This window comes from Metopolophium dirhodum, chromosome 8, assembly GCF_019925205.1.
Source record: "Metopolophium dirhodum isolate CAU chromosome 8, ASM1992520v1, whole genome shotgun sequence".
NCBI classification, from domain to species: Eukaryota; Metazoa; Arthropoda; class Insecta; order Hemiptera; family Aphididae; genus Metopolophium; species Metopolophium dirhodum.
The window spans coordinates 13227119-13371297 of NC_083567.1; the positions used below are offsets into that span (position 1 = coordinate 13227119).

The following is a 144179-nucleotide window of genomic DNA, read 5'->3' on the forward strand; positions in this document are numbered from 1 at the left end:
AATCAGATGTATTTTAGCCTTTAGGCCCTGCTACACGCCGTACAGCAATATTATCCGATTAAAGGTTTAGCTATAAATTATAATAATACATTTTGAGAACTTCAAACATGAAGGTGTAGTTTAATGGTCAATGACGTACTCATGAGGGCGTGGGCCCCGGGCTGCAACATTTTAGGGGTGTTATTTTATTTTAAGCATTGGTGCTATATTTTAAATATATATTATTAAGGTCTATACCTACTACGCAGTGCGCTGTTATATGCAGTGTTGGGAATAAATAACTAAAAAATTATCTACAAGATAGTAGATAAAAGTAAAGATAACATAAATGTAATTTATCTAGATAAAGATAAATACAACAATACATTTATCTATATAAATATCTAGATAAATATAATTTTTTTACACTTATTTTTATTGTTTTTTAGTATTTTTGTAATAGTTTTTATATCAATATAATGACATAATATTTAAAATAACAACGAATTGAGCCTTTGAAATACAGTTCTACGAAGTTAATTTAAATTTATTTTTAAAATGGATGGGGAAATAAATATTTAAGTAATTTTAATATGCTTATTACCTATGGCTAGTAGAGAACGATGTAATTGCAAGCCCGCATGCAGGTTCTCGTATTATCTTAATATTGTCGTTGGCAATAATAACAACAAATATATTCTTCTTATTTTATAAATAATTTATATTATATTAGAATTTTAGTAACATCGGTTTTATAATTTTGTAGGGGCACTATAATATTTATCTAGATAAGCCCATTTTTTATCTAAGCTAAACATTAGATAAATCGTAACATAATTATCTAGATACTTTAGAAGATAATTTATTTCAAAAAATCTTATCTAGATAATTCTCAACACTGGTTATATGGGGAGCGGCAGTGGCGTATTTAGAAATTTGTCATGGGAAGTGTCCAGATAATTTTCAGAAAACAGAGCCGCGGGGGCAAAGCCAACCTACCACCCAATTACTCTTTAAATAAATATACCATATTTATAAGACGATTATAAAATGTTTGAGTTTTTAATTATTAAATAATATGTACAAAAATAATTTTAAAAAGCGGGTAAGTGGATGTTGCTCTGCTGTACAATAGGTTACAAGTGGGTCAATGTATAATGGATTGTATTAAACTTGAATTCAATGATATAATATCATTGTATAAGAAAAACGATTCTGAGCGGAGACTGTTAGATTTGTCAGTCAGGATATTTTATATTGTTATTATTTATTATAGCCTGTAAGTTGAATTAATATTGAAATATTATTTTATTTTTTATTCATTTCTATGGTGATAAACAAAGCGTTAGAAATTAAAATCCCATTTTTAGGTGGTTTTTCCCGTGGCATTAAATAACTATTGAGAAAATCAAAAAATGACCTCCCTAAAGTACCATCTTGATACAATTTTCTAAAAGATAAGGTACTTGTATTGAAATCGAAGCACTCCTTCTGGTAGAAAATTTTGTATACTGGATAAAAAAATGAAAAAAATAAACACCATTGTAAAACCAATAGCTTCATCGCTCCGCTTAGAATGACAGAATCTAATATATATGTTATAACTTATAACTTTTATAAAAATATTTCCTAAAGGTTTGAGGATTTTAAGGTTGTAAAAAATCTATCTGGTAGATACTGGCAATGTTCAAAACTACAAAATATTTTAATTAAAAAATAAACTCGGTATTTTTAAACCATTTCGGTACCACTCATAAAAAAAAAATCACGATATTAATTGAAAATGTTGATAACTGAAGCTTTGAAATTTTTTTACAAAATCCTTTGTATCTTATGATAAAATTTGTTTTTCTTAATCATGTAAAAACACAACATTTAACACGTACGAGACACGAGTTAATTGGGGGGGTCCAGACCCCTTGGACCCCCCCCCCCCGTAAATACGCCACTGGGAGCGGGTCATGTCTTCGAAGGTCATATTTTCGAATGACGAGTGTTAGAAAAGTTATTTGTTCGAATAATGTTCTTTATTTGATGACCGGATATTAACATTTCAAAAAAAAGGTTTTTTAATGCTGTTTAATATTTTCTTTAATTTTTTTTTGCTTCAATAGCAATTGGGTCCGCTGCGTGAGACTCGTGAGAGTGTTGATTTTCTGAAAATGTAGAAAACTCGTCGGTTTCGTGTTCTCCGTTCGATGTTTCAACAGTACAAATTGTTGCTCCAAATTTAGTTGAACAATATGAACATGTCCAGTAAAAAACGTTTTGGTTATCGTGTTTTCTTTTATAATTTTTATTTAATATGTATAACAAATTATTTACACTTTACCCCCACGTATACTTTTATAACTTCTATAGAACACATTTTATTCAAATAAAAAGACAATACGTTATATAATTACATAAAACGTATTAAATTCGCAACAAACTAAGCTTCAGTACAGACTACAATCGCGTTTTGATGTATACTATAGACCGCACCACAATATAGTCATTACTCATTACCACGATTATAAAGAACTTTCTTTATAATAAGTTCTGTATTATAATCGTGCTCATTACTAATAAGCTATAAACAATGTTATCTACTATCTATTATCTTTATTACTTTTATTCAACGATATTAATCACCAATTCGGAACGTTGTAAAAATTTACGTTTAAAAATAAAACAATAATATTTCGTACAAACAACTTTTCGAACATATATTTTTCGAACAAATAATGTTTTGATTACATTACTATTCGAACAAATAACTTTTCTAACTCTCGTCATTCGAAAACATGACATTCGAAGACATGTACCCCACCCACCTATATATATTATGCGAACCGGCAGCAAACACATAATACTAATAATGTATGTCATTATGTAATATGATAGGTAGTATTAATGTCATAGAGTAATTACTCTATGATTAATGTCAATATACTTATAACCAGTGGCGTATACATAACTTTTGTATGGGGGGGGATCAGTTGCAAACAAATTATTATGGAACAAAAATACCTAAACCTAGGTATGTGCACATTTAAATACCTAATAAATGATAAAACATATATATTATATTCAATACATTTTATTTTAAATTCTACAAGTAGTTATAAAACTGTTCAAAGATTGTTGTTTCCTCATTATATTTTATTTTTCGCACAATTAACTCAATTCGGCAATCGGCATTGGTACTATTACATCTGTTATGACTTGTTCGTACAACTGACATAATATTTGTTGTTGATGTTTTTAGATAATAATATTTATTATTTAAGCTATTTTTATATTTCTTTTTCTAATGTATAGGAAAATGTATTATTATACGCACGGACATGCGGGCGTCGTCTCCGCCGCGTTGATATCGGTGACGGTGGCGACTGGCGACGGCCCGTGGCTGGTCTGCCACATATTATTATCTTATAATAATTTATTATACTTATATATATAATATACATATTATCAAATATCACATAATACGATTATATGAATATGAAATAAATATATGATTACAGATTAATATTAAGTAAATTATTTTTAATTAATTGTTGAATGTGTTAAAATAAAAATTTACAAAAAATCCTTCCTATTTTTTTCCTTGTAATTTCCTTACATTAAGTCATTAAGAACACTATTTTATAAAATTTAAAAAAAGGCCTATTGGGGGGGGATCTGACCCCCACGTCCCCCCCTTGTATACGCCCCTGCTTATAACCTATATTAATGAAGATTTTCAAGAAGAGAAATTCGATATGACGTATCGATATGGAATAGTTACGTACCGACAGGAATAGATACGTACCGGCTCGTATCGAAGTCTGAGTCCGATACGGGTCCGGTACGTATCGCTTGTATAGGGTTTTTCAATAGAGGCGCTCGAACTTTAATCGGATATATCGGGAATGTCATTAAAGCCTTATCTGCATAATTGTTGTGGATTGTTCAGTACCGTATGGCAAATCAGCAATCAGCATGATGGGTTATAGTGTAGAACAACGTGTGCGTATAATTAAATTTTATTACCTATATTGCATGTGTAACTTCTTGAACGCTCTTGAACTCAAATTTCTTCCTTGAAAATCTTGAATGATTATCTATAATGAGTATATTTATTAAAAAAAGTAGAATAATAATTAATAATATATTAATATCACTTCCGTGTATATTAAATTAATATTATATAAAACCATGTCACAAAACAATTTACTAAGAAACTTAGATAGAAAAATAAAATATAGATAAATAACAATGTTTAATATGCTGCATTTATAATAATTTATAAACCTTGTAGATTATAAATGTTAATAGGTGATCATGGGTCCAAGAAAAAAGAAGTTTAATAATAGACACTCAAACCAAGATGATCAAAGTTATAAGAACAAAACTAGAGGTTTCAAAAAACCATCACAATTAGAAAATACAGATAATAATTCATATGATATTGAATCATCTAAAATGCAAAATGGACTTGAACAATCAAATAATTCTAATCACCAAGATCAACATAAATATAAACCAAAATCTTCAATAAAAGAATCAAATGATAATCATACTAATCAAAATTATATTAAAACAAAGGATAATTTTAAATTTGGATACAAACGACTTGAAGAATTATGTAACAAGGATGCGTCTGAAATTGTATTTGTGATGTCAAATAAGGTTAACGGATTCATGGACTTATTTAAACAAAATAAAGAACCAGATTGGATTTTTTTGCTTATGAAAGTATCAGCTAAGATTTGTTCTACTGAATTAATACAAAGCAAAACATTCTTACTAACAGAACTTATATGTAATCAATTTTTTGATCATCTAAAAACATATATATTGAGTACACCAACAGAGAAAAACTTAAATCGATGCAACAATATGAATATATTTTATGAAGATTGTTTAGTTGTGTTTCAATCAATAACTACATTATTTCCAAAAACAGCAGAAGAAAAATTAAAGGAAATAATAGTAAGTAGTAATATTGCTTTAAATGGTATTAAAAGTTATTGTAATCATATAAAAATTGATGAAACTACAGTAATTAAAATGAATGAATTGCTAGAAAAACTCAAGGCTACAGTCTTAACGGAGGAATTAAAATTGAAAGAAAAATTAGTTATTGAAAATATTGCCCAACTAATGCCTCCACCTGAAAATTTTAGAGAACTAACTGTATATCCAACTGCAATCGATCTTGAATTTGGAGAACCATTTTTACGACCCAATATATCCAAAGGAGCTTATCAGAATGTAGAACACTATTTAGATGTTCAATTTCGCCTTTTGCGTGAAGATTTTATTGCACCATTACGAGAAGGTGTACAATTTTATAAAGACGCAATAAATAATCAACGTCGAAAAAAAATAAACAATATTCGTATTTATGGTGATGTTGAATTTGAAAAAAAAGGCGAATTCGTTCATGATAAATATGGTTATCTAGTGAATTTTGACAGGAAAAATAAATTAAGAATCAATTGGGAAATGGCAAAACGTTTTATGTGTGGTTCTTTATTGCTATTTTCTGGAAATAATTTTAGGACTTTCTTTATGGGTATTGTTTTGGAAAGAAAAATTGAACTTTTGACAAAAGGAAAATTAATTGTGGAATTATTAGAAGATGCAAAACCTATATTTAATACATCTCTGACCATGGTAGAGAGTGAAGTATATTTTGAACCATATAAATGCTCAATGGAAGCCTTGAAAAATATTAACACACATAAATTCCCTATGGAAAAATATATAATATCAGCTTGTAATAAGATAGACTATCCATATTATCTCGACAAGTTACCTGAACATCATAAATATGAAATTGATTTAAAAGAATTTGAAATTCAGAGTCATGATAATTGGCCAACTAAAGAAGAGCTAGGACTTGATGAAATGCAATATGGAGCATTTAAAGCAGCGTTGACTCAAGAATTTACAATTATCCAAGGGCCACCTGGTACTGGAAAAACGTTTATTGGATTGAAAATTATGAATACAATTATAAGTAATTTATATGAAGAACCATTCCTTACGAAACCAATTTTAGTAGTATGTTACACAAATCATGCCCTTGACCAATTTATGGAAGGCATATTGAGTTTCACAAACAAAGTTGTCAGAATTGGGGGTCAGTCTAAGTCAAAAATTATTGAAGAATACAGTTTAAGGAATATAACACGGAAACACAGAAGATCCATAACTACGAATATAGGTCTTAGGAATATTGAAAATCAAGTAAAAACTACTATGGATAACATAAAATATTTTAAGAAATGTAGTGAAGTTGTGTCATACAATGCTGGAATATTAGAGTTATCATTGTTGAAAAACGGTATGCCTAAACAATATCATAATTTTTTTAAAACAACTTTGGATCTTCTCTCTTGGTTATTTCAAGATTTTGATTATTTTGGTCTAGACCCAATTGGGTTTATAACTGGAATCAGAAACGAGCTAATTAATAAAGTTTTTCATTCAGAAAAATTTTTACAAATTCAAAAAGAGTTTGATGACAACGACGATGAAGCCAAGCGGTATGAATTATATTACTTAGATCTAGAACATGATCATAAAGATATTGTTATTTATAGTATAACTTTAGATGACATAAAAAATGCTTGTAAGCAATTACTTGTTGAGAATATACGACTAAAGGAATTATCTGATTTGAATGTAAATTACTTTAATGAATCTGAAGAAGCCAAATTCAACTTTGGTGTAATGGAAAACATACATGATTATTTTGAAAATATGTTGAGTTTGGCTAATGATGATGTTGAACTACCGCGGTCAACTTTAGATTTATACGTATTAAATATGAGACAAAGATGGTATTTATATTTCCATTGGGTAAAAAAAACAAAAGAGATGTTCGATCCAAAAATAATAAGCTATGAACAAAAATATACACAAGTTTATAAGCAATATGCTGAATTAAGAGAGTTGGAAAACGTAGAACTTTTAAATAAGATGCATGTAATAGCATTAACTACCACTGGTGCTGCTAAACACAGAATAATGCTGGAAGGATTAGAATCCCCAATTGGTAAGAGTTAAGATTTTGATTTTAAAACTTTCCATGTCCCGGGTAGTTATCAGATTTCATAACTATGTGTGTGGGGTAATTTTTTTATATACATTTTATTATTTACCAAGAATTTATTATTGTATAATAAATTATAGAACATTTATTTATTTTTCCTTTATTGAAGTAAATAAATGATTATATAATTCCATAATTTGTTTTATAAATTAAAAATATAATTTAAGTTTCAGTGAATGTATGAGTATGAGTAATGACTAAGATTATTCTACTTCAAATCGTAAAATCATCATATTAAAATTATACAAATAATACTAAATAATTACTCCACATCCGTAAATTACTATTTATATATATAATATATAATAATTAACTTTAATTTTTAGTTGTTGTCGAAGAAGCTGCTGAAGTTTTAGAAGCACACATAGTCTCTTCATTAACAAGTCACTGTCAACATCTAATATTAATAGGTAGGTATTATTTACCAAATAAGAAAACAGATTCAGTATATCTTGATCATAGTTCAATTATTTTTCATTTTAAAGGCGACCATAAACAATTACGTCCTAGTAATGCAGTTTACAAATTAGCAAAAGATTTTAATTTTGATATTTCATTGTTTGAACGTATGGTCAATAATGAAGTACCTTGTTACACATTGGGCGAACAACATAGAATGCGCCCTGAAATAGCATCTCTAATAACTCCTTCAATATACGATGAATTGAAAAATCATATTTCTGTTCACAATAGAGAACATATTGTTGGTGTTACAAAAGATATATTCTTCCTAAATCATAATATATATGAAAAAGAAGTATGTTATATCTGTGATTGTATTTTATTATGTTATAATTAAATTAATACAATTTGTTTGTGTATTTAGGTTGAGGAAATCTCAAGCAAAACTAATGATCATGAAGCTAGATTTTTGGTTATGTTTGCTAGGCATTTAATTTTACAAGGATATAAAACTGATCAAGTGACAATATTAACAACCTACAGTGGTCAATTATTTCTGATTCGTTCGGTAAGCATATCTATTTTTTAATTCTTGTGACAGGCTATTTTTTGTATGATTCGTGAACAATATAAATATAATATAAAACAATATAAATGATTACTAATTTGATTCAAAGCATTATTTATATAATTTTTCTGATATTTATTTGAAATAATTAAATATTAAAGTATTAATAATTCATTGTATAATATATTTTAAGTTAAGAAAAAAATATTCAATATTAGAAGGGATGAAGATCACGGTGGTAGATAATTATCAAGGAGAAGAAAGTGATATAATATTGCTATCACTAGTTAGAAGTAATGAAATGGGAAATGTAGGATTTTTGAAAACTGTGAACAGAATTTGTGTTGCATTGTCAAGAGCTAAGTATGGACTTTACATAATGGGTAACATGGAAAATTTGTACAATTCTGGTAATTTGTGGAAACAAATAAAAGAAACATTAGTAAATCAGGGTTCATATGGTAAATATATATTTTTGTATTAGCATTATTTATAATTTGATGGACTAAATTAAAATTTTTATACATGATTGTTTTTAAGGCGATGAATTGACTTTAGAATGTGCTGTTCACTCTGGTATTAACACTAAAGTTGCAAAAGATGATGACTTCAATACAATCATGGAAGGTGGTTGTTCCATGATGTGTAAATCATTGCTCTTGTGTGGTCATTATTGTTCAAGTATTTGTCATTCTCATGACCGTGACCATTTAGAATTGAAATGCAGGGAGCTGTGTAACAAGTAAAATATTAAAACATTTTTCTTATATAAAAAAAAATATATAAAAGTATTATTTATCATAATCTATGTATAATAGGTCATGTGTTTATAATCATCCATGTAAGAAAATATGTTATATGGACTGTGGAAAATGTACTGTGTCAATGATCAAAGAATTACCATGTGGTCACCAATTGACATTGCCATGTTTTGTAGATGTTCTTACTTTTCCATGTGAAGAAATGGTTGGATTTATTACTATTATTTTTCATAGTATATTATTTTAATTAATTGTTATCCTTATTAATATGAAAATTTAGGTAGAATCTGTCCTAGAAAAATGTGGTCATACAATTTTGAATAGATGCCATGAAAAAAAACCCATCTGTTCATTTAAATGTATAGATCGATTAGATTGTGGTCATGCTTGTGAAAAAAATTGCCATAAGAACGATGATCCAGATCACGAAGAGGTAGTTTTCGTATTTAAAAAGTGTTTTATATTATAAGAATTATATTGAAATAATTTAGTAATTTTATTAATTTATCCACAGTATAAATGCTTAAAACCTTGTGAAAATATAAACAAAAAGTGCTCTTTAAATCACAAATGTCAAAAGATGTGTTATGAAGATTGTTCATTGTGTACTGTTAAAGTAAAGAAAGTTTTGCCTTGTGAACACATTAAGAATGATGTTCCTTGTGGATTAAATGTTGATGAAATTAAATGTATTCTTCCATGTGATCGTCCATTAAAATGCGACCATAAGTGTCAATCTAAATGTTATGAAAAATGTAAACCTTGTGAAAATCAAGTAAGTTAGATATTTAAATGTATCTATCCGTTTTGTTTATTAAAATTTATTTTCAGGTAGTAAAAGTTATACCAGACTGTGGCCATACAATTACAATGAAATGTAAAACTATACCAGAACGTATGCTTTGCACTAAGAATTGTGAACGAATATTAGATTGTGGGCACATGTGTAAGAGAGTATGTGCAAACGAATGTACAGCTATAGATTGTGAGGAAATAGTGTTACAAAAAAATAGTAAACTCGCTTGTGGTCATAACAGTGTTTGGGTTTTATGTTGTGACAAATATAAAGGTATTATTTGTTATCATACTATTATTAAATTTTTTTGTTTTAAATTTGGTATTGCAATACAATTTATGATTTTTTGAAATTCATGAATATTATTTTGTGCTAAAGCTTTTTAAGTACTTACTTCGGTACTTTTCAGAAGTCGCAACTACCAACATAGTATAGACTCCCCACACCCTGAATAGTACAGAATTTAGTACTAAAATTAAAAATAGTATAGACTCGCTTGCTTGGTCAAATTAAATTTTTTAAGCAAATGAGTGACCTTGCCGGGTCCTTATGTGTTTTGTTGGTTTTGTTAATAACTATAGCGCACAATTATATGCACTAAAAACCTACCAAATATGCGCTAAAAAATCTTAAATATGCATAAATAATAATTTATGCACTCAACAATTTGCTAAAAAGTAATTTATTTTCTGAATAATTATTTAAAACAATATATTTAAAATTATGGAATGCTAGTAGCATAAATACTTTTCTTTAAAATATCTGTTTTGTTGGTAGTTTTAATCTATTAGAAAAATTAATTCCCAAATATATTTGGGAAAACCGTTTATACCAACGAGTATACACCTATTCATTTATTTCAATATTGATCGAAACTATTAAAATATAATACTTTTTTTTTCTATATGACAATAGTAATTATTTAAAAAAATGTCTAAGAAAATAAAAAACACCAAAATATGAATTAAAAGTAGTAAATAATATGTAAAACCATGTAAATATTCAATTAAAATCATAAAATAATTATACGATCAACCAGACTAAATATGCAAATGCATACAAATCCGATTTCTAGCACTAACCAAAAAGTACCTTAAATAACTGTTTGACCTTTGCTTATTTATATTAGTTTATTATGATGAATTTATAATAATACTGTTAAGTGTTTATAAGAATATTAAAAAACAAAATTATATTTTGATTTAACTAGGTAATATTGTTTAATTGTTGCAAAACATTTTTTTATTATTTTTATTTTTACTTCTAGTAGGCAGTGTATATAGTATTTTCACTATGAGCCAACACTAGTTAAACATAGCATACCCCAACTTTTTTAGGGAGCCGGGTGGTTATAATTCTATTCTGACACAAACGACAAACAATACAAATAGAATGTGTAATTTGATGTCATAAATATTATGTAAAATTCATTTTTACATTTTTTTTTTTAAATAAAATATTGACAATTTTATCATTAAAGCAAGTCCAGAAAATTTTACATTTCCTTGTTGATTTTAGATTTATCAAAAAAAATTTTAATTAATCTATAATGTTGTAGAACTTGTTGTAAACAGTGTAAATATGCATTTAACTTTAATTGAATTGGAATTTTCTCTTTGAGTTCTGGCCCCATGGGGGCCTGTCCCTTATATACACTGCTGGTATCAAGTATCTAACTAGTAAATAGTAGGCAAGTATAATTATTATACAAAAATAACATATTTTAGAGTTCAAAATGGATAGTCAATATTTACTTGATAAGTGTCGTGAACCATGTTTACAAACATTAAATTGTAATGATGTTTGTTTCGGAACATGTGGAGAATGTAAACAAGGACGTTTACATGTACCTTGCAGTGAGATTTGCAATAAGATAAACCCATGCAATCATACGTATGTGTAAAATTTTTTAAAATCATGGATTAATTTATTCTTAATAATAATTTATTTTTACAGATGTAGATTTCCCTGTAAGGAACGGTGTCCGCCTTGTAATCAGAAATGCATCTATTCTTGTGTGCATTCTAGATGTAGTAAGGTGTGTGGACAACAATGTGTACCATGCCAGGTAATAACTAATAACCAATAAAAATAAATATATTTATTTTATGTATATTTTTTTTAACTTATTTCTACTATCTGTTGACTGCGATGGATTTAATCTTAGTAATGACTAGAGACCAGATTTTCATGCAGTAAAAATCAAAAAAATGTGCAGTTAATAACTTAAAAATTGCAAAAACATGCAATTAAGTGCTTAAATAGTGCAAAAATGTATTTTTGGCCTAAAATCTCTTAATACTTACCAACATTTTGTAAACATTCAAAGTACATTGATTTAAACCCTTAAATTATACTTTATTTATCCAGTTTTTTACTCTATTACAGTATTAGCAATTAATAATTAAAAAATAATTAAAATATTGATAAGAATATACACATTGTGTAAAAAAAACATAACAGAGTTAAGGTATTTAATTTTAATTTTAATTTTTATGCATACATAAAAAAATTTTTATTGAGTTAAAATTTACAATGTTATACATTTCAAAAAAACCATACCAACAGAGTTAAGCTATTTAATTTTAATTCTAACTATTATACATATTTTCAAACATTTTTATTTTTAAACACATCAAAAAATTAATTTTTTTATTGAGTTAAAATTTACAATGTTATACATTTCAAAATTGTTTGCAGAAAAATTGTGCCTTCTATCACTCAATATGTCTTTAATTTGGAAAATGTTCGTTCTACTTCAACAGAAGTGATAGGACTCATTTTGTAGCAAGCGACGATTGCAGGCTGTTGTTCAACATTCATATTTTTCGTACCATTCATGCAGTCGTTGTATTTTTTTATGAGAGCGTAACCTGTGTTTTTTTCCACAACGGAGTTAAATTTGTGAGCTATAATTTGTCCTTTCTCGTTATTTATTTTTTTAAGACTTTCTCCTATAGTTTCAAATATTTCAATTTGTTTATTGAGGGATAAATTTCGGGTTTCTAACTGGGTTAATGCCTGGGGAAAAGTTGACAAATGTTATTTTATGAAAGTCAAATCAGAAATTATTGACGCTGAAGTTATGACTCTCTTCAATTGTTTGATAATCTGTACGTCTTCATCCAATGCATTAATAAACATTTTAAATTTATTAAAATTTTCCGCATAAAATAAAGCTGCTTCCAACCATGTTCCCCACCTTGTGATCACAGGCTCCGGTGGTAGTTCACATTCCATAATATTTTTATATATCTCTACTCGGTGCGGTGATTTAAGCAATATTTTTTTACCATTATTTACTAGCTTGTTTACTTCTGGAAAAATTTCGCGGACTTTTTCTAATACTCTATTTAACCCGTGGGCTACACAGGTTACATGGATCATGTTTAGGTAGAATGTTTTCAAATCTTGTCCAGTTTCTTACCTGTGTTACAATGAGCATCAATTTGAGATTTCCTTTCGCATCCGACTGATTTTTCACAAGAAGCGCAGAAGACAGATTTCCCATCAAATTTCAACTCTGGGTTATTTGATATCCAGGTTTTAATTTTTGATGACACTCTTGACCCAATTTTTGGCATTTTAAAAATTTGTTTATACTTCTTTACGTAAACTATTCGTAATGAAACAATCACGACACCGACGTAAATTACACTAACCGATTCAAGAAACACTCAATCAAACACTAAGTCAGACAGAACTAAAGTGCTAATGGCCGGGGATTCCAAATTATTATCTAACTAGTATTTGCTGTCATTTATTTTTACTACGAAACACTAATAAATTGATGTTATTCTAAGAATATATTATCAGCTTGAGTTCACTTTTTCCTTTTGTATAGTTGAAAACTGAAATATTATCTAGTTTAATTTTAAAAATGCAGAATATGCAATTTCATGCAATGAAAATCAAAATCGTGCAATTTAGAATAAAAAGTGCAAAACGTGCAATTTCGTGCAAAATAAAACTACGTTTAAATTAATCTACTTCTCATGATTCGGATTTATAATTTGTTTTTATATGTTTTAAAGCAAAGGAAAAAAAGTTGCAATTGCACGAGAATCCGGTCTCTAGTAATGACTAACGCTGTGTTTGTGAATAGGTTCACTAAAGTGCATCCAGCTGAACATATTTGAACATTTTAATCATGATTTATCTTTGTTGTTTTTAAAAACAGGAAAAATGTGAGTGGAAGTGTAAACATTTGAAATGCACCAGAAAATGTTATGATTTATGTAATCGAAGACCTTGTTATGAGCCTTGCTCTCTAAAGTTGAAATGTGGGCATGAGTGTATTGGTTATTGTGGTGAACCATGTCCTCCTTTATGTCGCATTTGTCAAGAAGACGAAGTTACTACAATAGTTTTTGGCAATGAAGATGAACCAAATGCAAGGTAAATTGGAAGGAATATCTGTAAGACGGTTGTATTTTATTTCTGTTAAAAATCTTCAGAGTTATTACTTATTAGTTATATTCTTAGTATAGGTATATGAAATTAAAATTGAATTAGTCATTTTATATATTTTTAGAATCAGATATTTTGCTTTGCCATGAACTAAGGATATATTATGTCATAAAATTATATCATATTTTTATTACAATAAATATACATTATGTCATAGGAACTTGTAATATTTTTTTTGCACCAGTTTTGATTTTTCTGTATATTAATATTAATGTTAATGTAATATTTATATTATATTTTAGGTTTATTTATTTAGAAGATTGTGAACATACCATAGAATCCGATGCTTTAACAAAATGGATGAATCAAAACGATGAAGAAATTTGTTTGAAACAGTGTCCGCTATGTAAAACACCAATTTTAAAAACCCAACGTTTCCTGAACCAAGTAAAAGTTATATTAAAAGACGTATCAAAAATAAAAACAAAACAGTATGGAGAATTAGCTGTAATTCGTGGCAAAACGAAGACAGTAATTGAATCACTAAGATCCTTGGATAAAAATTTTATTTCAAATTATATTGGTGATAGGCATCATAGTATTAAACGTTCATGGAATAAATTTTGCAAGCCTTTATTTGGTCTGCATAATAAACGTTCAAAGTTCACTTTACCCGCCAATGATATAGAATCGTTAAATTTTGTCATTGATTTGTTTATAACTACTTCAAAGTTTAAAAATAGAATTAAAGAAATCAAAGATGGCCAAAGAAAACAAACTATCATTAATCACTTTGATTGGATACTGTCTGTTGCTTTCACTTATGCGCAACAGTTGTCAAATCAGCAAAAAAAAGATATAAAAAAGGAGATGGCACGTGGCTCAAGAATCATAAATTTATTTGAGATCATGTCTAATAAAAGATTTCAGACAGCAGTTACAATGCAAACTTCTGATACAAATGAAATAAAAAAAATAGTAGATAATATGGAGGCTTTATTAATGTCATGCAGCATATACACATCAAACAGGGATGAGGATATACATAATTTAATAGAAAAAATCCAACAAAAAATTGATGATCTTCCTTTAATAACGGATGATGAAAGACGTATGATTCATGCCGCTATGTCCACCAATTTTGCAGGAGGCATTAAAGCTCAAGGACATTGGTGTAAATGTCCAAATGGCCACATTTATTGTGTTACGGAATGTGGAGGGCCAATGCAGCAGTCAATTTGTCCTGAATGCAAAGTAGAAATTGGCGGACAGAGTCATCGACATGTTTCAGGGATTACCGTAGCATCAGAGATGGATGGTGCTAGAAACCTTCTGTTTCAATAGTTATTACTCAAATAATTCTCTTTTTATTTTTACATGTATTTGTTCATGTTTATTCTTACAATATAATGTAAAGTTTGTTTTTGATATTATTTTATCAAGCTTATAAAAATATTTACAAGTATCACACTAAATTACTAATTATTAACTAATAAATTAATGATCAATTACTATTTTTAAATGTCATATTGTCTAGCAGTTATCAAAATAAAAAAGATAATTAAATATGAAACCTAAGTAATAAATATTTAAATTTATAATATTAGTTTTAATTACTAAAGTTTATAGTTATGTTATAATAGAAGATTAGTATGAAAACAATAAAATTATAAACATTTGAATCATATTTAGTATTTAGTATTTACTATTTATTTTTGAAAACTGTTAATTTTTATACATAACTAATGAAAATTCTAACTTGTATAATTAAATTATATATTCAATATTATTATATTAATGAAACCTTAAAGTATGATCATATTTCTTATTCTCGACATTTTATGATAATATGATTTTTATTTGTGTGTCATTAACTATTATTTGTTTTTTATAATTATTTGAGTGAATTAATTTTCTACTAATAAATACCTCTAATCTTTTATCTGTTTATATCTATTTATTTATTACCAATTATTTTGTATTTTAAATTATAACTAAATGAAATTTAACCAAAGGTGGGCAAGTTAATGAAAATAATTAATTAATGCTAAGTTATGTCAAGCCCGGATTAAGACCTTCGGGGGCCCAGGGGCCAAGATGTAGTCTTGCCCCCCCCCCCCCACCCACTGAAAACAACTCATTAAAATAGGCAATAAAAATGTATAATAAAACAAATTTAAACCTTTTTAATTAAGTACAATAAAAACAAAAAAAATATTATTTTTTATTATAATACATATTATATCTACAATTAAAATTAGTATTTTCTATAAGTCTTTTTTCTAGATTTTTGTGTAGCAAATGCTTCTAATGTCTTATCAAAGCTTAAATGTTGTAGAATATAATATTCTGTTTATTCTTTTGTCAAGTTTTGAGCAAAATTTATCAATTATTACATGATGTGTTTTAATCTGTAGTTTATTATTACCACTAAGTATAGTTAAACCCTTATTGTTACCATCAGGAAATTTTTTTATGATTTTTCTTTTCTTGAAACAGTTGAAACACCGTAAACATGGTAGGCATGTGACAAGACCCAACGCCTGTTAGTTCAAAAAATAAATCTTGTAGGCACTATATAGTAATAAAATCTGCCTGTATATATAGTGTATACAGATTCAAAAAAATGTTTTAAAAGCATCATTAAAACAATGCATTCATCGCTCCACTCGGAATCTAAGAGATCTGGTGATCCATCCTCGTCACCCCCTCACCACCCCACCGCATAACTACGACACTGGTTGTTGTATAGGTACACTTTTACAATATTTTACCTCCATAAGCGCAATGGCACAATCTGCGTCGCGGTCTAAAAATCACGGTGAAAAATATCTGTTCGGTGGTCGACTCAAACCGTAACCTGGAGGATCACATATGTACATCATATATTTTTCACCATCGATGTTTTCCGTCAGCGGTCCAAAACGACTAAATAGACCTAGAGAAGTAAATGTATTATAATATTACATTATTACAGTGAACAAATTCGATATGGGCAAACGCCTTGCGCTATAATAGTAATATACTGTTTACTGGACAAAGATAATTATGGAGATAAATATGTTATATAATTATAGTCTATAGACTTACCCAGCATTCCGTGAAATATCAACAATTTATGTGGTCCGTTTCCAACTTGAAAGTGGTTTATCTCGAAACCTTTGACATTGATTTTCTTTGAATTCTACGTATAACAGGAATTTGTCGAATAGTTTAACTTTAGTTGTAGTTTGTAAAATAAATATCTCAAAAGATATTTTGGTAAAATAGGACATTAATTAGTATAAGTACAATTGTACAATTATTGCTGCGTAATAATATTACTATTTACTTAGATTACAATAATAATCTAAATACCTTAATCAATTTTTCTCTCTGAAGCACGACGATAAAGTCGCCAACTTATTTTATTTTGAATCCGAAATATTGGCTAATATTTGTACGTAGATTTATCTAATGTTACCTTTTTGGTGCAAAATGTATCAGTGAATTAATAATAAATATAATTTCAGTTTTTCACTATTGTGCTCGACTACTATATATATTGGAAACATATTTTTTTTCTTATAATTTTTAGGAAAATAAGGTTTACGTTCATGTTCTGGTAATTATCATAATCGAACCACTCCCTCGAAAAATATTAAATTTAGTATATCTGTACATAATTTATTAAAGGGGCATATAACACAAAAATAGGTTTTATTTTTTAATTCAATTCTAATCAAAATGGTAAGTATAAGTTTAACATTTCTACTCGCATTATTTATTAATTGTTGAGGGATTTAATGAAAACGAATGATGTCAACAGGCCGGGCACGCCGTTATGTTGCCTATTTCTTATACAATTTTATAAGTTGAAGATTGAAAAAAATTGGTATTTTATATACATTGTATATCGCCGGCCCAATATTCGCAATTATCGTAAATCCAAAACTGCGATTTTGAGATAATTATTTTTTATTTTTATAAAATAATGACGCGTTGTTCAAAACCATATTTTTCACTCTGCACTTTTCATGATAAGACAGTTTCACTTCCATTAATCAGACCTTAAAGTTCCGACGAAATTAGCTCAACTCCAACCACAGACTTCTATACTAACAAGTATATAGATTATAGACTATTAGACTCCAACCAAAGGAAATCGTTGTATCTCACAAGTTTTTCGATAAAATATTATTCATCAAAATAACATTACAATATTATTTATATTTATTGAGTTATTGATATTAAATAAAATAATATAATAATATCGTCTAGATCAAGAACCAACAAAAAAATGTTTTACAAGTTAATCAGACGATTTATTTTCTTCCTAAAAAGTAGTCATTATGGAGTTCTTACGATATCTTTAAATTAGGCTGACGATAATATATGATGAGTTTTTATACACTGAAGACGTTGGTGGAACCAAAATATTATCCTAAGTGTTCAGTTTTTTTAATTAATATTTAAAATCTTATACATTTTCGTTACGCACGCATTGTAATTGCAACAGTCACTATTTTCGCGACACGACGTATAGCGCTGCAGCCGGCCATTATCTCTTTTAGTATTTTTAATATTAAAAAAAAAACTAAACAGTATATTGCAAATATTCTGATGCCTCAATCGTCTTTAACACAAATGTTTACACATTTATGCGTAAATTAAACATAAAAATAACATTTTTAAATAGGTATAAATCGTTGTTAAAAGGGAGTACTTTTACGCGTACGACATACCTAAGATTGGCAATTATATTTAGTTCGGCCCGATGATGATGTCAGTCGTCGATTAAAAAATTAATTTAGGTCAAAATATCCAATTTTAAAAAGTGAGTAAAACGTTTTTATAAATAAAATGATAAAATGTAAAATACGTTTACAATTACGTATATTAGGTAGTAGATAATACAACATTTTTAATAAAAATGAGCTAAAATATTTTCAAATAAAATTAGCTCAAATATAATATTAACTTATAAAATTAAAAGCATGGAAAAAATGTTATAGAAAAAAATAAATATATACACTGCAGATTTTGTTTTTGTTTAGTACATAAAGTGAACTAGAAGCCTTTAGCTCATGACAATAGAAAATAATATTCTATACGAAATAGATAAATTCAGTGGCGTCCACACTAGGGGTGAGTTAACGGGCTGAATTTATCAAGTTTCAACTGTCAACTATAGTAAGCAACAAGACGTAAATTTCATATAAGTTTTACCAGAATGAATTAGCTAAAGATGGCCAATTTTAGTAAAAAGCTATTTTCCTTAGAATTTTATCAAGTCATGGATAGGGCTAAAAATCATTTAAAAATAAATATCATTATACATTTTTTTCAAATCATCTAAATCTTAACTATGTTACATTATAAAAAAAAAAACACTTTTAGTTGTATTCTTATCATTATATTACTCTATAAGTCTATAGTATGAAATATGTAAGCGAGCCTATGTAAACGCGACAATTTATTGCATGCTTGTCACCTAATCTGCCTGCAGAGTAACCAATGGTAAAAATGTATAAGTAAAAAAAATCAATTTCCACCTTGTATCTCAAAATCAATGTTTGAAGAACTGTTTAAGATGTGAATTTTAGTAAATTCTTTCTTAGCGGAACTCTACATCATAAAACGAGACTACTGACCATCTGACCAAATTTTATACTCATAGCTTCGGCGGTTAGGTGATGATCAGTCAGTCAGTAAGTCAGTCAATTGATCATGGCTTATTATTATTGATTTGTAGGGTATAACAATATGTTTAGGTTTTTATAGTGGTTAGATAATGTAATACCACAGGACATTTAGTTATAACATTATATTTTATGATAACTCAACATTTAATAACTTCTTGTATTATTAATTCATTCACAATATAGCTTATAAATGCGTGGCAAGTGATTGTGGTTACCTATGCACTACAGCATAGAAGAAAGGAAGTTATCCACTATCGAAGCAAATTGTTCAGGGTATTTCATATGCACGGTATGCCCACCTTCTGGAAATTTTTTTAAGTCTGCAATACCAAATACAAAATCTATAATCAGAAAATTATTGCCGTGTTAATATATAGGTAGGTACAGACATACAGTATATAATATACCTAATAGGTATTGTCATAGATTCAGGACTGAATTTGCAATAGGAAATATTTTTTGATTAGGTGATTGTACACTCCCGATTTTAATAACCTGAAACTCTTGTCTTTTGTGATGGTTAACTCTCCCGAGATTACTCCAATACTACTTGATGGGTACATCTAAACTCTCCCACGGGGCCGAAGGGTGGTCATGGAGTGATGAGCATGTCACCCACCTCACTTGGTTTAAATTTCTCAAATAAAATATATGATAAATTAATTATAGTCTGAGAATAGCCAAAATTTCATATCCCTCCTTTCCAAAAATCTGAATTATGATCTCCCGGGTTCACGTAAGTAGTAGCTGAAGTGTTCATGTACACTTTCTCGAGTCTTTAATAACTTTGTTTGACGTTTGTACACTGTACATTATAATTGTATTATGATACTTAAATAATTATTATAATATTATTTTAGTCAAGATTGTAATTGTAATATGGATATTGACAAATTTAAGTTATATTTCAGGAGCATAATCCTACATTTCTACGCTTATATTAATATTTTAGTTTATCAATACGTAATATCCTAAATATTTGAATTTTGTTTAAGTAATGGTGACTAGTAAATTATTTTTTAGTAACATTATACTATATCATAGTATAGACATTCTGATTGAATAACATAATAATACATTTTTTTTCTTTTAAAAATACATAAATTATTAGGCAAATAAGTTTTTTAAATTTCCAAGATAGCCATTTGGTTGATAATAGTTAAAAATAGTTAAAAAAAAAAAATATTAAAATGTAATGAAAATCACCCAAGTTAGAGCTAATTATTATTTTTAAGTTTAGCCGAAAAATCAGCGTGATTGTAATAACATGGGAATCATATTTACTATTTTGCTTATGCTGTATGCATAGGTAACATAACTATTATTCTTAGAAATTTAAAACAATAATTAGCTTTAACTTGAGCAATTTTCATTACATTTAAATATTTTTTTTTTTTAATTGTTTTAGGAAATACAATCAACAAAATAGCTATCTTGGAAATTTAGAAAACTTGCCTAAAAAATTTTTTGTTAATTTTTGAAAAAAAAATTGAATATTATACTATTTAATCAGAATTTCCATACTTATGACTGTAAAAAATTGCATTTAAATATATTGATTTTTTACGGAGATACTAAGAGTGATACGGGACTTCTGGGACACACTGTATACTAATTTAATTGTTTTGGTTGACAAAATATTACTTTACAATTGTATAGTGATTGGTTTTTCATACTAACTGAGTTGTATTCATTTCATAGTGAAGTATTATGTTTATATTAATTTATTTTTATTTATTTTCAATATACAATCTGTGCCTAAGAGGCACAATTGGTACAATATGTTTAATGAACTAATAATAAGAAGTAAATACACAATATTTTCGTGAGCAGCTATCAAACGGTTGACTTTTTTCCGGGAATGAACCTATTCTGGTTTAGACTGGTAAAGTGGTGACAACACAATTTTTGTTTGAGACACCGGGGAATGGAAGGAATTGTCATGTTTCATATTAATGGGTTAATGTAAGACAGGCAAGAATCAAAAATTTTTTTAATGGGGGGGTACTAAAAAAAATTGTTATACCTTTTTATTGACCTGGCTGTACAGACATTTAGTGTTGATCATATATAGTGCGTTTGTTATTATTTATAAATATTTTGAGTAGGCGTAATCGAGAATAAGTTTATATTATTAGAATTTATTTAATAGTTATAAATTATATTAATAAAAATAATTGAATAGGCTTGGAACATTAAAAAATAAAAGATCCTGTTTGTGGTTTCTTATTTCTAAAATGTATATGCATGTTCAATGTACAAAAATAAGGCAGGAGTTTGGTAAAAATATTTTTCTTTAATTTAATTCATTTATAATTTAAGATTTAATGTAAAAATGTATAACATTTTTTTTTTTTAAGACATTTTTTTCGATTCCATTCATAACGTAACTTTGTCCATACACCACAACACATTTTGATAAGTCGCTCATCAACAACTAATTGAGATTTGATAAATATGTATTGACTCTGAACAATGAATTTAGCTTGCTTATGAAAACCACGTTGCATGAGACTAATAGCAGCATACAGTTTACACCGGGCTGCGGTCAAAGGATCACCAATTCGCATTGCAATTCTTAATTGTTGCATTGAAATATTCCCTGCTACAATTGCCTAAAAGTAAATGAAATATTTTATATTATTGCTATGTTTTTATTTGCATTATATGTTAGGTACCACTCTTTATTATTTTACTCATGTAACAAGAAAAAATAAAAATTGAACAGAAAAGAAGCATAGTATCAAACATTTTGTGTTAGGTAGAGATGTACTTACACAGTGTTCAGTCTGATCGCCCAATGAAGAAAAAGCTCCACCAAGAGTTGATAACCAAGCCATTATGTTTTCAAGCTCTCTGTATTCAGTATCAGTTTTTTCATACAGTTCGCACCTAAAATTATACGTTTGATGAAAACAACAGTTTACATTTTTTTAAGCAATAATCAAACAAAAACATCAAATTTTTTCTCAAGTGTTTTGCAGACAGCTGTAGTTTACCATGTGTAAGGCAGTCTATATTTATCCGGTGTCACCAGCCGGACGTCGTTGAAGCCAACCACAATGTTGTTGTTGTCTACCGATGTGACGCTGTTCATCCGCCTTACGACCAATCGCTTGAGCGTGTCGCTGTTCGCTAGCGCCTTGATGACGCACTCCAGACAATTGGCGTCCATTACCGTGGGCATGGGTTCCTGGGCACCGTTCAGGCCTAAAGAGCACAGTTCGGCCGACATGCTGAACGGCAGCTGGTCAACAGTCGTGTACAGCACATATTCTCGATTGAATTTCACTATCAACAGGCAGTCCCACAGTTCACCGCCGACGAACACCCGGAGACAACACACTCGCATTTTGTATGTGACGAGAAGCGTTGAAAGCCGAAACAATGTAAGATGGACATTATTTCACTTACAACAGAGGGTAATTTAAAAAATAATAATGTCGAATTTAAATGCCTAATCAACAATAATTTTATGTTTTATACTTTCTTAGTGTAAAATATTATTCACTTATCGCGCATTTTCGTGCGCGCCATGCTTATACTGATAAACTGATAAGATTATCACCGACATTATCAGCGTTTCGGTTATAACCACGGTCTTGGGTTACAATCACGGTTTAAGATATACTGGTTACATAACTTTATGAAATGAAATGGACCTTCTCATAATTGAATGTGACAAGAATGAAGAACTAGTGAGCGCTCCTTGTGGGAAATCTTTGAATCAATAAAGACATCGACATGACAATTTTATTATTATTGATGATTGTATAAAGAAAAATATTATTACAATGTTACTATTAATTATTAAATATTAATACTATCCTTCACACTGTTTCACTGTTATGCTCCAATTGTGGTCTGTACTCTGTACTCTTTACTACTCTACTAACTTATTGTATTATTTTTCTATGCTCTATGATTTATAGTATATCAGTAGTTGCCATTTAATACTTAGCTGCCTAGTATACTATATACCATTGACCTATATACTAAGTTAATAAATCTATGCTATATATTCTATCTTATATATCTTAAACCGTGGTTACAATCTATCAACAACCACTGCTGATATAGATAACCTCATGAAATTTCGGGACAAGTTGTGCCCGATGCCCGCGGCTGTAACTTTATGTTATATAATAAAATTATGTTATTACTTATTAGTTATTATTGGTTAAAAAATGTTAATGTATGTTGATTATTATAATATTACGCACAGTAGAAATCCTTTATAACGACACCGGTCGTGGGGACATACCGGGTTTAATGACCTTAAATGGAAGGTCCTGGCTAAACTACTAAGTACTATATGATAATTTTGATAGGTTATTACGTTATCGTTATGATAAAACGGATGATGTAATGACGTTTATTTTTAGTAAACTTAGATGAATATTCGAGACATATTAACGACGCGATGGCTTTTGACTAGATTCAATGTCATGATAAGGTGAAATATTAAATATTCAGAGTCAAATTATATGGTTATTAATAGTATAAAATCAAAAACAAAGTTTTAAAAAGTAGTAACAAAAATACGAGATTTAAAAAAAAAAAAGGTGGATAAGTGGATGTCGCTCTGCTGTACAGTAGGCTACAAGTGGGCCACTGTATGGATGGTGTTAAATTTGAATTCAATGATATAATATCATTGTATAAGAAAAACGATTCTGAGCGAAAACGGTCAGTCAGCCTATGATATTACCAAGTATATTTGATGATATTATTGTGAATAAAGTAATTTATATATAACCTATTTACGTGGAGCCTAAGAGCCTTGTTTTAAATTTTAAATCCTTAGCTATAAAAGTTGAACATTTTATAAATTTTTAACTACAAAATTATTATTAAATTTTAAATTTGATACATTTTGTCAAAATTTGAACTTTAAATGCCTATAAAAAAAATTGTGCCTATATATTTTTAATATTTTTCAACTGCTATTGTAACAATATACCAGGAGCATTGTATTAAATTTTGACGCTTTTTACCCAACAAATAAAATTTTATTGATATTTATAGAAAAAAAAAACTAAAAAATTGAAAACTGACAATGTCGGTAAACAGCTCAAAAAGAGTCAAAATATTTTCAAAATTGTATGGTGTATAGAAAATGAAAATATAAACATTTAGTAAAATTTTCATGTATCTACAGTTATTCGTTTTTGAATAACAACAAAATAGCAAAATCGTTACATGAGAAATCGAGTGATTATCAAATGTTGTAAAAATATGATTTTCAAACGCTCATAAAAATTTTATTTGACTTTCTTGTAGAAATTTTTTTTTGATAAAGGTAGACAAACTTATGGATAATCTTGTATTACATTTTCAAGTCTTAGATTTAAAAAGAAAAATTTTTATTGAATTCTCAATTCAAAATAATTTGCTAATTTTCGCGATTTTTCCGTATTTTGTCAATATTTGAACTTTAAATGCTTATAAATAAAAACTGTGACTAAGGATTTTTAATTTTTTTCATCTGCCTTAGAAACAATAACCTAGGAGCCGTCTATTAAATTTTCAAGCTTTTTTAACTAACAAATACAATTTTATTGATATTTATAGAAAAAGAAACTAAAAAAAATGGAAACTGAAAATATATGTAAAAAGCTCAAAATATTTATAATTGGTAAAGAAATGGTGTATAGAAAATGCTAATATAAACATTCAGTCAAAATTTCATGCACCTACGGTCATTTGTTTTAGAGTTGCACCAAAAAAGATTTTGCGTAAAAATTCCCGTTTTTCTTTAATTTTTCTTTTGTTTTCCACATCGCTTTCGAAAACTACTGGAACATTTTTACTTTTGACCCCCCAAAGTACCAACTAGATTCACTTTCATATCAGAAAAGTTACTGTTGAAGAAAATCCAAGCACTTTTACTGTTCTAAAAGGTGATGACAGACACAAAAAAAAATAAAAAAAAACACACATCATTGTAAAATCAATACATTCATCGCTTCGCTCCGAATCTAAAAATAAAACAAAGATTCTGCAATCTGAATATTAATTTAATTGTTAAATTTTAAATGTTAGGTAGTACATGGTTTTACATACATTTTCTCATTATTTTAATCTCCACCATATAACCTAAGTTTAGAAATTAGTAGTGAGTCTTACCTAAGGCCTAATTAACTTAGTTTATACCTATGTCTATGATTTTAATGGTATTTCGTGTAGGTATATGTAAACAACTAGATAGCGTGTAACTTATGGCAGATTTCTGATATTGCCTATTCATGCCTTGTGGTTAGTCCTTTAATGTTTACACAATCGGACAATCCTGTGGGTCCCTGGCATGACAAAATATAAATTATCTATTTTATTATTGTCTCCGGGTCCAGACTCCCCCCCCCCCCCCCCCCCCATCACCGGTATAAAATAATAAAATTTATTAAGAGGAATCCCGTCCCACGCATGTTGTATTTCCGTCCTATACAAACGTACAACATATAGTTAATTTATGTTTAGCTGTTCCAATTTGTATTTATGTGTATTGTAGTGAGCTTTAATATTAGAGTGAATTGTCTATTATACATCTAGGTAAGAACATTAATTGTGTTTTGTGGCGAGTTTTTTACGGTATTTCAATTTTTTTTTTGGGAGTTGTGGGAATTTTGTTGCCTTAATTAAAGTATTAGGTATGTAGGTACTTGGAATTATTCCAATTTCAGCATAACATTTTTAGAAGGACTTTTTATCTTTTATATTTTGAACGAATCGATGGCATTCATTGGTTTTGCAATGATGTGTTTTTCTTGTGACAGAAAATACTTTTTACCACCAGCAGAAAAAATGCTTCAATTTTGAATATTAAAAGTGGTTAGCTAATTGGATCTAATTTTAATGTTGATATATAAAAATAAAAATTTCTGCAATTCAAAAATATTGAAAATTCAGTCACAATTATTTTTATGCGCGTTTGGAGTTCAAATTTTGACAAAATTCAACAAAAATTCCGAAAATGTACAAATTATTTTGTAATAAAAAAAGCATACAATATTAGATTTTGATAGCTTAAGCTTGAAAATGTATAATATGAGGTATTTTATAAATTGCAGGGCTTAAAATAAAGCATTCTACAAACATATATTTTTAATAGAAATTTGAGGTTCTGATTTTGATGAAAGAAATAACGATGTTTTTGTTGTATTTACCCCGATTGCCGAGGTCTCGGAGGGGGTGGGCATTAATCTTAGAATTTTTGGATGGCCCGACTTTTTACATTTTAGCTTCCTATTGGCCCTATCAAGAAAAAATTCTGGCGCCGCCACTGGGCCTAGATTTAGAGCTTTGGTGCAGCAAACCCTGATTTTTAATGATTTTTTCAAGGTGGGGTGCCAAGGAAATGCACCTGATATTTTGATTTCAACCTACCTATTACGCCTATTATTGTTAATTGAAAATAAATCACTCGTGTTACCTAATGGCGAATAATAAATAAATTATAAAATATTTTTAGAAATAGAGGTTGTTACATCGTCTTTGCTCAGAATCATTTTTCGTATGCAATGGTTTTCTCTGAATTCAAATTTAACACATTATTACAGCGACCTACTTAATGACGAGGTACACTCAAAACCTACTACTTACACTACAGTACTACACACATAATACCTACAGCGCAACAAAAAATGTCCCTGATTTTTACTTTTTTAATGTTGTACTCGTAACTGGTAAGTCGTCGCATGGCACAATAGGTATATATATATATATATATATTGTATATATTGTATCCATATAAATATAATATTGGTAATTTTAGTTTCGCTTCTGCTCCCGCGTTGAAACGTAGGCACCTATTATATAGCAGTGTAGGGAAATACCAAATACCTAGTAAATATACATTTTGATTTTTAAACGCTCAAACAATGAGTAATCATATGCTATTATCATTATAATTTAGAAATTATAACATGTGTCATGTGTGCCGTGCCTTACAATAGTGGATGTGTCGTTTGTTAATGTTGTAAGTTTTTCTTAAAGCAGTGTTTATATGTTCTTTTTTTGTTAGAAGTATATGCACTGCAGTCTGCAGCGTCACAGTTATAATATTTCTTAGTCAATAAATTTGTTTATCTAATTATTGTTATAATATATTTGGCCCCGTTTGGTTATAGAAATGTTTTTTTCTTCTTTTTAAAAATATTGCGTTAATTACATCATGTTATAGGTATTGTCAGTGTTCGTGTTAAATGTATATGTTATGGGCTAAATAGGAAATCATAATGCCCGATTTTAGTGGTCAATGTTGGAAAAGTCTACATTGTGCACAATGACCAAATAATAGTGGGCCAAGAGTCAAGACAGGTCAAGTAAAATATAGATAAAATATTAAAATTAGTAAAACAAAATATGATTAAATAGAGTACCTACCTACCTAGTATTAGTTAGGTATTTGATTATATCAAAACCAACAAATTGCAAATATTATAAGCATACACAATAGGCAATTACCATAAAACATTAAAACGAAACCAGCGGTAATACAAAATTTGACTAAATACTTACACAAATAATTATTATAACTATACTTACTAGTTATATAATTGTATAGGCTATATAATAGTAGGTATAATTTATAAGTACTATCTAGTACCTAATTGTAGTTATTATTTATTTATTTTTATGAGAAACACTATAGGTATTATTGTGACTTTTAAAATGAGTAATGATCCTAAAATATTAAATTTGATTAAGCAAACATAATTTGTATCAATACAAAATGTTTATTTAATTGGCTATCTACTAATTCTTAAACTCTATTATATAGGTATATGACGGTTGCCCATAGGCTGTTTACATACATTATACACTTATACATATGTGGTATGCCGCGGTATACTTATTCAGTTATACTGCAGGATTTTAGAGTGCTGCAGACTACTATATTATTATATATTTATATACTGTACCTATACCTATAATTTATACGAACCGAAAGGAAGACGCGTGCCGTGTAGCGGAATTATTGGTCGTCAGCAGCTCTTGTCCAACACGCGACAGCAGCATGATATCATACCCTCCTAATAGGTGCCTATTGTGTGTAATATATTATACGGTTATACAGTGGGTTTATTAAATATTTATAAGTATTATACTTATACATAAATACCTGCACGAAATGCGTATTTTACATTTATATTTCAGACATAATAATATTATAATATACGATTGGATGGTATACAATATACATACATAATATACATAATGTAGTTGCGTTGACATTAAGGGTCTATGTTAAGCCTTTATAGGAGCTATTCGTATCCCGTAGGCAGTAGCTAGGTACTGAATTAGGTACAACAGCAATATTGTGAGAAATTATTAGAGGCCCCGCCGACATGATAATTTATCGGTCCATCGTTCCGTCACAATGTCTTTTTTTCTCGATTCATTATAATGTCGAACGTAGTAAGTATATAATACTTCATTATTTCTTAGTATATGGGTGTCTGGTATACTAATATAGATATATAGTAATATCTAATAAAAGTATAAAACCATACACGATACACAAATAAAACACTAATACTACTAGATATTAAAAAAAAAATAATTGATTGTTCTGTGATAAAAGGTGGTTACAGCTATAATAATCGGTATTTGTTAATCACTAATAATCAGCGTTATCGTTATGATGATTACAGGTGATCTAATATAGCGGGCAGCGTTATTTGTGAATTTGATTTACCTATATAAATCAATCATAATAATGTAGGTAAGCAATATAAATTATAATTCACTTCGTCTAATAATCTCGTTGGTGATGCCAATATTATTATATTATGTATCGCATAATATTACCTACCTAATGTAAAAACAAAAAAAATAATTGTTAATTATTGGTCATATCTGCAATCTGCAGCATAGTTATAAGTAGGGCTCGAAATTAAAACAATAAAAAAGAAACTTTTAGCGCTAGAATATTCACTCAATAAGCCAAAATATGCTCTATAAGAAGTACTAAAATCTAGGAAATATGCAAACTTTGTTTTGGTAAATTAAATTTTGTAGGTCTTATCAACGTAATGAGGAGATAATTTAAATTAGGAACAGTGAAAATTGAACAATTAATACAATAATATAGTACTATAATTCAGTCTACTATGTCAATATGTCTATTGTAATATTTTATAGGAACATAGTGCCATTGATTATAAATACTAGATACTAGTATTATACTGTAGTATATAGAATCAATGCTATAGTACTTACCTACTAACTGCTATTGTAATACTTAATTAAAGCACTATTTCAAATCATTTCAATACTTACCAACAGGGATTTATTTCTCCAGATATTCCTATGAAGCTATAAATGTATACACAGTTGAGTGAGTACCTATTGAGTTAACTCTTGGTAACCTTGAGGGTGGGTAACTTTTGATCCAGTTTTTATTGAAGGTCAAAAATCGAAAATACCAATAGTAACTACTTTTCTAAATACCTACCTAATTTATTGACCAAAAACTAACATAAAGACAGTGGCAAAACTGAAATATTTACGCAACACTACTTTTAGACGAATTGATTTTTTTTCTAGTAATTCAGAAAGGACTAGCCGTAGAGACTTAACATTTTCACCAAATACTTATAATATTATTTTGAGATAGATATTATATAGATATTTAATACTTATCGACATAACATAATTTTTGTTTCGCCTTGTTTTGATAATATTAAATATTTTTATCAAAAGGTCAAAAATCATGAAAATTTGATAAAGGTTCCTTATAAGTTGTTTATGCTGGAATTAAAATAAATATAAAAAGTACCTTCTATTGTCAAAACTTTTAAAATCTAATTTTTATCAAATTATGATTTTGGTTGATTTTTTTGTGACTCAAAAAATATTAATCGTTAAGTTTTGAATCTTTCTACTATTATACCTAGGTACTTATAATTGTTCATAGACAATGACATTTTCAAAATATTACTTTAATTTTGTGCTATTTATAAGCACTTGAATTTATTAATCACTCTGGTTCATGTTTAGTTATATATAAAATTAATAATATACGTACCTAATACAGTAATACAATGTTTCTTAAAAGTTATTCTAACAGAAATCAAATAATACCGAAAATACATAGTTAAGTACACTTTTTCTTTTTGATACCTATATGCATTTTAATTTCCTATTGTGTGTCACTCAATTGTTTTTCCGTAATCATTGAATTCAAATTTAACACATGATCCATTATTATAATACTGACCAGTGACCAATGTGGGTGTGCGCGGCGCGTTGGCTGCTACCAGTCGCGCAATGCGACTGAGAGTAAGTAACGCCCGATGCTACTAATTGCCGGGTGGGTGACCACCTGGCTTCGTAGTAGTAAAAACCTTGCCACACATACACGTGTTTGTCAAAAAAAAAAATAAATACCGATTAACTCAATGACTATTATAGGTACAAAGTATGTTCAATCGAGAGCTATTATATACAGCAGAAGCGAGATCCTAGGTTTTAATTATTCACTATAATAGTTAATTTATAGGTATAGGTACCTATCTATCCGTACATAATATAATAAACATAACTTTTTAATTTAATATTGATGCATTCAGTAATAATTAAATTATTTTGTGATGTCATCTTGAAGTGCATGCTTAATACAAAATGTATTATGCAACGTTCATTATTAAATCAAGGTAGATAAATTATTTAGTTTCTGTTTATATTGACGTTAATGGTAATTATACGCGGAAGGCACATAAAAAGTTGGAAGTTATAATATATATGCTATATGCATTATATAAACACTATTTATAGTGGAAAATAATTTTTTTGGAATTTTTCTGCTATGGAAACAATGTTTGGAATATAATTTTAATGAAACTAAATTTCCACGGAATAAATGTTTGATGTATGGACAAAGGGCACGGAATTCATAGCCAATGTGTCGTTTAATTATGATGGAATTATAAATTTATATGAATGTATTTTTTTTATCAAATAGCAAATAGTTAGAATTATAATTTTGAAACTATGATAACTATGTAGCACATGATATACTACGGAATTTAAATATTTAATACTTACAGAAATGTTTCATATTTTAATGGAATAGTGTTTTTTTATTTGATACATTTATACAAATTTGTATGGAAACCATTTTAATCGTATACTCTAAGATCAACCCTTACTTTCTAAAGAAGTTATCACAAGCCAGTTTTTGAAGGGGTTTGATATGGAAAATTTAAAAGATATAAACGGAATAATATGTAAAACTGTTTTTCACACGAATACACACCATGCCCATTCAAGTAATCAGCAGTATCCAAAATTGTAAAATGAATATGGCTTTATCTGTAATATTGAGTTTTTATTCTAGTTCTACTACACATTTTTATAAAATATAAATAAAAATGGTACATCATAGATAAAGTTCTCCTCAACGAACTTTACAAATTAAAACATTCTATTATAATAGTTAGTGTATGGACACTGAATAATAGGGTTTGTTTGTGCAAAACATGTTTTTGCTCTTGAGATATGAACAGTAAAATAAAGTTTGAGGAAACGTGAGATCAAATAACAGATATTAGAGTAATAAAATGTCACAATAAAACGAGTGAAATTGCTTGCCGGGTATGTTATTAATTATTAATTATTGATTATTATACGTATATTATCATGTTTAAGATTTAATAATTAGTAATAAGATTTATTTTTCAATTTTGAATTTATATATTGCCAGAATCGGGTGACGTAAAATCTTGGGTAATATACCTATAGGCTATAATTATTAATACATGGAGCGGGAAGCATCTTTTAAAATTTGTTTTTCTATTTGATAATTATTTTCTATGACATGCAATATTATTACTACTGGTAACTAGAGACAAATTCATTTTTTCCTAGTCGTTAAAATAAAAAATAACACCGAAAAGGACATACTATGATCGCTAACCACTAGAAAGTATAAATAATATTTATCTTTAATTGAGTTGAATAGTTTATTTTAAAGATATTTATTGAGTTAATTAAATAATACCCGGGTAATTTACTATTTTGCTGAAGTTAAATTTTTGTTATCTTCAATAACAACTATTTGGTATACATTTAAAAGAAAATATAAGTTAAGTACATAATTACTTTAGCTATTACCAACTATATTATTGTTCAGTTATAGTAGACGTAAATAAAATATATTATTAACCTAACCTGAGGTATACAAATTGTATTTCATTAATACATTTTAAGTTATCAACGGACAATATAATATATGTCTAAAATGTTTTGAATTATATAGTTATAAATATTAATTTCTTATTATGTATATAAGTATATTTAATAATATAAAATCCATTTTATTAATAGGGATGGTTATACAATGTTGACAAAAAACATTTTTTTAAATATAATAGAAGTATAACAGTATTATTAGTTATAAGTTTATAACCTATTAGTCGCTATTACCTAACCTAACAATTTAAGATATTAAAATTAATCTGCTGTCAAACATTTTTAACTTGATTATGTTCGAAATCAAACTTTGCCAATTCCAATTTTAGCTTAAATTTTTATCGAATTTCAAACTGTTCGAATTTATTAAAGTTCAATGTGCTAGAGGTCTTTTGGAAGAGTTTCTAGAGGGCATCCCTATAGTTATTTCTTTACGAGGGCAACATTCCCATAATCTATAAATTGTACAAAATTAAATCTATTTCGAAGCACTTAAAAGAAAAACCATTTTATTATTTGTTTGTTGTATTAAACACTGTAATAATTAATGAAAATTTGTATTATTTAAGCGTTGTTATTAACTATATATTGTATTATTTTATTAATTCATTATCAATTTAGAATTTTCTATTTCATAATTATCTATTTACCACGGTCCGTCACAAATGATGATTGTAATAGATTAAAAAAAAAACTAGTAAGTATGTACTATTTGTCAACAATAAATCTATTATTTTAGACTATCATATATTTTCAAATGTTATCATCGTGTAAGATCTCATATTGATTCACCCGGTTGATATTCAAAGAAAGTATTATCACGAAATTTTTTAATTTCTAAGCCATGCTTTTATCCATTATGAATTTTTTCCATCCGAATAAATATTCTGTAGAAATATACTATTTCGTTAAAATATTTTTCTGCACATTTTTTTTCTGTTATAGTTTCCATCAAATATTAATAATTAATTTTGTAATTGTTCAAATGCTATTATTAGTTATAGGTATTTAAAATGTTGTATAACGTTTTATTTTTTTATAAATGATCGTTCCGAACAAGACCAAGCAAATATTTTCACAAAACATCTAGAAATTACCTTTCAGCTAAACTATAATATATAATATGGTATCTTCAAATAGGATCAAAGACGTAGACAATTTCTTTGAATCACCATTTGCCAATGTCACTTCCTCCTCGTTACTTCTCTCCCAGTGAAGTAGATTATTAAATATTATAGACACCCTCCTCAGAAAACGGAGGAATCTCCGTACCTTAACTCCTAACCTTACCCAAATATTTAACTCAATGATCAGAATATGCTACTTCCATTTTTTATGGAAATACTCAACCATCATTCACAACCTAAAATATGACAAACCACCAAGCTCCCCTTCCTCATACAGGCCAAAAAGCCTTCTCCGAATTCTATTAAAAATGTTTGAAAAACTACTTCTAAAACGTATTCTACCCATAGTTAATAATGCAAATATTCTACCTAACCACCAATTTGGATTTCGTAATAGTCATTCTACTATACATCAAGTACATAGACTGGTTGACAAAATCTCATTCACCTTGGAAGAGACAAACACTTAACTGTACTGGTGCAGTAATGTTGATGTCTCCCTTGATGTCTCCCAAACGTTCGTCAGGGTGTGGCATGCTGGTTTAATTTGTAAAATAAAATGTTTACTACCCAGCCACTACTATATTTAATTCTAAAATCTTACTTAGAAGACCGCTTCCCCTCCGACAATAATTAATGCTGGTGTACGCAGTGACGGCCTCCCTACTTTTAAACATATTCATCTCTGATCAGCTAAACTAATATCAAACCCTAGTCGGTGACTTTTCCAATGACAAAGACTTCCTCTACGTCCAAAATCATATAAACCTTCTTGAAACCTGGTATAGAAAATGGAGAGTTAAAATTAACGAGAATAAGTCCATCCATTGTACCTTCAATCTCCATCAGGGAATATGTCAGCCACTTTCTCTCAATAATCAACATTTAAATATAGCTCAATGTGTACGTTACCTTGGTATTCATATCGACCGTGGTACCTCACATTAAAAACAAAGTTCAATCTCTAAATAATCGCCTACGCCTCTTCCGTGGCTCCATCCCTTACTAACCTCCAAAAATATAAAACTATCAAATAAATTATTGATTTACAAACTAATGCTAAGACCCATCTGGACATACGGCATCCAGCTCTGGGGCGCAGCAAAAATGTCCAATACCAATCGTATCCAAAGAATTCAGTCAAAAATTCTTCGTACCATTTCAAAAGCTCCATTCTATGTCTCAAATCTCTCAACTCTGATCTAATAATATCTGTAGTCACGGAATTATATAAATGCTACAAAAACCGATTATACTATCGTCATTCCAATCTACTTGTTTCTCAACTCGCATCTATGTGGCGTACGCAGGGGTAAGGTTCTAGGGTTCAACCCCCCCTGAAATTTCTTCCACCCAAAAATTGTTTATTTGTTAAATAATATGTTTATTGTGTATGGACCAGAGTCTTTTGAACAAACAACTAGACTACTCGACATTACCACTGATTACTGAACTACTGAAGTACAGTCGCCATTAACATTTTGCAACGTTTACACCACGGTTCACCGGGTCTTACACCGACACCATAGGGCATAGATGATAACGACCTATTAATAATTTTTTTTTTTTAGTCCGTGGTTATCACCTCTATCACTGCTTATCACCGCGACACTGCGCCATATTTTATGCGACTAATTTTAAACTATTCTCACCACGATTTTGGTCATATTATATTATATGAGATGTTTTTGATAAAATTGGACGTTTGTAGTTTATTTCCGCATTTTATTTTTACAAAAATCTACATAATAAATATGACCAAATATTATTTATACCATACAACAAAACCTCTTAATCGATATTTTTCCTTTTAAAGCATCTAGATTTGAGTAATAAAATAACTATGGGTATTTTTCTAAATGTCAGAAAGGCAATTGGTAGTGTTAACCTCGAATCAGAGGTACTGAAAACGATCTTATTAGATAGAACCATACAAATGGGCTACAGGTAATTGAAATGTATGTCTAATACAGTATTCCCTTAAAATAAATCACTTTGGCTCATTGTATTTATTATATATATAAATGGATTGTTTATAGCATTAATGTTGATGCTAATATAGGTACATAATGTGTTTCATAGATGATACTGTTATTCTTCTACAAAAAAGAATTTGATAAATTATATACAATATACAAAAGCTAATTAAGTAATTAGGGCCATACATTTGTGGTTTAATAATGATTTCCTTGAATTAAATTAAACTAAATCCAAACATATTATGTTTAATGTTAAAAATATTAATCGAAATTATGTATAGATAAAACCGTTTGTCTGAAAATTAATTATGCAAACTGTATCTATAGTGTACCTACGCTAAAATATTGAAAGAGTAAATTCTATTAAATATCTAATACTATTTATTGATTTCCGGTTAAAATGGAAAGATTTATATTGACTATATTATAATATAGTATATTGTGTGACTAAGCCGTAAGTTAATTTTTATATTCAGTAATTTGCAATCAATATTTAATAAACAACAGCTGAGTGTTATTTTGTACATCGTTTGAACTATCAGTTATTTCATATATGGAATCGAGATATGGGTGATAGCCAGTAGCGTCATTTAGGGGTGAGGGGCAACTGGGGAACTTGCCCCAGTCTAGTATTTACAACAACTATTTTAAGTCGGCATATTTACACATTCAAAGAAAAAAAAATCGAAATTTGGTACTCCGGGCTGAATTTGACAATATTAATAGAGCAATTTAGAACTAAAAAGAAACAATGATTTATTGAATTAAAGGCTGGTACCTTAAGTTTATTCTTTTTAAAAGTTCAGGACATGATTTTTTATTTTTTATTATTTTATGTATGAAAGCCACGTCATTGAACAACCACCTGGAAGCCAATGGGTCAAGACCTAAATCCATAGCCTCGGCCTACAAGGAGGCATCAACACGACCAAGCTTATATTTTATCCAGCTTATCTATTAGGTATTTTTGTTTAGGGTTCCATATCACTGATAAAATTCTAAAATTGACTTCACAAGAGAGTAGTAGGTATAGTACTTTAAGACATCTAATGTCGGAGTAAGATCGTAGCAGTTTCGTTTTTAAAAGCCAATAGCATGTAAGACTTTAGTACTTTACTATAAATAGTATCTATATGGACATTAAATGTCAAGTCTCATGACAACATAACGTCCAAATCATCAATGGTAGAAGAAGTATGTAATTCGGAACCATTTAATTTATATGGGCTTGTAGGTTTATTTCTTTGGCAGCTAAATGGCCGTATTTAAGGGGGGGGGGGCAACGGGGACATTTGCTCCAGGTGGCCAACTTTTGATACATTGGAGGGGGGGGGGGCGTATAAATATTGTCAACCCAGGACGCAAAAGTGTAAATACGTCTCTGAAGTAATTGATTAATTTGTTATTACTTATTGGATCATACTACCTATAGCAAATACGAAACACGCATACTTACCGCACGTTAAAAATTATTCAAAATACAATTTATATTTTTTTTTTATTGTTCATTGGTCTTAAGCCCAGCAACCGAGGCTATTAGCTGTAGGGTTTTTTGGTACGGTATGGAACGGTTGGAGGAACACGTTTTTGTGTTTGGCAGAATTTTCTAGTGGACACCCGTAGGTATTTGCCATGTCTGGTTGGGGGATGGCGGCCTCTCTCTCCGGACACCGTGACTATCCGAAGAAATATGCCACCCGTGGCCGGGATCGAACCTGACGCCATAGTCCGCTCGGCCACTCCGCCCCCCTTATATATTTTTTAATGAGTTTAAAAAACGTATATATTATTTGAACTGTACATAAAATCAATATATTTCACACATATTATCGATATTGTATTAAACACATGAAATTATAGTCGTACTTTTAACACTGGTATACAATATAATATATTTATATATACATATATATTATATGGGCACAAACCAGTTAGACTCGCACAACGATGGATGCCGGATACACTGACAGTTGACGAATAACGATGCGATGGTGCAATATAATAATAATCGTCGTAGGAATGACACGTAGACTGTCGTGTGTATTATACCGTTGTTGGTTTTGCCAATAATACACATAATAATAATATATATTGTATATCTGCGCCACACATAGATATCAACAGGGGCAATCGCATCTATCCGGTGAGGTCGACGAACCCTCAGTCATTTCTCACCACCTCCCCATCCAGTGGTCGCCACACACACACTCCACAGCACAGACTTATGCTTGGAAACTGTTAACGAAACGCCAAACGCGTAGCGGAGTCGTCGGAGCAACGTGCTTTTTACAGCTAATATATAATTTTTGGACGTACTTAATATTGTTTTTAATTTTTATTTCAGAAAATTTGATTGCAAAGTTCGACGGGTAGTCACCTTCCCCACCACAGTTGTAACGACAGAACAACGTTGTACAAACATAATAATAATATATCTCAGTCTGAATCTTATTGTTTTCGTCATGCCCCGTCTCCTAGAAAATGTATAAAAGTATACTCAGGAACGTCAAAGGTACCATTACCTAGGTACGACCGCCGTTGAGGTAGGTCTGTCGCGTCGCGAGTTTGCCGGCCGCAAAAGTCCGCCGTTCCGTTATCTCCGTCCGTTCGTTGGTCCGACGGTTCTCGCGCACGCCGCCGCTATCGATTGTGTGTGCCGTATGCCGCGTGTGCGTGTGCGTGTGTGTGGCGGCGGCCGATCAGATACTCACCCCGTCCGCGCCGCCGACTGTGAATCGCGCGCGCGCACACGGTCGCTCGAACGTTACCGTCACACGTACGTACACTCGCGGCGGCGGCAGAGGGACCGTCCGAGTAGTCGTTGTGATTATTATCTTTTCACGTCGCGTGCGCGCGCACACCAACTCACGCACACACACACGCTGACACGCGGGCGCGCGCACACGTACACGCCACGCACGCACACGCATGCACCGACGGAGACGGTGACAGAATCAACGGCAGCAGCAGCAGCAAGAGCGTCCAGCAACAGCAGCTCGCCGCCGGCGTTCACGTCGACTACCACCACCACCACCACTGCCGCCGCCACTCTACCACAGCCGTCGCCATCGTCACCACCGGCACACTACCACCGTTGGCCACCAAGTACACGGTCGTAGACTCATCACCGCAGCAGTCGCATTCGTTTTCCGTGTGCCCACTCTCTACCGCTACACCGGTCACCGACACCCTCGGCACACGCACCGGCACCACGTGCGTAACCGCTCGATACGATATCGTCGCATCAACGCACAATATTTTGTTATTATACTGTGAGTACCATCTACCCTTTTTATTATTATTATTGTTATTATTATCATTATCGTCGTCATTGTTATGTTCTTATAATATTGTCTCAGTATTTGTCTTACGCATTATATTTTATTGTCGGTTTCGCGCACAGTCCGCAATCGGATTTATGAGTTTACGCAATCGAATAATATTATAGTAGGTAAGTAGGTTTTTTTTTATACGTTTTCATACGAATGGAATATGAAATAATAGGAAAAATGATTCACGAGAACGTGTTTGCAGTCGGGCCGACCGGATAGCTATACAGCGGAACCGCCGCGGGTCCATATTATATTATTTTACCCACATCGGTATACGCCGCGGCGACCCACATCGTATTATACAACCCTGCACAGTATTATCTATAACGATATTTTTTTCCTCCATCATAACCCCCGCGCGTCCGGCAGAGATCGTTCACCGCGCGATTTTCGGACAACCGACGGTATCTATGATCCAAATTTTCGCGGAGAAATTTCGATACGTGCACATGTCGTAATACGGTGGTATCTATAGACTATAGTCACGTACCGACTCAGTACGTTTCGCTGGTATATCGCGCAATATGTGCCTAACATTGTGGGTCCGCAGGGAAGCTCGATTTTGTACCGTCGACACACTGCACAAATCTATCGCTCGATATTATCTTGACTATTATATAATCACCATTAATTTCGGGGCACGCCGGACGCACGATAACGATACACGGGAACGATGTGGTAGTATAGGCACTACGGGGTCTTTCGTACTAAAAATGTGGTGGGGGGGGTTATGATGTGCGTCGGCCGTACTCCATGCGATTCCTACCGTTTTTGTGGCCGAACATTTTCGTAAGACCCTTTACACGACGTCATAGGCGTATTGTGTTTGTGTGTGTGTCGTATCGCTACGTTGGAATGGGCGCACGTGAAGAGACGCACGACACGGTCAGTACCCTATATACCTGCCAATGATTGTATTATAATCATTCTGTACAGCCTCAATAGGTCATCGCATTGTCGTTGCGTATATTATATCGTCTATAAACCGCACGTCTATATACCTACTGCACTTATCCATCTGTGTACCGCGTGCACCAACAGGTAAAACGCCTCGGCCGTGTATACCACCTACACATATATTCAATATTATAATATTGTGTTCGAATCCGGCGAGGTAGCCGAAATAGCGCACCCCCGTCGGCGGGTTTAACCCTTCGGTGTGCCGTACTCCATTATGGCTTCTCGGGCAGAAGCTCCGATGTATTTTGAAACGCCTACGAGGTAATTGTTTTTAAATTTCAAGTACCCACCATCACGAGTTGCCTCCCGCGACATACCCTACATTTTATCGTATTAACGGAAAGGGTCTAGTATACTCTATTCCTCCCATTATGGGGCAGGTTGATTAGTAAATGTGCAAGTGGTTCCTTAAAAACGATTCATAATTTTTCAAACATCAAAATAGATTTGTAATTTCAAAGTAGTACATTATAGATTGAGGTTAGTAATTTTAGTCACTTAGTAATTTTAATTTATTATCAATACTTTAAGTATTGGTAGGTTCTCAAAGACTTAAAATGAAACCATGATGGTCGTACTACAATTATTGTTATTGAAGACGAATAGAAAAATATCTGTGTACCTAATAGTCTGATATTTATTATTATCATGTAAAAGTGTAAAACTGTGAATGTCTCGTTACATCTCGATACATTGAATATTATAATTTCGTTATACTATTATTACATTAAATAAAATAGATATTAAACTTTATTGTTTATAGTTATCGCACAATAAATTATGTATTCATAAATTCATCTTTTGATTCCATGGTATATTTTAGTAAATAATAGTTATGAACTATACCCGAACACCGGAGGCAACTGGTAAATACTTTTCTTTATGATAAGGATGGGAAGCAATAGTTAGGTATATTTTGGGAGGCAACTATAGTATGCTCAGAGTTTCTCGAAACCATCGAGTTTTGTTTCGTCTTTTAAATCGCAATCGTTGTTGTTGACCAATGTCGTTTGTTATAACGTCTCCGACAGAAGAATAGTTTTATTGTGCTTGGACGACGGCCGAATGTTATTTAGTAGAAAAAAGTACCTGTATGTACGTTTTTTTATTGCAATTTTCCGCTCAAAATTATTGCAAAAAAAGTTTTTTGTTTTAGTTTCGAATTAAATTAATAACTTAGTAGGTACCTTAGTTATACATATACGTATAGTTTTAGTTTCACCAGCATAATATTATTCCTCCCGTCTGTTCAATAATTATTCATCCCGTAATAATATTACAGACAGAAACAGGGCCGCCAGCAGCGTAATCAAGGGATAGAGGGGGGCATGAGTGCTATGCCCACCCATTGGCCATAATATTATACATAAAAAGGTATTATTTTTTTTTTGGCTGTATTGGTTTTGTATCATTTTTGAAAAATAAAATGAAAGTATTCTGTGGTATTAATGTCAATTTTTAATAAACCCTATAAAAACACAATCATAGCGCATATAGCTGTGTGGTTTAAAAGAAGAATAACCTTACTATAAATAAATAAATAAAGGAGAATATGATCGTTATAAGTTTAAAACCATAAAAAAGAGATATAATTTCACATTGATAACAATGGACTCGTTTATGTTGGTATACATATTTTTAGATTTATGTTATAAAGTATAGGTAGGTAACAGATAAAAAAAATTATTTTTTAATGTCTTTCTCCCCCCCCCTCCCCTTCAGAAATTCTGGCTACGCCACCTTGGGCCGCGGTTAGAGGTTGTAATAGTTCGTCGCCACATGTGCATAATACAGACATACAATATATTATAAGTGCATAGGTACACTGAGTTTGACGTGACATAATTATTTGATGTGGAAACAACGCATATTTTATCGTTTTTCGGTGTTATAAATTTACAAACGTAGGTACCTACTTAATGCTCCTAAAATCCAACAGTCGTAATTTTTTTTATTCTTGGCTTTAGGTATCTACGTGATGCGTTCGTCACGGTGTTTTACCGTTTTCGGCTCACAGAAAATACGAATAACGACCCCATGAACGAAATGTTCTATCGCGGACCGATTAATCGCTGCGGAGTTCGAATTACGTTTCGAAAACTTGGTTTGCTGTTGTTTTCACACTAGGCAGGTTTACTTTAAACTTTTCCCCGTTGACGTGTTTAAGTTTCGATGGACTGCTGCAGTGTTCGTACAATGTTTTTTTCCTTCAAATATAATAATATATAATATAATATAATATAATATATAATATATAATGCTAAAACAATATTATTAAATCGCTGCGGGATATCCCATGAGGCGTTTCGATCATAATTTGTCAAGCGTGCGTAGGTACACTGATATTTCGTCACGCAAGGTTTAATAAGTTGTTCAATATTATATATTTTTCCAATTATATCTGCAGTTCTTAATCAGATATGTTTTTATTTCAATCAAACTTAAATGTAACTACTTATACACCTATAAATATACAAAAATGTTGACAATCATAAATTGTACCTTCAGTTCAACTTTTTGTCGCTAATTATATTTTTATATTTATCGTACACATATCATACGAATTCGAATACTATTGAATACCAGAATATCAGAATTATAGTTTAAAATCGTTTCATCTAAGTTTGCATGTTGTGCTTATACTTATAACTAGATTAATTTTGAATAATTTTGGAGACTATAGTCATTTCGACCGCCTAAGTGCTTTTTACATTTTTAATACCTTAGTAATGTTATTTATTTGTATTTTTCAACATCGACAAAGAAAAATGAGAAGTTGCGGTGTGATATTTTTCGTTATACCTAGTTTAAATATTAAGAGAACACGCATAATCGATACCGTGTACGTGTACCTATAAATACCTCCAACTTGAAATTAGTTTTAACGAGTTTTAATACTACTAAAATACACCAATAATTGCTAGTTGCTAGTTGCATGTAGGTATAATATTCTTATTTAGAGAGAGAATAATTTTCTGATACCGCGCCACAATACCTGACTGTATCTCTGAGCCTATTAAGAGCACACTACACGAATTGTTTTCCTCTACAGTGAAAATCTGTGAATCATAAATATGTTTTCGTTAATAAGTAACCATGACAACGAAAACCTTACGGAAAATCGGTAAGAAACAGAAAACGCGTATCCAACCCAAAATCATATTTATGTTAATATTACTGAAATCTGTATCGCATTTGTTCAGATCACTTCTTGGGTTATCAAAATATTATAAAGTTTCGTTTGACACGTGTATAATAATAATTGTGTAAGGCATGATGTTTTAAGTGTTATTTAATCGCGTGACGCGCACACAACAATCGCGTATAGATAACAAATCGCGGCGTTCTTCCATCATCCGTGGTATATTTTATCGTTCAGTTATGAATTATGTACAGTAATTTCTTTTGAAAGTGCTGGTGGGTAGCTTTTGGTCGGGGGTAAAATTGATAGTGTAACAAATTTCCTGTGTCAAGAAAATGTTCTCGACGTGCTTATAACCAACACGCTTTTATAGTATTATTGTGCACACGCCCACGATAATACTGTGGAATTACGCCCTATACACTTATCGTCAAAAGGACGTAAGTCAAATCCGCCGGTGTAGTGTATAACAATTTTGTTTTGGTTTCTAAAGGATAGAGAGATAAATATTTTAACAAATTCGTAATAAACGGACTCGGCTGCAGTAGAATTACTGTTGCATTATGTATGGCACCGGAACCTGGGTTTATTATTCCGCCGTATCCTAATGTACATTATGTTTTAAAACAGTCGGTTGCTTGTCGCACTTGCTGTGCGTAGCGTACCCTTAAATTAATAAAATCGAATCACACGATTTTATGTTTCCTGAAATATTTATGAAATAAAACATTTTATGTGAATTAGGTAGTCGAAATTTAATTTAAATTCGGTTTGTATACGTACAACATGAGAATAGCTTCTTCGTAGTAGTGTTTTTCAATTCAATGCATAATTTTTTTTTATGCTTATAGACATTTAATTGAGAAAAGAGCGTGTATAATGTGTTAAAGCACTTGATCTAGTTTTAAAGAGATTAAATATTTTTTAAAGTTTAAATTTTGAATAAACAGATTTGTAAGCAAAAAACATTTATTATCTATGTACGTGTTTTAATAGAGATTTTTCACGCTGTCACGTTTCCCACAAAATGCAACCTTTTTTAATCTCACACACCCTTTATACTAGCTATATAATAATGAATACATAAAAAAGGTTGAAAGTTTTTGTTGCTTTTTCATTATTTCCTGAACTCAGACATACAATGAGGATATTACATTTTTGGCTAAATGCTTTTGGACGAGTTAACTGATGTAGACAATTTCACCATTAAATTAACAAAAATACATGATAATTGCATTGAACTATATTTTGTTACTAAATATGTAAGCTGCGAACGAGATAGCGGTAATTTTATGTTACGTAACGGATGATAAACAATCAGTAGCGACGTTAGGTTCGAGATTCCTTATTAAAAAACATTGTGTACGTGTAACCTATACACAAATATTGGAATTTTATCAACAAGCGTGATGTGGAACGATATTCATTTCGAGAACCTCTCGGACACCTGTTATTGAAAATTATTCTTGCTCAATCGAGACGTTGCTGCACGAAATGGTTACACAGTGAGAACGGCAATCGTTTAGTGAAGCGACTAAAAGAAACAAAAACGGAATTTTTTTTTTTCATTTCCAAACATCGTTATTTGCACGCAACGACGATCGTGTAAATGTCTATTTTAGTTTTATCGTTTTCCGTCTCAATATTAATGATATACCAGAGTCCGATTCTCGCGAATGATTTATATCTGTATATAATAATATAATATATATATCTATGTGTGTGTTATATATTATGTATACATCCGTTTGGATATAAATTTCTAATTAACCCGAGAAACTGATCGATGATAATGTATATTTCTCGCGCCATATATTATACGAATCAGCGGATTGTAAATTGAATACGATGTAATGTACAAAATAATTAAAGCACACACACACACACACACACCCGTAATGCGTTATCGTATACAATAATATTTTTCTCATCACCTCCATATAGTTCGATGGTCGGTCCCTCTCCGCCAGTATTGTAGTTCATTCATCACGATAATAATACATGGTATTATATTGTGTTGTAAAAAAATATAACACGAAACAATGTGCGTATCTCTCTCTCTCCAATCTATCGCCGCATATATTATATCATATATATTGTTTCTTCCCGCGGTGGATCAGTTGGGTCCTGCAGGATGCTTCAATTAAAAAAAAAACTCGAACGTGCCAGGACCATACAGCCGGTAACACGGACGGGGTAGGGCGAGGGGGGTTGGTGTAGGCGATATGACGGCATCGGCACCACGCGCTTTTGCCATTCAATATCGTAGGCACTCCCCCCACGACTATATTTGATATAATATTATATAATACAATACCATCGGACTTGCACGTGGAGTTTCGTTTGTCGTCGTCGCAGTCATTATTGATACGCTCCATCGCCAATGTCAAGTACTCGACAGTGCGATCATCGAACATAATATTGTAATTATTACATTTAATCTTACCAAGCAACCACCGTGAAACACGCCGGCCGTCCAGTGCAGCGTATAATCGTTGATTACAGACAACTATATGTAATTAATATATGTAATTAATTGTAACATAGCGTATGCTTCGAAATTTGAATATGCCTATACTGTCGTATATTATAATAATATTTAATATTACGACGTATTATAGTTGGCAGTCGTATCGCGGAGCGATTGTATATAAAAATTATAATAATATAATATTATGGATCTATAATTATGTGTATTAAACATATATATACATATATGTAGTTAGGTTAGTAATTAGTATTTTAATTTTACCTACCAGCTATATAATATAGTATACCTAATACCTACTATATAGGTAGCATATTTAGCTAGATTATATTTCGAATGAGCGTAATTAACTACACGAGGTATAATATGTAGTATATGGATATGGTGAATGATTTCCTATAAAATATAAATAAGAATAAAATATATAGAAGTTGAACAACAATTACCTTTCCTTATCATTCATACTTAGGGCTGGAGAATCGTGTCAGTGTTTTAAAAATTGGTTTTTTATTGCAAGTTCAAAAAAATAACTCATATCTAAGTGTGTATTAACTCGGAATATTAAAAAATAATATTGACATCGTCAAAAATGTATAATTGTAAAAATGTAGCCAAAAATAAAAAAAAAACCACAGTACTTAAAAAATAAATTTAAATTTGTGTGGTTTATTTTGATAATGTTAACACTTAACATAAACGTACATAGTATGTAGACATTTTTTAAAATGTATATAATCATATTAAATCATTTATTAACAAGTTGGAACTTACGCTCATAACTTATTCGAGTGTACCTACATAGGTACTTATATGTATACCTATCTAATATTTATAAACTCGTGAATGAATTTATTATACACATATATCAATTCTCATTTAATTTTCCTGTAAAAGTTTTATCGGTAACTTTTAGTATTACCTATAGAAATTTGACTTACTGTTTTTAGTTCCTCATACGTTGAAGAAATCGGGCCGTGTCGTATAGGTATATAGTCCTAATTCAGCACTAACTATCAAACTAAAATGTATTGTTAATTTATAATATTATAATTATAATATTATATAATATATTACTAAAAGCTTAATAAAAAAAAAAAAAAAACTTCACCGTATATTTGTCCGTGAGACGGTCGAGTCTTCGCTTCGGACCCACAATATAATATTTTAATAATAATAATAATATTTTAATAATAATAGTTTAATAATGATCATTCAGTATCGCAAACAGTTCACGTTGTGATATAATAAAAATAATAATATTATAATTTATTAGGATAGTCCGAATGGATTCGTTTCTTTCTCTTCGTGAGCGAAAAAAACAATGCCTATAATATGTGTAGCTATGCAAACATTTCGTTTTAGGCGGTTTGGCGTGACGCCAGACAATGGACTATCCGATATTTGTGACTGCACTACTTGATGGTACACGTAAAAAATGAAGTAACTTAGTCATTTCATCACGGCAGGGTCAATAAACGCTTATCTGTTCCGGTTGTTCTGAGTATTATACCGTCAGATTTCTATAGGAGATGAAAAAAAATTATCCGTATGATTTTCGACGGCTGACACATTATTACATAGGCATATTATATTATTATTATTATCGCACACTGGCCGTCGTAGGAATTGTTTTTCAAACTCCATTTATATATTATTATTATTATTATTATTATTACCCATCACTGCCGTCCAACCTCACATAATTTTAATAATTTAATGATTTGACGCATGGCGTGATAAATTCTAAAAATGTACGACACTATAATATTATAGTTACCTGTTCAATTATCGCGTTTAAGTATAATATTATTATTAAATTATATTGTTTTTAAAAGTGTGTTATTTTGATTCGGTTATAATTCATTTTTTACGACACTCGTTTGCGTTTCAACATCTATCATTTTGATAATTTAACAGTAATACTATTATTATATTAAATTTAGTAATGACTAATGAGTAATACCTAGCTAACATATATTATATTCTTGACAATAGTTACATCGTAGGTAGATACATCGTGTTATAAACGAACGAAACTTTTGAAGATCATTCAAGTTTGAAAACTCGTTTAATATTATTATAGGTATCATCACATACGTTTCGTTGTAAAGGCCACCGGGTGCAAGCATCATTTAATTAATGAATCGCTATGAAAATACCACGACAATGTGTTAAAAGTATAAAATATATTATAGAAATATAATGAATAGTCTCGCAAACAAGAATGATTCCATTTCGTTCTCGTATTCTGTTAACAATTTGATTTTTATTTAAAAGTTATGACAATTATGGCGTAGGTATTATACTTGTTATACAATATTGCAATTTGTGTCTCACTATAAACAATATTAATTTTTGTTAAAAACGTCTGTCCGATCCAATATCTACCATCAAACTACTTATATTGCTTAACATGTTTGCGTATTTCCGTACATTAATATCGCTGCAAGTAAAACGAGTATGGAACTTGGATAAAATAATTTAACAATATGATATTATGTATAACAAGTCTGGCAGTCAATACATTAACTGTTGTGTATGTATACTATGTACAATAACTGTGAAAAACTACTGTTAATTAATGATTGAACTACATGACCCAAATAAAACGTTTTTATTTACACTCGACCAAGCCAAATTTCGAATTAAAGAAATGTTTAGTTTTTGTTCAAACATTACATATGCGTTGTAAGTTAATACGTATTAACTAATTTGAATATGGTCCAAATGCGTAAAGTTTAACGGTGAAAACAATAACAATCTATAGACCGCAAATTTAATTTTTAATCTGACACTCATATATTATACCTTTTGTATTAGCTTATATCGTATATGTATATTATTATTAATATTTAATTTTACTTTGTGTACTTTGTGTAAGTGCCATTAAAGCACCTATCAAATTTCCTACGGTTTAAAGTTTTAGATAAAAGACGACCATGTGTAATGGGGATAGTGTGTTTAGGATGAGAGTTAAAAATGCTTCGTTTAACATAAATAAGAACGCTGGTAATGGAACATTAATGTATATGAAGTAGCAAAGGAATAAGAACAAAGGAATTGAGCTATATTGTGGAAAATATATTATTGTAAAACACTACCTTCGTGATAACGTCGTCGTCGTTCCAGATGGATCGTAATATTGTATGTACAAGATTTAATTTTTTACTTAATTTGAAGTGTTTGTTTAAATAGCTGAGATAGGTGATGCGACCATATCTAGAGAGCATTGTTAAATGAATTCTGGAAATTAAAATACATAAAATAGAACTATTTAATATGTTTTTATTTGTACCATAAATCTATCAAGAAAAAATATAATGGTATGAATGTGTGAAAGTGCTTGTCTTTTGCATAGGTATTAAAAAAGTATTTGATAGCGAGATTTATTTTTAAGATTTGTATTGTTTACGGGTATGGCAAAAAATGAATTGGATTATTGATCATGAGAATAATAAATAAAATGAAGTGATCCGTCAAGGATGTTTTTTTTTCGATTATTATCGATGGCCAGAAAAATGTACGCTCATGCTTTATCATCAATCCGACCATTTTTCACCACTTTCATTCGTCAATCCGCACTCTCTTGACCAAAACTAAAAATATATTTCCATGTAAGTACAAAACACAAGTTTCTACTTTCTATGATTATACTCTTATCAATCGTTCATTGCTTATTATTATAATGCAGTATATAGCGTCTAAGTATATTTAATATAATATACAGGATGATTCACTAAGCATGCTTATTTCCATTTACTCCTTTAATAATGATTTTTTTCAAATTTTGACTAGGAATTTTTAAGTAAGTTTACTTAATGGCCATATTCTCAAATACTTTGAGTTTGTATACCATTTAGAGAGTTTCATGTGGCGATACCAATACCTTTTTTTTATATGAGAATCACCTTTCCCCCTTTAAATTGATAAGTAGATGACATTTTTTAAAATATTGATGTATCCAAATCAAAATTCCAACGAGTATATAGTTACTTGGATAATAGGTCCATGATCATGGGTATGGAAGAAATGGAGGGTATGATGAATTGAACATTTTGTAGTAATTATTATTAGTCTTTCAACATTTATAATTTGTAAAAATGGTCTAAGTATAATAAATATACTAGATCCAATATAACATCTTACACTTTTGTAAAACAATTTTTAAAGGATTGGTTCCCATTGGAAAAACGACGTTTATATCAGACACACATAAATGTTATAAAAATAAAAATAAATTAATGAAAATGGGATTCTTCAGTACCCCGTGTATTTAAAAATCTAAAATTCAAAATGTTGAACACATTTATTATTATGAAAAGAAAAGACGGAAGTGGTGTCATGCTTAGTGAATCACCCTGTATATTGTGTCCTTGAATAATGGTTTGAAATTGTAAACATCCACATATCTTCCACACGTGCCTTAAAACTTTTGAAATTATTGCAAAAACAGTTTAAAAATGAATATCAATTAGTTTTGTGGAGTCTTAGATGAGTGGATATGGGACCAGGGAAGGTTTGAATATTTTCCATACTCGCAGTATTTAATAAAACGGTTATTTTAATTTTCAAACAACATATTATAAACATTATTGCTGGTTAGATCAATATTGTATACAAGGCAGAAAAGTGAAGAAGGATTTAAATTACTAACATTTTTTTTGATTCAGAATCATCTGTATAAAAGATAAATCATTAGAAAATAATGAGAACACTTCATATTTTCATGTTACATTTCAGAGTAACAATTTAAACGGTTAATTAAAAGCTACCTTTTTTGTCTATTAATAATTAATAATGGAATGACATACGACTTAGGTTGCTATACCTTGTTTTATAAAATACGTATATTATGGTATCTATTAAGGTATTGATTGAAGGTTTTCTGAAATTGAAATTAATTTTAAAAATAATGTTATTTTAAGAAATAACCAAACAGGCAAACAATGAAAATTATAAAAACATATTATTAAAATAAACATGAGTGCCGAGTGCGTGTTTTTCCTATGTAACAATTGCATTTTTTCACATTTAAAATAAATTTTTGTTCCACTAATATTTCATTAAACAAAAAATAAAGACTTAACTTAACTTAATCTAAAAATGATGATCCTTTTTTAAAGTTTTACGATGAATTTTAACTGTTAATTTTCATTCTGTCTATATTTATTCATTTTTGAGTCAACATTTACATATTTTATTAGATCCCAGTACAAATACCATAATTTAAACTGAAATTATAATAATGATCATTATTTATTTACAATTATTCAGATTTCATGTTATTAGTTTCAGCTTTGCGACTTGTTAAATTATTTATTTCTAGCATTTGGTCTTAACTATACAGTATTCAACGTTTATATAACATTTAATTATAAACTACTATTTACACTTACTAATTTATCATGTTTTCTTGTACAATATATTTATCTGGTTTTCGATAAAAGTAATTCAGATTAATTATTCTTTTCCTATTGAGTTACAGTAAGATTAATAATTATATACTATAGTAAGATACTTGGTACAGTCGTGGTACATTCTTAGTATATTTGTAACGAAAAATAAAAGAAAAACGATCATAATAATGATTAATTAAAACTTAAGTATACTAAATACAAACTAAATTAATAATAATAAAAAAAAATATTATAGTAATATTTGATTTTAAATCTTAATTTTGAGTCGAGTAAACTAATTACTGACTGGCAGGATGTAAATGATTGCTAAACTAATTACAACGTGGTGTACCTACTATAATAACTGAAGAGCTGTGTAAAGTCAATTGCAAAATGTAATAACTAATAACTTATGATGAAATATACTGAAGTATATGAAGATTAAAGATAAAAAGATTGGAGTATTTACAAAGATTACGGATGTCTAAGATATAAGAAACTAAATAAATAATGAATAAAATACGAAAATCTAAGAATTTAAACTTAAAACATACCTAGTATTATATAATAGCACTGTAGCCAACTGGAGATGCATAAATCTTTAACTCATAGACGTAGTAGTAGAAAAATTTAATTTAGATCACCGTTGTTTTTATTTCCTCTTCTGGAAAATGAATTAATGCAGCGAGAGCGAGCGTGTTACGACAATACGAAAAAAATAATAAAATATGAGTGATGTATAAAGTTGAATTTTTTTATTTCATTCTAGAGGCTCTTGATATCTAAATACTTGTATTTTTTATACTCTTACAAAAAACATGCATTAATACTAGAACCTTGTAATGTTCGTACAACAATTGGAAGAACGTTATAAAATATACATAATATATATGTTATACACATATATATATACTTAATGTACATATGTGATACATAAATTTATATAATGCACAATGTGTTTTTAATTGTACAATTCAATGCTTTGTCTTTGGAATAAGTTGGAGCATTCGTTATTGTGTTACTCGGGTCTGGGGAATGCAGAAAAATTGAATGAGAACACTGTCCAACCTAATTAGATGCGTGGAAAATCAATAACATATTTATTATAACTACTGTTATACAACAGTTACAAAAACAAAAAATAATAAATAGTTAACTTTTATAAGATATTCGTTTGATAACTATTCAACGTTGTTATAAATATTATGAACTATTAGGTTGACATTTTTATGATTTACCTATAGTCATATTTTATTCTGCAGATTTATCAACAATTGTTTTAATTTATTATCTAAAAATTCCTTGGGGAACTTCACAAATCTGAAATTTGTCAAGTCTGAATAATATAATATAGTGATATGTTTAAATGTATTCTAAATTCTACTGGACTAAGTATACTTTCAAAGCATTTTTACAGTTACAGAAAATTGTCCGAAAAAAAATATATTTTGATATATAATCGGACCTAATTCATCAAAATATTTAAATATTAATAGTTTGAAAATAGTGTTTTAGGGTAATAACTAATAATATTTAATACATTTACTATTTAGTATAGGCTAGGCATGGAGTATAACTATTAACTATAATATACAAATTAAAGTTCGCATTTTAAAATATAAATACTGGAAATGTGCATAATATATTCAGACGTCTCGAGTATAATCGTGAAAATTATAATTCGTATAGTAAATAATATAATATGTATAATAATATATATAATATAAATATATCATGAACCATTATACTTTTTGTAAATAGAATAATGTAGAGACTAGAGGGATATCAGATGTTGAGTATTAAATTTCAGATAAAATATATTAGTTGTATCGAACAAGAAGTAATCACACGCGGTGGATTACAAAATCGATAGTTCCTATCTACTTATTTTGTAGTATATAGTGAGCTTACAGAATTACGCCAAAGTGTCAAAGTCTGTGCAGATCTTTATTGATAGTTCTAAATTATTGTTTTTGAGGTTATCCAATATTCATTATACTTCTTTCTTCTGCGTATTTATCAATATATAATATTATGATAGATATGTATTTTTGATATATTTTTTTTTATTATATTTATAAATAATATATAAAAACATAATAGAAATTGCACTTACAGTATTTTTTTTTCGAGTTTACGGATTAGGTACTCAAAAAGTTTCATGTAGCGCCTTTTTAGATCGTAAATCGAGTTCTGAATTTCTGATGAAACTTTAAAAAGATCTTTCTTTAATTTGTTCTGCAGTCTGCAACAGCGTATAATAATACATACAACATGTATTTTATCAAACATTTTTTAACAAAATTCGAGAAATGTGTTTAATGTTTATTTATCATTACTTTCAAATTTAATACCTACTTCAACACTGTCAACAAACCATTATCTTGTACCAAGGTGAGTGAAGTGATATGAGAACTACACACCGGATCTTATTGTATCCCGACTGCCTCTATCTTTAAACTATTCTTTTAACTACGTACTAACTTTCATACACATTCAATATCAAATGTTGGTGGTCAATATCGAGCCATTATTTTCGTGGTTACTTGGAGGTTATCTGCAATGTATGCATTAATTGTATTTTACCTACAACATACTAGTGATTTACTTTCTTATACGTACGCGTACCATAAGTAGAATACTCTAATAACAAAATAATGCATAGTCACATCGCTCGACACCTTAAAGTGACATCGACGAGGTGATTATTTTGCGTGCGTCCGCGACGTGAATCGATGGCCACTCGTATAATATATTTTCTCGTTTATCTAACTTAGGGGTACAAGTAAATTATTCATAAAACAAACTAGGTAGTCCAAGGATCGATTATACAATATAGTCTCACGTGCAGCTGTTTTTCTTTTGAAAATGATTCATTATATATTTATACGGCACGACTATCACTAACACGTAGGTATACATTTTATATCATCCCCGTGGGAATGAAAAAGAATAAAAGTCAAAAAGGTTATCAGAAGACCTCGAAAATATATATCCATGTAATAATTTATAGTTACCCATACACCGCAGTAAGAACCATAATATTTAAAACTTCCTATTTCAAAACAAAGTTTTCGTCCATATTTAATTAAATAAATTCTGTTAATTTCTTAGAAATCAAAATCTAATAATCCTGGAAACTTGGTATGCTAAAAAATATTTGTATTTATTGTAGTACCTAATAAACTCAATATTTTTTTTTAGATTCCGAGTGGAACGATGAATGTATTGATTTTACAATGGTGTGTGTTTTTTTTATTATTTTTTGTGTCTCATCACCTTTTAGGACAGTAAAAGTACTTAGATTTTCTTCAACAGTATCTTGTCTGATAGGACAGTGAATCTAGTTGATACTTTGCGGGGTCAAAAGTAAAAAACTAAGGAAAAACGGGAATTTTTACGCAAAATCATTTTTTGCTAAATCGATTTTGGTTTTTGGTGTAACTCTAAAACAAATGACCGCAGATACTTGCAATTTTTATTGAATATTAATATTAGCATTTTCTATACACCATTGACACAGTGACCCACTTGTAACCTAATGTACAGCAGAGCGACATCAACTTACCCACCTTTTTTTTTTTTTTTTTAATAATTTTACTGTAATTTATAAATAAGATGATTTACATATTATTAAAATATTTACAATAAAGTATCTACTACCTCCTTTAAGCGCAATGCTTGTGATGGTAGTAGAGAGTTACATTACATAATAGACACAACAATTACATACTAAAAATAAAACAACTTAATTTCAATAAAATAACATAGAATAACAAAACCGAGTAACACAGTAAAATTTCATAAGTTACATTCAAAATCTTTTAACACAATATTCCATACTTTAATTTATAATTTGATTCCTTTTTAAACTATTAGTAAAAATAACCATGAATTATAAATTGTTGTTTTATGCTCGTAATTCTAAGATTCCCAATTTAGGAGAATATGAGTTTTTTTTATATGTAATGCCATTGAATTATAAGTATTGAATATAGTGTAATATATCAGACATAATAGTTTTAAAAAAATGCCTTTGATTTTATGCTTACTATAACAATTGCATTTTTTGTGTTGTTTCTTCAAGTTTTCACAGGCCTGAATGCACGTCGGTATTACGAAGTATTGATTGTAAAAAATAAATAAATGTAATAACAAACTATTTTATCGTTTGATACGAAGCGCGTGCTGAAATATGCAGTGCACTAGACACAGTGCGTGAGTAATCTTAGGTCAATGTATCACGCAGCTAATAATGTATATCTAACGCGTAATTCCATTTCAGACCTAACCTAACCTAACCTTTTTTCCCCATATTAGGCCGGCGACGAGGTAGGACCTGTTTATTTTAAGCATTACTCTATAATAGACTTGTCGCCATCGTTTATTTTATCTAACAATGTAGGTACACAACCCATATAGGTTATCCTCCCTACCAAGTGGATGGAGGAGATTAACAATTATTATTATTATACATCCGAATGGGATTAGGCTTGCCAAGTGGCTCACATTTCACCAGACTGATCGTGAAGATTCCGTACTCGTTATTTGGCCAAGTTTTCAAGACCACCCGTCCTAGAATCTATAGTACTGTACCATGACCAAGTAGATATAGCCGAATATAACTCAGCCTATATTGTAGTTCTCTATTTTTGATTGGTCGATTTTTCCCTAATATGTTATATCATATTATGTTTGTACGTATCACAATGTATATATGTATTTAATGACAGCCAATAAGAAATGGAGAACTATACGATATAAATGAAGTGGAGAAATATTTGAGTGGGATGTGTGTATCAAATAAGTTGTGATCATTCATAACCTAAGTCCTAACCTTTATATTTTGTCATGTATATACTGTATTACTGTCTTCTTCTATGCCCGGCGTTGGACACTCCTCCAGTCTGGATTCTTGTACTGTAAGTAATATATGTATATGGTTCCGAGATCAAATGGTTTTCCCGGGTTGAACCTAATCTAACTTAATCTAATATTTTATTTTTATTTTGATTCAGTACAACTTACAAGCTTACCCATAGAATTACACTATACATTGTTCAGTGAGAAAATACGTTAATTCTGCGCATCTCCACTTGAAACCCTGCCGTCAAAAACGATTTCACTATGAGCAGAAGAACCGATTTTCCCATTTTTGTCATTTTCGATTTACAGTGTTCTCCCGCTGGACAGAGTATAGTAACTATTGTATATAATATATTACATCGAATAGTTTCGAATGTTTCAATACCAAAATAACGATTAACCCACTTAACCTAATCTACTATTATATAGGTAGTATTATGCATGTTTATATTATTATGATTGTATATTGGACCATATTTTATCATGGGAAAAAATTCTGAAATTCAATTTATTTTTGTAATACCTATTAGGACGAGTATTTATTGTATTCATGTTCGTGCACGACTACTGCATGCTTATAAATATACATTCACTCATTAGTCATTAGGCGTTCATTACCATACAAACTTTAACATGTTAAATGCGAACTGTGCTAAATATTTTACACTCAATTTGAGGCCTCTGTAGTAATAACAATAGTACACGGAGTCGTTGTATAGCCTGACTGTTCTCTCTCTTTGTTATATATATATACACCTTCTATGAGAGTCATTTAAAGTTTATACGACAAAAGACTCTTTGCGCGACAAGCTCTCTGGTAAGACTTTTTTTTACTTAATAACTAAGTAAAAAAAAAAAAATGCTTTTAGACGTTTTTACTTTGATAATTTAAAAAAAAAATAAAAACATTTTTATAAAGCTAGTTCACTACTATTTAATTTTCCAATTTAAGTCGTTAAATCCTAAATTTTTTCCTTGCAGACTACATGAACCTGAATAGTTGTTTTTGATTACACTATGTCGAGACTTTTATTTTATTTGAGTTTCATATTCCATTAAAATAAATCGTTGTTTATGGAAAAAAATACTTTTATAATATAGTCATGCAAGCTGCTAATGTAACTTTGCCTCATTTACGGATGTTGGTTTTGTGGTTGTGACGTTGTCATCAGTCAGTAATATTAAACTTAATACTTGTAATACTAACTGTAGGGGATATTTAAATTTTAATACTTTTACTCGTATATGTTCTGTAGAGTAATATAATTCACGTTAATAATAACTAACTATCATATTATTATATTTTTAAATTTTATTTTAATAAGCACATCTCCTATATTTAATTAATACAATAAATATTTAGATAAAATTGAATTTTTAGCATATTTATATTAAATAAAAACTAAAAAGTATTGGATGTTATTTATTAGTGCATAATTGCACAGAAAAAAAATTACATTTAAGTCAGTAAATTGACTAATCAGAGTTTTGAAATATTGAAATACATATTAATATTTTATAAATAAACATTTTACACAAAGTATCCAAGGAGGTTGTTAAGCGGAGAGTGCAGAGGGTGAAAGTCCCAAAATAAAATAAAATTGCTGTATTATATTATATATTCATATATATATTATATATTATATATTATGATTAATATTATCATATAATATAATAATTATCAACATATTATTAATACTATTTTTAATGTATAACAGCTTTCGTTAGCCAAAATATTAGAGCTCAACAACTAACCAAAAATATTAAATAATTGGATGGACTATATGATAATCTGCATAATCACAGTAGCATAATAAATTAAAAGTTAAAATCGTATTGTTAATAAATCAATTATTATTATACTTATAATGTATTATTATGTATATACGACCTATTTTAAAATTTAATTTTTGTATTACATTTTTATTAATGTGCAATTATGATGTATGCACATTTAATGTTTATTTGTACATTTACGGATGGTTTGATAAACCGCAGAAAGCGGAGCATAAACAATAATTTACAATAAGTTAAACATTTTGTTAGTTACCAGCACATTTATGTTTAGACTGCATATAATTTCGACTCGTTAATTTTGTTTGAAACTTTTAGATTATCGTTTTGCCATTAATAGGTAATGTTAACTTTTACCACTAGCACTAACGAATTCATCGGATCCCGCCGTGAAGTTTGTATTATAAAGTGCATAATTTAATTTGGAAAATCGCCGTACACAATTCAACTTGCAAACGATAATATTGGTACCTATATTTATATACGTATTTTCGGTTTATTGTCGTAGGTATTAATCGTTCTATTCAACTGTATTTTGCCGGATCTATGATAAAAATTAATATATAATATAATAATAATGACTAGTTATTTAGTGGATAACCCCCTCAGTATAGTATTTATTCATTTCAGTTATAGGTATATATTATTATTCGACCCCATAACACTTACAATCATTATTATATACCTACCCTATATGGATGTCGGATACTGATATGATGTAATATCATGATACATATAATATGATATAGTAAAGCCGTTACTCGTTACTAATCCCTATAATAAGGAGCCATAACAGGATTTAATTTAACCTCGATATGATTTAAATCCAATTGGTGGTGTTTAGGTCCGGGTACACTAATTTTTAGACGAAACTGCGACTGCAAGCAAATTTGACTGCAAACCGCCTGTGTATCGCATTGCAGTGACAGTTTGTGGTTCGATCATATACCTAGTTGAAAACATAAAAAAAAATATTCTAACATACACGTTAACAATAAATTAACTCTGCAACGACGCACCCGGTGGTAACATACGGGGTGTTCCATTTAATGTAAGACACTCATTATTTTAGAAAGTTCTAACGTTTTTGAAAATATTTCTTTTACCCAATTAGAAATCGTTACAATACAACATTTTTGTAAAAAATTATTTATTTTACTATATCTTGTTGTTATAATTTTTTTAAGTTTTTATACTATCTTTAATGATAACATACATTTTAATTTAATATTTTGAAGCAGAATATTATTCAGAATATTTCGATTCATAAAAATCAAATTTCGGACAAGTAGTTTATAAGTATTTAAAGTTTTGATGAGCGGAGTAGTGGACCAAGATTTTGCTTAGTTTCCCTGTGCCTTTCCACTTTCAACTCTGCAGCTCATTTAAACTTACTACTCGTTCACAATTCGATTTTTATACTTCGATAACTGACAAGTATACTCAAAAAAATATTTTGCTTCGGAATAAGGAATGAAAAATTCACGTTGTCATTAAAAAAGTAAATAAATAAATAAATGATAACGGTATAGAACCGTTTTTTTTTAGAAAAACATTGTATTTAACGGCTTAAATTAATTTGAAAAAAATCTTTTCAAAAACTTCTTGAAATAATGTGTGTTATGCGTTGAACGGATCACCCGGTATATCGGCGTAAACACAGATGTATATTGCATATTATTATAGTATAATATTCATATAAAATTCGTCATGTTTATGAATTATGGCATTTCCACCGGGGTTAATAATATTTCAACGAAAATTATTGTTTCATTGACCGTTTCATTGGGTTTGTTATTCCCGCAGATTGTCAAAAAAAAAAAAAAGTCGTAAATTTAAAAATAAAATCGGGCGCTTTAAATAATAATTGCCATAATAATATATTATAGTCAACGCGTAGGTACATTATAATAATAACAGTTAGTGGGTAGTTAGCAGTCAAACTTGAGCGGTGTAGTATTGCAGAGCACCGAACTGTGCCCTGTTTTGACCGTCGAAACTGGGAATTTGACACTATACACGGTCGTCCGGTTATTATTCTATGTTCAGCGGCCAAATTCATGACGGGCAATATAAATGAACGATACACAGTAGCTATACGCGATACATGTAACAATACAGAATTATTTATTACCTTGTGTGTTGGGATTAGGGAATGTGCCGCTACTTCGCTGTAATATTATATATTTAATCATTTTTTTCCCGCGCGTTTCTCTGTTTATTTTCCCGGCGCATTTGCACCGAATTGACGAATATAATATAATAATAATAATAATTATTATTATTATTATACTACAAGTATTTTTGACCTTTGTCGTTGTTGACCTTTGTGATTATTTCACATCGTTAGCGGACATAAATGGCTAATAAGAAAGGTTTTTTCTTTGTTTTTCAAAATAAATTAACTCTGCAGACTGCCATTTTCAATTGGATAAGATTTTTTTTTTATATTAATATCGATGCACTGTATACCTATAATACGTAGTGTATATATAATTTTATTCCTCAAAACTGAGAGGCTAAGTGTTATAGCATCATATCGAAAAATAACTTGGTAAAACATTGTATTGTGTTTAATGATAATCAGAATAAAACACTTTTTATACCTTTTATTTATGTACACGAAAAAATATTTTGTCGTACAAAGTTATTTAGTTGATTATTTTTTGGTCTGTTTAAGCGTTGAGTTGGACCATTTCCAAAATCCATATTACGGGCTTAAAAGAAATCACATCTTTTAAATTTGAAATAAAACTGAAGAAATGTTAATTAAATTTTTATTTAAGTTAATACATTCAAGTGGTGAGGAACCTACTAAATATTATGCTCTAGTCTATTAACTGTTATGTATGATGTCAGTCGCTGGAACATTTGGATAGGTATTAATATTAAAAATTTTTAAAATGCCTAAAAAATCAATATTTTATCATATTACATAAAAATATTATGTAATTTAAATTCATACATTATTATTATTTTTCAAATTATATCTTAATCGTAGTATACTAAATACTAATCATTAGTATACTACGATAATGATAGTACATAGATGGTATATTATAGATTAGCAACTAATGTATACGAAAACTAATATTAACCATATTTGAAAAAAACTATCGCTCTAAAAGCATTTTATACTGTTAAGAGTAGTTTTAATAACATATTTGGCTCGTATGACTGAGTTCTAATAATCTAAAATCGTTTTTGAACGTGAAAAACAGAACTAACTAACAATATAGATAGATATTTCATTATTAAAGACAATTCAATCTTATAAAAACCCAAAATATAATAATATCGGTATAATCATACGAATTTGATATATCTCATATATTTATACATTATACTTATATAGATTATAGGTTCATAATATTTAGAGGAATGCGCGAACATATACTTTTTAGTTCTATAAAAATAAATTTCCTGAAATTATTAAACTTATCTGTATTATTGTATACCAAATACCTTAAATCTTAATTCATAATATATGTCACCCACTGAAAAAAGCATTAAAATGTTTAAGTCTCGGTTCTGTAGAAATAGCTTCAAATATTTTTTAGTCATCTATTATATTTTTCGTTAAAACTTTTCGAAACTAAATACATATTTTTTTTTATAAGACACTAGACATTTAAAAATTGACAGTTTTGAGCGCATAACCCATTTTGATAGGACTAAAACTTTATATTTGGATTGGATTACGGAGATAATGCACATATTATATATATGTGTGTGTATAGTAAATTTTGCGTGTTCACTACGTGTCTTCCGTGACGTTTCAATTTTTCAACCTATAAACAATGTGATATATACCGATACTGATATATTCTTCTAACGAGAACCACAATACTTTTGGACGGGTTTTCAATCAAATTCGGATAAATACATATCATATTATACTGCAAATATATAATGTGAAATAACTTTATTCATTGTTTTTATGCGATAATTCTAAATGTCACATAATTCTTACTCGCGTGTGTTTGATGGATGCGACCGATAAGCAGCTGGTGTCGGTCTATATACGCAAAAACTTGGTGGCTGCAAGATTACATCACTCTTACCTATGCTATGGATAATTTGTCGTGAACCTATAAATCATTTTTTTAAAAATTCTTTTACGTAAAATGATATTTACAAGTTACAATCTATACTGAAGTACCCTCTTGCAGTTATTCTTATATATTATAGCTACCAGTTTCAGAACTTTGTGTTACAGACAGCAAATTTGAGGGGTAGCAGAGAGCATTGTACATCACTACTGGTAGTTCTGCTAGCGTTCAATATTATGTTGATTATTATAATATTACGCACAGTAGAAATCCTTTATAACGACACCGGTCGTGGGGACATACCGGGTTTAATGACCTTAAATGGAAGGTCCTGGCTAAACTACTAAGTTCTATATGATAATTTTGATAGGTTATGACGTTATCGTTATGATAAAACAGATGATGTAATGACGTTTATTTTTAGTAAACTTAGATGAATATTCGAGACATATTAACGACGCGATGGCTTTTGACTAGATTCAATGTCATGATAAGGTGAAATATTAAATATTCAGAGTCAAATTATATGGTTATTAATAGTATAAAATCAAAAACAAAGTTTTAAAAAGTAGTAACAAAAATACGAGATTTAAAAAAAAAAAAGGTGGATAAGTGGATGTCGCTCTGCTGTACAGTAGGCTACAAGTGGGCCACTGTATGGATGGTGTTAAATTTGAATTCAATGATATAATATCATTGTATAAGAAAAATGATTCTGAGCGAAAACGGTCAGTCAGCCTATGATATTACCAAGTATATTTGATGATATTATTGTGAATAAAGTAATTTATATAATTATATATAACCTATTTACGTGGAGCCTTGTTTTAAATTTTCAATCCTTAGCCATAAAAGTTAAACATTTTATAAATTTTTAACCACAAAATAATTAATAAATTATAAATTTGATAAATGTTGTCAAAATTTGAACTTTAAATGCTTATAAAAAAAAATTGTGCCTATGCATTTTTAATATTTTTCAACTGCTATTAGAACGATATATCAGGGGCCTTATATTAAATTTTCATGCTTTTTTACCCAACAAAAATTTTTTTATTGATATTTATAGAAAAAAAACTAAAAAAATTGAAAACTGACAATGTCCGTAAACCGCTCAAAAAGAGTCAAAATATTTTCAAAATTATATGGTGTATAGAAAATGCTAATATAAACATTCAGTGAAATTTTCAAGTATCTACAGTCATTCGTTTTTTAATTACAATAAAATAAGAAAATTGTTACATAAGAAATCGAGTAAATATCAAATGTTGTAAAAATATAAATTTCAGACGCTCATAAAAATTTAATTTAAGTTTCTTGTAGACATTTTTTTTTTTGATAAAGGTAGACAAACTTATGAGTAATCTTATATTACATTTTAAAATCTTAGATTTAAAAAGAAAAATTTTTATGAATTCTCAACTCAAAATAATTTGCTAATTTTCGTGATTTTTCCGTATTTTGTCAAAATTTGAACTTTAAATGCTTATAAATAAAAACTGTGACTAAGGATTTTTAATTTTTTTCATCTGCCTTTGAAACAATAACTTAGGAGCCTTCTATTAAATTTTCAAGCTTTTTTACTCAACAGATAACATTTTATTGATATTTATAATCTAAAATCCTTACCCCATGGAGAGCATTGAAAATATTGGACAAGCCTATACTATTGAGTTATACACACAGATATATAAAGTAATTAGATAGCTGACTTCGACTTTATCAATGATGCCTATCTGCCATTTACTAAGAGTGCAAACAATGTTATCATTCTTATCAATTTTCATAAAATGATCAATATTAGAATTATATTATTTGCACTCTTGCAGTATAACGGATAGGAATCACAACCATTCACAGAGGAGTTCTTGAGTCGGCTATCTAGTTACTTTATATTATATCTGTGGTTATACACTACCATCATACACCTGAATATACCATATATAATATTATATAAACGTATATTGCACACAGACTTTGTAGAACAGTGTGGTAGCCAGGGTTTTGCTTTGAGTTGGCGGCGCCGGCTGATAATTTGTTATATTATATAGGGGAGGTTTAACGACTAACGAGCTTCCCTCACGAGTTTGGTATGTAGCTGATGCCTTGGGCTTTTAACATTTTGTAGACTTTTGTACATCAACCTTCGTACAAATTACAATTTTAATACGTGCGCTGTTACGTCTTACGCGCAATACAGCTGGTATTCGCCGTTCAAAGAACACTGAAAGCGTTCCGAATTTTCCCAAATTTTCAATGGGAAGACTTCAGCCTCTCCCGCCACTGTTACAGTAGTTGTAGAACGATGATTACATATTTTACACTGCATCAGTGGTCGCTGGCCGCCACTCAATGAGCATCCGCGGTCGTTTATGCGCACAGTTATAATATATCGCTACGTTTTTTTGGTGTCCTCGCCAGTCGTGCACTAAAATAATATAATTTAACATTTATTATAATATTATTATTCGTGTGCGTTTAACGTTCCCGCGCCTGTTAGGTATAACGACGACGTATGTATTATATGCAGGAAAGTTTAATATAACAAATATATCTTTGCATATAATATTAAATTATTATTTAGGTACATTAGTTTTCGATTCGTATTCAAAACGTCCGTTCGGCAGAACATATTATATACGAGTATAATATACGTATGCCGTATATACCTATATAATATTATTGAGTTAGGTATAATCTATGAATAACAATTATTGTTTCATTAATTTCGGCTACTTATATTCAGTTGCCGGCAAGCACGTATATATGATTCGCGTAGGTATACACATAATATTATAATATACGTGCACCTATGTACGTCATACGAACCATGATGATGTTACTACGACGGATTTTGGCGTTTCGAGGATTTATATCCATTTCCCCCTCTCCCAACCGCTCCCCACTTACCACAATCTCCGACGACGTTTAACCTCGAGATGTGCGCGTACCCTGTAAGTCAATTGTTGTTTTTTCGCTTATCAGTATAGGTATTATATTTTTCTACGCGAATGTATAATATGGTTAGGTTATGAACACTTTGGACCGTTTTAGTTTTTTTTTTCAAATGCTATCGCAACATTTCTTATTTCTGTATATTATACTCACATTCATTTCAAAACAAAATATTTCTCTGACCGATGTCACGGAAATGGAATTTCAAACTCAGAAATAATTAATCAATAAAGTTTAGATGCCAATATCTTTGTGTTGTTATGACTTGAAATAATGAAAAAAAAAGTTTTAAAAAACATAAACTTAACCTAACCGAGGAAATTACTGCTATTAGTGATAAATGAATCACCCTGTACATATATATATAATAATATAATATTATATTTACATTACATAATGGCAAGCGGCGCCGTGTTTCCTTCCGCGCCTTTAACGACCGTCAAAATCGCTGTTGACGGATGTAATCCCGCCGAATCGTTAACGTGATGGTAATAATAATAATAATAATATTTGTTATTATTATTATTATTATTGTATACTAAATATTTTAGTTCGGAAAACGCGTGTTGACGGCTTATAATATGGCTGATTTTTTCGGCGGGTCTGAATGTGGTTTGAAGGGAAAACATGTATCTACATCGTTATTATAATGTATACACACAATATAACAACTATATTATGCGAACTGAGTTTTATTCGACATCGCAATAATATGGCCGTCAACCAGATTCATAATTGACACGTACAGATAAAGAAAATCCTTGCTATCGCATTAAGTACCGCCAGAACTGCCGCCGCATAAACTGCTCGTTTTGATTAAATGTATAATAACAATAATATGTAATATTTTGCGTTTAACGATTGCGGTGACGACAGATGACAAATGAATGAGGCGCTCGCGCGTCTCCAAGTGCCTGCGTATATTATTATTATAATAATAATAATGTAAAGCCCACTGAAGATGGACATTTTTTTGTCCCTAAACTGTACTATAAAATAATACTCGAGAAGATTTTACCAGCAGCCAAAAGGATTATAGATGATATTGCAGTAGGTGTCGTCGATAAAATTCGTCCCGACCCGATTAAATATTAATATACTTTTAATTAATCGCAATAATTATTGGCATCATACACCGGTGGTTTCAGGTGCAGCACGAATCGGCTATAGGCCCATATTTATTGGGTACTATTATTATTTTTAAATATCATATACGTTTAATTGAAACACCCTTTTACTTTGCAAAGTTTTTTATGTGCCATGAAATCCTATCCTTAATTCCTGCTGATGAGTTATAATAGCTATTATAATAATTGTTTAAAAAAAAAAAAAATAATCCCCTTAAACTTCTTCCTGTAGCCCGTGTCACAGTTGATCGGCTCAAGAAATGAATATTCAGATGTGTGATTTGTTGCATGTGCTGTTTTTACGTTCCCCTTTTAACATGCCCTTATGGTATTAAATCAATACCTATAATATAGGTATATGTATTTTTAAAAAAAAAATATCTCGTTGCATAATCAAAATGTGATTTCTATAATACTAATAGTTTCAAGTTTGGCAGGTGTCATTGCATTGAAGGCATGATTGAAAAAACACACACTTACATGAACATTAAACCATATAGCGTCTTATAAAATTGCATAGCATATTATATTAATTATTAAGTTTGTGTAAACATTTAAGCTCGAAAGATAATCGTTGAATAACGAAAATGGTATTAATAATATATGCATATTATAATCGAATAGGAATATAATATTAATTTATCTTAATGGAATATTTAACCGATTTTATAGTGAAACTCTTGTGAACGTCGTTTTGATAAGTCGGTGGAAATTTGACGATTTCTATGTACTCTATCAAAATTCATAATACATTAGAAATCGTTTATAATGACAGCAGTATTAGTGACATACCGGGTTAGTTTTCCATGCAAAATTCCTATAATAATATAGTCTTCTGTTTTATATAATAATTTTTATCGGTATTTATGACGTTCTTATAAAGACCATACGGATGTAATGACGTTTATTTTTGGTGCATGAATATAGACAAATATATTTGATCTTTTATCACCACGTCGTATCATCGAAGGTTTATGTCAACGATATTTTTCAATATATGGCAAAATATTAAACAATCGGTGTCAAATTACTTGGCCATTAACAATATAAGTTCAAAATAAACTTTGAAAATACAGAAACGAAAATACAAGATTTTTATTTAAAAAAAACACATTTTTTTAATAGGTAGGTGTGTATGTACCTACCTATGTAATAAAAATACACTTTAATTTTTAATAATATAAGTAGTAAGTACATAATAATTAGAGTAAACATTTTGTGGTTAAAGTATAATAATATAATGTATGCGCTGTTTACTATAACTTTTTTTTAAATGTCGGCTGTTATCACTATCACTTTCTATGATCTATTTTTCCTGGCCTCTTGAATGTCATAATAAACGACTTCTATTGTATTAATATGTGATGTACTGATAATATATGGGATAGTCAGTAATAAGCAGTAATAATGTAAATTATATTAAGTGCAGAACACTGCAATATCGTTTTAACTATTAATCATGCTAAGTTACAATATTAAAGTATATTACAGTTGTGTTGACACGTATTAAAAATTATAATAGGACAATTATGATATCATAGGGTGATCATACTTAAATGTTAGACGATAATTTATTAACATAACATAACAATATGGTTAGCACACGTTTTCGCATGTTTTCGCACGGCGGTGTCACCATGTCAGGGAGAATAAGTTCAAACAAGGAAACGGGAAAACACAGTCGGCCCGTGTAGATATACATTTTATTTATTTAATGGTTTAACACCTGCAAGAGGTAAAGTTGATACATTGCACGTTGTTCTAGCTTATCTACACACATTCACAAGCAATCATTGCAAATATTTACATTCAATTTAACATCGAAATTCTCCGATTTGTTACAAGGCGTATATAAGTTACAGGTGACATATTGAACTGTAGTTTATAACGTAATTATTATCCTTAGAAGCGAAGGGGAGACGGAAACATGAATAATTATTTCTTGAGTTAAATTCAGGGACGTGAAACCCAATTGGATATATAAACTCTGTATTTAATATATGGACATTATTATTATGGACTACGTGCTTTAAACGTCATGGCGCATTCTTTGCGTTAGTAACACTGTAAATTATATTGTAATCAATATTTGGGTGTCATTCGCGTGCATAATAATATGTTTAATAATATAAATATCGATCGATCCGTTTGGCCCGATGGTCTCGAATAATAATATTTCATAATATTATATAGTCAGATACTTGGATGTACATTTGGAATTCAGAAAACGAGAAAACACCACTTTTGGCCGGTCCCTTTTTTTTCAATATTGTCTGTGAACCTAAAAGTAATATTTTAACCTATGAATCGGCTAACCCAGGCGATAAAACACGCTGCAAAATCGAATATAATTTTTCGCCTACCCGAGTCGTATCTATCTTGTTATTGATTTTCTTTATATTTTATTGCATAGGTAGTAGGTACCATTCATCGTATATACCTAGGTAACCAAACCGATATCTCGATAAAAACGTTTTTTGTTCGCAAAGAAAACGTTGGCAATTGTTGCTTTTTTTTTGGAGTGCTCGCGTCCGACAACAAAATACCGTTTTTGAATTGTGCCGGATTTACGTTATTGTCGTGGGCGTCGTCGGTAGAGTTAAATCAGTCTTCGGTATATTATTTCTGTGCAGGTACTACGGTATTACGTCGTGACACGCGCAGCTTTTCGATTTAAGTCGTTTTTTGACGATGCGTATAATATATTTAATGCTATTACCTAGGTATTAATTATTATTTGTAATCGCTACTCCGGAAGCGATCGTTTTGGACTACTGTATATAATAATATAATTAATACAGTATACACCACACACGTGGGTCTTTTAATATTCATGTTCCTATTTTATTGATATTTATAAAGTGATTCGACGAGAGACACAAATAGAAGGTTTTATATATTTTCCAAATAAGTATAGGCACTAGATGCGGAATAGAGTCAAAGAATTCAATTTTTTTATGATATACAAGACTTTTTTTATTACTTATCAACACATCGCGACGACTTCCTAGGATTTGAATTTAATTCTATCAATATTTTATTGACCTAGCAAGGTCTGCAGAGAAATAAATGCACGACAGCATTATTGATTGAATTTTCTATTGCATTGGTTTTATAATTTAATATAACATAGGTACCCACTAACCTACAAAAGTATAAATTTCAGTGTCGGAATTTTACATATAAATTATAACGGGACATCTGAAGTAATATAAATGAAATGAAAAAGTTTTGTTTATGTAAATATTTTCATTCGAAGTGGCAAAATGTTTATGAGCAATCAAATGAAAACCATTAACTCAATGTTTGTTTGAAAACACAACTTTTTAAATTTATTATTCCGTTTAATTATTTAAAGAACTCTGTAAATTATTTTCAATACCGATAATATTCATTACATTAATCAACATTATTAACAATGTATTTGATTTTCTAACCATTTCCCGATCTGAAGCAAAATAATTAATATATGTTACAAAAACGCATTATCGGTGTCACGCGGATAATAAATCGTTCTAAAACCCAGTGTCGCAGTGGTCCCCAAATTATTATTGTACGTCACTCAAAACAGTTCCCATGGCCCTTTCCGGATGTACTTGCGGGTGTTAAACGAAAATTTGAAATCTCATTGTGTATGTATTATAATTTATAATAGTATACTTATATTATATATATTTTTAACGCCCGTTTGAATCGAATTATAAATACGTTTGCGAACAAAAAACCCTTGCAATATAATATCATTAAACATTTATAATTTATGCATTAGTGTTTCTTTGTATTGCTACTTACTATATTTCTTTTTATTTAGTTAGGTAATTATTAGCACTCGATTAGTTTCATAAACTTTAATTCAGGTTATTAATTTATTATATATAAAAAAATGTAAGTACTGCAAAATATAGAGAACATCTGCAAATAATTCGATTTAATGTCTTTTTATTAATACATTTATTAATACTGACATTTGTGGGTGTTTATAAATTATTAAAAAAAAAAAAAAGTAAATACATGTAATCAGTTTAATATTACCACTTATATTATTAAATTGATTTCAAGCAAGTTTACATAAATTTCAAAGTTATATTAATTCATCAAGTGTTGATTAATTTTGCTTTATAATTTAAATCAAAGTCATTTAAATAAATAAATAAAGTCGTATAAATATAAAGTGTATATTCAACAGCAAAATTGTCTGTTATTTAAATGTATATTAATATTTGTATTATTTAAATAATATAGACGATAAAATAATATTAATCAGTTATCACGTTACTCCTGCAATGTTTTAAGCTTCGTCTTAATTTGTCTGTTATATTTTTCATTTTTGTTATATTTATACATACGTGTTTTAAAATGTGTATAAGTTAGATTACCTTGTTAATTTGTACCCAGACTGAATGTGTTTTAATTAAACTGTGCGATTAAAAATTATTATTGCTTGACATGACAAATAATATTTTTCCCTTTTAATAAAATGTATACATTCTTGTTGTTCATGAAATATTAAATTAAATTATGGTTTAAATATTTCAACTACGCTTAACATAAAAAAAAAAAAATAGAAGTATGATATAAAATAAAACAGGCGATTTATAAAATAAATTGTGACACTAAAATCGATATTTGTTTAATATCATATAATATCATATTGTATATTTGTATTGATTAATATAAGCATGTTTTTTTTTTTTTTTTTATTTAAAATACATAATTACAATCTATACACATTTGGTACAATAAATAGTTTTGATTAAAGATAATATAACTAGTGAGACTAACAGACAGAGGCTTTCTCAGGATTTTTTATTGGAGGGGGGGGATATGAATATTTATTCAAAGGTGAGCCAATTTACATCAGGCTGCTCAGACAATTTTTTTTTTGTTTACTTCAACCATACCATCAGCTTGTATACTTTCTACATCAGAACTTGTAGGAGGAACCAACTTTTTTTTTCAATATACTGCTTGAATTATTTCGTTTCATTTTGAACAAAAATTAAATTACAAGTCAGTCATCATACTCGTCAATACACTATGCAAATCACTAAAATCAATTGATAAACACTGGAAAATATGTTATCACTTGTATAATCGACGGTATCATGAGACTAATTATTTATTGTTTACTTTAAATATCAATATAATATTAGATTACAAATATTACTGTCTGTAACTGTGATCTGTTATCTGTTATCTGTATACCAATAATAATTGCATATTATTCATTTATTTAATTTTCTTATCAGTTAATCGTGAAAATCCATTTCACCTAAAAAAAAAGGTCATATGGGATCCAACCCCCATACCCTCCCCGTGAGAACGCCCACGCCAACAGATATTGGGAGGGAACTCAGTAGTGCCACCCGACAAGCATGTTAAAATGTATAATTATGGTATGATATTTAAATTATATATTTTTTAGATTTTGAATGGAATGAGAAATGTATTGGTCTAAAATTCTGTGTGTATTTTATTTTGTGTCTGTAATAACGTTTTAGAGTAGACAACCTGCTTCAATCTTCAACGTCGAAGGGGGGACTGTTTATGGTAGCAAATTGTAGTTATAGTTGGTACGATTTTGTTTTAATTCAGAGAACAATTAAAGAACATGGCTTGACATTTTCACTAAACAAACTTGTTTTTTTTTTTCGATCAAAAGATTGAATATTTAATACATGGGTACATCATCACATATGTTATTCTAATAAATATTTTAAAATATCGAAAATACCTACGTACGAACAATTTTTTTATAAGCGTTTCAAGTTCATTGTTTCAAAATTAGATATTCAACCATGAAATAACGATTTTAAATGAATCGATTTTAGTTTTTCTGTTGGAATTCTAAGCGAGTTTCCTTGTTTATTGATTTATGAATATAAATTCGTTATGATGATGGTATTTGGTTTTCGAGAATAGTAGAAAAACCTCACTGAATATTATATGAATCGAGTTATAATTTAATAATAAGTAGGTACCTACCTACTACCTATATATAGTAGTATTTGTAAAATATAAGTAACCTCATGAGTGTTTGATATGATCGATTTGTTTAGTTTTCATATAAATTTGTTAGACATTATTGTGTAATTCACGAGCCAAAATCACAACAGCCGACCAACGTTGTTTTTCTTTAACTCGTCTGCAATATTGTGTCATTTTTTTCTGTAGATAAAAAATACTTGTTCCAATATTTCGATCGATCTATAGTCAACAAAATTATTATAATAATATAATACATACCTAGCCGAAAACTAGCCAATCAACGATGAAACATAATAATATTTCGTAGTGGAACAATTCGCTGTAGTGGTTCAAAAAAGTGTCCCGACTGCGTTGTTTAACATTTCGTGCGATGTACATTATACAGCGTGATCGTTTATATTTGGAACGAATCCAATCGCGGGATCTAATATATTATATTTTGCTCGTCGTAGACGTTTATTATATATATAATAATATAATGTAATAATTCAATACTCCGTCGCTCAGAGACGCGGGTGATGGGATTTCCGGTTTAACGTCTGCGACTTATTTCCGGTCCATCCGTTCGAAATATTATCATTATATAAACGAATTTTCCCGGACGTTTCCATGCAGGTACTCAATTTTTTTAATATAAACTGAGGGGTATAGGCATGTGGCGTGTGTATTTGCTGAGAATTTCGGGGTCGGACGTGCAGGCAGACGGCCCTGCTCCCGTGGACTTTTAAATTGGTAGGTCTTTCGCCGCAGGACATAACAGGAACGATCCAACCGAATTTCCAAAAAATAAATTGTTTTTTTTTTCGATTCCGTTACATAGCGAACACACCCGCCACTGCTGCCCTGACCTGTAGTGTACTTTAAATTACAGAAATCGCGTAACCCTACCTATATCAGTTACGAGTATAGGTCACGGTAGTAGATTTACGCTCATCTAGTGGATTTTCACCCGATAGAATAATATTATATATGATACATATCGACCTAAATATTTACGAGCGACCCCTGCTCGGCCGCAGTACTTATACGTCTATAAAATACCCTACATGCCGGTGGACCGCGAACGCGAGCTAAGCTCTAACCGGAGGTTTCCCGTTTTTTGTAACCCTCCCCGGACGTGTAACCCTGTAGCTCCATACGCGACTGCCCGGCTGCAACTACAACTGTAACCCTCTATAGGTCCGCACAATCCCCTGTATCCCTCATATCCCCTATCTCCTCCTCCCTTTGACAAAATCGGTTTGCCGCCACAGCCGCGTGCAGTGGCATTTATCTCGAGTTTTCCGCGCGGGATAGCCGCCGACGGTATCATATTATTATTATAATATTATCATCGTACGACAACTCTGTACCACCGAACCGCACGACGAGTATTGTTGGCGGGCCGCCTCCGCGGCGCAGAAGAATTCGCGGCGCGCGCACGCCGGACGGACGGGAAGAAGAAGACCGCGCGCGGCCATGCCAAATCCGAATCTAATTTTAAAAACGGCGCGCGGTGTGTACAGCAGAAGGTTGCCGACCGCCGGGCAATTAGGCCAGGTACGCGCGTGCGGGCTACCGTTTTAAAACGTACGACGGACGCGTGTTATAATATACGCACGTGTGTGCTTGCAGTAAGGTATATAAATATACTGCGACGAAAAAGCAAAAACCGAAAAAAAAATCTATGTCATGTATAACATGTACAGTCTTGACGCGGGACATATTATGACGTACTTGCGCGCACACACGCGCCACACTACCCACACGGCCGGTGCACCGTGTATTATTCATTACGATTACCGATATATATATATATATTATACCTATAGTATTATCAAGGCCGCGGTTTATTATAATATTATTATTGTTTTTCGAGGCCCGTTAGCCTACTTTATGTAATATCAGGTGTTGCAGATGACCACCGTTTTACGGCGGCACAATAACATGGGTTTGGTATAATATCGTATAATATATTATTATAATATTATGCGCCCCCCCCCTCCCACGGAACATGTGGCAGGTATAAGCGGTAAAACGATGCATGTAAATATCGATCGCGCCACAAACCAATTTTTACCTTTGGCCATTATCCTGGATATCTATACTATTGACTTTAGTAATTAAATAATAAAAAAATGTACACTTCAACTTGAAAAATAATATCTTTTTCACATATGCTAATGGAATGATAAAATCGTTAATTTCTATATGTACAATGCAATTTGCAAGCAACTAATAATGATAGAATATCAAACGCAAGTTAAAAGTTTTGGAAATAATTTCATACAAATTGCAGCATTACATACAAAGTAGACATATCTAGTATACAACCAATATTTATATTTTTAATAGTCGAAAAATAATATATAATAATAATAATTTAAAAAATAATAAATTAAGCGCACGCCGATCATCTAGATATTAAAATAAAAACGCAATAGATAATCAGTATAATATTATAAAACATAAGTAATAATTTTTAATTATTCATTACGTAAGTTGTAAGTTTTCTAAAAATTATTTTTTCAAAATCCAGTTTTAAGGAATGCTTATACACTTAAACGAGTTAAACCAAAAAAATGTTTATATAATTCAACCGTGCGGTCTCAAATTCTCAATCTCAATCTCAATTTTAAAACAATTGTTAAATTACGATTTGTATTTTTTGTTTGGTAAATTTATATTTTCCCCATATACCTACTTTCCTCGGTTCGTTGATATTACAATTTATAATTGTTGGAATGGCCTGGAGATAGCCAGTGCGTTTTAACTATCCGTACTGATGAAATCGATATACCTTTTTTCCTAACAAAAAAGGTCTGATGGAGTCGATGGAATTTCGTAAATTCCAACAGGAAAATACCCTAGCTACGTCTACTTTAAAAGTTTAAAATTATAACATTCTATACTGTTCAAGTGTATAACATAATACGTTTTAACATCGTAACATAATAGGTATTAACAATCTAGATTTATCTTTATTCTCTATAGGTATAATACGATGTAGGTATAAAATTGAATTAAAGACTTCCATGCAACACAAAAATAAACAAACTTTAATATTACGATCTAACCTAACCTAGTGATTACAACATTACATTCAGGGACAATGTTGATTTTATGAAGTAATTTTTATAATTTTACAATCATCTCATTGGCATACCAGATATGTACACCATATACGTTAGCTTTGAGATCATAGACCGACGTCTATATGAGATTTCATTGTCAACACGTTGCACACGAGGAAACCAGTGGTACTAATTTTCTGTAAGTGGTGTCAATAATTTTTACGAAATACCCACAACCTATTAAATATAAAAATAGAGTAATAATCATTTTTTTTACATTAATAACGAAATCCACCAGTCAATTTACCTGTCACCCAGCCACTCACCATCCATTTTTATTAAGGGTGTCAACCGACCCGTATAGGTACCGGTACCCCTTTGAGAACTACATTCAAGTTGTCAGTTATATTATAAGTCTGATTAAATTACAAGGATATTTGTTTTACTATCAAAATGTTGTTATTTACGTGTAAGACTGTAGTAAGATCATACTTATGAACGTAAGAAATATTAAAATTGAAGTTTCGTGTATGAACTCACGTACAGTTGATTGTAATAATTACCTGTTAAGTCACATGTGAGAACTTATACATTCACCCTAATATAATAATCGGTAAAAATGTTTATTTAAGTGACCGCTCGTCACTTCCTGTTTATACCCTATTACCCCATCATCAAGGAAGTTGTTACTGTCTTCCCTCGCCTGAGATTTTCGTATTTATCGTATACTATAATCCTCACTCAGTCCTCCACGGTTCCATCCCCATTGATACATCAGTTTATTTTTGATGATGCTTTTTCGTTTACGTTCAACCTATTTGATCGAAACATGACCGCGTTAAATCCATTTAATTTCCATACGTATGAGTTAGGCTGACGGTATTGAAAATATATTTCGGTATTACGGTATTGATATGTTTCGGTATACCGAAAATATACGGTATACTGAAACCGAAATGATTCGGTATACCAAAATACCGATATGGTACGGTATACCGAAATAATAAATAAAATCTACCTAGTACCGATATATTTTACGGTATACCGTTTTTTAAGGTTTTTCACGGTATACCATTTAACAAAATAATTTCAAAATACCGGTATACAGGTATATATGGTATACCGAATACATCGGCAGCCCTACGCATATGAGTATTAGTACGTTTGACGCAATAAGTAAAATTGAATATATCATTATGGGCAAAAAATACAACAGTGCACGAAAGACGTTAAATCTAAATATCTAATAGTAAAAATATGTATACTCGTTGATGTTTTTTATACGCACTCACAATAATTAAATTCGATCTGTGTCTCTTTTCCTTCATCGGTTTATGGTGCCACCGATTGTTCATCGTCAATAATATTCCGATCGATGGTATTGTGTTTTATTGTGTGAATGTATATATATATACACAGTATTCACGACGTCTTTATCGAATCGATTCACGTGGCATGTTTTATGGCATATCATTATATAATATCTTATAGCTGTGGGTTAAGCCACTCAAATTCGAACCGACGTTTCCATGCACCTCGTACACGACGTAAATACATAATACGAGTTGTACAATATAATATCATAATAGGTATTATTATTATGATATCTATATCTATATTCTACACATACATATATATATATATATATATATAATATAGCCATCGGGTATATCGGAATGAAACGTTATATATTATGATTTTATATTCTTACGATTTTCCGCAACCGTGTTGCCATTTAATTTCACCGTGTGATTTATTTTTGAGAGAGAGAGAGAGAGAGAGAACAACAACATCATAATATAGAAATTTTTAGTACATAGAATATTAGAAATAATATATAGCCATATATATAGTTATACTGAGAATGACGCATTTTCGCCCTCAGCAAATATGTGGATGTACGGATGTATCTAAACTCTACACACACACACACGAATTTTGTTTTTCCATAGATTTATGGCGTATAATAATATATATTTGTACGAATGCGCAAAGGGAATAACATTTTAAGTATTTATATTATGTGTATGGTGCGGGTTATACGAGCTAAATGAAATCCGAGATTGGATTGCGCAATCGAATTCAATCAGTAGTAAAACGTTATTAAACGAATGGTTGATTGGAGACGGTATTATTACTACTATTAGTTATTACACCATGATAATATGTGTTAAAGCTGCAGCGGTGTCAAGTGTGGCGTACGATTTTTCGCTGCGGGTGTAGAAAATAATATTTGAATTGATATGATAATATATAGCGATGTAGAATCGTATCGTACAGTATAATATTATTATACTATTATAGGCTTCATTCAATATTTCAGTGGGAGACCTCGCGTAGTATTTCTATCGACCTGCCATTCAAACAACCGGAGCCGACCTCAACTCTGATCCAGCTACAGACTGATTCGGTATAATTTGCGTCTCCGTATTATATTATGCATAATATAGGTATTACACTGTGGACATTCGTGTTTATTGCGTATATATGTATACACAATCGTACGTCGACAAGTTTTTAAATGCAGTTCGGTGCAAAATCTTCATAATAAAACGTTGTCGTTAACAAAAAATATACGTATATCATAGCTAAGAATATTATTCGCCACGCCGCAGAATTTTTTTTTCACGCTCGCCCGCCGCGATTTATCGATTTTCGGTCGAAACAACACACGCCGCCGCTGCAACCTCGCAACCTCTTGCATTTTTATTCCTTCCCCTAGACGTGTATTCATATATACGTATTGTATACATGTACCTAGGTATTATAGCGAAGTCGCATTCGACGCAATAGTACAACAACGCTCCGTAGGTATATCGTAAGCCCTTATAAATCCTGTAAAACCTCGCATCGTATCGAAAAATATTAACGTAGTCTTTAAAAATACAAATATTTTTTTTTTTTTACATAATTTGAAGTCATTACAATGCGTTTTCAAAAAAAAATTTTATTACTAATTTTTATCGTTGTAAATTTTTTTAAGTTTTATTTTTTCAAACGACAATATTTGCATTTTTTAATTTCATTTTCCAAAGCAGAATATGTTTCCGAGGATCATAGTACGTACAAATCGAACTTTCAACCAGTAAGTTAATCAGGTATAAGTATTTAAAGTTATACGATGAGCACTCGGGCCTGGCCCCTGAAAATGTTGGTTCGTTATTTCACACATTAAATTAACTTTACCAACTCGTTCATAATTCGATTTTTATTCATAAAAATTCTCAGAAAATTAATATTCTGCTCCAGAGTATAAAATATATAAAAAAATGGTTAAGTCACTCTGATGTATTGTAAGGGTTGAGTGTTCCTCGTCATTGAGTATGCCAATGTAAAAAATGTGTTAAATTTAAATTTAATGAGAATTCATAGCATACGAAAATTGATTCTGAGAAAAGTGATGGTTGATAAATGTGTCAGCTGATATTCCTGTTTTTTTTTTGTTTTTTCCGATTATTTTGAAAAGTACATAAAGCTAAATAAACCAATACATTCAGTATCCATTCCGCTCAGAACCTAAAATAAATATGTTGTCATTTTAGAAATAAAAACTTACAAAATAGTAAAAATATATAAGTATACATATTTTTTAAATTTGTTTTGTAATGTGACTTTAAATTACCCATGTAAATAAAAATATTTTCAAAAAATCAATACTTTTTGAGATAATATTACCTAGAGTTTACTGTTAAAATAATGTCTTCTCGTATACATGTATATTTTGTATTGCTGTACATTCGGAACTTGCAATAATGAATTGTTACCTTTGCCCCCTCCCCCCACCCGTTTATATTACATTCATAGCAATACAATACGCGTAATAATCTCGTAATGTAAAAATAACCTCTCATTAGTCGTTTCTCCAAAAGGTTTTTTATGTAAATGTCTGTCGGTCAATATAATAATATTATTTATCAATTTATTTTTACTCGTTTTTGTGTTTGATCATGTTCAATAATGAGTATGCTTTTGATGATTCGGACGTTTGATGTTTATCGGAATACATAATATAATATTACAATATTATTGTTTATCATTATAATATTTCGTAATGATTTTTGTATCGTTTCGTCGAATCTAATACCGCTCCGGTCGTTTTTTACATGTATTCAGGACTGCAGGGAATATGAAATGATATAAAAAATGAATATACACGACGTTACGACTGTTTTAATTTGGTTTCTTTCAAAGAAGTTGATTATGTTCCCGCACGGTGGGTGCTCCTATAAATACTATATTATCCAAGAAATAAGAGAAACGAAAAAAATATATTTTACTCACAGTATTTTCGTCATTCCTTTGTATACATCTACGACCTACCCCTCGTTCGTTTTCTCCACATTTTACCGATGACGTCTGAATATGATAGTATAACTATGTTTAAAATATTATAGTTATCCGTTTTTAGATACATTATTTTATACATATCTACCTATCATGTAAGACAGATTTCGCCCGTTCGTCGTTTATTAAAATATTATACAATTTATATCGAATTGGCGTGCAGATGTTTACTTATAAACAGTTAAACGTCAACGCGTTAACTCCGTGTCGACTATAATATTTATAACTATATATCAACACCTATTATTATACTCGTAATATTTTAATATTTTATGTACCGTCCCCGTTAGTAGCCGCGGTAGTTTAAAATAGTGTCTTACATAACTATTATTTATAGTCAACGCGTATTATATATTATATAGGTATATTGTGTACATAATATTATTATACTATTTACGTGTCGTATATTATAATATAATAATAATATTGTTATATATAGTGTGATCGATGATAAAGGTGTTTGCTTTTTTTCGAAACGTCGGGCAATAAGGGAATGTAATGTATAGGTATATGAATAACCAACGATGGCACACAGAGTAATATATGGTTTTCGGTGTTTGCAGCGAACACACAAGGCCGGGGAATTTATGCTACCTCGTACAGACTATATAACACAAGGGCGTGATGTATTTAAAAATATTCGGCAGCAGTGTGTAGTATTAAATTATAAACGCGGTTGGTGTTTTTTTTTTTATGCCGGTGGTATACCTACCTGTTATATGTTTCTAACCTGTTAAAAATCGATGAAATAATAATAATAGTGAAAATTAAATTTTTTTTCGACACGGTGGTGTTTAATCATATATAGTAATGGGATACGCGTATCTATTGCAGCAGTACCTACAATGCTCGTATATATGTGTGTGTGTGTGTGTGTGTGTGTGTGTGAATAATATAATATGTATAGGTACAACCATAAAAGTTGACCAAGTTAATTATAGTATGGTGTGCGTTAAATGGATCATTTGGTATTTTAAAAAAATGCACGTAACAAAATGTCGAAAACAAAAATACAGTATAAAGATATAACGTATGTAGGTATGTTATTATTTCTAATTGAAAAATGAACTTTTATCTCCGACAATAATGTCCAATTTATTGACACTATAAAGCAGTGTATATAATACAATTATCTGTACAATTTTATATACCTGGTATTTTTGTCGCTTTTTTTATTAAAAATATTTTATTAAAATTTTTTTTCCATGCGCGAATTCCTTTGAATTATAATATTACGTACGGTTCGCTCAACTTTAATCAACATAATATCAGCTAAATACTCGGCATAACGTCACGGGAAATAGGCACCTAACACACATTTGCATTGTCAAAACATTTGCAATAAACAACGGCGAATAAATTATCGATACGCCTACGCTGCGTGAAAACTGTACATCATCGACTCCCCATGGACAATACACCAACCTCGGTACTTGACCTCCATTGCTCTAGATATGTATATGTAATATATATAGATACCTACACTTCTGTAGAGTAATTTTGCATAATTGCTTATGATTCATTGTCGATGCGTATGCGACAGAACAGATTCGCGTGAAAATTCGATTTCAAGCACCAGAACAACACCGCTTCGTGCCTTGTTAAGAAGAGCAGAAATCCGTCAATAGGACCAAATTAATATCCCCCCTCCATCTCCACATATATCGCCTCATGAGGATTATATAATATAAAATAAATACCTTATGTTATATTTATTACACAGCATAGTGTTATTATAATATATTTTATTATTTTATAATAATAATAATAACTCTCGTCTTGTAACTGCGTGTGCGGCACCGCGAATTATTGCAAACAAATGAAATGTTTTTGTCTCTGAAATTGGACATTTTCCAAAAAATATGTATTATTATATTTATATTGTGCGTTTATAGTCTATTACTATATTATTTTGTATAGAATCTTAAAAAGTCTTAAAAATAATTTTAATGTGTTTTGTTTGCTTTTTTCCAGATCATAACTGTTCATATTGTGTCGAAAGTGACGAAAATGTATAAGTAACATTAATTGCACATCGACAGCATATAAATCAACAAGGTATTATAATACACCCGATAATATATATTTTATATTGTTATAATATAAAAATATTATACAATTATTATAATTTATCATAAATATAATATTGTTCTAAAACAATAATCATTTCGTAGAAACGCCGACCCGTAACGATTTATAGTGTTGCAAACAATTCTAAAATATATACTTTTATATATTAAGTACAACGTATAAACTTATAATATTCAGAATGAGTCCAAACGCCACAGACTCGAGTACCATACTCAGGGAGGAGAGAAAAATGCCCAACGGTTGTGCAAATGGATGGTCGAGCATGTCGGATTCGGCCGAGGAGCACTGTTGGAAAGGTCAAGCTTTTCTCAAAATCAACGAAATGGTCGCCATGGTCAAGTACTATGGTTTGCGGGCATACATAATATTTTGGCGTAAGTATATATGATAAACAAAATATGATAATATCGCACGTATATAGCTGACATGCCATATTTTGGCGATACCGTCGTTTTGGCGGTTTGCATTCATCCGGGTAAACTCTCTGTTTTATATAGACGAGCTGTCGATGAACCCTAGGGTGAGGAGCAGTCCGTTCAGCCCGCCGCCCGCCAACGAATTGGTCTTGTCAGCTGACGAAGTATTCTCTACGAGGCGCCGACGTTTATTCTTCACAAGCATCCACTTGCTGGCTCTCGCCGGTCTCTACTTCTGCGTCACGGGCCAGGTGAAGCTGTACACCGTACTGTTCGGTAAGTCTCTATAGATTCCCATAATATTATGTAGGTACATCCACTTTTCAAACATATTGCACATCGTATACACAGCGAAGTTCAATACACAGGAGGTGTGGTTGCGTTGTCATTCGGTACAGTTCAGCGATGGGGAGGGGGAGGGGGGAGGGACAGCTTAAGATTCTAGTCGTCCATTTTTTTCTCAGTCTTTGAACTATATCATATTAGAGGCGCAAAGACAAAGTTCTTCAAAGAGTCCATACAAATAAAAATAAAACTCTCGTACACATGTAAAATAATAAATGAGATTGATATAAATGCAAATCAATTTGTAGTATAATATTATATTATATAGTGACATAAAAAAAAAAAAACATTACAATGCTTAAAATAAAATGGTTTATAAAAATATAATTAGTTTTAATCTGCTAATAAGTTATCAATAGGTATTTTATACGAAATCGAGTGTATCATTCAAAATGAACCAAGAAAAATTATGTTTAAGAATCAAGATAGAAAAAGACCAAAGGTCATCTTCTATCTAAACGAAATGATAAAATATAAAATTCGTTCGTAAATTATAAAGTTGGCAGTCAGTTATAGTATAATATCTAGCAGACTACCTACTTACAAGCAATTTTTAAACATGACAATTTTTTTTAACGACTTTTACTGAAAACTGACCAATTATTTTTGTACTATTCTTTGAATAACGATTGTTTATCGCAATATATAGTTAGTGGTAATAATTGCTCTTATTGAGAATAGAAATAACTCGAGCACAGCGAGTCAAATGGGTTATTGTTATGAAAATATAATTTAACATGATAATATATAAAATCAAAAATATTATTTTCTTTCTTGTGCCATTATGTTATTACGTTCTATAATAAATTTCAAACTCGTAAAATGTGTAGAAAATTCCATTGAAAATGTTAGCCGTCAGGTATACATTATAATATTTAATAAAAAATCTAAAAATGTCAAAAATGCTATTAAAAGTAAATTCGCGGGGAAAGTGAAAATTAATAAATAAAAGTTTTGTTTTTAAATTGTTTGATTTCGGAGAAATGGAATTACATAATTTATTTATTTAATTTTAACAAAAGCACATTCGGAGGGGAAAATAAGTTACAACATAATTCAGAAACCTTATTTAATGAAACAAATAAAAAAAAAACTCCGAATTACTAAATGCGTTTAAAGGAGCTATTGATAGTCGATGTCGTACGATTGGACCGTTACTTATACAATAATTATGTTCGTATTGCAATTAAATTAATTTATGGCCGCAGTGGTTCCCAGGCTTTTTGGATACACGCCCCGCTTTAAAAGTCACCAGGAATTATGGCGCCTCCATACATTTTACTGTAACAAATAAGTACATAAATTATACGATTTTAACCGTAAAAATAATAATAATTCATTATCATCCATACGTAAATTATCTGTATGTACAATGTACCGATATTTGAGATGTTTTTACTGTATTAACAATAGTACGACTATAATATAGTGTTATATAGAATGTATAGAGCATTATTTTTTTAGTGCAAAATCAGGAAAAAACATTTAAAGTCCAAGCGATTCGCCCACTCGCCTCGCGGTAAAACGCCCCCGTATGTGCACCGGGCAACACTGCAGCGCAGCTATCTACACCCGATGTCGCATTCATCGCATCGTCTCTCTTTCGTTCCAATCCAAAAATACTAACATAAATAATTCAATGTTGGGTGCAATAGTTACCGTTGAAAAGTAACGAAGTCACTTTACTATCGTTACTATATTCGAGATCAAATTGTACCTACATATTCTTACTTTTCAATAATAAACGAAACTTAGTTACACTCACGTCACGAAAAACTCGAGACGCGTTATATTTTATAAATGACTTATAAAAAATAAACAATAACAAATTATACATTTTCGTTGCTTGGAAAAAAGTAAAGAACGAAATTACGTAAGGTTAAACAAAATAACGTCGATACAGTAACGCTTTATTTTCGTTACGTTACTACCCAACGCTATAGTATAAAAATAATATATTATATGTCATAAGCGCCGGTCGATTATAATTTATAACAATATATTTTTTTTTATTGTATTTGTACATTGAAACGACCTCAAGGTTTTCGTCAATGCTTATCACAAGTGGGTAGTAGGGAGACCATGTGATCTATTTATCTTAGTATATATATCATTATATACATGATACTACCCCCTTCTCCAAGAGGAGACATGTGCGGTCTTCACTCCCAGTGGAGTGGGACCTAGTTGGAAACCGGATGACGCAATCGGACGACAGCATGGGGATTTTCGGTGGTTGCGTAGAACCACACAATTTTTTTGCACTTTGCTTTGAATCGAACCGATGACTGTGTGATTCGTAGTCAACTGCGTGACCACTGCACCACTCCGGCCCCATTTATAACAATATGATAAAATATTAATATTTGTCTAAATTCACCGAAAATAAACGTCTCTACATCCAACGTACCTATATTATTATAATATGGTCATTTAATAACAGTCGATAAAAATAATAGTTGTTAAAGTCTCACCGGGCCTTTTAATAATACATTTTAGACCCGGTGTGTACCTATGTCACTATACAACCGGCGCTGTGTAGTTGCAGTAAACGTTTTTTTACCGAAAAAATATATTTTTTTTTTTTTGAAATAACTAAGAAACCGTGATTCGTTTTCTATTGCAGCGCTCGCGGTCGGCATCATGTCGTCGATCGGCGTGACGGCCGGCTCGCACAGGCTGTGGTCGCACCACGCGTACAAGGCCAAGCTGCCGCTGCGAATCATCCTGGCGCTGTTCCAGACGGTGGGTGTCCAGTACAGCATTTACAACTGGGTGCGCGACCACCGGCTGCACCACAAGTATACGGACACGGACGCGGACCCGCACAACTCGAACCGCGGGTTCTTCTACTCGCACGTCGGCTGGGCGCTCATGTTGCCGCACCCGGCGTTCGAGTCCAAGGTGTCGTCGGTGGACATGACCGACATGGAGTCGGACTGGGTGGTCATGTGGCAGTACAAGCTGTACGCGCCGCTGGCCGCCGTCCTATCGTACGCGCTGCCCACCTTCGTGCCATGGTGGTTGTGGGGCGAGGACCTACTCGTCGCGCACCTGGTGGCCGCCCAGCTCCGGCAAGTGCTCACGTTGCACTCCACGTTCCTCATCAACAGCGCCGCGCACATGTGGGGACTCAAGCCGTACGACAAGTGAGTGCGATCGCGGACGACTTCCGCCGCCGTTATGATACCAATAGTAATAATAGCAGTGGCGTAGCCAGGATTTTTCTTCCGGGAGGGGGGGGGGCTGATCAACTTTTACACATTAAATACGTACTAGCACAGATATAAAGCTGTAAAGTGTTAATACTTATTGTAAAGTTTTAAATATTTTAAATACAATTTAAGACTTTTTGAGCGACCATCATAGACCATTAAATAATTTTTAATTTTCTTAACATTTAGGAGGGGGGAGGGGGGAGCTGCAGCACTGAATAATATGTGTACTGTATATATAGTACCAACAGTGACAGACGAGGTGATCTATAATACGTATTTTAATGCTACGAGACACTCTTCGCGCTATTTCAGAAGACCCTATCGTTTTGAGATACATATTTTATTTTGAACGATCTTAAACCGTTACAAAATACAATGTTCGGAAAAAAATTATAATTTTTTTCGTAATAATTTTTTTAAGAAAAATTCGATTTTAATACATAATAGTAGGTTCGCCTAGAAATATTCTGCTTTTAAATAAAAATGAACAATTTGCAGAGTATATTAAATATTATATTGTTAACTATATTATCCAGTATCACATCCACTTTATATTTTTGTAAAACTATTTTTAAGGACTATACTATCCTTAGTATGTACATTTTTATAAATCGTAAATTTTAAAAGAATCATCTGCTTAATTATTTACAAGAAAAAGTTTGGTTCTCATTTGATAAAAAAGTTTATTTCATCTCATGACATTTCTTAAATGGTATAGAAAACAGAATATTTGAATATAATAGGGTCATTATGTATATTTTACAATTCCAAAAATTAGACTTTTAATAAACCAAAATGTAATAAAAATAATGGGAGTGAGCTTGCTTGACGAATCACTCTGGTATCGTCATCATCGTTATAATACGTAATAATCAGAGTTTTGAATTCAATGTACTAAAAAACCATAAAAAATTCATTTAAAATCTCAATGAATGCAGATAAATGCATTATAAACTCAAAAAATACACTAAAAGACTAAAATAATCTTATATGTCAAAATGAAAGTCAGGATAGCAATGCCTTAAAATAGCAAGCTGCACATTTTCCAACAAATGCACAGCGTCCTAGTCATATCTAATAATGACAGATTTTCCTAATGTTCCGATACGATTGCAATATTAGTACTACCCTGATCGGCGACATTTTCTTATCCCGCTAGTCGAGTCAATTGGCCGTATACGAGTTACCTATTTATGATAATAATAATATAATATGGTCATGGATCCAAAATATCGCCGTCATAAAAACAGAGGTATTAACTAGATTTACTTTAATCGGATGAAATGTCTTATTCTGTATAAAAGTCCCAATTTTCTATAATACGTGTATTGGGTCCCGTACAACGGTGTACGGTTTAGAAAAAAAAAGTCACTTAGTGCCTTTTTATAGAACGCCCTCGTCGACACACTACATCAACCACTACCCGTGTATACTCGCATTTTGTAAAGTGTATTTTTCCCCTGTTTTTCTGTTTCTTCGAGCCAACTCGACCGCCGTCGCGTAAAGTAACGATTTTCGGGGGCGGTACGCCACTGGTCGTATAACAACAAAATCGTCGATCGCGGGCCGGTAACGACGACGCTCATCATTACTTCATACATCTATATACAAACTTTTATATACAGGGTATTATTTACAAAAGGTTTTTAGAATTTCGAAAAATCATATTAATTTGAAAAATCGTTTCAAGAACAGTTCATCAACCACCGTAAACAAGTGATTCGGGTGTTTTATTTTTTATTTTTGGTGTAACACGTCTCTATAAATGTTCGATGTGTCCCCCCACCAGACACACCCAAAGAACGCATGTTCGGTTGCGCTGAACGCCTTCTGTCGAGGTGCTATTGATCGCGTCATGAACTGATAAGAACTGATAAGCTTTTCTGCCCATCACAACCCATAGGTATAGCATATCAATAGCCATTTACCGCGGTGACCAAAAAAATCCTACCCACAAGTTGATAGGAGCCAGTCTCGTCTACTTTCTTGACTTTCCGAGCTATGGTTTTTCAAAATGTCCACCATATTCTGTACATATATGTATAATAGGTATATATTAAAGCAGCTAATGCAGAAATTTCTAAAATTTCTATTACACCTATACGTATGTTGTCTTACGAAAAGCCACTACGCCACTCGTCCTGTTTATATATTCAGTGGCAGTAGCACTTATAATATATATTATACATATAATCCCCATGAAAATTCCAAAATCCAGCAGGATAAACTAGCTGGCTGTATATATATGGCTCAATGTATCAAAGGCGGCGAACCGTCACAGTTTTTTTTTTTTTGTTACTCATTCCCTTCGAAATGCGATCGCTCCGAATATTTGGTTTATCGGGTGGGTCTATAGAACTTATACTATGGGTGGGACGATTGCGGAGCTCATGACTTAAACACTCCTCTCCTCACCACCCATCACTCCCATTCAATACCACCATAGCCCTCATGACTGTCGGTTCTCGGTAGGGAAACGAAAAACCGCTTACACTGCTTTACTATAATAGTACCTACACATCGTATTTACACTACGTTCAGTCCTGGGCAGGTGCTTATTATAACGGACGTACACGTTCACCAAAACCATACCTTTTTTACTGTTACAAGTTTACAACAATACCCTTTTCCACCAAATTAGATACTGACCGAATCATCAAAAAAAATTCTGTGTTCCTAAAAGTTTCCAAATAGCAAGTTTATTTATCCAAGAAAATACTAAATGATAGTATATGTATATAAATTATATTATACGTTTTAATAATATCATTAGTATTATACTTATTATTGTTGTATATAAAAAAAAAATAAAAAATGATTTCAATGAACTTTTTACAATATTAAAATGTATTTAAATGTAGAACAACTCAATAGGTACTCAATAGTATACCCATTACGCTGTTAAGTGTTTTTCAATATTTTATAGTATTACAAGTAATCTTACTGCTGTAAACAGCTTCTAATAGTATGGAAATATTGTTTTGATGGACAAAATGGAAAAGTTACTCTTTTGCTATAACGCGTTTCGTCAACCGTCGTGCGATGGGGGGAGGGGGGTCGATGTTAATGTATATGCATCATTAATACATCAGTTGGTTCAGTCTTTTTAGGGGGTTTATATTTTATACACCATATATTTTACTATAACTGCAGATAAGTCATTGGGACATTATTTCATATGGATCAAGTGATACGGAGCGTCGATGGTGGTCCCGACCCCGCAAAACGTGAATCTATTAATCCGTTTTATAGCGCGGTACCGGTTTACAGCAAAACTTAACCTATTTCGGTACTATTAAAAGCTGTTAAAGTAATTGTATTTAAAAAACTATAAATATTTAAAAAAAAGTTAGCAGCACAATATTGGTAATATATTGCCATTTTCCGTTTATGCCACCTACAGCACTTTACCCCCACTTCTATCTACACTCGAGTGACCAAAATACCACGAGTTAACCGGTTGGAGTTTGGTTCGCGAGAGCTGTCGGTAGGACTACTCTAGTAAAACAGTTGATACCACACTCTAGGTGTTTATTAACGTAAGACACGAACGCAATTTACACGATATGAAGAACGTTCCCGGACTATCAGCGTCATGTACGGGGAGACAGTCTTCACCCTAAATGATATGTCAGTTCTTATGTTTTGCTCAATAGGTACATTATATTTCATCGTTTCGGTCGGGGCACTGTATACCTGTATTATGTATCACATAAAAATAACGTCGCTGTGTTTTTTTAAAAAAAAATTTTTGTTTGTTTCTTTGCCCGCCAGGAACATCAATCCCACCGAGAACATGTTCGTCTCGGTGGCCACGTGCGGCGACGGTTGGCACAACTATCACCACACGTTCCCTTGGGACTACAAGAACGCCGAGCTGCTCGACTACAAGCTGAACCTGTCCACGCTGTTCATCGACGCGTTCTCGCTGATCGGATGGGCATACGACCTGAAGACCGTTCCCACCGAACTGGTGAACAAGCGGGCCCTGCGCACCGGCGACGGTACGCGCAAGCAGCCGGCCACCGACTCGGCGACGGGCAACGGCGACGCCGTACCGACGGCGCCGGCGGCGTGCACGAACGTGTACGGCTGGTCCGACACCGATATGCCCGACGAGGACCGCCGAATGGCTCAAATATACAAGAAAAGCGATTAGTGCGGGTCGGGTGGTCGTCGTTCTGTGGTCGTCGTATGGATGGGGAGGGGGGCGGGAGGGTGGGAGGGTTGGAGTTTTACCAGTATTTTTCATTTTTCTCAAATTTTTTTTTTCTTTTCCGTTCGTATCAACCTTTATTATTGGGGGACGTGGGTTTTTTTTCTCTCTTTCTTTTAACCATTTCTCTAGAGATAAATTTGATTAGGTATTAAAGCCGCGGTTGTATAATATTTACGACTATAAGCGCATCTGCGAGAGTCCCGGGAACACTTTGAAACGAACGCGCGCTGCAGACATTGCAAATAATCATCACCGTTGTCATAATTCGTCGTCATCGTCGTCTTGTTTTTGTATAATAATATAATATTATTATCGATATTTATGTCTGGCGGGGGCGAGGTTGTTCGGCACGGAGTGTCCAGGACGGTCGCGTGCGCTTAGGTATCGAAGAGACTGGACCTATATAGGAAGATTCGCCTAATATTCAAGTGATTAATAAACGTTTGATAATAATAATAATAATAATAACATATAACAATATGATATTATATATTATATTATAATTATTATTCCCGTGTAATATACCCATAGTCTTAGTACACCTATAGTTATAGAATTTCTAATAAAATATGTATATAATATATAGGTATACAATATGTATATGACGACGGCGTGTTTGATATACTGATACAAAAAAAAAAAACGGAGTGTGATTGATTGACCGGTCGATTTGCTATTTTAACGGGCACTTCTTTTTTTCACAAACTTACATTACACACACACGCACTACACGTACATGTCTTGTACACATCGTTAATCTCTCTGGACTTGGTCTTTGAATTTAGAAAAACCGCAACGTTTTTCTCTCGTACAATTTTATTTCAGTGGCTATAATGGAGTCGCGCATCACGTATAGTATTAGATACGTATAATATGATATCATATGGCGATTTCGTTATCTTTAATGTTCGCAATAATATTAATAATAATATCATGGTATAGATCGCACCGTAACGCGATCGTATAGGACGCTAACAACTACAACTGAGGCTTGTGTATTATTATTTTATCATATCGCGATTGCGTCACGTAATAATACAATTTAATATATTATAATATTATTATGGCTCGTGGCAGTCGATTCTGCGACGATAGTATCATTATAATATTATGTTTCTGTATAATAAACTTATTAGGTACTATGTCTTGCGCAGAACACAGACGATTATTCGGAAACGTCGGTCGGTGCAGGTTCGACTGCAGCAGAGACCTGCAACCACGGTTTTAGATATCTTGAACCGTGCCTGAAACACAGAATATATATAATAATCACTATGGTATAATATCTAATCGGAATCGACCTGGGCGGTGACGGTCGTGTAATGTTATCGAGATCGATTAATCTATAATAATATTATCGTCTGTAGACTGTCGTTAATTCACTATCATTGGTAGGTAGGTATATAGGTATCTAGGTGTACATCGTATCGTCACTATACGCATCGGGCAGGTGGTGTGCCTACCTAACTCATGTATATTATCATGACGTGCTATCCGTTTTCATGGACTTATAAAAAAGAAACTCGAGATGCGTCCAAGTCATTTCGTACGAACACCGCTTCCCGAGCGGCCGACTAAAAAACGGACGTTTCTCCCGTTAACGTAAACTACTAATGCAATAAAAACATAATGCGGAGTACGTTAGAGAAAAATAAAAAAGACACGACAACGCCCGTGACACACATACACACACACAAACACACATTCGACGTAGTATGATATTCCAATATTTAGCCAATTTTAGTGTTTAAGAACCTTAAAGTTAGTTTGTAATATTATTTCTCTACGTCTGTCTTCTGTCAACCGTCGAGATTTCTTTCGCTCGATAATATTATTTATGATAATATATAATTTCAAAAGAAAATATAAAAAAAACATGTAGATGTCGGTTAATATTACAATTATTATTATTATTAGTATTATTATTATTATATTATTATGATTATGTCTGTCAAAAACTTTTACTGGCTGTGCTCAATAGTAAACCTACTTACCGAGTAAAAATTATTTGTAATTTATGATTAGTAATTTTATTTTATTTTATATTTTACATTATTAGGTGACATACTTTGGTTGTTATCTTGAGTAGCAAAATACTAATTATTTTTGTTACTGTATAAAAATAATGCGTAACTATATTATATTTTATTCTGAAAATAATATTAAAATGTATAATTATTATAACTTTTTTGTTTTCTGGCGTCCTTAATAAAATGCAACACCGTCAATTTAAACGTTGAGTCTCCTTGCAATTAATTTCTGATCTTGTTGTTTGACATTTGATTGATATACTATTGATATAAAATAGACGTATCTATACATTTTGAAATAGTCATCAAAATTATTTATACATTTTTTCACAGTTACATTACATTATTTCTTTAATCATTTAGCCACTATCGTAACACGCCTTTTATACAATTTATACACAAATACGTGTCACATGAAAATATAGACTAATACCTTACCTATTAATCTAAATATCGCGATAAAATTAATTCTTATCAATCGATGGCACGAAATGGTTTTATTATTAACAGTAACGTTTAATAATTTAAATTTTTAAATTTCTACAAAATCATTTATTTTCAATCTATATTAAAAAAAAACTATTTATAAGATATCTTGAATTGTTAGATCACATAAAACAATTACTAAATTGTATTTTTTTATGAACTATCAAAATAATTAATTATAATTGAAATTTGTACCTTATAACTTAATATATTATTACATGTAACAAAACCTCTAAATTATAATTATAGCGATTTGGAATAATTAAAACTATTCGATACACATGTTTAACTATAGTACCTATTTTATGTTTATTTACAAATAATATAATATACTTACTATTAAACAAATTGAGCTGTACAATAATTTGTTTTCGACTTAATATTACGACTAGTTTAAGTTAATGTTAAATGCAATTGTTTATTTTTATTCACACGATCGATGTATTATATAGAAAAAAATCACTGTTGGTCTAATCCGAACCGATTAAAAGGGTAGTATTAAATATACAAGGCTTTGCACCTACATTATTCGTATTTTTCAAGTTCAGTATAAAATAATTTGACCGTCAAAACCGTCATTTTCGGGTTCGTTCAGCCAGAAAAAAATATAATATCTAAATGCTCGAGTATGATATGGCAATATGCAATTACTATGATGTACGAAAAACATCTCGAGGTAATATATATAATATTACTTCGTATATTATCTTAACTGTTAAGACTTAACATCATGGTTTTTTTTTGTTTGTCGACGATTCGGGTGCAAAGCGTTGGTCATATTGTTTAGCCTTATTAATTATCATGTTATTTTTAGAAATAAATTAACGAATATCCTAGGGTAAAAGTTATTACTGATTAAAATTAAAATGTATTTTAGATTACGTTTAAGATTATAATAATAATAATATACGATATATATATATATATATATATGTCATATACTCTAAAGACATGTACGATTTAAGATTTATATAGTTTGGGCAACAGGACCAAGTGGATTGTAGATAAATGTTTATCAAAAAAATCAAGAAATATATATTATATAGACTACATATTTTATTTTCCGATGTTTATTTATTTATCTCGCACTTCCACGCACTGTGTAACACTGTAAGTATAATCAGCCCGGTTTGTCGTGATCGATCTTCGAAACGATTTGATATACCCAAAACACATCCGGTGGTGGTTTATCCGGCGACTACACCGCCGACCGGTCTCGAGTGTGATACATCACACATACTTACACATATGACTTGCAGCCCGATATGGGGCAAATCCGACAATACATCACTGTGGCTGTTTTTTTTTTTTATAGCTGAGTTTTATCTCTGACGAGCAAAAGCGTTTTTTTTGTCGGATATAATATTGTCGTGTGTAATATTTTATTATCATCAATGGCGTTAAAAATAATATTATAAACGATCGCGTTTGCTGCGTTGATATATTGGAATAGTTGTATTGCTATACCGTGGCTCAGGCATGTACCATATAATGTTTAACCCTTTTCCCGGTGTATTCAGAAGACCGAAATGCGATCATGAAACATCGAACCGTTATAATAGTTAAACTTCGACAAGCGAAACAAATTGAAGCTGTCGCGTTATTAAATATTAAGCACACGTCGAAACTTTGTAAGTCTTATAATATAGTATTATTACTGAAACGCAGTAACGCGTTTATGGGTAATCATGAATTTAGTGAACAGTGTTTATATTGCTACCTATTGACTTCTTATTAATTTTAATGACAATAATTAGTGTGTACGTATAGAAAAAAACGATTAAAAACTATTACCCATTCTAAACTTAAATAGTGTATTATTATGAACAGTTATAATTTGTGTGAAACGAATAAAAAATAATCTTATTTTGAAACTATATCATATTATATCCGACATGCGGCAACCAAATAGCTACGAGTATCATATTGTGTCGTCGAGAAATTAATATTATTTTCGTATTTCCATTTTGTTTTTAATTACTGTCGGTTATATCATAGCAAGAATTAATAAATAAAAAATGAAAATAATATTATTATAATTTTTTTGACGTACAAGATATGACGGCGTATAGTATAGGCAATCTTACTACATTACTGTCAACAATATCGAGACCTATCATTGTTTATACTCTTATTAATATTGTAGGTATTAATTACATTTAATCTTTTAACATAAATATATTTTTGGGCCAAATACAAATATTTTTATTTTCTAACCCAGTTTAATCATTTTTTTTTCCACGGTGGACCAAGCTAGAAATTTATCAGCTGGCACCCACACATCATCATTAATCATTATGAGCTTTATAAGTTAATCATACAATATTAACTTACGATATAATTGATTAAGTACGGATAAAATCTCTTCCAAATACTGCACCACATACGTTTACACATTCCTACTACAAAATTATTTTTTCGTGAGGAGAGGAAATTAGGGATTAGTCCACTCACCACAGTCCACAACTACACATTACACATCATGTCATCATAGGTGCAAGTTATACTACCCACCTCTTAAAAAAAGTGAGACTGCTGTCACTATAAGTGTATTTGGTACTATACTGTACGATACTTAACTTTTAAATTATAAATATTATATTATATTGATATAATGATATTATAACGTCATACATATAACTGTAAGCCATGCAGTAACTCCCTTGTTCTAATAAATTAGAATCAAAAATTATATTATGTAGTGTTAAAAACTTTAAAAGAAACGTTCACGTTAAAGTCAAATTAATTTAGAGTTGCCATATCAAATTTTACTCAACCAGTTTTGACACACTATTTTTTTACGTAACTATTATATCACTCGAAATGGTCAGCGCTCTACGACATAAGTTTGTAAGGCAAAAACTAACTCAACGTTACTAATAGAAAAGAATTATCAGTTAGTGATAACTGATAAGTGATAACGAAAACTGTCGAGGGAAAACAGCGAATATATTCCACCAGAAAAATAATTCAAAAATAAACTTTGGCAGCCAATCAATTGATAAACTTTATCATTCTATTATTTATCAAAAAAAAATGTTATTGTTTTTCTTGTAGAAATGTTTAGTAAACGACAAAATGTAAATAATAAATTATTGATGTTTGATTCCGAGACAATATTGGTCTTCCCGAAACATTTTATCGGGACAGCGGAACGCTATTTATTGAAAACCGGGACTAATGGCAATTCTGAACCCTGCAGTGTGTTAATTATTATTATACAGGGCGTTTCAAAATGAATACAATGGTTTTAATGACCGTAACTCTTAATTGATAAATGCTACAGAAAAAGTAAATACGTATATTATTTCATGAATCCTTTCTTACATTCCTACAAATTGTTTAATGCGGCCACCACCCGAACAATATCCAGGCGGTATTTGTTGTCGTTCATATCGACACCGTGAAGTTCGCAGCTTCCTACATCGCCACTTTCTACCACGCTGGATAGGTCGTGCAGGTAACCAGAACTATAACATCTCAATTCCTGACCCCCCAAGTTCACTAGACCTTACGACGCCATGCCATCATATAATGAATTCTTTCTATAGGGCCATGTGAAAGACAAAGTCTTTTTTCCTGCCGACGGACGGTTACTCGGTGTATTTTTTTTTTTTGTGAAACGACCTGCACACTAAATATGTAACATGCCGATGAGGACGAAGACATTGGCGTCTGGTCCCAATATCACTCCAAAGGCCATAACCACGTAATCACTACACGTAGATAAATTTAATACCTAAGTCATTATCAGCTGATCAGTCACTCGCACACGTTCACATTACATAATACTATAATCAATTAAACTATCTGTTTTTGTAAATAACCATACCCATATTGAAAAGCCATGTGTATTATTGTTATTTTTTTTTTGTGGTTGTTGTCAAGTATCAACCGTCGTCATTAATATGTATTTTTGTCAACGAAACCGCATTTTTTCTATATTATATGCCTAAATCAAACGTCGTGCGTGAATTGCCAAGATAATTTGTATTACAAATAATGGAGTGGCAAACTTGAAACTTTTCCAATAACCCGACAAAGGCATTCACTGTAAATTGTAATATCTGTAATTACCTGCACTTGTATATGTATTATAATTGACAATTGTCACCGTCCAATCAAAATTGAAAATGTATAATGAAAACTAAAAATAAAATTAATTGCAACTCAAATTCAACCCAGTTTTAGTCAAGTAGCTTTTTATTATTTTGATATATTATTATGAATAATTATGATATATTATTGGACACATCGTTGTTTTATTAGTGTAGAATATATTCGTTACGCACTCTGTCGGTTTATCACGGCAAACGTTTAATTCAGTTTTTATCCAGGCGTTGCGTTTAGAACCCAAAATGTTGGTGATAATTGATTAAATATTTTATAATAATATGATATTATTGTTGATGACACATGACATAAATCTTATGCGCTACATATTTACTACAATAATCAATAACACTAAATTTTTATGTGCAAGTAGGTAACGATATGTGGATTAAATAGGATTCAGACATGTGGTTGGCTAGAAGGCGATTAGGCTTAGGCAGATAGGTACTCGTGTAGGATGCTACCTACCAAAAATCAAAACGCGTGTATTTATCTACCAAAAGAATAATCCACCTACTAATTAATTACAATTTATTAAACTAAAATTTACTCAATGTATTTCTGATGGTCATCATTGTCAATTATTTTAAAGTTGTATAAATTTACAATATATTGTTATAGGTACGTCAAAATGTAGAGTAAAGTAAGTTGTTGTGTCTTGGACCTTGGTGGACCAGTTACCAATAATTGGTATTTACCATAATGGTTAATTTTAAGTACTATAGAATTGTATGACTGTCAATGTTGTATGTGTATTGTGTATTATGTAAATGGAATGACTCTAGTAACAAGTGTTTTCCCGTGATAAGATGAAATAAAAAATGTATAACGTTTATAAGAATATGACAGGTAGGTTAACTATCTAGGTTCCTATGTGGTATGTGATATTTTTCAGTAGGCAGCATACTAACCACCGAAATAGCGATAGGTGCCTACATGAGTACCAGCGTTTAAGCTAAATGGTCCCACAACCCATTATTAGTTCTTGGTCCTCGAGACTCGAGAGGTCTTAATCCGGGCTTGATCCCAACTACGATAACTGAAATGAAATTCAATCATTCAATGGAAACAGCTCGTCGTATAGGTCTGAGGCTGACACGAGACCATAGGCGGTGGTCGCTGTAATAATATGAGGAAAGCCTAGCTAAGTTATACAACACTTAATTTTCAACACTCGAATCAACAAAACCTATATAGGTACTTTTGAAGAAGTCAAAACCGTTAGGTACTCTGGATTCCACTAGCCACGGAGAGAATTCAGTATCAATTCCAATCTACATCTACAATAGGTCGTGTTAATTCATCCATCGTACTGTAAGACCCGTCAAAATTGGTTGGTAATATATAATAATATTACAGTCACGTGGTCTAATATTTACCTAAATATATGCTATCAATATTATAAGTATACACTTATTGAGTTGTATACTTGAAAAAATCGTTTTTATTTTGTATGCCATCCTTTCCAGACTTCAATGGTATTGTATTATTATAATTATCTCGTATATAATGTTTTATTTTGAATAAACATTTGCTCGTACTGCACAGAACGATGAAATATTTATACGTTTTGCGAAATTGTAGCCAATTAATTAATTATAGACTGAATGAGAATGTATGACTTGAATATTATGATTGATTACATTTTTGATTCATAATCGATCAGTTGCATTAAAATATGTGATGTATAGTTTAAATCAATGTAAGATGGTTTATTTTTAAACGTGTACGAGGCAATTAACATGTCAATAATTCGTACAATATTAACATGCATTTATAATGATATTATAATGTGTGTGATATGTATTATTGAGTAATGATTAAAACGCTAAAAACAGACTTCCGGATTCTGTTTATTAAAGCGCAGTGTGTGTGTCAATACATTTAATAAATAATAAACAATGCAATTGATGGACTGAAGTGTTTCGAAGTGATGTATATAAAAATAAATTATTACATTTTCGACTGTTTAGCTTCTCACGATGGTTGCGTTATTTGCGTGGCGTCTCATGTTTGAACTCAACTTTTAGATGGAGACGATGATGGCTGCCCCATGGTAAAGCTTGTACTTTTTTGAGACATTTTTTTGTTTTTGTGTTTTTGTTTTTAATAATAGTAGCTTGGAGCTGAAAAATAAACACGAAGCCAAAATTAGAGAAACGTTTTGTAAATATTGTACTGTGTTTGCGCACGGCTCCGATGTATTAATATGTTTAAATAATATTAATAACAATGGGAAAATAATCAAAATATTAAATATGTCTCTCGTGAGTAATAAACTAATCGCTGTGAATAATATGATACGAATAGTAATATAATTACTCATATTATAAATAATAAATATAATAATAATATACTATATCAATAATACTCACTGAACGGCCTGATGGGATGGTGTCCCCACAAGTAGGTCCTCTTCACCGGTGACAAGTAGCTGTTTCTCAGATAAGATTTTGCGGGTGGCCTGTACGATGAACTAACCGGAGTGAAGGGTTTCAGATGTGGGTATTCCCACCACCATGGGTCCCGGACGTATCTGGACCTGGGTGTGTATACGCTTGGCTCAAACAACTCGGACAGTGGTCGTCTCTTAACGCCGCCGGTCGAGTAAATAGGTAAACCTGTTGTAGAAAAACAACAACATTAAAAACCACATATTGTCGTATTATATGAGGCGCCTAGAACATAAGTGGTACAATAAGTGACATTATTTAAATTTCGTAATGGTCAAGCATGAAATAAGTGCACTTGTATCTCTTTCCTGCTAATCCAGAATAAATTCGCTAACAGATCGCAGCACATAACAAATAATTCACTAACATCTCTTTACAACCAAATAAAACGGACAATTTGTATTTTAGCTGTGCACTTTAATCAGATTTTTTAAAAATGTCACTTATACCCCATAAGTGTATTTTAGGCACCTCGATTATAGACTATGGGCTCAGAGTTTCGCGGGGCAAAAGTAACACACAATTTCGTTTGTGTTTGGGGACTTTTCTAGCCCTTAACGGCCGTGACGCGTAATGTCTAATATTACAATGAAAACTGGACAGGAATGTACCTCAAATATTAAACCTACCCACAATTTTTTGATTAAAAACAAATTGTAGGTACCTACACCCCGATATGACTACAGTTTGATAATATATTATACCTATATTATGTATAGGCGTTATTTTTTTTACCAAAAAACCAATTATACAACAAATAATAAAAACCAATTGTTGTATAAAAATCGAATATTGAACGAGTAGCTTATGAGCTATAAGTTATAAGTTTATAAGTTAGAATTATTTTAAGTTAAACTGTAGTCTGTAGCACAAGGGCATGCATACCAAAAGTTGATTCACAACTCCACACATCAATTTATACTTTAAACGATAAAAATTATAAAAATTATAATTTTTTCAAAAATGTTGTTTTGTAACGAATTAAAATTATGTAAAAAAATTATTTTCTAAAACGTTAATAGTTTTTTAAATAACGAATGTCTATTACGTTAGCTGAATCAGCTGGTTTACTTATTCAAACAACGGGCAACAAATGCATAGACGGTCGTAAATCGTAATGATGTATAGTTTTTTTTTTGACAGACATTAGCAATGTTTTTTTCACACAAAAACGCTCATTATGACATTATGTTCAAAACGCGTTTCCTCGTCGTTAATATCTAATTGACTATACACTTTTAATAGCCCAACAATATAATATGCGTTAAAGTCTGTTTATTAAACTGCGTGTCTTATTGTAATGAATATCTCATTAAGTCTTTTTACCGCTGTTTATAATAATATTATGTTTTAACCAACACTATAGAAACCGTAATATCTATGATCTTAATGATCTTATTTCACGCGCACCTATGATCTGTGCGGACAATATCACGATGATATTGTGTTATCGTTTGTAACACGAGATTCGACGCGAGAATATTTTTTTTAGTTTTCACATCCCGCTATAGGATTTTATAAAGTCTAAAATGTACGTTTTTGTTTTCAACATTTTTATATAAAGAAAATAATATGTCAGCGATCATGGTTTTCACCAGCAGTTTGTGCTTTGGAAATGATTTTCCGATGCAACGATTTATTGATATACCCCCGAGTATATCAAGTCATCTTTTTTTATGATTTAATAATGAGTAGGTATATATAATTATTAATGTTGTTGACCAGTTGCCCCCCACGAATGTACCAGTTGCTCTCACATGTTAATATATACACGATTACAATATATAGCATAGTTAAAATAGATTAAAATGATAGAAAACTAACCTAACCTAACTGGTACATGCGCATTATTAATTACAGGTACCGCATACCGCATAGCCGCATAAGTACTTAGTATAATAGTTTGACTGTTCGGATAACGTTACCTGAGAAGTTGTAACCTCTGACGGGCGGTAGGGATTTCGCTCGTCTTTCCGGTAACGGTAAGGGTTTCTTTGGCTCGTAGTACGCCGGATGGTCTCCGGGGAATATTTTGTTCAGTTCGGCCATGCGATCCAAATGATCCGTCCAATCTTGTAGCGCTTTGTACGGTTCGCTGTGATAGTGATCTGAACACGGATATAATAGGCCCACGTTATTATCATTTATCGCACTCGTTGGCACGTAGGTAGGTTATGCATAATAATGTGTTATGTAGGTATAGGTGTGTTATGTAGGTATATGGCAGCAGCGCGTAAGAGGCATTATTATTATAATGCGTGTTATCGATGGAAACTGTATCGGAAATGATATTGCTATGTCAGTGGCGTAACCGGGAGGTAAGAGGGGGAGGGGGGCTGCACCCCACCCCGAAATTTCATGACAGTTCAAAAATGAATGGTTGTGTTAATAAGTATTACGCGGAAGACGTAACCATGCATTAAAATTGTAATTTGTATGAATAAGGTTGCTGGGGACATTTTATATACCCAGCGTACACCTCGTGTATCTTGTTGTAGGTATATACCCGACTTTTGAGGGATTCTAAGTGAGCTCCTCCTAACTCACTCATAGGTAACAATATTTAGTAACCATAAGCGGCACCCCCCCAGGCAAAATCCCGGATACGCCACTGTGTTGTGTTATAAAATAATAATATCCATCGCGAGAGCGTCTCCTGCTACTGCGATATTATTGTAAGTGCATATTATTATAATAATATTTTACATACTTACCTATATGGTTACTGCGTTAGGCGTTCATCTCTCTGGGATATTGATTTGTTATATTATGTATGATTGTACTCACTCAGTCGCATCGATTAAGCTTAAAATGGTTCGTATACGAACTATAGTTAATAAATACGCGGTTCCAAAGCTTCTGTGGGTTTAGATTGCATGTTTAGATGACAAAAATAAATTACCATTCAATCAATTAGGTATTAAGTTAGATCACGTTATTACTTTCGGTGAACCCAAGCGGTAGCGGGCTTTAAGAAGCTTTAGTAAAATCATTGTTTGAACATAATAATAATATACATAACATAATAATTATTATTATTATATTGATACATAATGATCATCGTCTTTTTTCTGTACGAATTTTTTATTTACGTCATCAAATGATGTTTTATTGGACGTAAGTACTGCACGTTTGGTACTTGGTGCCCCTTTTTTTCTTATCCAGGCGTGACGGGTTTTCAAAAATATAGCGAAACAAAATATTTAAATAGTAAGTAATTATATTTCAAAAAAATAATTAAATCATATAAACAAAAAATTATAATAAAGGCAACAACAACAATATTGTATACATAATACAAAACAGAATTCGGTAACAGTATTATACTTTTGGAGTATAAAATAATATATAGTTTATCAATATACGCTACAATATTTATTTCTGATAACACCTATACGTCTGTCTAAGCGATATCTAAATAATTATAATAAATTAATAAATTTACCGTAATTTTAATGAAAAAAAAAAAAACAAAAAACAAAAAGATTGCCTTTTCATTATAAAGATGTATAATATATGATATAATATAATAATGATTGTCTCGGTGCCGAGCATTCAACGGACGTTTTGAAATAGAATTCGTAACGTGTACGGGATTTCATGTCATTATTGAATGGCGATCTCGGTCGTTCGTAAAGTATTACAGTTATTGCACCGATCGTTCGGTCGGGTTGGTGTGAAATGGACGTAGAAAGTGTGAAAAAAATACCGCAATGGCCGAACGTGACCGGCCCAAAAGCGGGGTACACGCATATAGAAATTCCGCGATAACAAAAATAACAGTAAACAAAATATAAACATAATATTATAATATATCGGTATTCTCGCTTCGGCGGCACGTGACATATGCGATATTTTTTCGAAATCGTTTGCGGAAATAAAATGAAATTTGATCAATGTATTACTATTATTAATATGATTATTATTGCTGTTGATTAGATTGTTGGTTGTGTACAGAGATTATAATAATATTATAATATAGCTTCTGTGTAGAAATAGTATTATTATTATTATTATTATTATTATAGCGGTACATATTATATTATTATTATATTATATAGCGGTGGTTGGTTTGCGTGTTCGGCGACGTCGTCATCAGTACGTACCGTATGAAGGGTAGCGGTCGGAGTGGTAGTTGTGCGGGTAAATGTTCCTGGGCGATATGCCGTATGTGTCTCTGGAGATTGGCAGGTAACGGTATCCCGGTGTGTTGATTCTGTCCGATGGGTGCTTTGGGTCGTCGTAGATGGACTTGTAGCTGGGCCATGTCGGGTAGTCGGCGCTCAAGATGGGCCTGAACACTCCTCTGCCGGGGGTGTGGTAGTGTGTGATTTCCGGTGCCCTCATGTCGTCGGATCCTGTTTGAGAGAAACAGAAACAATATCGTTAGAACGCCGCAAAATGTGATTGACATTAGCACATTCCCCCCGAACATTTCCCCCCCGCGAAAAGATTAAAATATTATATCTAATAATGACATATCGTTTTAATTCAAAAAAAACTCTCGGTATCCCTATGTTAAATAATAAATATATTATTATTGAATTTAAAGTTCAATTTATAACTAAAATAATATAGTTATATATTTAAAATATGTAGGTATATATAAAGGTATAGGTAACGTCTTAAATAATATTATTATATTTTAAAATCAAATCACAAGTAGATAGGTCTGAAATTGTTGTATGGGGTCTACGAGACAGTAGGACATTTAATCGATTCCGCAGGCATTTTTTTTTTGTATCAACGGAAGACGTCTATTGGTTCCGCCAATCAGGGACGCCCGCAGAAAATCAGCTCAGTGGGTGCAAAATTAAATGAATTATACATACATAGGTAGTCACATATTTACATTATTATACATTCATTTTTATTGTTTATTAAAAAATCCCAGTAGGTGCAATGGCAGCCCCTGCCACCAATACAGGTTATTTTAAAACAACCTAGCTTTCGATTCTACTAATTTGAAATTTTAAGTTTAATGAAACCAGGAAAGTATGTGAAAATTATAATAAAAGTAATTAAAAATAAATAAGTGACGATATTCAAAGTGTTGAAAAAATTTACAATATATTGTTTTATGATATTTGATATTTTATTATATTAGTATAGGTATTGATGTGGATTATTACATTTGATTGTAGAATGTAGATGATTGGTAAGTACCTTATTTATTATTTCGTAGGCAATTAATACATTGTTTTTTTAAATTATTATTCATGTACATTTTTGTTTAATCAATAGTAAGTTGATGGGATGACCACTTGTCAAAATCAGTAGGTGGTAGAATCGATGGAAATAACTGTCATATTATGTTGTCCCTTATATAGTTAAAGCTGAAACACGACTGCGTATTTGATTGAAAAACGCGTTTACGTCCAAATGGCCAGCGATTTGCATTTATTATTGGATTGTCGTAACACTATTGAAACCCTTTTATCGTGCAATAGATATCCATCGGTGTATATTTAGTTGCCGATAAAACGAACGTTTAGGGAACTGCACTTATTCAAATCGAAAGCTTGGTTATTTAATATTCGTCTCGGAATGCGTTGTTTATAAAATAGTTCCCCCACGAGCGACACTACACAATATAATGGATATAAATAGATTTTATTGAGCATTTCGGTTTCAGTAAGTTGGTTGATGGTTTGTGTATTATTATCAAAATTGTTTTGTATAAAAATTGAATTATCACTAAATGTACCGTTACGAACATTTGGCTCTCGTCGTTTTACCTACATACAGCTGCCATAATTTTCGTGAATTGTATTTGAATTAATACGATTATTATTAATAATATTAATAATAATAAAATGACATAAAATATCTATTAGCCTAGTTATATTTGAATGGACGTAGTGCAGTGTTTTAACGATCTCGAGAATCTATTTTAACATAAAAAAAAAAACGTTCCAATTAAAAGACGCCTACGAGTTGTTGTGACAACGTGAATACGGTTTTACAACAAAACGGTCTTTACTGTAACGTGCTGAATATAGGTAGGTACTACTTGAGCCGAGTCATCCTAGTTTCTACTACGATGATAATAAATTTAACTGTCTGTCGTCGCGTGTTTTTTACAGTCGGTCAGAATATAACGACCAACAGAAATAACTCGTATCACACGTCGTATCGCACAAAACACGCATACGATCAGAAAGTCTCTCGGAAGCAGAACTTTTTTTATTTATTCATAAGATTTTCTGAATGCGTCCGCAGACGAGAGGGAAAAATATATCTAATGAAATGAAAAATAAATCGTACGGTGGCCTAACCATAATATTATTATGCACATAGCACATTACACATACCTTTTAATGCTCTGACGTAGGATTGCCAGAATCTGGCTTTTCTCTGGATGGGTTCGTTCCTGCCGATCATGTCAAGGTGTTGTTTCAACATTTTCGTGTTCTTGTGTGGCTACGGTGTAATGAATTAAAAACGAGAGACTTCCTGTAAACAGAAGAAAAAAAGACATGCCGTTACTTTTAGATGTATATGTATACGCTAGGTGTTGTGACCCTCTTCAATCTGGAGGATGTGACGAGGGTTAGCCATCGTGTGACCGACACACAATTACAGTGAAACAGGAGTATGGTGCGCAGTCGATTTACAGTTTAAAACGAATTACGCGGGCTTTGAACGGTCAATTGTAGAAACACTTTGTCTACAACTACTGTACACTTCTTTGGATGACATTTAGAAAACACATTGTTATTAAGAACTCAATTTGAGTGTTCAATATACTTGTACCACGTGTTTGGGGGTTTATATTGGCGTTTGTATAGTTCGAACTATTACCTACTGAAAAAAAAATGTTAGCAGAAATCGAAGACAAAGTTTTACTGTTAGCACTCTATAATAGTGTAAGCGATTATAGTTTTAATTTTTAAATGTATTTATTGTTGAATAATATTGAAGATAATAAATTATGCTGATAAAAATGGTAGGGAGTAACTGTAGATTTAATTGGTTTTATCACGAAAAGCGTTTAAACGGTCCATCTTATCACGAAAGCGCGATCACCATAATATATTTTGTATACTGAACGTCATACAGTTTAATTTATTATTGTGAATTAAAAAATCTTTAAAATTATTTAAAAGTATCAAAACAATTCGATTCGTATCCCGAGCGTATTAAAAAAAAAATATTATTGAAGTGAAATATTATTGTAATTACCTATTATTTTATTTGGTAAATTAAACTTGTTGGATGTTAATTGTTAGTTGCGTACCTAAACTTTTAAGTAATTTTTCATCAAAGCCGATTAAAAATAAAACGGTTGTATTATAATAGATCAATAAACAAATTTGTTTGGATATCGAGAGATGATAACGAAATATTGTGAATGATATGAAGAGTAATTCCGTTTCAAACGTTAAGTCGGTTACCTACCTGTTGTAAGTGAGTCAGATAAATGTACCACACCAGTCAGCCACGCAAGTTCGAAGTATACTGAAGATTCCTATTTCAACGATACCATCATCGGCATTTCCCGAACTACGCACGTATTGTTGTTTCGGCCGAATAGTATTTATAAATTAGTGTTCGTTATGATAAATATTGCGAACGATTGGAGGGAGAAGCGAAACTCAAGTGCAGAATTGGCATCTGGAAACCGTTGGGGGCTACACGACAGTTTCCCGTGGGCTTTTTTTGGCATACACCGCCCCAGCCTGCTCTATTATTATACCGTAATTTGCACGCATCTTTAAAAGTGACGCCTGTTTATTGGCCATTTGACCTTGATGAATTTTGCTCTATTATTATTATTTTTTTTTTTGATTTCTTTTTTGGTTGTTATTTGCTTTCCCGTAAATCCCAAGATCATCGGATGTTGATGAGAAGAAGGACTTTGTTTTTTATTCGAAGATAAATGTATATACCAATGGTAATAAGCTGTTGACAGCCTGCTGCTATGATATAATGTTATTATTAATATAGATATTGACCAAGGTTGTATTATTTACAAACGCGTATATTTCGGACAGTAATAATAGATCCATCGGCGGCGCTTTTGATATTAAAAAAAATAATAATAAAATCACTACCTACCTATATATTATAGTTTATATTATTATATCAATATTTTACCGGTTAACGTATTGGATGCAAATCTAATAATAATATGTCGATAACGACTTTTACTGTCTGGAAAAGCAATTAAATTTCATTATAATTAGAACATCTTTTAAGATTATGCAATTATTCAACGGGCTATTGACTGATACATGCGTAAATTCGAAGCCAAATGATGGATTTTTGGACTTGTGTACAAATAGACGTTGATCATTGGCACCGGGTCAAGTATTTTCCTTGAGAAAGGTTAGGCCAACAGCCCCGTGTTCAGCCGAGACCCATTTATATTATTTTGTCTAAGGACGGCTGTTTATAATGAGTTTTTTTTTTTTAGGGTTCTCGAGTACGTTTTTACATAATCCGAAAGCGAAATACATCGTGTCTGACCATGAATGTATACGACACACGCGTATAAGTGAGAAAACTTCAAAATACTTTTTTTTATTTTTCCTACAATATAGATAACTAGGTACCTACCTAATATAATTTGTGTTGTATATTATTATTAATTTAAAATTGTATTGGCAAAGTCGGTTGATGCCTAATTTATAATAATGATGGGGGCAATAAACACGTACCGAAAATTACACACTCCCGTAATCTATTGAGTCGATGATTAATATTGTTATGTTTAAATTTTGAGTAGTAAATTGTTCTCACAGATAGGTATAGGCGTTAAGATATTTTATTAATATTTTAAAATATTTGATAATATTATTGGAATGTTATTACCTATGTACAATATTAGTTGTTATATTTAATATAAATTTAACTAATTTAGTTATTATAAAGATAAATGAATGTAATATTTATATTATAAACAACTCTGTGTATACTCTATTACCCTTTTGGGCGTCAATATTACATAAATATTGGTATTGAAAAAATATAATACATACATTTGTTGTATTGTATATGTATATTATACAAATACAAAATGTGTTTAATGGTTACGGTGTTTTAAGGATAAAAGTTCATACTAGGTTATAATAATTTATTTTACTAATCGTGTGTTTCGGTAGATTCTGTGAAATCGTCTTACCAAAAACGTGTAACAGATTAGGTAGGTTAGTTATCCACCGGAGTTTATATTAAATGGTTACACGCTGCGCTTAAAAATGAATAATTATTGAAACACTACAATCATATTTTTATCGCACGATAATAATAAATTCTCGTCGTTATTTTACATTTCGCGATCTTTAGTATTGTGCAAACTAGTAGACTTTAAAGATAGACATCCCGCAAACCACTAATCTGCCGCCGTCATACCGACTATGGATGGTGGCCAAGACTTATAATAAACCCGAGGAATCCGGGCCAACCACCGTTCGTTTGCACTTCGCTTATTTCGGACACACAATCGGACAGACCGAAAGCCCACTGACCGAAAAAGGGAAAACCCGAATTGCATTTTACTGTAAGTCCGCCAACTAGGCTACGCGCGTATATTGTACGGTTAATGGAAGGAAAATATTATTGAAAAAAATAATAAAATTGTCACGACGTGTATTATAGAGGTGTAACTGTTACAAGAATTCAAGAAACGAAAATTTGGATATTATACTTCTGCAATTGGACCAATCACAAAAGCCACGATCAAATTGTATTACACCGTAAATTCTTGTTACCTACATGTTTTTATCATATTGTTTTAAATTATTATTTTTAAAGTTTTTTTTCATGTTATCGTTTTATTGACGATCAATATAATATTGAAATATCAAATAAAATCAATATAATATATTGCTTGATATTTTGTAGTGTTAGAGTTTTATTTATGCTTTGATATTTAATTATATAACCTGAACGTAGATTGTAAGGGTACCAATATATTTATTTTTTAATCCGAGTAATTATTGTAAGTTGCAGTTATTTTTAACTATACTATAACTATGACTCGTTCTACATTAAAAGTTTTAAGTTATAACATTATTTAGTTAGTTACATTTTTATATTTATATTTCTTCGTTGTATTATAATGAGGTTTAATTATTACAATTCGATGAGAAACTTTTTATTCCTTCCATGAATTAGTTAAATAAATAGAAATCTCGATTGGGCAAATTTAAAAGAATACGATAACTATTATTGAGAAGATAACATTTAAATCCTATAGGTACCTATATACAGTCGAATCTCGATAACTAGAATCACGAGGGGAATAAAAATAATTTCGAATTTTATTATGTATTTTTCGAGTTATATACTTCAAACACAAATTAGAAACATTTGAAAAGGCAAGAAAAAAATCGAGACTCTACTGTATTATGGATAGTAAAAAAATCATTAAATATAATTAATATAATAATAAAATCATTTAAAACAGTAATAAATATAAAATCAAAATACTATGAAAAATAATTAATAATAATTTATGATAATGCGTAGGTAAAGGTGTGGATGGGGAAAAAAAATATACAAGTTTTATTATAAATATTGTATTATTTACCTGATAACCGTCTTGTTGCTTGAGCCGGTCCCTTCGCGCCACTGAATTATAACGGATGGTACTTTTTTTCGGTCGCCGTCATAAGGTCCCGCTCGAAATAGATAAAGCTCGGATCTGACGAAACGCGCCTCCCACTCGGCCCCCAAACAATACACGGGCGTGTGTATATGTATTAATATTGTTTAAAAAAAAACTAAATGGTCACTTTTTTTTTTTTTTTTGGCTTATCATAATACAAGACGTTCATTTATGAAGTATCTCTGTGACCCTGGGTCGCCGATTAAAATTGCACGCACATGCGGCCACTTGCAAAAGCACAGATCCGGACGTAGAAAAAAAAAAAGTAACGTATAAAAAATAAATAAATGCGTCCCCGGCGAGACGTGCATACGTCGAACAGGCCAAATGTGGAGATCAAGACGTCTTAGACGACTGTTTATTATGTTAAGAACATCTTTGTATCTTTGTAAATTAAAAAAAAAAAAAAAAAAAATTGAACATTCTCCATTACCTGTTTCGTTACCCAACCAAATAATATTCCACCGATATATTTTACTTTAATATGTATACGTTACGTTTGTGTTTTTTAAACTATTAGGAAGGTAGGTTGATTGGACGTATAATATTATTGTCAGTCTTATGTTCTTAAGTTTTTGGAACTCAAATTAGAAACATTTCAGAAATAATTTTAAATACGGTTATTATTATTATTATAAAATAATGTCAAAAATTGAGTAAATAGGTGTTACATTAAAATCAAGATAGTACAATATTAGAAAATAATGGCTTAGACTTTATGAAGTATAAAATGTTGAAACCTCGCAATCATTTTGAAAAAATAAATTTATCTCTTATATTACGATAATTTGTTGGCTACTTTTATCTAGTTTAATTGCAATATATTAAAGGGTAATTACATCTAATAATATACTATAATTGTCATATTATGACATATTGTTGAAATAAATAAAGCTGTGAATATTACATGTCTATTAACACAATATACCTATATATTGTTTTTTTTTCTATGTATATTGTACATTTTTACCTTTATTATATAATATCATATTACAGCTAAGGTAAAAGATTTATTTCTGCTATTATAACTTTGTATATTATGTGGTTCAAATAAATATTTTTTAAATTAACTTAAAATTTAAATCAAAGTTTAAAATTAATACCATTCTTATTGTATTTTTAACTGACGAAAATAGAGGAATATTGACAACCTTCCTATTATTTTAAATATGCAGATATTATCATATATTATATTTTGTACCTCAAAGTCCAAAAATATATATTGTTATTTTATTACAGAATATATCGCAAGCAGATAATATACAAATTACACACGTTGATTATTACTTTTATTATGTTCTCACTTGAAAAGAAAAGTAAAATTTAAATATCAAATATTGATTTTATTTTATAATACATTTTGGGATTGGATTTTTGGTAATACATATTTCATTTGCTGATATTTTTATAATTTTATTAAATATTTGAGTAGGCACGTTTTAAATACTAAAAAAATTACCTAAAAGTATTTAAAACGTTCGCACTCAAAGGTTAGGTAATGTGAGTGTATATTTTATACATGTACATACTGTTTCAGAATATTATGATATATTGATATTATATAATTAAATAACTAGGTATAATATAGGCTTTGTATAACAAATAATTCAAATTCATAACTCATTAGTCATTAATTACTGTTTGAACCAAAGGTCCGAGATAACTCCAATATATCTTAATTTTTTTTAAAACTTTTAAACGGATTTTGTTCTAGAGTTCAGATTTTCGTTTTGTATTGAACGTTTAAATGTATTCGTAAGAATAACTCATAATGTTTCCCTCTGATATCGAACTATGTAGATGATAAATATCGATAATACCGACGGCGTGTTACCGCGGTGTCGGGAAACGTAGTTTGCGCACTATCATTTTTTAATTTACCTTTAGAAATGAAAAACGAAATTTCAGCACCTAATAAAACGTATATTGCCCCGCGATGGCTGTGGGCTGTGGCCAATAGTGAAAATCAGGAAAGTGAATCACCGGCCGACCGTTGCGCCAGAATTATCTTTTTCGGCATTAAAAATAAAAGTCGTGGGATCGCGTGTACAGACACGTGCGCATCATGTGCGGAGTGGTGGACCACGCACGGATGAGTAGACACATTATTCTTGTACGATTTATAATATTATCATAATAATAATAATAATATCGCAGCGTTATTATACAGTCCACCGTTTGAAAATAGCACGACGTTGGCGTCTCGTACCGTTTTGGGGGTTTGTGGGTCATTGCTGTCGGAGTAAATTTCACACGTCGCAAGGACTTTAGCGTGCCGTCATATTGGTCCAGAGATAATATTATTATTATTATTATTATTATTATATTGTGCACTGCAGGGATCCTATATACGACCCACTCTCATAGTTTAGGACGTTTAGGTGAATCATCTATACATAATATTATGACGTGTTCTCTCGACGCCCGACTTTAAAATAAATATATCATTACAGTGGAATCCCTATAAGTTGTAAACGTCTTTATTATTAAGTCAAATGTTGATTACTCTCGAAGCGACTTCTTAGCCCCTGAATTGCAATATCATTATTTTGATAAATTGCTATATATTTTTTCGTTAGTTAGAATTTCGCCAGCTAAAATTTTTAGTGGTTTTGATTGAATTGTCATCTAATATCTATATAAAGATTACGCATGTGTGTGTACATAAATAACGTTTCTGATGTTATAACAATTAACAACATACTATTCTATTTCAGAATGCAGATGATGAAATCCTCAATGATTTAACGTTCTATAAGAAGATCCTATAACGATTCAAATGGCGTAGAATCGGATTCTGACGATATACAATCGTCTTAAACTATAACTGTCGCCCGGACTACAGATATCACGCAAATATATTCGAGAACAGCCAAAAATTCCAAACAAGATTTTTTCTGCGCACAACGTGATTGAAAACTTTACAGCCTATCTAACCTCATCCAAAACTAAAAAACTAACCAATTTTTTCTAAAAATAGTTCTTCTATAGAATATCTACTTTTTTCTAAATGTTTATGCATACATCATATATTATATTTTTTAAATTTATGTATTATACATACATACAGGGTACCCATTCAAAAAGTTTGGATACGGTCATTAGATTAATTATAACTTATAAACGATAATATTATATAACTAATGAAGTGATAATTATTGCTATAATATGTAAGTATAAAAATATGCAAACAGTAATTAAGGCGTTTCCAAATTTTTCGAACACCTTCATATGTAATAAATTAACAAAATAAAAAATTAAGTCTTTTTTTTAATAAAATTTTTTCTAAATTTTGAATTTTCGTGGATTAAACTTTTTTTTTCCCTGACCGATTCTAGTTAATGAGGTTTAAATGTATTTAGATACCTATAGCTACTACCATAGATCCTACTAATTTAACCTGTACAATATATTCACTAAGAAACAACCTGTTAGTGGTTATATTATAATAAATTAAAAAAAATCTAGACATAGTATTTTACACTAATTAATGAAAATCATTTAATTTATGCATCAATACTGTTTTCACTTTTAATGTTTGAAAAAAGCAAAGGGTCATAATTTGTTTTTCTGACATGTAAAAATATGTTGTTTTTATTTTCATTTTTATTGCAGATTATATTGCTTTAATACTTAAGATTTTTACCATTTCACTTTTTTTGAAATTACTCTATTTTAGACAATATACTTTATAGTCATTAGTCTCACAATTAATATTGTTAATAGTTCACAAAGTTAATAGTTTTAAGTATTTTTTTTACACTCAGACCGTCAGATAATAGTTGACACTCGTCGGTCAGTCGCCAGTTAACCATGTTTTTTGCACGTTTGAATACATAGTCATTCCATTGCATATTTTTATCACATTTTTACAATACTAAGGACAATTTTAAATACGTCATATTTATACATTTTTAAGTACTGTAATAAAATATAAATCTTATCCCAATATATGCCCAACCATTATTTTTCCTTAAAATACTATTTTCGAAGGTAAAATGACCTATACCTCTTCAGTCAATCGGATAAAAAAAAAAAAGATTGCAGTATTAATTGTTATAGATACTTATAATACCTAGATATAATATAATAATAATCCATGTTATCCTAAATAATCACATCACTGTCGTGAAAAGTTGGTATGGTTAAAATAATATTAATATTTTTAAAAAAATAATAATTTTGGCCCAAGACCTTAGTTTTTGTAACGATACCTATGGGTTGTCTTATAGAAAGCTAAGCTAGATTACTTAATTGCACATCATATTAATTTTACTCTGGACAAGAGCCCGGCTGTGCGATTTTGTTTTTACCTGTACTTGGGCGCAGTTATTGTAAATCGTTTATCTTTAGACTCATTATTTTTCGGTCTCATGTAACTCCATTTCGGATCGATTATCGATCGTAAAACGATTATCACTTTTATAAATATACCACCATATATGGTTTTGAAGTCCTGCAGCAGTCGGGACCGATCCGGGATTACGAAACTACGAGCCAATATAGGTTTCAGAAACATAAATAACGACGTCTAAATACGAATTTGTTGCCAAACAAAATATTGTTCACGTTACCTCGTCGTAGGCTGATAAAAATACACTTTAAATTAACTTTATAATACGCATGTATATAATGGGTATTAATGTAATATTTTACCGGTCATTTGTTAGGTTTCGAAAACGATAACAACTATAACGTTGTGTATGAACACACGCGACTTACCTCTCCGCCACTTCCACAAATGAGAAAAGTATTATAATATAATGTAAAACAGGGAAATTAAGTACTAAATTAAGTAGACGATGCGATTACTCGTTAGTAATAAGTAATAACTTATGAAATCGATAAATATTACATTTTACGTTACTTCATATTATTACTGAAGTTTAAAACTTTGAAGTGACTAAAATAATATCAAATTTAAATTCGAACGACGGTAAATATAACCCCGTCTATGCGCCTTGTGACAAGTTTAAAACGATTTTGTATTCTGGCATTCACCCAAGACATTTAAAATGCTTCCTTTTTTATTTGACCTTTTTTTTGTTAAATTCTTGTTAGAGATTAATTTTAAAATGAATCTATTGAATATTAATTTCATATCAGTTCGACACCGCGCTTGGAGCTATATTTTTGTATTCGTATACCTACATGAATAATGCATATGATATGATAAAACTAATGTAGTTGTAACACTGGGCTACATGAGAATTGTAAGTCGTAACATAATATTAATTCCTCATACATTCCCGGAGTAGCCGATATGTATTATGGTATGGGTACCTGAAAATGGGTAAACCTTTATCAACATATTTTTATTAATATTAAAATCTGTTATTTCTTTCATCAGCCTCCGTGGTTCAAAGTTAAATTTTAAACACATTCGTCATAGATTTTTTCAAATATCAATAAATTCAATAACATTAATATAACTATAGGTACTATATTTGTATGTAGAAATAACGATGCTTGGTTTTTATATAATATTATATTATTATTGTGAATTTGTGCTTGTTACGTACACTTCGATGTTTCACCAATTTATATTATTTTTAATTTCATAAATGATTTTTGAAGTGCTTGCTGTTTATGCTCACCACAGCGTTAAGTAAAATTTGAAGTGCATCTAATTTATACTTGGTCATGAAAATTTCTGCAAATCCAACCTTAAAATACATTTTTTAGCTCGTGATTTAGAGGCTTGAGCTATATATAAAGTTTTGAGGAGACCGGTAAATATATAATATGTGCAATAAATATATGCAGAGATAAAATTAACTTTTAACCACACTGTTGTTACACACTGAGCGTGTCTAAAAGGTTATTCATTACCAGCGTGTTGAAGTACAAATTATGATTGTAAATTAATTATATCGTATCAATTTGATAATTAAAAAAATGTATTTAATATACCTAATAGTTAAATAATAATTAATCACGTTATCAATAAAAATAATTAATTGTACCTAAATAGGATTAAAATATAGATATAATTAATATATATTATTATAGACTGCTTCCCTCATCAAGTTTGAAACAACAAATAAAATAATATATAGCATGGCACGTACATACAATCATTGGAAGGCTACAGGATAGGTATAACATTTTATGAGGATATATTATATAATAATTAATACTAAAGCTATAATATAATATGCGTACATAAAAAATTATAGAAAATCGTTTTAATTTAAACGTGCTGTACGCAGTGGTTATATATTCTTCTACCCACGAATGCATGGTAGAATGAATAGTGCGACTTGGTAAATCTCTCACGAAAATAAACAAATAACGTGAACCACGGTACCTAAATATTAATTCTATTTTTCGTCTACGCCAGTGTAACGCGATAACGTGTGCACTGCAGATCGGTGTGTATAGGCAGTGGGAGCGGCGTGTGAGATTTCTACGGGGAAATGGGTTAAAGCCAAGTCGAGTGCATGGTTCCTTCTCGGGAGGGAGGTCAAATTTGTATATTATTATGATTGTTGTCATCGGCGTGATTATTGAAATAACGACGGCGATGATGATAATAATACAACACACACCAGTTTAATCATTGCCGCAGCCGATGACCTAGCCAACATGTCGATCGCGACCGCCTTTCGATTTTCTTGGTGTTTTTAACCAAGAAAGTTAAGAGAGAGAATTTGTTTTCGTTATTTATATTAAATCCGAGTAAGTCGAGGTCAATCGCGCGACGTCTAACTAAAACTCAGAGGTCGATCACAAGTCGAATGAAGTTGCGGCCACCCCGCGGACCTAGACCATATTATCAAGACGCCTTTTTTTTTAGAAAACTTGTTTTTGAATCGGCCGTGAACCCGCACATCACACGCAGAACTCCGTGAGTGGTGCTTACGCGCGGGGGTGGCGTACGCCGAGGGGTAGGGGGTTGATTTTTGCTCAGTCGACCCCGTCTGGGAATTCGGTGGTCCGTCACCGCGACGACGACGACACAAGACGGCCGTCTCGAATCGTTGCCGAACGATTGACGAGCGTTCAGCCCGTTGGCGTGCGATTCGATACGTATTTCTCTGGTAAAAAACGAGTGTATTCGCGTGTGAGGAGGAATTTTATGTAGAAACGATTTGCACCGGTGTAGGTACAATACCGCGAAGAGTTCCCACGCGGAAAGACGGATAGTATAGTCGTCACCCCGTTGCATCACGTCGCGGCGGTGGCACACATATTATTATATTATATATTATACGCGTATTCGGTTAATATATGTTTCTCCCGTTCTTTCTTATAAACGGTTTTTTTTACGTGTCACCTCCGCCGCGACCACGTCATCAGCAAGTGCGCGCCGTAATAATCGTAATTTGGTAGCCGTAGTCGTATGAGTATTTCGTTTCGTTTTTTTTCTCATTTTTTTTTCTTCTTCTTCTTCTTTTTTATGAATGAATGAAAACCATTACGCACGCACGCACGTACGTACGTACGAGATGCACGCAGAGTCAAACAGGTGGAGACCCGTGGCGGGTTTTCACAAAAGACATAACATGTACCTGTATACCTTAATAGGCGTAGGTGTGCGGGTGTGTGTGTGTGGTTGTGTACCGCCGCCGCCGACTCTGCGTATGGGGGTAGAAGTGCTAGTCGTCGTCTCCGTCGGGTGGATGTTCGGCCCGATGAACACGGTCAATGGGGACCGGGCGCGCACTTGTTTCCGGACGAGCATTATAATATCATATTGTAAGTCGTCGTCGTCGTCGTATCAATGACGTAATAAATTACGTATATATTATTATTATTATGCGTACAAGCTATTGCTACCGCCGACCATTATACAGTGGTTTGTGACGCGTATATTATAAATTACACTATCGTATAACGGGCTAAACCGCCTATATTATTATTACAACACCGCGCCTGCTGTAGGTATGTAATATAATATAATAACATATTATCATCCGTCAAATGGGTGTGGAGTAAAGTACACACGCGTTTAAGCGTTTGCAAAAACCAAAATTTTCCCATGGGGGTTGACCGTAGTGAAAAAATATATACTTTATTATACTGTTATGTTATACTACAGTATATGCGGATTCAAACCACGGATTCGCGTATATAATATTATAATAATAATAATAATAATATATTTATTAATTTGAACGAAATAGGCAAAAGCCCAATTTAAATGATAAATACACTTATACACTTAAATTATACATAGATAAAGCATATAACAGGTTAAATAAAACAAAACAAAACTATATGCATATATGTATATTAGAGTAATGTAGTAAATTAAATAGAAAACAACAAAAAATGTACCTAATTAGTATTAATAGACATATAGCGATAACAGATAACAGACAATTTATTAAACTATACAGATTGGAAAATATTAATAGTATCATAACTTAAAGTGGAGGTTAGTCATCATATATATATTATATCATATTAATCATATTGGGTCTGAGTAAAAGTCAAAGTCAAGATAATTTATTATTACATAGGGAAATATAGCTATACAAGAGTGAGTTTTTTGCAAAATTAGAATTATGAGATGAGATGAAAAAAAAATTTGGGACATCTGTGATGATGAAAAGGAACTTTAATCGATATTTTATGGTATAATACAAGAGTTGCCAACTACGAGTTGATCGCTACATAAGAGTCAATCGCAACTCCATTTCGTCTTTTCTTGAATTTTGTTTTAGAAAACAAATAAATATAGAATCTCTTAAGATTGAGAAGATCAATCTGCGTCTTCTTAAAGGCTAGATCGTTGGAAAATAACTCTTGGAACTTGTGAACTGGTAATCAAGGAATAAAAACTGATTAGACATTAAATATTCCTGCTTTATGGATCGACATATCTGTATGTGTCGGCCAAATCAAATATTCAAACCAAAATTAAATACCAATATATTTGACTAATTTGCATGCCGGAGGTAGCTTGAGACTATCTTTGTTAACACTCGACATACACCCCGGATTTCGGAAAATTTTGAAATCAGACATTTTATTAAATAGTTAAATATCTTCTAATGGTGAATTTTACTATTTTAGCATATCAATCTATAGACGTATAAATATTCAATTGAAGAAAAAATAATTGTATTAAATATGTTTTAAAATAGTTTTTAACCCATCTCGTATTAAAAGTAATAATTTGTAATTAAATATAAGTGTGACACGCGTATAAATTAAATACATATCAATGAGAACCTATTATTTCTTTGATTGGGGGGTATTAATTGTAAAACTCAAAGATCGATCACAAATTTATTAAAGTTGGCCAACCCTATTTTAATAAATACGGAGGGATAATGTTGTAATTACTTATAAGGTAGTAAATTAATGATAGAAGTTATAACTCGTACGTGTATTATTACTGTATTGTTATATTATACTTAACTAAGTTGACTAAACGTTTAAGTCAATTTGTCGTAACGAGTAACGGTGACGTGGCTATCATTTATTATTTTTTTTTTTTAATATCATTCATGAAATATTCTCTCTTACTCAGACAATTGAGCAAGTTGAGTTATTTTTGTAGTTTCTAAGCGGATGCATTGGCTTTAAAAAATAAAGTTATTTTTCTCTATTATATTCGAGTGCGTCACGCTTAATACCCGATGACGATTGTAATGTGGATTTGTAATTTATGTTAATCGTAAATGGCAATAACTAATATTTGCACAGTTTGTTAACTATAGTTATACCTATACCTGTAATATATTAAATTTCTGCACCGAAATCGTTGTGTTACTCGTTTTTTATATTTTACTTTAGGTTCTTTCTTATTAATATCGTCTAAACGGTTTATTTCATTTATTTTTTACATTTAGTGATAATAGTGATGGCTTGTCGTTTTTACAAACAAGGTTCGTCGTAGTTGGCAGAATCCATTATCAATCTTTTATTTATGACTATTGCACTATTAATAGTTAAATACATTTTTCGTACATTTCAGAATGTTTTGTTTCCGGTGTTCACTCGAAATGTCCATTCAGTATTTCAGTATAACCGTTGATCATTATTATACCCTGGTAATGGTTGTTTACTCGTCTGTAGTTTTATTTCCCTTTATTTACCGAGCAAAATTGTTGATTTAACTTTCTATCGACTGACATTTATACGGTTTAACGTGTTGTTTTTAACCATTTAATGTTGAACACTACCGTAATCACGTTTCCCTAGTGTAATTATTACTACATTGAGTTATTTATTGTTGTTGTATTTTATAATTAGCCTTGACCAGTCAAGTAAAACACTCCGAGAAAAAAGATAATCAATACATCGTAGTAAGATGTTATATGAATATTATAGTATAACAAAGTATCGTAGATATTCGACTCAACAGTATATTAGACAACACTTTTTTTATTTTTTTTTAAGTAATGAAACAAGATAAATATTGCAAACATAAAAGTGGCAAAGGCAAAGTGTTCAGGTAATCGTACATTTAAAAGATTAATTTTTCAATAACTTCTTAGTTTACAAACACCAAGTGTATAAATAAAAACAAAACGCTACGTTTTGATTTCTAAGTCAGCATCGAGTATAGACAAATTTATAATATGGAGGTACTCAATGGTTATAATATTAGTTTTGTGTAAGAAATGTGTAAATATATATTACTAAATTAGTAATTCTTTGATTTCAAAGATTGATAAAATAATAATAATATCTAAAAAGTCTGATTCTAAGTTAACTATAACATTTTATATTATTTATACTGTAAACTGTTAAGTGTACATTTGAAATTATATAATGATGAATGTCATAAATTATAATAAAAGATAGTAAATGTAAAACCCGTTCAACTGATTCTGAATAATGGTGAACGTTGTCCATACAATATTATTTTAATAAACCAATGAAAAGAAAAAATGTCTAACAGTAACGAATTTCTTATAGATATTATTGGTAGGTAGTCAATAAAATAAAATGAATATATTATAAAAACAACAAACAATAATGTATTTATGATATAATATTAAAATATACTAACTTATATATCTTGTATTATACTATATTAAATAGAGGAAGAAAATGTGTTTTTTTTTCAATTAGGGCAGGTACTGACGTACTGTAAACATTAATTGTAAATTTCTATTGTTTTACATTATCTATCGTATTTATTATTAATTATTCATAGTAATTATATATATTGATTACGAACCGTCAATAAAATTAACTATCTGCAATATTATTATATTATATATTTTATTATTCAACGTTATATAATTTTTATGTTATTTTATAGGTACTTCTTCGAAATGTTACATTAATGGGTATCTAATAATTATAATTAATATTAATTTTCGCGATTTGTGGACTATTGGTTTCGCGAATGAGTCGTCAACTGATAATGCAATTTGGCAAATAATGCATAGTGGCGAAAAGTTGAAAATCAGCCAATACCTAAGTTCATTGCTCCAAAATGTATAATAATAACAATAATTCTTTAATTGATCGATAAAAAGAAAACCTTTTCAAAACTGCTTTTTTTGGCCATCAAACCGTGTTAATACAACAGTTGTATAGATAATATTATAAAATATTATATTCCGTTCATTCCATTGTACGTGTACCTATATATTACCTATATACATATCTTTATTTTAAAGATATTTTGATAATTTATTGTGTGGCATAAATGTTATTACACGTAGGGTGTTGGAAACGATCCTACTTTAAGGGATAAATCCTAGGCATTCCTGCTGTACACCAGTTTCATATTATTATCTACGTGTGCAGGTTATAAGGCATTATTATTATTATTATTATTATTATTTTGTTCACATCCGGTCCGTTAATCATGTGTTATAGGTAATAAAGTGTATTCTCTCTCCGACTATACAATATATAACATATAGGTATGAGAGTTATTCGAAGACAACTTTTAAGTTTATAACTGTATAGGGTTCGGGTTTTCGTGGAAATAAAATACTACACAGGGGATAAATTTAAAATGCACTTAATCATAATGTCATATAATATCCTCATAGCACTGCCAGAGGTCGAAGAAAATTTATTTTTTCGGTTCAAAAAAAACTACGTAAACGGTGTTATTTACGAATACGGGTTGAGCTTAAAACATTATCGTGACTAACCGTAGGTAGTACAATAGCTGAATAAAGCGATGCAATAATTAACAATTTAATAAACTTTTTAGGTGCCGATAACGAGAACTAATGGAGCTAAATGATATGTGAATAAGTCCACTTAATACAATACGAGATAACGGATTCGCCGAATGAAATTGTTGTAGGTACTTGTACAATAATCGTTGATGAGATCTGCGAGTATTTTTTTATTGTTAAATTCATAACAAAATGTATTATTGATTTAAAAAAATATTTTACTGTACAGTATATAGTTCTGTATAAGGTTGTACAATTTTGAACGTTTTAAAAATTGTACGAGTGTCCCGTCCTAAAGCATTACACAGATCTGTGTAGTTATTGGTTCTCCAATAAAAAATGTGTTCGTTCATTTATAATATTAATAATATGATATTATATTATATTCATTTTATATTTATATATACTTTCTTTACGGTTTTTTTCATCGACTTTGCTCTAATATTATTTAACCTCAACCTAAAAAATGTTTTTGCCAAATTCTTTCGTCAGCCTGTCAGCTATAATTTATTATGCTTAGCATGTACTTTCCTAATACACATAATAATCTATCAAACGTTTGGTTCGAAACATATTGTATAATAATATAATATAGTCAAGAATATTGCTTTTATTGGCTATAAGTACCTATTTTAAGAAAGCTGCATTGTAAGACATAAACAAAAATTGTTTTATGTGTAATAGTGCAGAATAGTTAATACACATAGGTACCTAATTAATAATATGCTATAAGTTGCATGTATAGAGTTCGATTGGTTGTTTTTCATTTCTTTGTATGGATATTTTTTTAATTGAACATATTATAATGTTATATTATTCTTAATTAAGTAGGTAAGTAATATTAATTAGTTATATTTATCACGCATTAAAAATATTACTACGAATTTAGTTGAAACTGAAAGAAACGATGAGTTATAAGCGTATTGTGTTGAAAAGGTAAGCTAACTAATCAAATACAATGAATTTAATAATACTGAAGTGTGTATTTCAACTTCAAACTATTGTAATTTGAAATAGGGAATAATAGCTAGACGCCTAGGCTGTTCTAGAAGTTTGATGATATAATTGTCTGTACCAATATTGACAAAAAATAATATATTGACAGCTGAGATCGGCATCAGAATATATAATATATTTTATACAGGATGAGTTGTTTAATGTAAAAAACTCAAAATGTCAGAAAACCCAAGGTTTTTTAAGTATTTATTTTACATTATTTTATGTCGCTACAAAATAACATTTTTGAGAACAAATTATATTTTTCACTATTTTTTTTTATCTTTATTAGTTTTCAAGTGTTGTGCCCTTTTATATGACACCATGCATTTTTATTTAATATTCCGAACCAGAAAATTATCCGTAGTACATATTTCTATCTATACAAATCAAATTTCAAACAAGAAGTTTATTAGTTATAGGTATTTAGAGTTTAGATGAGCAGAGGAGTGGACATTTTGCGGGTTACCCCTGTACTACATCCACTCCGCACAACAAAACATTAAAAACTTAAAAGTTATAACAGTGGTTGCAACTCATACATTACTCGCCCAAAATTTGATTGTGATATGCTTCCAAAACAATATTCTTCATTGGAATAAGAAATGCACGTTGTCATTAAAAAAAAATAAAAACAATTAACAACTACTGATAACGATAAAAATAGCAAAAAATATAATTTATGTATAGGTATGTGTACCTATAAAGAAAAAAATGTTGTTTTTAACAATCTATAATTATCCAAAAAATTATTTTTAAAAACGTTAATAGTTTTTGAAATAATAAGTGTCTTGCGTTAAACGGATCACCCACCCGGTATATACCCGAGAAATCAGTGACTAGATTAGAAGCGCCACATAGAAGATTTTTGTCAACAACTCTTTAATTGTTAATATTATTAATATCATTAATATTATTTGTAATGTTATTTTTTTAAATATTTCGTATTCAAATTATTTCTTATCGATGTCCCATTTTTCGTATGCGTGCATATTACATCAATGTCTGCGTTAAGATTAAATTATTTTGATTATTGAATATGACTGCCTGCGTCTTTTTATTATGTAACTATTCGGTTTTAAAGCATAGTCATTTTGTGGATCAAGCATTACATTTTAAAATGCCTTCAATTTGAAACGTTTCAATTAATAGTCGGATGACTGAATATATTATTAGTTTATTACATTTACTAGAGAAAATTAGATAATATATTCGTAAGAACTACGCGTTTAAAGAATAATTTACATGATAAAAAAAAAATAAAAATTGTAAATTTCGTTTAATACTTCCAATGTAAAATTATGAAAAATCTTAACAATATTGTGTGATAAATGTTAATATTATACAGGATGATTCACCAAGTATGGTCAATATGTTCATCCCTTTTTCTTCAATAATCCAGCTATTCAAAATATATATGATCATATGATTTTTGGAATTTTCAAATATACTTAAATAGGTAACATATTTTCAAATTCTTGAGATTTTTTTGTACTTTTTAATGAATGTCATATAAACCTTCAGTTTTTCCAATGAGAACCCTCTTTTCTACTATACATTTTTTAGCGGGTAATTTTTTTGAAAATGTTAACGATTAAAATCAAATTTTGAACGAGTATATTTCAGTTATTTGACTTTATGCACTAATAACGATAGTAGATCAATGATAATGGGTTTGGAAGAAAATATGAGGCTAAGACAATTTGATAATTTTAGTTATAAATATCAATTCATCAACATTTATTATTTGTAAAAATGGTCAAGTATAATAATTACTATACCAGAGTATATCCAAATATTAAATTTCTTGTATTATTTTGAAAAACCATTTTTAAGGAATATTATCTTGCTGATCATTATAGTATTATCATTTCAATGACTGAGAAACTACTCGTTCGAATTTTGTATTAGGTAGGTACAAAGGTACATCAACATTTTTAAAAAAATTACCTATTCAATGATTTCCAGAAGAAAAGCGGAGTTTTTGTTTGGAAAACAGAAGTTTATATCGAACACTTCTTATAAGCTGCAGTACAACAAGTTTGAAGAATTTGACAAAATGTTCTATTAATACGAAGGTTTTTTTTTAAATTCAAAAGATCAGAATTTAATTAAACAAGAAAAAACCGAGGGTGAGCGTATGCTTGGTAAATCACACTGTATATACAGTTTAAGTATACGTTGTTGCGTTCTTGGCTTATAGTTATATACGTTACACGGACTGCGGTCGTGAATTATGAATTCGCTTTCGTAGATAAACAAAATCCGAGAGACAATATTGCGATATGTATAGTCTGTCGAATTCAAAAGATTTACACGACGCACAAATCGTAATATGCCTACTTGCACAGTTGCACACAATAATAATGAAATAGTCGCGGCATTGAAAATGCGCGATGTCCTATATATATATAGGTTGGTACATACATAGGTAGCGGTTGTGCTCCGTGGAAATATTCTATATATAATGATATGTAATCTCACCGGAGAAAATATGTGTGCTTACAAGGAAAAAAAACGTATCTTTCCTGCTTTTATTATTGTTTATTATTTTTTTCCTGCGTTTGGGGCATACAATGCGCGAGAATGGAGTATAATAAACTCGCAACTTTACGGTACGATGGGCAAAACGGATTTGTCATGTGCGTATTATAATAATATATTTGACGCGTTGTGTATAATATATATACCTAACCACGACGACGACGACGATTGGGAATGGATTATTCTGGTCGGATCGAACGCCTCGGTGCGGTGTGTTAAACGCGGTGTATATATATACACACACACAAGCCAGATATACCTATACATATTATACCCCAATAACGTACGCTATTATATGCGTATATAATAATAATACGACGAGCCTTTCTATATACACAATAATATAATACGTTATATTCTTTCCGTGTACATATTATATCACGCTCATCGTCGTCCTTCCGCCACCGCCGCGGCCGAATATTGTATATTATTATTATTTTATAGGCACCTACCACCTAACTCCTATATACGTATACATGCATGTGAGTATATATGCGTACGCCTACCCCGCACCCCCGATTCGCGTACGCTCAATTTGCCCATCAAAACAACTGCACCGGCCCCGGCCGACGGGCTCGCCCCCTCCGACCCTCCCTTGCCCATTGTACGGGGGTGTGAACCGTAATAATTCGGATTGGCCCGTGTAATAATGCGCCTCGTATTTGCTTTTTACACACACGCGCGCTCGCACAAAACGGTACGCCGTCGTCGTTGTTCGCATTGTGTAACGTGTAATATGTGTAATTTTACGTATATACACACACAATGAGTTCGGGATGTGCGTGCGCGAGAGTGGTGCTCGGTCGAGGGCGAAACGATCAGCAGACGACCGCGACATAGGCAATGAGATGGGTGTGTGTGTGTGTGTGTGTGTGTGCGGGACAGGGTACAGTAATAATAAATATGATAATAGCCGAAAGTGTCGGACTGCTAAGAAAATCGCGTGCGAATTGGCCCTGGAAACCAATGTTGTGATATATCTATGGGGTGCAATAGCAAGTATGTAACGCATAATATGCCCCCATGGTATTATATTTGTAATAATAATATGAGTTTATTCAAATTCTGATTTTTTTTTATTTAAGCTATAAAGATACTCTTGGCATTTTTTGTATAATTTAGATGCCCTGTGGTGATATGCTGATGTACCGTATCTTCTAATGACAAACAACCATTATTTCCTATACATTTTGAGTACCTATTAATGATCCCCGTTAATGGATGTAATAAATTATAAAGTTTGTACCGTACTACCGTCACATGACACTCCTTAAATGATAAAACAAATCTATGCGTTTTAAAATATATGGTCCAAGTATATAATAATAGGTTACAAATTCCAAAAATCAGGAATTAAAAGATTCCATTACTCAGAGAAAAAATGGGGGATGAGAATGCGGTTGGTGATTCGCCTTATATATTATAATTATTATTATCATTATTATCGATACATCTCCGACTACAATCATAATAGGTATACTCTCGTCGACGGGCAATATGACATAATATCTTAAACCCAAATCACTTGGCGTTCGAACGATTTACATCGAGTTCTTGGTTTTGAACCTATAGTGCTATTCGATATAGCACGCCATGTGTAATAATATTATGATATAAAGTACCGTAATATTATAAAGTTATAATTTATAATCGTGCCATGAACGTCGAGTATTTGTTTTTCATTTTTAAAAAAATTATTGTGTGATTGCACATAATATTATACGTACGCATTGTATCTAATAGGTATAAATTGTAACACATACAAATCTATAAAATGTTTACACTGCTTTTCACGTGCATTCGATGATGATATCACAGTCTACAAAACACCGCTAATTCTACGCGATGACGCACACGTACAGTTTTATACGCAACCGAACAAAATAGAATCGAATAAATATTATAAACCATACAGCTGCAGCAGAGATGCATTGTCGGTACGGTTTCCCGTTTGAATAATATTTCAATCATACTCTAGGTCATCAAGCTTAAAATCATCTCCTCATATTTTATATACGTTATCAGGCACTCTAGGTACCTGATACATAATATTATTACGATGATACAACACATTGATGTGTATGTCCGTCACCAACCTAATTATATCATCGTCGGGAACAAAGCTATAATAACTAGATATAATACAAACTCGTAAAGTATAAACGTACATAAAAAAAACCCATTGCACGATACTCGATATTTTATTTCATAAATCTAGAAATCATAAATATGTTTTTGTTAACCATGACAAAGAAAACCTTACAAATATCGGTCAGAAAAATGTAACCATGTATCCACTATCTAGTCCAAAAACATATTTATATTAAAAAAACTTTATTATTATGTATAGTACATTTCATCTTAAATATTATATAATTTATAATTTCAAAACATTTTATGTAGTATAAGTATCAAAAGTAAAAAAAAAATTGTAACGCAAAGTTTTGTTATTTGTTGCGTCCAATGGCATATGGCCATAGATGCCGCCGATTGTCTAAAAAAAATGTGTTTGATATGCACTATAATAGTATAATATAGTACTTATTATTATTCATATACTATTTATTAGATACAGTTACATACGTATTTTGGATTAACCAGCTTGTGTGAAATGGCATTTCTCACATGAAAGTGTTATAAAAGCTTAATACCGAGCTACTGTACTTTCTTGTGATCGTTTAGAGCAGCGTCTTCGTTTAGCAGTTAACGACTATTCCCCAGATTATAATTAAATTTCCAACGATATGCAATGACACACTTCTGCGCCAACAGTATAATGATAATTTATTTTGAACCACTAATTTTTAGAAAGCTTAACAAATTAATTTAATTATTTATATAAAAATACTTAAGTATATTAAATACTAATATTAGTGATAAAGACTTAAAAATAATTTTATTAAGTGAGTTAATCATCAAAGGAAAAAATTACATTCGTTTGTTCATTGGCGAAGTATACACATATTTAGATTTTTAGGGACGCATGATTGTTTCTTAATGTTGGATAAAAAGGTCTCGGAAAAATAGACAATTACCAATTAATTTAATGTATTGTAATATCGTTACACTAGAAAAAAAATTAAAAGGTAATTATATATTTATAAATATTTAAACTAAACTACACTTAAAATGTTAATATATAATTATACATTTAATACCTACATATAGTACTTACAATCTACTTGGCTACATATTATATTATATTATAGTACCTACATTATATTAATATGCTAAATGATGATGATGAACAAATTCAAAATTATCTCTTTTCTTATGTTTTAAACATAGTTTATACGTCTTATGTTAAGCTAAAATAACTTTTTAAAATTTTAAAATTTCTTTTTATGTAGTTTGTAAATGTTGATTAATGTAATACACTAATGCCGAATTGCTCCATTAAACATTTAATAACCTTTTAAATATTTAACGGTCCTTTAAAAGTTTTAACACAAAAATATAGTGATCTGTTGTAAGTGGTCTATTACTTTTAATGAACCATTAAACTTATCAATTTATTTTCCACAACCTACCTACATAGGTGATATGTACCTAGCTGTATAATCAGTGGCGTCATTTCAGTTTTTGAGAGGGGGGGGGCAACATTTTTACTGGCCCATAATAAAACTGAAAAAAACCGCTCGCTAACAATTAAATTACATTACATTACAACTGTATTTTTATCTCAATACAAATATCCTTCTTACATAATTTTATACTTACTAGTTAGTATCATAGGCATAAATAACCCATTTTTAAGAGATAACAATGACTAAATAATTAATACATATCTAGAGGGATACTTAAACCTGCCAACTCCCCAAGTGACGCCACTGTGTATAATTAATATATTCTAAAATTATATTTTTACTTTCTTAATATTCTAAATCTGAATATGAAACTAAAAACAGGATTAATTACTTTAAAAAATATACGTAAAACCCCTATAGGTACTGAAACAAAAGAAATTTTTGAAAAAAATACGTGTTTAATTTACAAAAATAATAGTGTTACAACTTATTGATAAAAAAAAAACATCCCTATAAAATCAAATAAATTTTTTTTTTAATTAAAAAATGTACAGACACATAGTTATTAATAATTGTTTACCTTTACATCACAGCTCGTCCGATACTTACCTAATATAATAATTATTATTTAATATTAAATTATTATTATTATTATAATCATAGTCATGACGTCAAGACTTTCATAATTTTATATTATCTTATATATAGGAAGGGGACCTTGGGCAGAGTATCGTAGTACCGCGGGTGGCGCTCGTAAATCATGACGATAAACGTCGTCACGTACAAAAGCCGTCGAAATGGACTTTTCTTCGCTGTTAACCAAATCAGCCGAGACACGCGCGTGTCTTGCGAAACGCGTCCGACCGCCCTCGGGTTGCACCGGTCGAGGACGGGGGAGAGGACAGTTCGGTCCATCCGGTCGTATAATTTTGTATATTATTTGAATGAAACCGCAGAGCGAAATACGCCTATTTATAAACGTATTATAGTCGTCGTTGTCCTCGGCGGTATTATCATAATAATATTATATAGCACAAAAACGGTAGATTTATCATCCGAAATCTGCGCATACCTGTACCACGGTAACAGTCTAGTCGACTGTTGCAGACCGCACAGCCCAACGAGAACTCACGACGTCGGCAAATCACAGAACCGTTTCTGGTGAACCAATTGAGTTCTGATCGAAACCATTCGTTAGACGTCACCGTTTATTTAACGTGATTTTAAATTTTTAAATTGTGCATGTGACCTACACAATAGTTTCACTGGTTATAGGTGCCCTCACCCCGATTACCTCCAAAATTGTCAATTGTAATGTCTGTGCAAAAAAATTCTGCGTTGTAGATGTGTTGATTATATATATATATATATATATAATACAGTACTTGAATTATGATATAAAAGGTACTACACAAATCATATGAATAATAATGATACGTATTTTAATATAATTTTGGGGTGCATCGGTTGTCATTGTGCACAGGTATATCATCACAGTAATCCGTATTCTTATAAAATGTACTGTAAACAGGAGGTACATGGTATATAAGAAGTCTATACAATTGAAAATTTGGTCCTTTGGTAAACTTCAGAATTCCAAAAATCGGAATCTGAACAAATTAATTATTAGAGAAAATCAAATGGAGGTGAGCATGGATCGTGAAAACACACCGTATTATATTCTGCCACGCGCAATATGTGGCTTAAATGTTGGGTATTAATAGGATCTATAGGAAAGTATATTATGTGAACTCATCGTCGTGTACTTATACTTGTTAACTGTGTCATCGTTTGTGGGCGATACATTATTAATAGCAGACGTTTTCACAACAAATTCCGTCTAAATCAAACGCTCTATGACATAATTATGTGTATTTATAAAATGTCACACGAGTGGATTAAATAATAACTCCAAGTGCTCTAAGACGTATTTCCAATTTACTGCCTAAATGGAATAATAATAATAATAAAAAAGGTAATGCTACAATACGTACTCGAAGTCGTTGTTCGTTGAACATCGAAATTTGGCGATTGTTGAAACTGTAATCCACTGCCTGAGATAAAATCAAGTGTACTACCGCAATAATAATAACAACACTACATGTATAAACCTATCTAATATTATTAATTATTATATAATATCTACTCCAAAAGAGAGAGATTTTATTATGGAAATTAGAATGGCCCTCGATGGTAAGGCGCGCAACGAACGTACAATAAAACTTCAACGACATACTCTGAAAGTAACTTCACTATTGTTGTCTATTATTACATTGTCGCGATGGACTTACAAGCATGTACTTGGCGAAATTATATGATATCGCAAAGTGGTTTTTGTAAAAAAAATAAATATAATAAAGTTTGTTAAGTTGTTACATAATATACAACTTGTACGTCTGTACATAATTCTTTAAACCACAATATTGTTATATCATAATTAATTTATATCTATACATATACCTGCATCAAATGGTGTACCTACATATGTATCAGTGTAGACTTATGTCATATAATTGTATGTATGCGTTACTTATATAATAATCTAATTACTGTATATATTGTATAATATACTAATATCAGTCCATTATGGGAGCTAGGGAAATTATAGATAGTTCGGGTAGGATTGTGGGAACATAATAATTATATTATAAGTGTAGTATTGTAATCGCATATACCTTGTAGATTGTAATTCATAGGCAATCGTAGCGATTGTGTGAATGCCCTTTGTTTCCAATAATAATAAACTCCCCCGCGTATATATCACCGATTTTTGTGAGTAGATGATATGTTTTTGAATTCTTTCGTTTTTATCAAATGTATCATTCTTTTTTTTTCTTTTCTTTCTTTTTGAATAAATATCTTAGACACTGTACGAAAAAAAAATCCGGATTTATTCGCACTTTGGCTGAGCGGTGGTGAGGAGGGGTGGAGTGATCGAAAATTCCACTGCAGGTGCTTTGAGCGGTGCAGTATGCGCGCTGCAAGGCCGGAAGATTAAACAATTTTTTCCTCCTCCTTCGATCGACAACAATAATAATACTATGTGTATAATATAAAACCGAACAAAACGGATGTGTTGTGGTCAAGTCGTATTTTTTGTGTCCGCGTGAATAATCGGCATTGTAATCGAACAACGGCGACGATATATTAGGTCTACCCGTATATGTATAATAATTTCTATAATACATGTACAGTTGTACACATTATTGTATAATAGCCCTCCAAACCGCCTTTCCCTTGCCCAATGCCAGCGGCAGCAGGAAGACGGCGGGCCTTTATACGCGGCTTTTATTTCGGAATTTCGCCGTCAATGATGTATCGACCACGTCTACGGCGACGACTACAACGAGACAAATTTTCGAGCCCCCCACAATGGGTCAATACACGTGTATTATACATAATAATATATTATTATTATTTTCGACTCTCAAACGGATTTCTCGCACTCTCTCGCGGAAACCACGTATAGGGGCGAATACGATCTTAACGTTCAGTGCATAATGCCCATACACATGTATATAAATAATATATATTGTATTACACGCGCACGTAAGCCTATGTGGACATAATGTACATATATATATAATATGAGTATATGCCACACTGCAGTACTCTGTACAGGTCGACGGAATTATATACCTACGCGCATAATATAATATATTATAATGTTTTATAATAATTTTGTATTACATTCTGTACAACGTGTGAACGACGACGATCATCGTGAAGGAAATAGCGAGTTTATTCCAATCAATTTGTTCGTATATCATATAATATATTGGTAGGTTAGCGGTTGGAAATAAATAAAAATTACCGTCCACTGGCGTTCCCGCAAAACGAGTGCGACCAAAATTGGAAATATTCCCGTTCAACTCAGTGTAGTTATTAGTGACAAAATCTTGAGGGGTGAGTGGGGGGTTTCTTAAAAAAAGCATTTCAATACGAAATCGTTCCCACCATAATACACCATCGTGTGCACAAAATTTTAAAAGATTTGGTGCTCGAGAGGGTGGTTATTGGTAATTAGTTGGGATGCTATATAATTAGTATAATATATAATCATATATCACACTGCAGTGTAACTGTCCTCGTTGGCAATATATTATCTATGCGATTTTACTTCCAATTTCGTTATAATATTATTACATCAAATATTACTAGATAATTTTACCTAATATAATATTACAGTATGTGAAATTGGAAAATAGTCAAAACAAAAGGTCGTTTATTTGTAAAATTATTATAAAACGTTTCTTTTACCATAGTGTTGAGGTAAATAGAAAAATATGTAATGAACACCGATACTTTTTGTACACTATATGACGTGTAGAAAAAATTTTAGTTACTAACGTGGTATGTGGTACATATATTTATTATAATATTATAATATATTATTGCCACGCAAAATATAGCGTGTAACTATTTTTACGACAATGATTCCGAATACCGTACTAATTATGAATGTTATTCAATATTCATGAATCATTATCAATGTAAAACTTATCGAATCCGTTTCGTTCTAGTTCGAGTACATTTTGAAGTATTTGGACTAATAATTCAAGATATAACCATATGCGAAATTAAACAATTGCGTAATGACTAATTATTATTATTATACCCATTTGGCGTTCTTGAAAATCATAATCTCGAATAAAACTGTTAATTAATAGATAAAGTACGTCAATAAGGTTTGTTTAAATAGACGGCATATGTCTACGTTTAAATTCAATATTATTGCGATATTTTTTTTCACGCTCGTTCCATAAATTTCGATAAAATATAATAGATACACTTCCCGAAAAATACTTCCATGTATATCATGTATTTAATTTTAATGATTTATCTCGGTGTTTCTTTCAGATAAACTGCGTTTTGTAACATAATATGCATTGCAATATTTATAATAAATATTATAATTTATTATCTTCAATAGATAGGCATACTCGTTCAGCGCAGATCTAAAGACAACTGATTTGAAAATCACTCGTCAGGCGCATGACGTGATGGTTGGATGGTTTAGCTACAAAATTACGTCATGTTAAATCTTAATATTATAATATATATTTAAAAACATTTTACGTATACCATATTATTATAGGTACACTTGAAGAGTTGAACCGCATAAATCCACGGGTGCTCTATAGAAGTCTTTTATGGAAAAGAATACCTAACGATAATGTCATATATTATATTTCGTGGTATTATTGTTATTATTATTATTATTTTTTTTTTATTATCATCATCATTATCGTCATCATCGTGATCGTCATAAATATGGACAATATATTATTATGTATACAATGACTCCCCTGCACCGTTGCACCGTCCCTTAAATCCCATAGGTATATTATTGTATATTATACATTTAAGTACACTAAGTTTGATATATTTTTCCGGCTCGAGTAGGCCATTACGTTTATACATTATTTATATTATATATACGTATACCTATATAATATAATCGGCATTAATCCACACGAGTTTAGCGAATGAATGTTTTTTTCCGACGATTTTTTTTTTTTTAATTGTATTTTGTATTTATAATATGATTTAAATAAAAAAAATAGGGTTGTGGCGGGGGTGGGGCGTAATGCCACGTTCTTCTACTGCGTATATTACGTTATATGCATAATATAAGAACGGAAACGACTATAGGGAACCTGTTGCTCGTCATCGTCCCGACGAGGAACATAAAAATCAAATGATAGTCTTATAATATGGTATAATATTATTATATACTTATTATTAATAATAGGAACGTTTGGTGAAGCGTTGCGGCTGACTTATTGACTTAATTCCACGTAATCTCATCGCACACATACTAAACGCACGCACGCCGTTATTATGGCCTATAGGGCGTCCTGCAGGAAAAACTATTCGTAGAATATACAATTATTACTATTTTATATTATTGTTTTACAAGTGTGTTATGATAACTGCTTTACCATTTACAAGTCGTCGGATAATCAGCAAACGGACGGTTTATTTTGCGCATGAAAAAAATAGATGGCGGACGTCCGAACTTACAAATGTAACTTCCAATATTGAGCACAGACAAAATAACACGTCTAATCACTAAGTACATGCGCCTGCGAGTTAGTAACAATTAATAAATATATGTATTGTATGATACTAAGCGCAATCGATAGCGATAATACATAATTTTGTAATTACATTATGATTGTCGGAAGTGACAATATAATTGAAATCGACGGTGAATAACGCATGTTGGTAGGTAGGTACAAGTAAATTTTTGGCAAACATTTTAAAGTTCAGTTTGAAATGTCCAAAAATATGAAGTTACACTAATAATAAATGTAATTGGTAAAATTGTATACAATAAATCAATGAGTCTATTAAAACATATAGGGACTATTGAATGATATTATAATTATCTTGGGTGCCTACTTAAGTTCTTACTTATACAAATTCTCTTCGTAGCATAATGGATTATAAATTATAATATGAGTATTGTTATTCACAGGAAAAAATAAAATGAAGACAATACATTTATTGTAAATTTGTAACCAAGTTTTTATACTTTTACATTGTTTTATTTTTTTTTTCATGATTGTTTCTGTTGTATAAAAAGATTATGTTATAATTTCAAACCCGATGTAACACAGAAAAATGTTTAAAGTTTGTGCCAACAGCTTATTGTACAAAATCTCATTGTAAGTTTTTTTATAGGTATATATTATTGTTGGTAATTCCAGTGATTTAGCTTCAACATTTATGAGCGTTGTGTTTTTAATAATTTTTTAACATTGTACCTACCTACTTTATAACGTTTGTTCTAAAAGCTATAGAATATTACACAATATAATATATATTATATAGGTAATACTTTAAATAAAAGGAACAATATCAGATTATTGAAGAAAATATTAGCAAATATTTTAAGTACTTTTGTATAGTCTATATACATTTTATTATGGATTCATCAGTACAGAAATAATAGTTTTCTTAAAACAAGATAAACTTTTTTTTGTATTATACATGAGTTAAACGTTTCTACATATACAGGTAGTATTAGAGTTCGTCGGTGTGATATATTGTTTTCAGATCTGGCTTGTAATATACAGTATAATACTATTATATAGGTAAATACGATTTCGTCTAAAATGCCTGTGCATATATTATGTTAAGTCTATATACGTTATAAATAAATATAAACTGCCGGAAAGCTGTTGTACGTTTACAGAATAGGCGCCGAGGAAAAATCTATTTAGTGTCTCCTCGTCTCCCGTGTCGTTAGATGAGCACACTGTATACGGCTCTTTCGCAAAATTAAGGGTGAAAGCTGCAGCAGTTTATATATGTGGCGCTCGTACATATACATACATATATATTGTTGGCAGTAATCCGTGAGGAATCGGACAAGGAGCTTTTATCGAGCTTTTCTCGTGTATTTATACACGTGTGTGTGTGTGTAACGTGTATAGCGCATTGTGAAAAGGCCGCGGCGGGCGGTAGCAACCTTATTGCCGCCATCATTAGAGCTTTCGTTCGGGTAGGGGGCGTTTCCGGCGTCACCGTATCCGCCAATCGGGCACCAGGAGATAAATTATATACATAAGTTATATGTATATATACAGTGGTATTATAGTAGTAGGTACCTCGGAGCTCACGGAGCACATTTCCTCTCACTCTGGTTCACTTCTCTCTACCACCTCTCTACTCGATCCCCTCAACACCCCTCTCCGTCGTCATACGACTACTCTGCCACAGCGTCGTCTTTACGTGATAAATAGTCAAACATCCTCTCGTCCTCCGCGCTCCACCACTTCCCGAAAAGCACGTCTTCGGGATCAGAGCCCCTGAAGTCATGGACCGCGGAGAGGAAACATTAAGACGGAGACGGATAGAGAGAGAAAGAGAGAGAGAGAGAGAGAGAGCGCAATATACCGGAGATCAAGACGACGACGTCAGAAGACGGCCCTCTCCGGCGACCCTTGTCGGTATATATAGGTGCGTTTATTCTCCACGTCTACTCTGCAGGAACAGAGTCTTTAACTCGTATTATGTATATATGTAGATAGATAAAGATAGGAAGTTATCTAACTACCGTAGATATATACACAATACACGTGAAAGGCGAGGAAAAGTGTGGGGAACGTCACCGTGGCGTTTATATATTGCATTCTCGGCGAGATTCAATTCAGGAGGTCGACGACGACGTAGACGTTGATCATAGAATTAAACCCTCGTTTCGTGTGTAAGACCTTCGTTATTAACCGGTGTTTTTCCCTTTCACGGAGTCGCCCGTTCACATAAAATAACATGTACCTATATCTATATACATTGTGTAGGTATATATAATATATATACAATATACATACATACACGCGTACATAAGCGAGCGTACCGGAAGCTGAGTGTATACAATACGGAAAGAGAAAGAGAGAAAAAAAATACAACGAGATCCCAAGGTTCCGGAATCGTTTTTTTCAATGCTCGCCCACGATCGCCTCTTGGCAGTTTTCAAGGGGGCCATACGGCTAACGATCGGATGTACCGTACACGTCACACGCGCCGTAATTAGTTTTTTATTTACAACTCGTCTTGTGTTGTGTATATATGTCACATCCAGTTGACGTTCTGACCCGTTTCGTAAAAACGATAGAAATTTCATCAATTTCACTAAATGGATCTTCATTTTTTACACATCGAGTAATTACGTTCACCGGTTACACTGCAACATGCATAACTTAAGACGGACCTAATAGTTGAGCTTAACAGTACTAATAATCAGTGAAAATCCACGCTCAAATAGGGTGTATACAAATCGTACTCAAATTACCAGTAATGGTGTAATTCTAAGGTAAAAATGGTGTACCTGTCTAAAATTAGTCAAAAAATTGAGCCTAAATAACTTATGGTAATTTTACTATTTTAGGGTAAAAAACGCTCAAACAGGCGATCTACGTATGTATACGTCGTAATATACCCTGCACAAGGAATTCAATAATGCATTATTATAATTATTGTTTGTCAATAATGTCAATAATATCTGTTTGATTCATAATTTTATATATAGACACTTTAAAAATGTATAACATTTTATAAAACCGTTTTTTTTTAAATTTATTTAGGTATTTATAGAGGATAATAGGTAATACCATTCTAAGTATAATATATTATATTATTCTAATTTATTTTTATTTATATTTGGGAAATAAACATAAATTAACTTTTAGTATCTTACGAAGGAAGAACAAACGATTGTTCTACAGTTCTATGATAATCAAAAATTACTAATCTCGTGAAACTAAAAGTTCAATGATTTACGATTGATATTTCCGATTATAAAATCGGCACCTACTAATATAATATTATGAAAAAAATAGTTGTAATTAATCCTTTTGATTTATTTTTCCATATTTTCATGATTATATTCCACGATTTCAGAATCAATAACTTTATAAAGTACGAATAAAATATGGTGGTACTGCGTGGTATAATACTATAATAATGGTTTAGAAGTATGCCAAAAATACTTTTAACTATTTAGAAAAGTATATCGAATAATGGGTGTTTTACCTAATATCTAATAGGTATACTTGAAAAATAAAATCGATTTATTCATTTACTGTTAAATTGTTTTAAAATCGTTGCAGGTTTAACGGTAGGTAGGTACGTAGAAAACATTTTTGTTGAGTTCAAAACAGTCATGTGTGGATTAAAATTTTGCATATGGTATTTATAGTTGTTAATTATTGATGTTGTCCGGCGACCGAGTTACTCTGTCATTAATCACCCAATACGTTTTCGACTATATCTATACCCATATTATTATAACAACATATTGTATTATATTATTATAAATGCTTTTATTTCATTATATATAATATAGGTGATGGGGTAGGCCGCGATGGTCGGCCGGGAACGATTTAATCAATGTAAAAACAAATCATGCGATTAAACTTAACACGTATATACCTATTATAATGTAACAGTGTTATACGTTTAAGCCGACTATGATAATTTGTTAAAAGCCACCTGCGATACAACCGTTTATCCGATGAGTCATTTGATTTAGGGCAGCTGTTAAAGGTGTGTGCGTATGTGTGTATATTGTGTTAATCGAGACGACTGGCTAATTTGTTTTCGAAGGGTTGAATAATAATAATAATAATTACAATACAATACTATGTGGTGATTGTGGTCAATATCCAGCAATCTGCATGCGACCACATCAGTATTGTGTAGTATTGTATTTAAAGAACAATCGGCACTGTCGAATACGATTTTTTCGATTAAAAAGTCAAACTCCACGTCATAATATGACGATTATTAATTGTTTATTTATTTGTACGCATTATTATTATTTAAATGTTCCAACACTGCACTTGATCGGAACGTATTCAAAACCGCAATTGATTCAGGTATATACCTAATGTTCACTGTTCACAACATATTGTATATAAATATTATGTATCTATAATAATATTGTAGCTGACGATTTATACCGATTTGTCTGCTACCTATTAAGAGTTAGTGAGTTACGGTAGGTAGGTAGGTAAGTTAGTATTATATTACATAGAAGTTTGGAAAACTAAAAAAAAACAAACCTCGAATAAAAAATGTGGTCATTTGGAACGCGAATCTGGTAAATTGAATATTTTATTGGTTTACCGAATGATACTATTATGTATAGGTTGTATAAGTGCCTTTAAAGTTGTCTGATTACGACCACACATTTACAGTCGAATAGACGCGCGTGAACGCAGTAAAAATAAAATTTCTCGTGTCCGGTTGTAAAATCGAAAAACAATCAAACGGGCATGTGCCCTAACATTATATGATATACTAAAATCCCCATTTTCTCTTTAATTGTACATTTATTTAAATTTTGATTTTTGAAATTTTAGATTCTGAACTGAGTGAGGGATCTAATCGTTCTACAATGGTTTATTTTTATCCTGTGTAAAAAATTTCTACCAGAAGGAGTGCCTCGATATCAACATATAGTATCTTATCTTTTAGCAAATTGGATCAAGATGATACTTTAGATAGGTCATTTTTCGATTTTCACAATAGTTATTTAATGCCACGGGAAAAACCACCGACGAATTACGAAAAACCGCTTAAAATGGGATTTTAATTTCTAACGATTTGTTTATCACCGTAGCAACGAATAAAAAATTATAATATTATAATATTAAATTCTACTTAAAGGCTATAATAAATAATAAAAATTTAAAAAATCCAGACTGATAAACCGTCTCCGCTCAGAATCGTTTTTCTTATACAATGATATTATATCATTGAATTCAAGTTTAATACAATCTATTATACGTTGTCTCACTTGTAACCTACTGTACAGCAGAGCGACATCCACTTACCCGCTTTTTTTATTTTGTTACAATTCAAAAACGAATAACCGTAAATACTTGAAATTATTACTAAATGTTTATTTTATAATTTTCTTTAAGTACATATAACGTTTTCAAGAAATGTGGATTTGTTCTGGTTTATTTATAGATGTTTAAAATTTTGAATTTTTTTCTATAAATGTCAATTAAATTTGGTTAGTTGGGTCAAAATGCTTGAAAATGTACAATTCTTCATCATTTTTATAATAGCATAATAGTAGTTCTAACTTATAAAACGAAATTCTTAGAAAAATCTTTGACTTTGAAGTAAAAAATTAAAAACGTAAGTTGTCATTCAAAAAAATTATAAACTTATAAACAATTACAGAAAAAAATAGTAAATATATTATGTGAGAATAATATATTTTATAAAACGTCAATACTTTTTGAGATACCTACTGACTACTGAGACATTGAAACATGACTTCACGAGTGTATTTACTTTTTATTTTTTTTATTTTTATTAGCCTTTAGTCATCAACTATTATGGCTCAAGTGTGTATTTACTTATAAAATAATATTACCAGTTGGTATTCGCCCTGCACATATGAAAATATTAAATGAGAGCATTTATTTAGAAATAATATTTTGTTTATTTCCATCAACTTAATAGTTTTGTAAGTTTTTGATAATTTTATCACACAGTTGAAATTTTATAATGATTAATTCATACATTTTTCTTTGCTTCACTCGCCCGTCCAATCCGATCACTGCAGCGAGTAAGGGCCTTTTTCAGAGTCCGATGATGACAATAATCGTTGGTAAACGTAGAGAACCAAAAAAACAAAAACAAAGATTTACTCGTATATAAATTGAAGGGAGTTTCCCGAGTGCGTCCCGAAATGACCCTTTTTTAATGTTCCTAGTGCGTCCAGAATAAGGTACCATCCGAGTGCGTCCCAAGAAAAAAAAAGGTCATATTTTTTACATAGCCCGAATGCGTCCCAGTTCATTTAGAATTACCCAGGGTGCACCACGTGGAGGTGAACTGGCTTACACCCCAAAAATATATTTATTTTTTATTATTATTCATTTATTTTAGCTTACACCGTTATGTTGAGGTGAGCGTACAATTTATCAAAAAATGTTTGTTATTATTAATATATCTTTATAGGCTGGTGTTTAAATGCCATTCTTTTGACAAAATCTAATCTGGATAGTTTATTATTTTCAAATTGATTTTATTGTCTTTGATGTATGTAATTATTTTCTTGCACGTAGATACTTCCTTTTGGTTTTCTCGTTTTTTTTTTGTGGCCGTTCGGATTGCTATTTTAGTGTCAATTTGAATTTTTTTAATATTTCCAAAAATGTATATATATCTGGGTGATGTGTATAAAATAATGAGTTGTACTTGGAATGAAAACTTTCACAAGCATTTGTTGTCCTTCAGAACTACTACTCATTTCAGCCAACATAGAAATAGGAAATTTTCTATTAAATAATCCATAAATTCGTCGAGTTTTTCATGTTTCGGCATTATAGATATAAAATCTTCAATAATACAATTTTCTACGTCTTCTTCATTTAATAATGGTAAACCAAGTATATTTTTCAAAAATAAACCTATTTCTGTTTGGTTGCGATAATCTGTACTCAACCCCAAATTTTGAATGTGACGCCACCATGCTTGGCCTAAATGGAAACGACATCATTTAATAATTATAGTTGGCCAAACTTTTATTGCGTCAAGATGAATAGATAATTCAAAATCCACAAATATATATTCGGGGTAAAAATATTAATTTAATTTAAAACATTCAGTTTTTAATATATAAAAACATTTTGCATATGATTCGCATTCTTTATTATTAAGTAAAAAGTACACTAAAGGTATGTAATGACCATTACTTAAACCGTGTATTAATAATTGTAAAACAAATTAAGTACAATACTTAAAAGTACCATCTACATATAGGTATAGTCTTAACAGTACTTAAAGTATTTACATTTTTTTCACATAAAAACATCACTATATTTAGATTACTGTCATTCACCATGAGAAATTGTTCGTCATCATAAGTTTTGATTTCTAATGAATCCAATACTTCATGTACATTTTAAATATTACATGGTCTTGCTGGTAGTTTCGTCTTGCCAAATATATACTTTTACGAAAGCAATTCATATCGGTTTTATTTAATGTATCTCTGTTGATTTTCTTAAGTTTACAATGTATTAATTTAAGTGGCCGTTCATAAATCTCATCATGTACTTTTCTTTTTAATAAATTACGAATAACTTGTCTAACCATAATGTCTTGTACGTATTTTTTATGGTTATGATCTAGTTTACTCTCTATAACAATATCTCCACTTTCATTGGTTTTGAAATATGCTGTACACTTTTTGTTTGTACAATTCCATCGTCTCACATCATTATTTAATATTTTATGAAATCTTAATTTATACCCGTCAATAATTTTTATTTCACTTACCGTGTTGACTTACCATGTTTTTGGGCAATGACGCTTCAGACCTCCTCTGAAATGTACTGTAATACAATTTTCATTAAAACTACAAAATATAAGTATAATGTGTGACACATCGACGTTCCAAAAATGTTGTACCGGAAGTCATTCGGGCTTCCGTTTTCCACGTATCAGATTATACATAGTATGTATTACATACTGCACATGCGACTGAACCAAGGGCATCTATGTAGATATGGTTCGGTTATATACGTTAGATCCATGTGTACGCGAGACCTACTAAAAATATGTGCAGGGCGTCCAGTAAAGAGCAAAAATTAACCAAACATTTGAAAATTAAAAACTAGAAAGAAACTTTTAAATTTAAGTTATATATTTGTTTAATCCTATTGTCATATCTTTATTGGACGTCCTGTACATATTATACATTTATATAAAAATGGGAGTCCTTAGCTCCTAGCAAAACTGCGCTCAGGACAAGGTAAGTAATAAATAAACTATACGACCTGACACATACGTATGGTGCGTTGACTTGAAGATGTGCATTGACTGTTGACCCTACAAAAAATATGTGCAGGGCGTCCAGTAAAGAGCAAACTTTAACCAAATATTTGCAATTGAAAACTTTAACACGTCAAATTATATATTTGTTTAAAGTTTGGTCGTCTCTTTATTGGGTGTTCTGATAAAACTGTGATCGGGCACCACAGCAGGCGTCAGCAGCTGAAGAGAGCATCGCACTAGACGTATCTCTTATCGTCTCTGTGACTTGATGTATTATGTATCAATTTTTATAATATTTATTAATTGGCCGTCTGTGAAATAATGAACAAAATTCTATTCCAATTGTGTATTGTTTATAATTATTAGGTAATACTTTGTGAAGTGTGCATCACTGTGTTGCTACGCGATGCCCGGTTTTGTGGCTGGAATTAAAATTCGTATACCTAATGGCTAATACTATAATGAATAAAATTACATTTCTTTCGTTATTTCGAAGCTATAATATGAAATTTATAGGTTGGGTAGGCTAGGAACTTGAATAAATTTATTGTTTTCAAGAATTGCACATAGCACACCCGTCCCTCGTCCTCTCATGGTTGTCTAAATTTGTTTAGGTATATATTAAATAATATGTGGTTGGTAAAATTAATTACGAGTTACGACACATAAAAAAAGGTGGACAAGTGGGTACCGCTGAATATTATGTGTCGTGTGGGAAATCTAAACTATAGAATAAATGGACAAATAGAGGTGTGCAAGCTTTGTACAAAAAAACATATCCGTTGTATACGACCTGCCGCCTGTTAGTTCAAACAAGAAAAAATATATATACTCTTGTAGGCACTATAAAAAGTACAAATTACCACTCAATGTAATTTTAAGCCGAGAAGACTAAGGGCCCTTTACGTACGTGGGCCCCGGGGACGTTGCCCCCCTTGGCCCCTCCCTTAATCCGGGCTTGGGTATATTATATTATAATACAAGAAGATCGTGCGAAGATTATAATTTTAATTTATAATACACATTATAAATTTTTGTTTAATATTAAAATAAGACATTCCTAGCCAATAGGCTATTTGTATCTACTGATATTTGCAGTGATACATAATAACTGTTGACTATTTGAACATGCTAACAATTATATTATTATATGCATTAAAGTTGATTCGACAATAATACAATGATTGTAACGTAATATTAATATAATGATGTATAT

At 31.0% G+C, this 144179-nt stretch overlaps 4 protein-coding genes and 1 long non-coding RNA gene across 9 annotated transcripts; 2 read left to right on the forward strand and 3 right to left on the reverse strand.

Moving 5' to 3' along the window:
* The first annotated feature begins 4396 nt into the window (after nt 1-4396).
* LOC132950665 (NFX1-type zinc finger-containing protein 1-like) lies at nt 4397-15523 on the forward strand. The gene is made up of 14 exons (XM_061022188.1): nt 4397-7012; nt 7396-7479; nt 7555-7826; nt 7896-8039; nt 8233-8500; nt 8580-8781; nt 8858-9005; nt 9081-9233; nt 9315-9575; nt 9632-9869; nt 11324-11489; nt 11553-11664; nt 13777-13994; nt 14309-15523. The coding sequence occupies exons 1-14, from the start codon at nt 4429-4431 to the stop codon at nt 15348-15350; spliced, it is 5892 nt and encodes a 1963-aa protein (XP_060878171.1). The 5' UTR covers nt 4397-4428; the 3' UTR covers nt 15351-15523.
* Nucleotides 8695-17194, reverse strand: LOC132950666 (uncharacterized). Of its 2 annotated transcripts, none has more exons than XR_009665229.1 (3): nt 17097-17194; nt 16781-16944; nt 8695-8770 (listed from the first exon to the last, which is right to left on the reverse strand). It is a non-coding gene; the product is annotated as an uncharacterized LOC132950666 (long non-coding RNA). The 2 variants fall into 2 exon arrangements; XR_009665230.1 differs by lacking the exon at nt 8695-8770 and adding an exon at nt 16423-16549.
* Nucleotides 17195-21801: 4607 nt separating this feature from the next.
* LOC132950460 (uncharacterized) lies at nt 21802-23238 on the reverse strand. The gene is made up of 3 exons (XM_061021938.1): nt 22690-23238; nt 22468-22582; nt 21802-22305 (listed from the first exon to the last, which is right to left on the reverse strand). Exons 1-3 carry the CDS (start codon nt 23040-23042, stop codon nt 22015-22017), a joined length of 759 nt encoding a protein of 252 aa, XP_060877921.1. The 5' UTR covers nt 23043-23238; the 3' UTR covers nt 21802-22014.
* A 15520-nt stretch (nt 23239-38758) lies between these two features.
* Nucleotides 38759-93354, forward strand: LOC132950020 ((11Z)-hexadec-11-enoyl-CoA conjugase-like). Of its 2 annotated transcripts, none has more exons than XM_061021202.1 (6): nt 38759-39265; nt 81465-81548; nt 81665-81955; nt 82079-82273; nt 84969-85491; nt 89335-93354. In XM_061021202.1, exons 3-6 carry the CDS (start codon nt 81760-81762, stop codon nt 89717-89719), a joined length of 1299 nt encoding a protein of 432 aa, XP_060877185.1. In that variant the 5' UTR covers nt 38759-39265; nt 81465-81548; nt 81665-81759; the 3' UTR covers nt 89720-93354. The 2 variants fall into 2 exon arrangements, with proteins under 2 accessions (XP_060877185.1, XP_060877184.1); XM_061021201.1 differs by having other exon boundaries at nt 38760-39265; nt 81759-81955.
* A 4891-nt stretch (nt 93355-98245) lies between these two features.
* LOC132950026 (uncharacterized) lies at nt 98246-109556 on the reverse strand. Of its 3 annotated transcripts, none has more exons than XM_061021210.1 (6): nt 109399-109556; nt 105176-105317; nt 102968-103219; nt 100787-100969; nt 98784-99029; nt 98246-98534 (listed from the first exon to the last, which is right to left on the reverse strand). In XM_061021210.1, the coding sequence occupies exons 2-6, from the start codon at nt 105264-105266 to the stop codon at nt 98515-98517; spliced, it is 792 nt and encodes a 263-aa protein (XP_060877193.1). In that variant the 5' UTR covers nt 105267-105317; nt 109399-109556; the 3' UTR covers nt 98246-98514. The 3 variants fall into 3 exon arrangements, with proteins under 3 accessions (XP_060877193.1, XP_060877195.1, XP_060877194.1); XM_061021212.1 differs by lacking the exon at nt 109399-109556 and adding an exon at nt 107989-108156; XM_061021211.1 differs by lacking the exon at nt 109399-109556 and adding an exon at nt 106263-106440.
* Between the last annotated feature and the right edge of the window lie 34623 nt (nt 109557-144179).

Coding starts and splice junctions, on each gene's coding strand:
- LOC132950460 (XM_061021938.1), bottom strand. CDS start 23,042: ATGCGAGTGTGTTGTCTCCGGGTGTTCGTCGGCGGTGAACTGTGGGAC. Junction 22,583..22,689: donor TATAGACTGCCTTACACATG/GTAAACTACAGC, acceptor GTATAATTTTAG/GTGCGAACTGTATGAAAAAA. Junction 22,306..22,467: donor GCGATCAGACTGAACACTGT/GTAAGTACATCT, acceptor ATTTACTTTTAG/GCAATTGTAGCAGGGAATAT.
- LOC132950020 (XM_061021202.1), top strand. CDS start 81,760: ATGAGTCCAAACGCCACAGACTCGAGTACCATACTCAGGGAGGAGAGA. Junction 82,274..84,968: donor GCTGTACACCGTACTGTTCG/GTAAGTCTCTAT, acceptor TTTCTATTGCAG/CGCTCGCGGTCGGCATCATG. Junction 85,492..89,334: donor GGACTCAAGCCGTACGACAA/GTGAGTGCGATC, acceptor TTTGCCCGCCAG/GAACATCAATCCCACCGAGA.
- LOC132950665 (XM_061022188.1), top strand. CDS start 4,429: ATGCAAAATGGACTTGAACAATCAAATAATTCTAATCACCAAGATCAA. Junction 8,040..8,232: donor AATTATTTCTGATTCGTTCG/GTAAGCATATCT, acceptor ATATATTTTAAG/TTAAGAAAAAAATATTCAAT. Junction 8,501..8,579: donor AGTAAATCAGGGTTCATATG/GTAAATATATAT, acceptor ATTGTTTTTAAG/GCGATGAATTGACTTTAGAA.
- LOC132950026 (XM_061021210.1), bottom strand. CDS start 105,266: ATGTTGAAACAACACCTTGACATGATCGGCAGGAACGAACCCATCCAG. Junction 100,970..102,967: donor CGACCGCTACCCTTCATACG/GTACGTACTGAT, acceptor ATCCGTGTTCAG/ATCACTATCACAGCGAACCG. Junction 98,535..98,783: donor CCATCCCATCAGGCCGTTCA/GTGAGTATTATT, acceptor TTTATTTTTCAG/CTCCAAGCTACTATTATTAA.